General features: G+C 33.1%; 5 protein-coding genes across 7 annotated transcripts; 1 reads left to right on the top strand and 4 right to left on the bottom strand.

The window, feature by feature from the left end:
• Positions 1–991: 991 nt before the first annotated feature.
• LOC123660212 (transcription factor E2F7-like) lies at positions 992–2,242 on the bottom strand. Its single transcript, XM_045595314.1, has 3 exons — positions 2,055–2,242; positions 1,620–1,953; positions 992–1,506 (listed from the first exon to the last, which is right to left on the bottom strand). Exons 1-3 carry the CDS (start codon positions 2,240–2,242, stop codon positions 1,030–1,032), a joined length of 999 nt encoding a protein of 332 aa, XP_045451270.1. The 3' UTR covers positions 992–1,029.
• Positions 2,243–8,223: 5,981 nt separating this feature from the next.
• Positions 8,224–8,526, top strand: LOC123659222 (RNA guanine-N7 methyltransferase activating subunit). Its single transcript, XM_045594474.1, has one exon. The coding sequence runs from the start codon at positions 8,224–8,226 to the stop codon at positions 8,524–8,526; it is 303 nt and encodes a 100-aa protein (XP_045450430.1).
• Positions 8,527–8,782: 256 nt separating this feature from the next.
• LOC123663848 (TLD domain-containing protein 2-like) lies at positions 8,783–50,022 on the bottom strand. 2 transcript variants are annotated; one of them, XM_045598497.1, is made up of 14 exons: positions 49,937–50,022; positions 49,544–49,636; positions 48,983–49,213; positions 47,480–47,671; positions 45,911–46,050; positions 44,108–44,232; positions 42,319–42,481; positions 39,968–40,106; positions 37,774–37,827; positions 19,209–19,327; positions 13,034–13,193; positions 11,598–11,781; positions 11,065–11,164; positions 8,783–10,696 (listed from the first exon to the last, which is right to left on the bottom strand). In XM_045598497.1, exons 2-14 carry the CDS (start codon positions 49,565–49,567, stop codon positions 10,561–10,563), a joined length of 1,767 nt encoding a protein of 588 aa, XP_045454453.1. In that variant the 5' UTR covers positions 49,568–49,636; positions 49,937–50,022; the 3' UTR covers positions 8,783–10,560. The 2 variants fall into 2 exon arrangements, with proteins under 2 accessions (XP_045454453.1, XP_045454444.1); XM_045598488.1 differs by lacking the exons at positions 37,774–37,827; positions 39,968–40,106; positions 42,319–42,481; ... (4 more) ...; positions 49,544–49,636; positions 49,937–50,022 and adding an exon at positions 22,660–22,880.
• Positions 50,023–50,701: 679 nt separating this feature from the next.
• On the bottom strand, positions 50,702–81,414 carry LOC123659213 (nuclear receptor coactivator 7-like). The gene is made up of 8 exons (XM_045594469.1): positions 81,240–81,414; positions 68,942–69,039; positions 60,124–60,185; positions 58,376–58,511; positions 54,101–54,193; positions 52,698–52,798; positions 51,540–51,733; positions 50,702–50,816 (listed from the first exon to the last, which is right to left on the bottom strand). Exons 3-8 carry the CDS (start codon positions 60,133–60,135, stop codon positions 50,702–50,704), a joined length of 651 nt encoding a protein of 216 aa, XP_045450425.1. The 5' UTR covers positions 60,136–60,185; positions 68,942–69,039; positions 81,240–81,414.
• Positions 81,415–86,950: 5,536 nt separating this feature from the next.
• Positions 86,951–96,832, bottom strand: LOC123663860. Of its 2 annotated transcripts, none has more exons than XM_045598508.1 (2): positions 96,579–96,832; positions 86,951–88,020 (listed from the first exon to the last, which is right to left on the bottom strand). In XM_045598508.1, exon 2 carries the CDS (start codon positions 87,864–87,866, stop codon positions 87,216–87,218), a length of 651 nt encoding a protein of 216 aa, XP_045454464.1. In that variant the 5' UTR covers positions 87,867–88,020; positions 96,579–96,832; the 3' UTR covers positions 86,951–87,215. The 2 variants fall into 2 exon arrangements, with proteins under 2 accessions (XP_045454464.1, XP_045454472.1); XM_045598516.1 differs by having other exon boundaries at positions 96,606–96,832.
• Between the last annotated feature and the right edge of the window lie 25,064 nt (positions 96,833–121,896).

Here is a 121,896-nt window from a genome sequence, read left to right as displayed (position 1 = left end):
AAAAGATTAAAATCAAGATATTTAATATTACATGTAACTTAGAACAAATATAAAATAAAAGCAACTTTCGTTATATAAAATTTGTCATAATAACTACCTATCAAAGTTGATAAGTTATAAATGCATACATTTCTATACTTTTTGTCAAAACGTCACAATATAAACTGTTATTTATGCATAAAATCACGAAAAATATACTTATAGGATAACATAGTCATAAATATTACTAATAATATATTCTAATATAGTTTTATTACGGCTCAGTCCTACGCTCCAGGGGTGTAAACTTGTACATTTTTCCACTTTATAATCTAAATATAGTCTTTACAATAGGCCCTCAGTTTTAAATAAAAATCACCCAACTTTTTTCATAATAACAGTTTCAAAACTAGACATTACTGGTCAATTTTACAATACACATTTAAAAGGAAGAAGTGTTTTTACATTTTACACATAATTATATCTGTGTTTTAGTTTTTAAATTCATAATTACATCATTTTTACAAACAAAGTTTTGTTAATTGCACTATGATGTCTGTGACACAGATAAACCTCTGCTTTCAACAACATATAATAAAATTTATACATTACAATAAAGAGAATATTTCATATATCTATATATATTCTAGTCATAAGATATTTTAATATCCCCTGGAAGACAAGTATACAACATTTGACTTATTTAAAAACATTCAGTCAAGTCCACTTATATACACATAATCAGACTTAATTTTATTGTGTGCCAATTTATAAAATAATGGCAAGTATATTCTTGATACACCTTAAATTAAATATTTCACAGGAACTGTCGAAAATTGTATAATATATAATATACTATTTAAGTTTTATTTTTATTTAATATCTCAAAAATTTTAATATGTTACAAGTATTATTTACGGTTGAAAGTATTTTTTACTATATTATGTAACTATTTCTCAAGGTGTATCAATAAATGTGGAAGTAATCAGCATTCTAAGTGTATATTGGGTATTTGTGGACATTGTGTCATATTAACACTTTAAAAGTGAGTCACACTGTGACGCCATTATTGATTCTATTAAGTTCCATATCAGCAACTAGTAGAATTTCATCCCACTTGTGCGACGGAGTATGAGGTGGGGTCGTTACACCTAGCTTATCGGTGCTTGGCGTTGTGAACTCTAATTTTCGTTTAGACTTTCCCGCAAACACATGACAAGGCGTCATTTGTTGTTGCGTGTCTAATACTGAAAGAGGTGTGATAGGTGACAGTGTGTTAAGCACAACTTTATCAGTTTTCTTCAGTTTAAATGGCCCGACGTACTTAAATACTGGCTTCTTTAATATCAAATTACCCGATACCTTTTCAATGAGACCAATTGAAATAAATACATTAGCAATGTCATAAAGTCTTCTCACTTTTGACTTGTGTTGCCGATCTAACTGCTCTGGAGAGAGGTTTGACTTATTTTTATTTGATGAGTCAATAAGTACACTGACAGCCATTTCTAAATTTATAAGAGTGTTCTGAAAAAAAATATAAGGAAATTGTGATCAAAATAAAAACTGCGTTAGTTATTAACATAGCCAAATGTATATAAAAGGTGTTTAAAATAAAGAGAAAAATTACTGAAACTTACAGGTGGCTCAACTAAGAAAAGCATCAAAAATCTCTGAGCTAAAACCCCAAGAGTTTTATGCTTTGGTGCAGGTGGCTTGGCTGCTCTTCCCCTGAGGGCCTCAGACAACCTTAGATTTTCTCCTTGCTTCTTTAGCATTTTTAAAAAAGAATTCAGTCTAGATCCACCATGCCATAAGTATGTATTCTTCCTTTTATGTACTGCACATTGCATGGCCTCTAATATATTAATTATATCGTACATTCTACGTTTTTCAACTCCTAACCTAGCTGCAGTGCTATCCAACTGTATCTCAACCGTTCCATTTCCATTAAGAGGATACAAATTTAGGAATCTGTAACATATTTGAAATTGTAAACATAGGTACTCTACTGAAAACTTTGGAACAATCTTGAAATACGAGATAAATACTAAAGTACAAATTTATTTACTTACTTGTCACATAATATTTGTAAGGACTTTTCCTTGCGATGCACTGTACTCGGAGGCGGCGTGGGGTATTGTAAAGCAACATTGGTCAATAACTTCAGATTAGCAGTTGGCGATACATAGCTTGTTGCATTTGTGACTTCAGACAAGGCATAACGCTTAGGAGTAGAAGTGATGTTATCATCTTCATACATTGTGTGAGAACATTATGCAAAAATCCAAGTGCACAAATGTTCGCGTACTTTTTGACAGCTATTATATAAATCCAGCTGGTTTCCTTCTAATCATATAAGTATTGTACGTATTTTTAGGAACCGTAACTAGCTAATTTTATTCTACTTTTGATTCATTATTTCTAAGTAAATAATTTTAACTTATAGAAATAGCAAATAATAACCTAACAATAAACAACTTTGACAGAAGCAAATGCGCGCGATCTACAGAAATAAAAAAAATACGTTGCGTTTCACATCTACACGAAAAGCTTAACATAAATTATGTTTAAATAATACCATATTAATAAACCTTTAAAAACTACTTAAGCAACGGCCCTAGCTAAGAATGAAGAACAAAAAATTTAATATTTCATGGTTTTCCCATCATATTATTATTTTTTTTTTTTGCTCATAACGAACAATAACAATACAATTGAAACTATTTTTATTGTACTATTACATTAAAATCAACATTGCAGAGTCATTTAAAAAAGCAAAATATACATTTTTTTTCAAACTTGAAATTTTGATAGCGCTAAGAATATTTTTTTATATACTCTGTGAATAAATAACATTAAGTGCGTTCCAGTGAGCGACAGTATTGACCACAACACCGTTTCTATCATTTAACCTAAGAGCATGGAGCATAGAGAAATGCTCCATGCCTAAGAGTTAAGACCCGTGGTTGCAGCGTGACCAGATTTAGTAGATTTCTAATTTTTTGGTAAATTTCGAGGTACCGGTAACAGTATCTAGTAGTTAACCTTTTGACCGTCACGCCTCCAATCCATCCCCGTGCCCTGTACGCCAAGGCATAAAATAAACAAAAATACCTACGAAAAAAATAGTGCTGCCAAGAGTCGTAATCGAGTACCACACAGTGACTTGTTTCTATTGGTTTTTATGCAATAAATGACTACTAATATAATCTAGGAAGGTTTATTTTTCAATATTTTTCTTGTGTTATCTTGCACTCGTTATATATGTATACTTATAATACATAAATAAAAAACAAACATTACAAAAATAATCGTAGTAAAGCAGAACACTCTTTTTTCTATCGCCATTACGTCACTGTCGCGACTGGACGACTACGGCGCAGCTGACCTACAGTTATGAAACTCTCTTTAGAGACATGCTGTGTCGCACGCAAGGAAGCCGCAGGCTATATATCGATTTCGAATCGAATCGATATATACATGAAAAGTAATTTAGAAAAAAATTAACCGAATTCAAATTTGTAATTTTTTAACCGACTTCCAAAAAGGAGGAGGATACTCAATTCGACCGATTCGATATATATTTTATATTTTTTTATTTATGTTCAGGGATAACTTTGTCGTTTATGAAACGATTTTGATAATTCTTTTTTTGTTGGAAAGGAGATAACCCTGGTGTAGTACCATACAAAGGAAACCAGGATTTTATAATGAGATCTCTAAAATCTGCATAACTTTTACTGGGTGCATCGATTTTGATGATTTTTAATTTAATCGAAAGCCGATGTTTATCATGTAGTCACATTTAAATTTCATCCATACCCGATTACAACTTTTTGATTGATCTTTGATAATGCGTATTTACTTAACTATTTTTTCGTCTACCTACGTTGTATTACTTGTCGATTTAATTGAAGTTAGTTTTTTTCGTTTGCCTGCAAACACAATTATTATCTTATTAGATAATAGTTTATTATCTAAGGTTCATTAGAACAGTATTCCACTGTGCCCCGTTCTATAGTGCCCCATATGGCCAACGTTTTAAACGAGTTTTATAAAAAGTTAGGTTATTTTTTGAACTTTCCACACAATTGTCTCAAATAGACAAAATGATTAAAATTAATGAAAAAAAATATCATTTACCTATTCTTTAAACTTTTTTACTAAAAAGAAAGTACTTTGAAAAGAAATCTCAACTTTTGAACAAGAATGATTGTGTTTGCTCGCAAACGAAAAAAAACCGACTTCAATTACATCGACGAGTAATACAACGTAGATCGACGAAAAAATAGTCAAGTAACTACGCGTTATCAAAGATTACTCAAAAAGTAGTTATCAGATCTCAATAAAATTTACATGTGACCACATGACAAACATCAGCTTTCGATTAAATTAAAAATTATCAAAATCGGTACTTCCAGTAAAAAGTTATTGCGGATTTTCAAGAATTTCCCTCAATTTCTCTGGGATTCCATCATCAGATCCTGGTTTCCTTATCATGGTACTAAACTTGGGATATCTTCTTTCCAACAAAAAAAGAATTATCAAAATCGGTACATCCAGTAGAAAGTTATGCGGTATAATACAACGTAGGTCGACGGAAAAAGCGTCAAGTAAAAACGCATTATTAGATATAACTCGAAAAGTAGTTGTTAGATCTCAAATAAATTTAAATGAGACTAATTGACACACACCACCTTTCGATTTAAACAAAATTTGTCGAAATCGGTCCACCCGGTCAAAAGTTCTGATGTAACATACATTAAAAAAAGTACAGTCGAATTGAGAACCTCCTCCTTTTTTGGAAGTCGGTTAAAAATGGAATATTTTTCTATTCACAGTTCCATCGTTGTCACACCGCCATATTTCATTACGTCCTCGTTTGACGCAGGACGCGCTGTAATTGGTCGAAGCGTTACCACATGAATTAATTTAGAATTCAAAATTTTATCGACACTGTTCCATAGTGCCCCGTGTTCCATTGTTCCCCAACTTAGTAGTCGATCCGATGAAGCAAATTAATATAACCGGTGCGGTCGATGCCAGCCTTACTTTAAAAGAAATATTTACATGCGTTAAATATTTTTTTGCTTAGGTAGCAAATAGTACTAAAACAGTACTGAGTAAGTAGCAATATTTCAAATCAAATATTTCACGACACACGACACGACATGGGTCTCAGAAAAAAAGCTTTTATGAGAGTGGGGGTTAGAGATGATATTGATGCTGCCAGATGATTTTGAGAATGAGAAAGAAAATCGTAATCTTCACTCTTAACTTTAGGTAATGTTTTTTTATTATTATTATTATTTGTAATTGTATAAAAATCATCGACGCGACGCATTCCAAAATGCGACGATGTTCTAAGGTATCGCTCATTTTGCACTGCACTACTTTTCTCACTATTCGCTTATGACGTCACCACAGTGTCGTCATGGTGTCGTCCATAAATCCATAATACAACTGTGAAAATGTCAATCAGTGTTGCAACTTGCAAGTCAAAATTGGAAATTTGATCAAAGAGTATAAAGAATTAAAGATAAATGTCTGAATTTGATGCTATCATTCGATCGATTCGTCAAAAACACAAGAACGCAACCATAACGCAACCACGCAACGATAAATTCACGGGAATCGCATGTTGAATTAAGTTTTACTCAAAGAGTATATAAAGGTAGTTTTACTCCAATCCATAAGAAACCAATCAAAGCTAAACTATTAAGCCGACATACCCTACTACTATAGTTGCACGAATGCACGACCTGTGCTGTGTATAAGACCGTGCTTACTGATTACAATTATACGTGGTATTGTGGGTGGTATACATGTATACGATATTATCGTTAAAAAAGATAATTGAAAGTTGGAAATTCATGAAAATTGTAATGTTTACAATATTATTTGTTCTGCTGTTTGTGAATTTATCGTGTTCTTTAGGGAACATCGAAAATTTTCATAACTCTACAGGTTTTAAAATATTCTTAAAAATTGCATATTGCATCAAATTCAAATAATTTAACCTTTTTCTTTTTGTTTCAGATAATATATTATGTCGTAATTGTGGAAGTCACCTTTTAACGTCAGATAAAATAATTGCTAAAGTCACTCCTTATGCTGAGTATTCATTTAATGATACATTATTTAATAGAAATGAAATATTAGTGCAAGTGTTACATCAAAATATTTTCTTCAGAGTTCCTGTTATAACATCAAGTCACTCGAGTTGTGTTGCCCCAGGAGAGGTAAAAACAATTTGTCATCTACTGCTGACAAAATATATTTTTATAGTTTTTAACCAACTACAACTTCAAAAAATTATTAGTTTCTCAATTTGACTGTATTTTTTATGTGTGTTATCTCATGTCAACTTTTTATACTAGGTGTACCAATTTTGATGGTTATTTTTTAATCGAAAGCTGGTACTTGTCATGTAATCCCATTTAATCTTGATTGAGATTTATCTCTAATAATGCATATTAAATGGACTGTTTTACCAACTTCCTACATAATTTGTATGACTTTATTTTTGTTCTACCCACACATTAGGAAATTCTAAACATTTTTTAATATCATATCAAAACTCGACCGTTCCAGTACCTACATAATATTACTTGTTGATGTAAGGACAATTATTGTTCAGATGTGTTTTTAAACTATTTTGAAAAATATTTATATCTTATAATTATACTGAGTACTATTCTCTATTCAGAATATATTCATGTAATCATATAATCTGTATGCTATAAAAAAGCTGCTAAAATAAGAAAATATAGAAGTAAAAAAATTTTTTAAATCTGAAGCAGCCTGCAAGCTGAATAGCATGCTGGTCGTACGTTTGACAAGACTAATATTTGTATAGATAACAATCTATACAAATATTATAAAACTGAGAAGTTTGTTAATTTTTTAAGTTAATTAAGCCATCAATAAATTATGTATTAGCTATATAATATTTTAGTATGCTTTTTCCCTCAAATAACGCAGGTAAAACTGTGAAACACATCAAGTACATTCATTTAATACTAAAAAACAAAAACAAAAACAAACCAGCAATGTTTATATTGCTTTTTTAAATGTTGTCATGTTACTAAATATATTTTAGAAATAATACAATTGCACACATCTGATAAAAAAAAAAATAGTTAACAATAAGCAACAATTAATATTTTAACACATAACTAAAAGTGAAATATTCTTGCTTAAAAAAAATGGTTATTTTATTAAATTTCAGTGGGAAGATGATGAACTATGGTTTGCGGGTTATGCATGGAAACCATGTTTTTGTTCTGAATGTGGAATGTTAATCGGATGGGTGTTTGAACATGATAGTCCAAAAATAGTTCCAGCTCATGACAAATTCTTTGGTCTTATCTTGCCCAACCTAATTAGTGAAAATAGTAATTATTACTTTTGTTATCGGTGATTTTGGAGGGATGTGTTTGTCTGCAACTATATGTTATTCAGTATATTATAAGTTAATTCATAAATTATTTGTCTATATTGTCTGTATAAATGTCGTCTGCTAGTAGGACTTTTTAGTGGTTCTAAAAGTAGAAAACTAGTTGTCAGTTATTTTTATTTGACATTTTTGAGAATACAATTTGAATTAAATTAGATTAAATCTATATAAATCAATAAAATTGGAGTATTTGTTTGTAATATTTAAATAACAGCTTTTAACTTAATTTCATATGTATGTATACACGGTACATAATTATATCAAAATAAAAATTTTATAATTTTTGTCTGTCTGTCTGTTTGTTCTGGATAATTTCTGAAATGGCTGGACCGATCTTAAAAGGATTTTCACTGGCAGATAGCTGATATAATAAGGAGTAACTTAGGCTACTTTTATTTTAGGTTTTTATTTTATTTTATAACTGCGAACTGAACAATAATTATTTTGTTAAGTTGTACGTGAGCGAATTCTTAGACACAGCTCGTATTAACAATATATTACTTTTCATTAAATCATAAAATAAAATTCCTATATTTTTGTTATACTGTGGAGTATTAAATACCAGTTTTTTGTCTAAAAATAAAAGCTCCATTTAAAATATATAAGTAATTGTAATAACATTTATACTTTATCACAAATAGTGTCTTATGTGTGACGTGTATCAAATATTCAGAAAGTTTCAGTACTATTCTAAAATAATAGACAGTTATTAATTCTTTTTATTTGTATTTCTTTTCAGTTACAAATTCACTCATTCAATACCCGGACAGTTTATTATAAATATGGGTGACAGTGAATTATCTGCCGAAGACAAAGATTTCCTAGCAAAATGTGAAGAAGAATTCAAAGACAGGTTTACAGAGAATGATGAGGAATTCATGAAAGTTTTCAATAGAGAACCCTCCACACCACCAATATTAGAAAAAAAGTGGAAGCCTTTTCATCCAGGTCGTAGAAATGACCGGCGTAACAACAGATATAACCCTTACCACCGTGGCCAAAATAACAGTAACCAAGAGCATAGAGACTTTAGGTATAATGATAGATCACATGAACCTCATCGATCAAGATATTCAAACTATTAATAATATTTAGGTAATGATTGTTAATTTTGTATTTTTCACTTAGTCAATAAATAGTTGGAAATGAATAAAACACATTTTTTTTTCTTCAAAAGAATATATTCTCAGTTATTATGGCTTGATTTACATTTTAACAACTTAAAAATTACACAATATATCACCAGAAATCAATACAGCTACAGCATAAATCAAATAACTGAAGTTACAACAGAATAAATAAATATTAAACATCTCACTGCTACTCAACAAGTCATTAGTGATTATATATTCGTAACATTGCATTACGCCAATAAATATTATTACTGAAAACTAGTTTCGTCTACGACTTCCGATGACAAACGATAACAATAGACGTTGCACTGACAGTCAGGTGCACTTGTGATAGACAGGTGATTAACAATAACTTACTCACATTAAAGGTCTTTTAATCAATCGTTTCTATCTTAAAACATTTTCTACCGTCAATAATAATTACAGGAATATGCTGCGAATTTATTCACAAAAATATATTTGATAGTAATCTCATATAGCAATTATATTGTGTACATATTTAATAAGATAATCGAGGATTATTCAAACACAGCTATAATTTTAATGTAATAACAACCTATACACGCTCTGCCTAGCAACTAAACGATACAAGCTAGAAATAGTCTTAACTGAGACAGATGTATTGAGTAATTACGAAGATAACTTATACCTCTCTGCAATATGTCAATCTATATTTTGTAATTTCATGCTGCTAGTAAATAAGCATATTTAGACTGGCCTTTGAATACGTTCTTGTACACGCAAGATTCCTACACTCAGTTTCTTTCTTTGAGAACTCGAGATTGGTAGCTGTGATAATAATTTATCGGATGTATTGCACTTTTTATTATGAATGCTACTTAATACATTGAAGTCGGCCACAGTACCGCACTTGACGTTCGCAAGCTCCTCCCAGCGATAGATTTCGTTAAATTGTAACGCACTAAAATACAATTAATAAATAACATTACACGACCAGATAGTCTGAGTAACATCATGCTAAGTGACACAATTACTAAGCACAATGACGATTACATTCATCAAGCTCTAAGATAACTATTTTATAATTTTTACTAATTAATTTTACATAGAATCGGCTACTCATTTCTGTACTGAAGCGTTACACCATAAAATTTATTAATGCTTTATTTATTCAACAAATATTTCTGCAATATATCAAATGTACTTTCCTAACATACATTCCTACTAATGAATATTGTGATTATAATAAAGAATAACACTTGTAATCGAACAGGTTAACTAAAAGTTACAATATTAAATAGTCATTAATAATTACACTTCAATATTATAATAAAATGCAACCATATTAATGAAATCACAGTAAAAGAAACATAAATTATGCTCACTAACTTAACATTACGACTAAAATACATGACAACGAATATGTATGCTGAGATAACTAAATATTAGGTGTAAAATATATTATTCATACTGATGGTGCCACCAAACCGACTATTATTTGTTTAGCACGTCAATTGCCACCTGTACTCCTGGCAAGCGTTGTCAGCACGTATAATTTCATCGAAGTTACTTTGAAACATCGACAACTGGCAACACCAATAGACAGTGGCTAAACACAAACGTTTAATATAAATATCTACGTAACATCGATTTTTAATCTTCCGATACAAATATGTTTTTTTTTTTTAATTTCCTTAACAACAATGCACAGTATTAATTGAATTGACACGTAATCGTTACGGACGGCCCTCGCGGACCGTCGCGACTAAACGAACGACAATTGACTAGGTTTGATGCACTCGCTTGCGGGTCGATCCGAACGCGCCTAAATTCGCAGAGTGAAAACATTGGTCGGGTATTCAGTACGTTTGACTAGAAATACGCGACTCGGATCGTCTCGGCCGGCGAGCCGATGCGGGCCGACGCGAGCCGACACGAGCCGAGCCGAGCGCGGACAAAGTCGAACCGACGTGTAAAAGTTTCGTATGTAGCAAATATCGTAGGTCAGTAAAGTTTATGCGACGCTCAGATGAAGGTCCAGCACTCCATGATCTTGACGATGAAGTCCTCGCGCGTGGTGAGCGGCTCGTTGCCGTACGTCGTGCAGCGCTGCGTGCGGCCCAGGTACAGGTCGCCGTCCAGCCACAGCCCGAACTTGCCGCTGTGGACACAGATCTTGTTACTAATCGAACTTAGCATTGACCGTGCATTTAGCATGACCAATAAGCATACGAAAGCAGGAGATGATGGTGATTTTAGTAATCTATGTTAACTGTTATCGTTATTTCAAAATTGAGACATAATGATCATCACGTCAGGAACCTCAACTTAAACAAATGCTGTTTATGGATCATGTGATGTTTTTAAATTTCTCTTCAAAGTAATCTTATTACTTAAATGTGTTTTTACAAAACTATTATTGCAGACAGAAGGTTACTTTAATGCAATATTTCGAATAAAAAACAAAAGCTATATTAAATCTATTAATAGGGCCAAACGAATTAAAATGTACACAAAAATAACACTTACTCTCCAGCACCAATTGAAATGTTATCGTTACTTCCGCGAATGAAGTACATGTTGTCACCTGTCCAGCCCCAATACTTGAATTTTGTTTTAACTTCTGCTTCTAAAATTTAAAAAATATATAAAATTAATATTTATATATCTTGTCTGAAAACTCATAAAATATACACTATTTACAATTCTAATATCGTCGCCTTGTCAAATGTTAATCTGGACATTTGAATTATGCAGGCAATGTTTTTCTTTAAATAATTGAAATTAATGTTACAAGAACTTACAGCAACAAACTTCATTGCTATTTTCAATATTTATAAAATAAGCACACAACCACCGAAATTGGCATCAGACAGACAGAGATATGTTAGAAACATTTACAAGCAAGATATTTCAAAAGTAACTAAACAATATTAGTATTCATATGGTTATGATAAATTACTGCTGATCTGAATATCCCAAAAACCCAATAGCCATTACAAAAGTTATACAAAGTGAGTTGTCGACTAAAGGAGTATTGGTTTAACTTATCGTCGACTCACCTTCTTTTTCCTCTTTTGTTTCCTCTTTGTCCTTCTCATCTTTCTGCCCCTCCTCGGGTGAATGTTGGACTGGCTGTGAAGGACGCCTCTCTTCAATACGCTGGAACGAGAACAGTAAAGACTCGCCCGTGCCGTAGAAGTGTTCAGACGGCCGTAACGCACACGATGTCAGGGCTCCGAACACCTGCACAAAAAATAAATAACGAATTGTATCATCATCAATCAATCATTACAGCCTATACAGTCCACTGCTGGACATAGGCCTCCACAAGTTGACGCCAAAAATAACGCGAACTCATGTGTTTTGCCCATAGTCACCACGCTGGGCAGGCGGGTTGGTGACCGCAGTACTGGCTTTGTCGCACCGAAGACGCTGCTGCCCGTCTTCGGCCTGTGTATTTCAAAGCCAGCAGTTGGATGGTTATCCCGCCATCGGTCGGCTTCTTAAGTTCCAAGGTGGTTGTGGAACCTTGTTATCCCTTAGTCGCCTCTTACGACACCCACGGGAAGAGAGGGGGTGGCTAAATTCTTTAGTGCCGTAGCCACACAGCACAATTGTATCATAAATTGCTTCAATGAAAGTTGGCAGATAAAAACATATAAAACATATCTCAAAATTTCTATAGAAATATGCATCCTTTATCGCTCAACAAAAACGATAAGAGGGCATCCATTTATTTCGTAAGCCATATTTCGATCAGTATAGACTCCCCACCCCTCCCTGACGTGAGATTGACGCTAAAAATATTTTAAACTAAATTTATTTTATTATTCGGGAAAATAATAAACCGTTCAGGTATACTAAATTCATTTAAATTAAATAAAATTCAGAGCAAAAACAGATAAAAACAACACTTTTTTAAAATGTTCACTCAATCCATGGAGACTCGTGTACTTTTTGGTGTAATATTTTATATTTTTTGAAGTTGAAGTGAGATTTTTGATCCCTCGGTTTAAATGAGATTTGGTGCAATTTTATTGAACCTCTCTCGCCTATACTGAGCTCACGTAATTAATGGATGTCCCCTAAGTGGTTTGTGAATACCACCGCACAAAAATTATTGTTTACTAACTGACATGGCGAACTTCGTACCAGCTTATTTTTTTATTTTTTTTTGTTACTATAAAAAGTATATATGTAAATGGAAATAAATATAGTCTATATTTTAAATTGGAATTTATTATTATTAGGGTTTGAAACCCCTTATAATAATTTCCTACACCCTTTTTGATATAAAAAAAAAATAATTATAATTACATCGGCGTGGTCACGGGAGATCATCGTCAGTCCTCCCGTGACCATGGTTGCTGTAAATTATCCGAAATGTCGACATCCAAAAAACCTAATAAACCGCAATAAAACTCGAAAGAGTTGTTTCATTATAAGGAGTGAAATTAGCGTAAACATTAGAAAAGAAAATATTCAGGCAACTCACGTTGTTGTCCGTGTCCTGAATGACGAGCAGCACGGGGCTGTCGACGCGCTGCATCTTGCGGTACATGGAGGCGAGCGAGAAGCCGTTCTGGCTCGTGCTGAACGCGAGCGACCACATGTAGCCCTGCGCGCGCGCCGGTAGCACGCTGCACAGCTTCTCTCTGTGATTTTCAGAAATTACATTTATAAATTATTGTAAAATCATTACATTAACCGAAATTAATGCTCGTGTTGAATATAACGTGCGATTTGCAATATACAGGAAATTCCGTGGCCCCGGGCGACATATGAAAGTGTGCGGCAAAAGTACCACAATTTTTCAAATAATGATCTAATAAATCTATTAACGAATAGCAAAGTTAATTAACCAAATACAAGAAGTATTACTAGCTGTGGTGGGTTTACTAGTAGGATGAGTAGGTTGAAGCAAAGGGCGGCAAATTTTAGGGGGCGGCACATTTGGCCTATTTTTTTTTGTCTTACAGCAATAAAAAAAATATATTGTACATTAAAAGAGGTCTTCAAAATTTAATAAAAATGTCAATATTTTTGTACTATACAGTCTACTTAACACTCACAGAGTATTGTTGAGACGACGAAACTATCCAATAGAGTTTCAATGTTACAATTTATATTAATTTTTACCCGACTGTAATGGAAGGGTTACGTTTTTCGCGCGTATCTTATATGTATGTAATATTCTTTATTACATCATATCTTCAGAACCGCTGAATGGATTTACCTAATTGAGGTATCGTTAGATTTGTCTTAGCAGCTCAAGTGTTCTTAGATAGGTGAGGTTAAAAAAAAAAAACATGGCGGCTGTGCTAAGTTATTGTAGTTAATGAAAAAAAAAATCGATTACTACAATATAGGTAATCAGATTAAAGAGCTCGATATTAGGATTTCAAAAAAGTATATGATGATAATTATTACCGTAATACTAACAAAAAATACAATAAGAAAGTTTAATAAATAATGTGGACTTTGCTCTTTCCCGTGCCTATGCCGAGTATTCTGCGAGCCGAACTTCTTCCTCGCCACCTAGGTGCAGTGTTGCCGTTAGGACAATCTAGTTTGTGGCTACATCAAAGAAAAAAGTTGCCAGTTTTGTAAATAAATCACTTTCGAAATTCCGCTAGAAGTGGCTAAAGTGTGCGATTTCCAATTACAGAACATAATGTGACTTAGTGGAGTACAATGCTAAATTATGTTGATGCTTAATTAGAACTTGAATTAGTTTTGAAATACACCTAAAAAAACTACGACGACTTTACTTTGAATTACTAACTATAATATACTAGCTGTGCCCCGCGGTTTCACACGCTTTAATTGAAAAAAATGCGTATTGCGTATGCGTAAACATTAACAATATTGCGCTCCGTTTGACATTTTGACATAAGTAGTATTGACGTTATGCAAAACAAACTAAGCACTACAGCAATAGCAATACGGTCTATTTTCATTCGATCGAACCTAAATTACGTTAAAGATAAACATTCATTCGGGAATCCTCCTGCCATAATGCGGACATTATTGGTGTTGCCTAAAATTAACTATGTATTTTAGTTTGGTAGTATTGGTACCGTATGGTGGTATGTATTAGCCGGTAGACTTTTTATAGTAATAAAAATATGTATGTAGTAAAAATCTAAAAAGCAGCCAGAAGTAGCTAGATTTATTTTGGTGGCTAAAATGGATTGCTTTTTGGCTAAAACCGTTGAAAATCCGCTAGATCTAGCCACAAAATGGCTAAAACGGCAACACTGCCTAGGTGACGATCAATTTGGTGTTGCCTTCCCAATAAAAATAGATTTATCAAATTCGAAGCACTCTGTATAAAGTTATGCATGGTCAAACATAAGAAATATACATGGCGACTTTAGAAAATCCTCTGTTAAACTCTTTTAATGAATTGAACCCATTACATTATTTGTCTAACTAAACATCATAAATAAAAAAGTAATAATAATAAAAATAAAAAACCCGTCTGCGTGAAAAACAATAGAAAATCAACTGAAAAGGCTGGAATAAGATAAAAATTCAATAATTACACAAAGCCAGTGAAATAAATCGAAAGAATATCAAACATTATGTACTGTACACTTAAAAATATCAATACGGTAGTCCTTCGAAATTTTATGCCACATCGTACATAATATATAGTAATAAAATTAATTGGGATAAAAGTAAATTTATTCAAGTGGATAATCGAGGCACAAGTCAAGATGATGTCGATGTAATTAAAATCATTTAAGCGATATATCATTAACGCATATACTTGCACGACAGAAAAATAAACATTATTGTTTGAAACGTGATAATTCTGTAACAAAATAACGCAAGAATTATTTTTAATACCAAGTTTACTGTGTCCTTGACTTTAAAAGAAATATTGAGAGTTTATTGATCTCATTTACTCCTCATTATTACATAACCTTATTGTGTTTAAAGTTACCTACACAGTTGTCAATAAATATTGAATGCTGAATGAATTCAATATTTAAAAAGATGAGCCGTGGCTCTTAACTTAACGCATAGTGACACTGTTTTCAACTTTTGGACCATTTCAACTATGGTGTATAAAAAACCTTTATAGTATTATAAGGTGATTAATATCACAACATATAATATACAATATACAGCAAAAAAAATATGGACATATATAGTTTTTTTTTAATATTATTAAATATGAATTTTTAATTTAATAAAATATAAATTACGTTTTTTACACGGATCAAAAAGCGTAGATGAATAATGTATCAATCTATTAGTTTTTATTGAAAAGGAAACATAATCGCGTTGTAACATAATCTTGATATTAATTCTTAAGCGTATTACTACTATTACAACCTCTAAACTAAGGATATCCTCATAAGCTTTCTTGAAACATTGACCATTAGTTATATACGTTCGATGTCACAGACTTGACGATACCAAAACTTTATTATGATCAGATAGACTATACTAAACTGTATATATATATATTATAAAAAAATTACAGTACAATGAATTTTCTTTATTTTAATATGGTAACATTAAGAGTGTTGGTACAGTTAAAAAAAGGTGTTACAAATTATATGCCACACACTACTGTTCATAGCAGTTGATTATATATATACTAGCTGACCCCGCAAACGTTGTTTTGTCATATATTTTATAAATCTTCTCAATCTCCCCCCCCCCCCTTATAAGGGGAATGAAAAATAGATGTTGTTCGCTTCTCAGACCTACCCGATATGCACACAAATTTTCATGAGAATCGGTCAAGCCGTTTCGGAGGAGTTTAACTACAAACACCGCGACACGAGAATTTTATGTATATACTAGCTGATCCCGCAAACGTTGTTTTGCCATATATGTTATTAACCCCCTTAATCCCCCCTCCCTATAACTTAGTGGGATGAAAAATAGATGTTGTTCGATTCTCAGACCTACCCAATATGCACACAAAATTTCATGAGAATCGGTCAAGCCGTTTCGGAGGAGTTTAACCACAAACACCGCGACACGAGAATTTTACGTATGTATACAACATATGATGATTACAAAAATATATGACGTTAAAACACCAAATTACTTTTCGTATGAGGTTAATTAAAATAATAATTAAACATTAATTCTACACAACGTATTAAAATAATAATTCTATACACGTGTCCATAGACCTAATGATAAAAATTATAAACAAACTTTATAAATATTACGATAATACAAATCAACCAAAAATAATGCCCTACAAAACAAAAGTAAAAAAACAAATAATGAATAATATTAACGTTTCTTTAATAAATGATTATTAATATTATTATATATGATTTATGTACTTAATTACTAGTACATACTAAATAAATGATGGTTACTGATATACATGAAGCATGAAAGCATTTTTTTTTAATTATTTGTTTACTCAACCTTAGTAGGTGAAGAAAATATTAGTATAATAAATCAAAGGACCCAAACCAATTGAAAAAACAAATAAATATTAAAAAATCCAATAGTGCACGCCTCTACGCACTCTTTTAAAACTATTGTTTGCAGCTTATAGCTAGCAACGCCCTCTAGCAGCTTGTTTAGGAACTAATGATCGACCATACAAACAGCTTATTTCGTCAAGTGGGTCTCGTGATTTTTTACGATCTTCCCGGACATCAAAAATTTTGACGTCCAACATAATATATGTATTTAAACGATTCAATTTACTACAATAGTATTCAAAAAAGAATTCAAATAATATATTATGTATACTTTGATTTGTATTCTGTAAAAATGTGCATTTTATAGCATATTAATGCATTGTTATAAAAAATTTAGAGGTTTAAGAGTAAGCACTTCCCGTGTTTTTCATTTTGTGAGAGTACAGCATAGCCTCCTTGGAGGCGTGTAATATATTTAAACATTTTGATATTAATTATTAAACAGCGTGTGAAACACATAAGTAGGCTATATTAAAGCTAAGTATCAGTATGGCAGTCTAGATCAGTTAAATGGACTAAACGTAAGTTTATCTTAGCCCACAAATCTACAATCAGATTATTTACTTATCCCATTTCGATACGAGACAAAAGACAAGAATAAAACGACAGGCGCGTTCAGGCAATCTTTCTTTTTTGGGACAATGGTCCGTTACTAAAATAGAATCCCAGACATATTTACAGTTGCCTCAGTTAATAAAGTAAACTATTAAGGGTCCTCAAACGATGAAGCATATTACTCTGTAAAGGATTTTATACATGACAATATGCGTGGGTTTGCGTGGGGTGGCATTTTTTTTTGCTCTTTATTGACATATTTTGTGGTAGTTAAAGTTCACTTTTAGCTCATTTATTGTAAAATATACGTTAATAAGTTAGGAAATCAACATTCGCTATTAAGGCCAAAGCTACAATTAGTCGTCTTATAATCATTAACGTTATTTAAGTAACTTCTAGAACTAATTACACATATTTTCAGCCGACTCCAAAAAAGGAGGAGGTTATTAATTCGATTATACTTTTTTATATGTGTTACCTCATAACTTTTTACTGGGTGGACCGATTTTGATTATTCTTTTTTAATCAAAAGCTGGTGCTTGTCATGTGGTCTCTTTATATTTGATTGAGATCTAGTGAGTGTTTTTTGAGTTATATCTAACAATGCGTATCTGGTTGACTATTTTTTTCATTTATAGATAAACGAAGTAATTGAATTCGGTTTTTTACGTTTGCGAATAAACACAATTATTTCTGCATGCGCTTGATCTTACATTTGTATTATCTATTATTTTTACCTTCAATGAACCAAAAAAGAAACTATATATGACGTCAATACTTTGTTCGCCTTAAATCTCTAAAATTCCTCATTTCTCTCTTCTAATCTGCCTTTATCCAATATATTGAAAAATCTTAAGGTAAATGCACATACACATATTTCATCATGTGTACATATTATTACGTCATTTGCAATTTGATTCTAGGCTTTACAGTCTCCAGTATACCTCAAATCTTAATCTCATGTGTAAGCTTAGTATGCTAATGAAACTTAATTCCTTTGTAACTATTCCTAACTTCAGACTGTACGACTCTGGAACCCACTTCGTTTTAAACACCGTGATACTATACGTTTACGAGAAAGTTCGAGTGCATGTATATTTATTATACAGATATTGTGCGAATTTTACGACTTTTACTAATCTTTTACGTAGATATAATGCAGTGGACTCTTAAATTAGTCCGTATTTCAAAATTAAGCTATGTGGATTACGAATAATGATTTGTGTAATATCTAATACTCTTTTAACAAAATTATTTAACATAACGTTAAAGAACTTTGCCCAAAAATTCTGCTTTTTTATTCTATTTTTATTCTACAATAATATCATTATTTAATAAGCAAATATTTTTGATGTAGAAAGTCTAATATGAGAAATAAACAACAAAAATTCACTGCTAAGATATTTACAAATACCCTCAAAATACCACAACAATAAGTATCTATTCTATTCCGCCAAACCAATGAAAAGCGGTGAGAACTCGCGATTTCAGTATCCTAATCTAAACTTAATTGAAAAAGCCTGATCCTCCTCTCCATATATGGGAAGACCAGGATTGTAATTATGATAACAATGGAAATATTTGTGCATATAGTAATATAATTATGTTCTGCTAGGGATCAAACTAAAGAATGTTTTCACTAACCTGTGCTCCATAGTGAATATCTCTGAGGTACCGATGAGGTCGGGTGGCGAGAACTCCATGTCGACGGACGCGCCCGACGAGTACAACGCGCGCCGCAGCTCATCGCTCATCGACAACACCTACAACACGATATACGTTACGTTAGACAATTGCAATATATTACGACCATAAAAAAACACTCAACACTCAAGCACGGCTCGGCCCACACGTACACTAAAACTTCATTTGCTAAAAAGTAGTTCGTCTTGAACCGGTAGCCAAGTGCACTTTCCCAAAATGAACCAGTTTCAGAATTTTTAAACGTTCAACGCACGCCACCCTATTTCCCCCGTACAGTTATATCGCATATACAGAATTTTAATAGGAAAAGAAAAGAACAGTTTTAATGTTTATAAAAGTTCGTGAAACTGGTTATTTTGAACTCTACACATTCTAAAACATTCAGTGCTGCAACGTCAAGCACATGTACACATGTGCACCATACTTGAAGTAAAAAAAATGATGAATGACACTTCAATGATCTGATGGTTGTGGGTAATGCGATGGATTTAATTTGATTAATGGAGGTAATAACATAACAAGTAGAGGTATGAGCGACGCTAATGACAAACATTCCCAATCACTACGGTTCACATTCAACGTTACATCGCATCAGAGCGAGCACTACTTCCTCTAACGACAAAACAACTAGTGGAAAGGAGAAGATAGTTGTAATTTAAAAGAATAAATAAAATATTAATTTATGATTAACGTGAAAGTAAGGTCGTATCGCTGTAAAAGTTGTTAGCAAACACTGTCTTACAAGATATGTTAAATTTTTATACTATTTTTTTTTTTTTTTTTTATATGAAAACTCATAAAAATTTTCGTTTATCATTTTCTGTAATAATAAATATTACAACTTTATATCCTGCTTATAAAGTCAGTTATTTAGTGACAACCTTACGTTTTAAAGAAAAATAATCTAGTATCAAAACTAGTTTTATTGCAATATTATGGTATTTATTACGATAAGAATTTGTTATTTAAATATGTCTAAAATCTCACCTTACAAAGACAATGCATAGTTCCCCTCCTGCATATCGATGGTATAGAACCTCTTTTAGACGCAATATCAAACGCTATTTTATCCACTTTTCTCAATTTTTTTATAACTTTACGGACAACTTTACGCCACATTTTTATATTTTTATTATTTTTATTTAATTGAGAAAAATACACAATCAGACTTAATTTTTAAATATATTTTTATTAATTAATCAATTAACATAATTATTATAGCGAAAATAATCGATCGCTAATACGTCTCGTCTCGCTGAGAGGTAACACAAACTGTTTCAAGTAGTGTCTGATTAAAAAGTAAACATTTTATCTCCGCGTCTCTTTATCATAATGCATTTATTACTTAGTGATATCCGAAACAATCAAGGGGATTATATTATGATTGGAAATACAATAGTTTTATGACGTCACTTTCGTTTAAGTACTTCAAAAAAAGTAAGAAGCTAAACCGACCTTATTCGCATATCGCACTGAATTATGTTATCATTAGGATATAAAAAAAATACTTAATGCTAACATTTTAATATTCTCTTATAAAAGTTTTGGCTTTTTAATGGATGAACTGTATGTTTAAACTAACTTTAAAAAAGTAGTTAAAAAAGACAATCAAAAGTTTTTTATTATTTTGGAAATTTAAAATTATTAGGAATATAAAACTAAGAAGAGTTTTTTAAACATTTTTGAATATCATATCAAAAATTGACCGCTCCAGCGGGATTCGAACCCGTGTCTCCGACTGACTATATATTAAGAGTTTTTTAATTATAGCATAAATCGCAATATATACAAATTTACAACCCAGAGTCCAACCCAACCCAAGGAACTAAGACTACGTAAACGTCCTACTGGTAGTGAAAAGCTCCTCGCCATAGGTATAGGGAATCGATTGAAACCAAATCCGACAAAAACTTGTACATTTACGTCCTACTAGTCATTTTTAAGTTCCCGTTATATCAGTAAATTTATAATCAATTATCTATTAAAGATCAACATAATTTGCAAACAAATAATAAAAAAAAATATATTTATTATAATGTATCGTGATGAAAAATATCTGTAATAATATTACTATTACAGATATTTAAATTTATATAAATACATATTTATTTTTTAATAGTAAATATTTTTCAAGCCAAGACCTTGAAAGTGTTAAGAGACTATTGGAATGTTGAACACTTTGTTGCTTAAAGTAAGTTTATTACACACAACATACATATATTAATTTAATATTAATAATTAAACTTCAAAATAACAATTAGTGCCGTTACTTTGTATACGAAAAACATTTGCTTCCAAAATACTAGATACGAAAGAAGTATATTTACATAACTCTCGACCAATTTAAACAAGATTTGCACATAATTATAACATAATTACGAGTATGTATGTAATTAAAGCCAATGTATTAAACTGGTTTCGCACAAAAACTAAGTTTATAAAAAGTTTATATGCTATTTTCATCTTCGCCAGATTGAAGTCAATGCCGTTTATAATCGCAAATTTATTAAATAAGAACTAATGTCCTTGAATCTCGTATTAAAATGCTTAAATTATATTTTTAAACAATGTATAGTAATACGATCGCATGAAATTGTTATTTTTTAAATTACGAGACAAATGAAAAATAATGAAATTTTTATTCCAAGTAAAAAAATAATGTTGACAAGACTCGTTACGAAATATTATTACTTTTATTTAAAACTACCAAACCGAATTCAAAATTCTGTTGTAAATAGATCCTTAAATTAAATAATAAAAGAAAACGTAATTGTATTGTTTAAAATCTTCAAATTAAATCAACAAAATATTTAATAATCAAAATATTAATTTATAAGCGTGGGAAACTATGACACTTGTTTTTAAAACATTGTGGATAATACTAGAGAAAGTATGTTACCAAAGTTATTATGCGTATTTTATTATTTATTATATTGTCAATGTAAAAATACAAAATTCGAACAACACAGATCTATTTCAATATTTACAATCCAAGTATAACAGAAAACCGATTCTCAATAACACGAATTCAATAATAAATAAATCATAAAAACGAGGCGTACCTATATATTATATTATTATCATAACATCTGTATCGAAGTAAATTATACCAAATCGAATGGACCAATTAAAATAGCTAAAGATAACCAACCTTAAAAAATCTCTATCGTAATAACACAATATACCTACTATAGATACATTGTGTGGCACATGGAAACAATTTTAGTATAAAAACATTTATGTTTTGATACAACGATGTACAATTTGATATTATGATCGAATATCGTAGTTTGTTTAAAGTTTACTCAAAATCAAATTTTAATAAAACATCGGTTGGTTTCGTTACAAACCCACCTCTGGTCTGTTAACGGTAAACTATGTTCAGTCTCACCTTATCGCTGTCGAAAGTTGAAGACCTTTCCGGTGACGTGGGACTGAACCGCACCATCTCTATCCATTTCATAGTCTGCATTTGTGTCGAACAAGTTTATCCACATCAAATAATAACGTTTTACGATAAAAGTTGTAACAAAACACGCGAACACAGAAGCGCTGCGCACATTTGCCAAGTCCGTATTTAGAATCACCTACAACGATTACGTGGTTTTAAAAGTCTTTCATGTAGAGAACACACTGCGTGCGTTTGCTTATAAACAACGCTCGTTTATATTCGGTATTGCATTGCAATCCGGTTCAGTTATGTACATTAATGTCGGAAATCGTTCGGCACTGCAATTACGTGGATGAGTAGCGTCGCGGTGTAGTTAACGAATTCTTTAACGTGCTGACACACCGAGAGACGACTACAACGGAGTCACGCTACTGAGGAACTAGCTAGAGACGAAAGAAAGGTCCGCGGTTATACCGAGCCGACCCCACCGTAATGTTGACAAATAATTTAGCTCGTATAAACAAGTTATTTATTAATTTATTTTTAATTTTAAACGATGAAAATTACCTAATTATAATAATTAGAGATTCCAAACAAATAAGTAATAAAACTAATAGTTCAAATGCACCTTATTCAAATAGCAAAGTTAAACATTAAAATGAGACACATTAAGTGAATTTTAATATATAGAAGTGTAAACAGGTCTTAAATTTCTATAATTAAATTGACAAAAACTTGCATTGTTCGACCGAGTGGGGTGACGGTGCCGAGACGTTCGGCATTGCGAATGTTAATGCATTATAGCAGCTGACCCACACGCGAAGGTGACGTCGACTCACGTATGTACATCCGGACGCGCTCCACTGCTTCGGGTGTTCGGAAACACTTCCATTCATACGATGGGCATCACAAAACTTTTGTTTCCCCATACACATAAAACTATCATAAAAACATTTCGCATAAAACATACATTATTTACTTTTGCCACGCTTAAATAAATGAATAATCAAGTACAAGTAATGTTGTAGTTTAAAAAATTCAAGTTTAATTCAAGGAACAATAACACTGTTTCGATAGTAATTCTAGAACCTACGAAACACGTACTGTAAAGTAATATTTATAATGTAATTAATTAACCATTAGCATTCGAAGCAGAGCTCAGTGCACCGAGAATAAAAATGATTGACGTAATCACGGCAAGTTTGCAAGTAGCTACTGGTACGCTCGAAGATACAACTCCGCAGGATTAGTTAGCATAAATCGCTAATCGTGAAAAACAAACATTTAAAACTACTCGAAATACTTTAAATCTCGGCGTCATACTTACTTCACATGACTTCGTATTTAAACTTATGATTAGATTGAAAAACATTAATTTGTATCATCTTATGGGAGACTGGTCTAAAATTATAATGAACGACGGTTTTTTTAAAGACTAACTGCCGAGTTGTTTGCCAATTCTTCGCTGCAGAATCTTCATTTCGAATCGACAGTAGGTACACATTAACAATAAATAATTCTTTTTTCTTTTTAAACTAATAGAATATACATTTGTTTTTCACTATAAATCAACGCGAGGAGAACAGGTTCTATATAATAAACAACGCTAGGCATAAGCTCGTTAGATTTATAAGCACCTAGAATGTTGATCAAACTCAAGACAAAGTTAATCATCAAACAGCCTCCTGTTCAGGATTTATTTTTTGTATATTATAGGAACTAATCTCAAGAAATTAGGGGGACGTTTATCACGTTAACATATTAATTAATTTATCACGTTAACATATTGATTAAAACCTTCTAATTTTCTTTTTCACCAGCTACATTCAAATACGACTTTGTTGTTAAACTGCAGATATTTAGTGCAATTTACGGTGAAATATCAAAATGAAAATTTCACAAATTCGAAATATATTTAATATGCAGACTTACATAATATATATAATTGTGTTTGCTCGCAAACGAAAAAAAAAACCGACTTCAATTACATCGACAAGTAATACAACGTAGATCGACGAAAAAAATAGTCAAGCAACTACGCGTTATCAAAGATTACTCAAAAAGTAGTTATCAGATCTCGATAAAATTTATATGTGACCACATGATAAACATCAGCTTTCGATTGAATTAAAAATTATCAAAATCGGTACACCCAGTAAAAAGTTATTGCGGATTTTCGAGAGTTTCCCTCGATTTCTCTGGAATCCCATCATCAGATCCTGGTTTCCTTATCATGGTACCAAACTAGAGATATCCCCTTTCCAACAAAAAAAGAATTATCAAAATCGGTACATCCAGTAGAAAGTTATGCGGTGTAATACAACGTAGGTCGACGAAAAAAGCGTCAAGTAAAAACGCATTATTAGATATAACTCGAAAAGTAGTTGTTAGATCTCAAATAAATTTAAATGGGACCAATTGGAACACACCACCTTTCGATTAAAACAAAATTTGTCGAAATCGGTCTACCCGGTCAAAAGTTCTGATGTAACATACATTAAAAATAAAAATAGGTAAAAAAACTTTTTAAGTTAAACGGTTTTATGTTAAACATACATTGCAATGTTTAAGATAAATGTACTAAAAACCAAAAAATAATAAAATAGATACAGTCGTGGGAATTATAAACATATGCATAGACTAGACTAAAATAAAACCGTGGGGCACGTCAATTGTCTACAATCGTTAATTAAAACGTTTGTTTTGTAATGTTACACTATAATTAGGCAGTTGTTCAACCGACAACGATGGACGTGTGATAAGTAGGGCTAAAATGTGGAAACAAGCTAGCAAGCTCGATTATAAGCGAGTTTTAGGGTTTCATAGTGGTGAGCGAGTAGTACTTTTATCATATGTTTTGTCGATTAAAGACAAACTACGAGCAGTGAAACGATTCCTCGCCAGCCAGCAGTCCAGAATGTCCAACGATAAACTAGTTGAAACATCTCTTTTATTGACATGGAGTGTATAACTATTGGAATTTCCATGAGCAAGAAAATAGTAAGTAATTTCCTCACCGTCTGCGGGCCAACTGCCTATTTTAACGACGAATTAAACGATTCTTCTATCGCACATTAAGTCGATAATTTGTAGACAATTGACGTGCCCCACGGTTTTATTTTAGTCTAGTCTATGCATATGTTTATAATTCCCACGACTGTATCTATTTTATTATTTTTTGGTTTTTAGTACATTTATCTTAAACATTGCAATGTATGTTTAACATAAAACCGTTTAACTTAAAAAGTTTTTTTACCTATTTTTATTTTCTAGTTTTTAGTTTTTATTTCGCATTCTGTTTAATTCATTTAGTGCTTCATTATTGCAAGGCCCATCTTAAATATTGAGGTTGTATAGTGCACTGTATTCTTCTTGTCAAGCCCTTTTATTTGATACCCATATTGGTGGGATTGATAAAAAATTGTTATCAGACATTTGGTAGCGGCGGCCAGCTTAGATTTCAATTTTGCATAGTAAATTGTATTCTACTTGTTGAGACCTTTCATTTGATACAAATGTTGATTGGATTGATAAAACCTAAGTTATCCGCCATTTTGTAGAGGCCGCCATCTTGGATTTTAATTTTATATAGTACATTGATTATACTGGTTGAGCACTTTCATTTGATACCCATATTGATGGGATCGATAAAACCTACCTTATCCGCCATTTTGTAGTGGCCGCCATCTTGTATTTCAATTTTTTATAGTATATTGTATTCTGCTTGTTGAGCCCTTTCATTTGATACCCATATTGATGGAATCGATAAAACCTACGTTATCCGCCATTTTGTAGCGGCCGCCATCTTGGATTTCAATTTTTTATAGTATATTGTATTCTGCTTGTTGAGCCCTTTCATTTGATACCCATATTGATGGGATTAATAAAACATAAATTATCCGCCATTTTGTAGCGGCGGCCATCTTGAATTTATAATGATAATGAATAAACATAATTGTATTGTCACCAAAATCCAAAGTGTATACAAAATTTCAGATTAATCGGTTGACAGGAAGAGGGTGAAATTTGAATTACTAAATTTGACCCAAGAATAAATAAAGAAAAAATAAAAAAACAAACGGGGTGAGCTAAATAAAACCGTTTAAAAAATACAGGCGAATTGAGAACCTCCTCCTTTTTTGGAAGTCGGTTAAAAAAGAAGTAAAAACATGTTATTAGTTTTACTTCATGTAAGTAAATACTGGTTGTCTTCTAAGTAAATAAATGAATGATATGACTGAGAATCTGGCACGATTTACATTTCAAAATGCCATTTTAAACAAACATAGGAGACAACTGAAATTGTTTTAAAAGCAACAAAACCCGCGTCCCAATGATAAATTAGTACTAATTTATTTCAATTCGAAAATTATCGAAAAACGAAATAAATTATACATAAGAAAACTCCTACAATATGAAACTAAATACTAAAAACAGGAACAATATGAAAAATATCAGACAAGCATTCAAAACAATAAATCTTTTATTACAATCACGTTCAAAATGGTCAGAGAAGCCCTTAACGTGAGTATTGTTAGAATTATTTATAATAAAATCAGTAGATAAATAAATTTATAGTCTAGACACAATAACTTTAACTGGTCGGTAATTAAAATAGTACTATTGGAAGCGACTATTAACATAGACCCGAGAATTCCGTGTGCAACATAACGTGCCTTCACTTAGACGTAATGCGACACCAACAATTGACCTAAGAGTATTACAAGGAATAAAAACGTGCTTTGAGTGAACTGCATCAAGCGGAGTCCTTCAACTTTAAACTGCTAAGAAAATGTATATCAAATAATCTTTTTTTAACACAATATGTGCCGTCCGTCGTCAACGGATAACCATACTAAATAGTAAACACCATACTAAATACACTTTATCAAACTAAAATAACTTGTGATAGAGCTATGTTATTTTAATCAAATAAACATAACGATTAACCTTGGGTTTGTGCATTTTGTAATTGTAAGTCGATTTGTAATTTATTAAATTTTTCATTAAATTTTAATTAATTTATAAATATAATAAATTATTTATATCTATACAAATAAATAAAATTGAAATGTCTGTTTGTAATATTAAAATAACCGTTTTTTACTAAATACATAAACCTACATAACATTTTTTACAATTTTTGTGTTTGTCTGTCTGTTTGTTCCGGTTAATCTCTGAAACGGTTGGGCCGATTTTGACGGGACTTTCACTGGCAGATAGCTGATGTAATATGGAGTAACTTAGGCTACTTTTATTCTATTTATTTTTTTGTAACTGCGAACTGAACAATATATTTTTTTTAAATCCCGAAGTCGCGCGCACAGCTAGTTTAACTATATATTGGAAAGTAGAAAAAAAGAAATGTACTATAAATACATAAGAAATGTATATATTTTTAATGATTCTAGACTGCGTTTAAAATTTTTCATAAATTTATTCACGCAGTTTTAATGTAATATTATTCTAATATAAACTGGTCATCAAAAAAATCGGCCCACCTGCGTTTTTACCGATAATCACGTTTTTTTTAAACAAATCACAACAAAACTTTTTAGTACTGAATAATGTTTTATTGAACTTGTTTATTTACAACAATTTAATCACAATTAAAACATCAAAATGTTTTTTTTTTAAGATTTTGATTTAAAAATCAGAATCTTTAATTTTACACGATTTTTTGATTAATTTTTAATACGCTCTAGTTTTTTAGTCTTAAATGGTATGCATACAATTGTTGCAATTTAATATTGCGTATTCCCTCCTCTTGCTCGAATGACGGCCTGCATCCGCCGTTTTAATGACCTTATCAAGATTTTAATGGTCTCTTGAGGGATTCGGTTCCATTCTTCCCTAATGGCGGTTTCCAGGTCTCCTAATGTTGTAGGGACTGGATTACGGGCTCTAACCTTTTGTTTTAGGGTGTCCCACATATGCTCTATAGGATTGAGATCGGGGCTTCTTGCTGGCCAGGACATTACCCGAATGCCAACCTCTTGAAGGTAATCGGTGGTGATGCGCGCTACGTGTGGTCGTGCATTATCATGCATTAATTCAAAGTTTTCTCCAATATAGCCGGCATAAGGCATCACATGGTCTTCTAAGATCTCTGTGATATAGCGTGCAGCAGTTAAAGCACCTCTTCGTATGAAAACCAGCTCCGTCCGTCCAGTCAAAGATATTCCACCCCAAAACATTACAGAGCCCCCACCATAACTGACAGTTTCCCTTATGCAACACTGGGTATAACGTTCACCTGGCCGTCGCATGACATTACGGCGTCCATCAGAACCGTGTAAAGTCATTCGACTCTCATCACTAAACAGAACTGACTCCCATTGGCCTATGGTCCAGTTGATATGATTACGTGCGAATTGAAGTCTGGCTTGTCGATGAGCTGTGGTAAATTGTGGTCCTGTTGCTGGCTTATGTGGTCTTAAATTCTGCTCACGAAGTCTCCTTCTTACAGTACTGTCACTTATAGCCACCCCCCGATCTTCGCGTAAGCGTCGCTGGAGATCAACATCAGATAGGTGTCGATTCCGTAGAGCTGATAACACTATAAAGCGGTCATCTCTTTGAGTTGTCACTCTATGTCTTCCAGATCCAGACCTTCTTCGATACTGCCCAGTCTCCAGAAACCTTTGGTAAACTCGCCGAACTGCAGAACGGCTCAGATTTAACCTCCTGGCCACGATACGTTGACTTATGCCTTGTTGCAGCAAAGCCACAACTTGGGCCGCCTCAGCTTCTGTAGTGTTCATTATTTTTAGTCAAAATGAATCAAAATACAGCCACAGTAAATAAACTTAACGTTATTAACAAGTAATCCCTACAAAGGGCTCTTCCGGACTCAAAGAACGATTCGAATTTGTTACGATGTAAAACCATCAAATCAGTACTCAACAGTGTTTCTGTATAAGAAATGGTTAAGTACCTTCAAGTTCAATAAGATTTACGACAAATAAGATGCCAAACATCGTAACCGACCCTCAAAATAAAAAACAAACGTGTGAAACAGCTTATCTGTGAAACAATCGATAAATATTAAACAAAAAGTGGGTGGGTCGATTTTTTTGATGACCTGTGTAGATTATGAAATTAGATGTTTTTACGAATCAAAACACACGACTTGGTACAAGTGTATTATAGTGATACATAAATTATATTAATACTGCTTACATTAATATTAATCAAAATTCCTTAAAAAGAAAACAAACAGCGGAATAATCCCAGAAAGAAGGACAAGGTTGCTCTGTATCGAATTGATTTATATACTATTGGCTTTCAAGGAAAGCTCTTCTAGGGTACTTTGTACTAGTAGGTATAAAAAAAAAAAAAAAAAATCAGTACTTGTTAAGTAACTACATATTTAAGTTATCACTTTAGATAAATATTCGCGTTTGCAATGATAGCTTAAAGATAGACCTAATTATATAAACTTTTGACAAAAAATGAACACACGTATTAATTACGATTCGATGCTAAGAATCAAAATATTGCTCCAGTTACGTATTTTGCTATTTAAATCTATTACATCAGTTTCCACTCCGGTGCACACATTAACGCGGTTCTTATAATATTATTCATATTTAAATTACTTCGCCTGGAGCAACCGTTCAATTCTTAATATGCGCCTTAGGAGAGAAACGTCATTACTTCAATCTATATAAATTAAAATGAATATCTGAAATGTATTTAGAAGCGCACAACTTTCTAACTATTGCACCGAATTAGTTTTTTTTTTCTGAAATTAAAAAACAATCTAAATATTGACCCAAAAAAATATGGCGGTACGAAATTCAGCAGGACAGTTAAAATTGTAATAATTTATTACATTATTATTATTATATATCCACACGAGACGATAATCTTGCGGAAGCAATACATTCAATACTCAATCAGTGCTAAGATTTCATTTAGAAACTAATGTTACTGATACCAATTAATCAGCGCTATAAATAACATAGATATGTTACACTATTTAGACAATATAACAGTATAAACAAATTTATTAAAACATCCTATTGTATTCAGTCTAAGATTGAAACTCAAATACCTTAAAAACAAGAATTATCATATATTAATATTTGTTGTTTTTCATTTCCTATAAATAAAACGTGATTGTGCATAAAATATTTATCAGAGCCAATCTAAAGAAATGGAAAATTACTGTAACTATAATTAATATGTAAAGTGACCTAGCGTTAAAATTATTCAAAAATAATGGAGACAAACTGGTTTCATACAATCTCGTTTAGCACACGTGATTACACATGAGACATAGAAAAATTATAAATTAATATGAACATAATTTTAATACATAAAACTGAGTGTATCATTTACTATTTACATTTTCTATATTAAAATAAACGGTAAAATTTAATATTTTTATTACCGAAACTAAACCAGCTACTGTGTTGTGCTTCATTTTAACACGAATTTAATGAATATTTTATACATATAAACGGAAAAACAACGGAAAAATTTTGACAATTATTACTTAATAGTTTAGGTAATATGACAGAATATTATGATAGAGTAGTAATACGAACTTTTTTGTGTATAATTACATATGTAGTATAGTATGTGTATGTATGTACGTGTTATGTGTGTTTATGTATATTCCATGAGTTGTATCGGTATGTATATTATTGTTATTTTGTTATATATTTTTTAAATATTTATATATCATTGGTACACCGACTTTCCGCTTTATTCTCTTTAAGTCCCTTGCCCAAAGGTTGTCTGGATGCGATCGCTCTTTTAGCGATAATGCATTTGTTTATTTTGTCATTATTTTATTCTTTCGGTGTTTATTTGTGGCGTACATTGAAGAAAATTTTTATTATTTGTATTTGTACTAGCTTTACGCCACATGTTCGCTTGTATAGACTCCACGACTTTAATTGTTCCGTTTTTAGTTCGTTAGAATTGAGTCACTAGCGATAACACACCATTCCATTGGTGGTTTTTTTTTTTCAAATCGGTCTAGTTATATTTCTTGGGTATGGGTGGGCTTTTGGTATGCTTGTAATGGGTAGGTATTATAAAATAAAAACCCTATCTCTCTTCTTTATAATGTTAGTATATACATAGTAACATTACTCGACATTCCACACGAATTTTTACTTATTCACTGTAAAAATACACAAGATTTGTCATTTTTTAACCAAAAATTCTGATCTGACTGTAACTGTTCAGAAACATATATTTCTATAACATAATAGGAAATAAGTTGAAAGAACAATTAAAGGTCGACCTGCATGGCATCAGTTAACTCATGACGCACAACATCAAGTGCAATATGTCAACGCGTAAGGCTTCATTAGCATGTAATTGTTTTTTTCCGTAAAAAAACACAAGATATGTTCGCAGTCTCTTTTTATTAGGGTCTTCCTATACGTAAACACCGTAAAAGTAACATACTTTTTGAAGCCCGTTATAAAAAAATTCACAAGTTAAATGAACAAATTTAATTAAAAAAATTATAAGCTACGTATGACACGTATTGAAATACTGCTATGACGAAATTTTACAAAAACCGTCTAGTGTTTTCCGTGATGCGATCGCAAATTGACAAATTGTTGCAAATTGCTCTGGAATAACTACCATGACTAACACAATAATATGTAAATAGGTATGATGAAATAAATCATTGCCTATAACATAAATTCTTTTTTAACTTGGCACATCTACCTACCCTCATATACTGCACGTCTTAAAGTTGGATGGTAAATCCGCTTATTGTTCGACTAATATAGATGGCAACAAATAAAAAATAAACAAATATTTCGCAAGAGTGAAAAGCAGTGAGTACCCGCATAGCTAAAGAAAAGAGGTAGCTAGAGGCAGCAGGTACGCATTCCACATGTTTCAGCTCCGATACTCCAGATAAGGATTAAAGCGAACGCCATTAGAGTCACAACTCGAGCTACAATGTCATTGTGTAACGGCGCTGGCACCTAACAAGAGATGATTACACAGTACACGGCGGCCTGTATTACATGATTTCCATTGCAGGGTTCGCCAAACCGATTCATAAAGGTAACCGTTTGAAACGGTTACCGTATGAATCGGATACCGATTGAAAAGGTTACCGTTTTATTTCGGTTCCAAAACCGTAATAAAACGGTTACCGATTAAACTGTAATACCGAAATATAACGTTATGTATTTCGGTTTTAAATGATTCGGAGAAGTAACAGAGGGTGACAAAATCTGTGAGCCATCGTTTAAAATGAAGAATCTGTAATGTTCCTTTGCTTTTATTGATAATGCTTGGTTTTTCATAAGACTGGCTTCTTTAACTATGAAAGTAATTAAGTTTTTGTTTTGAATTATTCGTTATATGCAATGTAAACATTAACGAAAAAGAGATGAAAACTTGCTCGCGCCACGCCCGGGGCCTGTCGTCTATCACAAATAAATAAGTTTTAAGTAAAATCACGCAACACACGGGAGCGAATGAGATAGAGATATGGTGTACGTTCGGACCGCAATCCGAGCTAGCGCAGCGCAGCTACAAGAACGGGAATTGCCCGCTTAAACTTACGACGCGAACGTTATGCCTACTACCGGTTTATTTCGATACTGTATTACCGATATGATTCGGTTACCGAATGATTCTCTTACCGTTATTTTGATTCGATAAGTACCGTTTTATAAAGGTAAATAACCCATACCGGAATATCCCTGTTCCATTGTTCGCTCTTACCTACCATTGTATTGTTGTCGTTTTCTACCTCAACACGTAGTGATCTTTACCATCATTAAGGTAGTAAACACGGGGTTTTATTGTATATAACAATTGATATGCTATCAAACGTGCACGTTTGTATTATTTGATTTGAAATGATATTAGACGCCTCTGACAAAGGAAACAAGGTGTCTAGTCTTTTTTTATTTTAATTTTTCCCACTAACAACCCGTGTCTTAGTGATGAAGAACATAATTGCAAACTATTTTTTTTTTAGATTATTGCCACGCATGATATCCAATCTTGCAAGCATTGTAATAGTACTGTTCATTGTATTATTTTAAATAAAAAAGTAACATTTTTATAGTAGTTATTATTAGAAAATAATTTTACCATTTTATAATAAAATTTAAATCGTCAATGTTTTCAGTTTATTAACCAAGCTAAACAACTTATTGTAACTTTAAATAGCTAATCATACATAAAAACGATAATGCCACATTGCACGCAATATAATATTAAAATATATTTACGATAGAGATAAACAGTAACAAGGAAAGTAAAAAAAAAAAAAAACGAACCAAAACGAGAAACATTCATACTTAATCTAAGACTATAGCTAGTCATCCAGTTTCCTAAGGGTTGTGCAAACGTGAATCACTATAGGTGCATAGTTCGCGCTACTACGGGGAGTCTGCTCAAATACTCAACGTGACTCGGCATTTTTGTTTCACAACAAATTTTAAATAATAATATTTAAAATACCATCTAATTATTAAGTGACGGAATATTTCATTCTATACATTAGTCTAATTCAATTGTTTATATATACCGATAAAATAAATAAGGAAAAATAAAAATGAACATATAATTTTTAACGATAAATACAATTAAAACACAATTAACAACGATATTTTAAAGACGTCGTTAGAAACAACTTATATTATTTCATTAATCTTCCAATTGAGTGCACTCTAATAACAATCGCTGTATGCACAGCATAAATACTTATAGTAAGTATGTAGACACACATATGAAACAATCGTAAAACCGATAGACCGATAAAATCAATATAATTCGTTATTTAAATTACGCGACTATAAAATAGCAATAAAAAGTTTCTTATTTAACAATGCCCAAGTCACGTGAGTATTACTGGCGTCGGTTCAGCCGAGCCGTACATGCATGTGCTCTACACATTCAGAATTCAGATATCTTCGTGTCTCGACGCTTTATCAAGTAACGCTAGGGTTTAGGGTCGATGAGGTCAGGTGAATACCTCGGGTTGGGGCTCCTCGCCGAGAGAGTCGCCCAGAGCTTCGGCCTGACTCTTCATTATAGAATATATTTTCACATACGGCGCCTTCAGCAGCTTTGCATAATCGCATAATCATTATTATACATACTTATTAAACGTACGAGGGTCAAATCTTATCGTAGACAAATACAATTTACGAGCGTGTAATTCGGAGATCATTAGATTTAATTATGAATATCATAAGGTTAAGCGATTTTTATGACTTACATTTAAAACGGGATAATTAGTATTTTTCTTCTAGATAATTATGAGGGCGCAATATTTCGGCACTGTTGCAAGCGCCATGTTTAAATGTGTGTTCAGTCACAGTCACAGTCACAGGGAAAGGTCAATGCACCGTGACTACAGCACTTGCAAATCAACAATTACTTTATTCAATGACGCTTCAAAAGCACTTTTGAACCGTAATCTTACTAATTATTATTAATCTTCAACATTGGGAACTCAAAATGGTTATCAAAATACATGCTAAGGAATCCCGTTTTACATATAAATCAGTGTCAGTGACCGTAAAAGTTAAAAATCATATGAGTAAGATAAATTTAACCTATATCAATGTTTGTTCAATAAAACTTGACCCATTATTGAGAATGTATTTTGAATGTGTGGCGGTTTGTGTATAGTTATCGTTCATAACTTCGATTACTTGAAATTTAATTTACGACACCTATTATAAAACTATCCTTTCTCTTTTATATTTTGATAGCATCGTATCATATTTTATCACATTATTGGATAATGATAACTTTATAAGTACAAAAGAATCGCGAAAACAAACGATTAATTTTTTTTAACTGTTTTTATTTGAATATCGGTTGAGATTGTATCGTAACGTATGGAATATGTATGAAATTAATATTAAGATATTTTGTAGTACATATATTTTGTGTTTTAGTTTTTGTTTTTTTAACTATAGTCTATTTTTAACTATACAGTACTCAAAATATATCGACTAATCAATTATTGGACTTGTAAAAAATATTGTTGCTGGCCAGCTCTCGAAATTCTTTGTTGAAAATCAAATTGAATCTGTATTATTACAAAAAAATTCGTTTGTTATAAAAAAAAGTCGAAATAATCTTGAGATAAGTTATTATGTACAATTGTGAAAGTACATTGAAATATAAGGTCGTGACGTTTCATTGACAAAGTGGGCAGTTTCGAGAGAGAAAAAAAAAAACGTAGCGGACGTGACCAAACCCTCGGTCTGACAAAAGTTATTGAATAATAATAATATAAATAAATAAACAAATACTTGTGCCAAGCCACTGAATACATTTATAAATCATCGGAAATTATAGCTTACAAGATGATAACTTGTGCCAGATAAATTTTAGCGTTGTACTAAGGAGTTGACTCGACGCGGAACGATACGACATACTACGACCAATTTGTCAACTAACTTGAATTACCGCGATAATATGCCAGCTTATAGACATTTTAATTATTTCGACAGATCTCAAGAATAAATTCTTTCATTCGTATTAATATTCTTAGTAGGGCATTCATTATTCGTAAGCTGTTTTTCAATCAGTTAGACCCCTTCCTCCCCTTAGGTGAGATTTAGTGAGATTTGCCTACCCCTTACGCGATTGACGCTAAAAACATTGTAAAATAAAATTATTTTTCATCATTATTATCATCAGTTCAGCCTATCGCAGTCCACTGCTGGACATAGGCCTCCACAAGTTCGCGCCACAAATGGCGTAAACTCACGTCTTTTGCCCATAGTCACCACGCTGGGCAGGCGGGTAGGTGACCGCAGGGCTGGCTTTGTCGCATCGAAGACGCTGCTGCCCGTCTTTGGCCTGTGTATTTCAAAGCCAGCAGTTGGACGGTTATCCCGTCATCAGTCGGCTTTTTAAGTGCCAAGGTGGTTGTGGAAATATGCTATCCCTTAGTCGCCTCTTACGACACCCCCGGGAAGAGAGGGGGTGGCTATATTCTTTACTGCCGTGCCGGAAAATAATAAGCCGTTCAGGTATACTATAGTAAATTTAAACTAAATAAAATTCAAAACAGATAAAAAATCACTTTTTTTAATTTTTACTCAATCCACGGAGACTCGTGTACTTTTTCGTGTAATTTTTTATATATTTTTGAAGTTGTGGTGAGATTTTCGATTATCCCCCCTCGGTTTAAATGACATTTGGTGAGATTTTATCAACCCCCCCCCCATTCTGAGCTCACCTAATTAATGGATGTCCCCTTATATCTCTAAATAATTAAATTATCTGTTCACGTAATAACTTGAAAATGATTTTACTAGTTTCATGCATGTTCCAAAATTAACATATAAAATTACATATTAAACAATATTGCGCCGAATATTAGCAATTTCAGAAAATGTAACAATTGTTATAAGTTCTTTTGTTTGACAGTTTTACCATTCATCTATCGGTTCAGCTAGTTGACAATAAATGATATATATGAAAGTACGAATCTTCTATTATTAGTACTCTATTTAGACAATTTTATAGACATAATTTTGATCTCGAGATCCGTCATGAAATATTCGCACCGCGTCGTATCAAGTCGCGTTGACGTATTTATTGCTGACGTAGGACGAGTGTTGAACCATCGTGCCGGGGCGGAGGTTTCGTCCGGGCCTACCACTGGGGCGGGGTGGCAAACACTCCACCCAGACGGACGACTGCTCACACGTGGTGGTATTTTAGTCAGAGGGTTTCCTCTGGCGCCCCCGCGCCGGAGGGTATCCGTGATGGATTTTCCCCACGTAAAAAAAGGACGAGCGTTGAAACATTATTAATATTTTTTAAGGCCGGCAACAATCGTAACAACGTTAACAAGACAGTACTGTACGGTAAAAAAGACTATAGTGGAATGAAAACGTAAACGTAAACCTAACCGTTTCATAAATACGATAAATTATTTTTCCAGTTATCGCAGTGTTTTCTAAGCCTTATATACATATATTTAAATCCGACATATTTAAAGATAAATGTTTCTACCTGTCTTTCGTATTTCTTGACGGGTGTTATGATCAACGTGTCTGCATTGTGATATGTTAGTTTATCGTTAATTGCAATGAGACAGCGATTTGGAGTTAAAGAAAATATAAAAAAATTGTAACTTACCTCCCAAGATTCTCTTGTGATGTCCGAGACATCGCCAGTGCTGCCGGAGCGATCCTGTAAAGAAAAATAATATTAATTTGAATATACTTTTTTTGACTGAACTGTGAATAAATATAGTATACAGTAAGGCGTATACAATTTCCTTACATTAATTATTGATGAAAATAATTGAGAACTTTAAGGCAATTATAATTTGTGTGCAATAAGAATTTCTTAATACTTATATGTGTGTTGAAAGTTTTTACGTATATGTTAGAATATCAGATAAAAAAAATTAAATGTAAAAAAAAAGTAATAATAAGAATGTATTCCTTTTACTTAATCATGGATTTAGGCTCTTTTGAAAGGACCCTATTTTTTATGTACCGTGATAAAATAATTTAATACTTATTTACAATGAGAGATAAGTTAATACGTAGTAATCCGCGCACATGTGTAAATAAAGAATTTTAAAGCTATTTTCGATCTAATAAATTTTATTTAATAAATATATATAATAGTGTGTATCATAGATGTTTACAGCATGATATCGACTCACCGTATGAATAGATTGTACTTTAATTACTATGTAAACCAGATTCTCTTATCTCGGTGACTGATGATGAGATAAAAATTATAATTTGTTATGCAGAAGATTTACAAGTTCGTATCTGTGTATCTCGGTGTTAGGTACAAAATGTTTCAATCGGTTATATGGTAATTGCGGCGTTTATAATGTAAATTGTTTCATAATTTAAAAATTGTTGAAGTTTTTACGTCTTATCTTCAAGTAACAATGTAAGATAAACAAATGTGGTATTTTAAACTATTGTTTCTTATTTAATATCGATTTATTGCTGTAAGCTCTGTTTCTAAGCTATGAAAAATGCGTAGGTTTGGATGAATGTTTGTTACTCAGTCAGGCCTAAACGTATGAACAGATCTGGACAAAATTTGGCAAAGAAATTACTATACTCTGAAATAACAAATTCCTATTTTTCTTGGTAAAATATACGATTTTTATTGGATATGATAACACATGATAATATGAAAAAATTCAATCGAAATTGCAGGGAACTATTATGGTATAAATTAATGAATTCTGCCTGTACAAATTCTTAATAAGTAAAGACAATAAGACACTAGGTATATTTGACGATACCAATACATGTTCTTACTCTCTCGATTGTCAGTCAAATGAAAACAGTATCTGTACATTACAAGAGTACCGTAACAAATATTTGAATTACGTCTCCTCCGTCTACCATCTTTAGCTTAAATTTAATAAGCATAATTAAAATTCGATAGCAATATCATCACTATTGACAAGTTATGTTCACTAACAATTCCTTTCGCCTAATGTCATTGTGAAGTCATCAATGTTCATTTGCACAGGACGTCCTTACCAAACGTATGAAAAAATATATGTTTAATGTTTAATCATTCATTTTTCTTAGTTAGGTACTCAAGCTACTCTCATTCCACGAGATGAAAATTTTCTGAAAATTGTTCGTTCATTACTAGCTATAGGTATACATACATATATATGAACAAAATATCTAATTCTAAAAACTTTTATTTATAGCCAATACAAAAATAGTCTTCATACTTTTCATATACTTAAATAGTGTTTACGCAAGATCAACAAAAAGTAACACTATAAGTTAAAAATACCGATTCGTGTCGTGAAGCATGACAATGACCTGTAAGGTCTAGGTGGTGTGTGTAACACATGTACATTTCATTACGAATACACATAATATTTAATTTTAATACCGATCATAAAGTCGTTTTATGACCATCAAAATCATTAGAATATAAAAAGAGTAGATGGAATTGATATATAGAATTACATTCGTACTAATTAATACAAATAAATACTCCCTGTGGTTTTGGTAAAAGCCTTGCAATCTCAACATATTAGACCTAGAAACACGTTTTCTTATCGATTCCTTATGCTAATACAGACAATAAAAAATCTCGATATTAAATGTTGTCCTATTTGAAATTTAGAAAAACAAGAAATTAACATATTCAAAATGTATATTTAAATATGAAAAGAGTGAGTCTGTATGAAGTTTCAACCATAGTTTAGCAAACGCCTTAGTGTTTTTATTACGAAAGAGTAACAAACGTCCACCTGCACGCGAATCCGGTAACGGGTAATGATATAAAAGGAGTGGGTAATGTCATACCAAAGTGGCGGGTAGTGTACCTTCTGGCCGGGCTTGGCGTCGTCGTCGTCCCACTCGGTGTCGCTGTCGATGAGCTCGTAGCCGAGCGCCGCCACGTCGCGCAGCGGCCCGTACCGCTCCGGCACCCAGTGCGTCAGGAACTTGAACAGGTCGTCCACCCTGGACACACGGATGGTAGCCTCAGTCTCCGTTACACACAACACTCAACACTCTACTCTTTATTTCACACTCTTCTATACCGTCAGATATATAAAGAAACGTGTGCGTCTCGGGACGCCCGACACAAGTGATAACTTAAAGCAGAGAGAGGGGGAAGCGTCTGTCCGGAACACGGCTAGCGCTGTGGTTAGAATGAGAGAGGAGGAGCCTGCCTACCGCTGCCGTATGCGTGAGAGAAAGGGAAGCCAGAATGACTGGCGCCGTAACGCGTTACGTCACGAAGCGGTTTATCCTCACATAGGAAGTTATCACTTCAAAAAGACCTTTTTCATTTAGCACTATACCATACAGTCAGAAACATAATACGATAATTATAATAGAAATAACGTATGAAGGACATGTTTATAACTAGAACAGACTTCTTCTAGCACACCCAAAAGTTTACCATAACTTCGAAGACTTACTAGTTCTTCGAAGTACTTCGAAGTTCTGTTATAAATATTATTTGTACTCTTTTCCAATCACCACGCATCCACACATACCTTTTCCGCTGACTCTGACATCCCTGACTCACAACCGACAATCCCAGTCATCAGTCAATCTCGGTCAATCAGTCTCGATCTAACATCCACTCACGGCGGTTGTCTTAATCAATAATTCTACTTTCAATTACTAAATCATTTTTATAAAAACATAACTACGTCGAGGCTCGTAACAGTTCGTAACTTTTTTTATATGAGAAACATCGAAAATAGATAATTGTCGATGCCAGTTGCCGACACTAAGGACAAGTCTGCTTAGCGTCGTTAAGTTGAGATGAGTACGTTTAAGTTTCACTATAATGTTCATATGGTAAATTCAATGTCGAACTACTACATAAAAAACATATCCTAATTAGAGAGAAGAAATAGCAATATTTAACCTTGTTTAAACTAGCAGTGTAAAACGAAATGATTAATTTAGCATAAATAATTAGATGATACACGTTCAAAAAATAAAAGAATTACAATATACAAGTATAAAAATGTTGTCAAATTATGATATTTTATGATTGACGCTTTAAAAAAAAGCTGCGTATGTTACGAAAGTCAAAGTTTCGTCACAACTTTTCGTAATATTTGACACACATATTATTTAATTTCAAAAATGATGAATAGGAATTAATGCAGAATAAATTTCAACGTACATATATAATTATAAATTAATGCATAGAGTGTAATACTTATAATATTATTCACGTAAATAATGTTGCTCATGTTGTTATATATAAGAGTAAATAAAACAATACAATGAATGTCTCGTTATTATTTATCCGTTAGAATTAGAATCTACTTCGAACTGGTAGCGAGCGCAGTGAGGCGACACTGAATACATTTACATATTACTGTGTATGTCATAAATGTATGATAGAATAATAATATAATGTCTTTTATTCATGTTAGACGCATAATACCGCAGTAATGATTTATGTCGATATATATGTAAAATGTTTCTTTCATTTCGTTTTTCTCATATAAAAAACCAAATGTATGTATGACATAATTTGAGGTCGCAAATTCTCAATTTAACCGAAATATTAAAAACTCCTCAACATACATCAATTGGCTGCTGCGCGAAAGATCGTAATTTCGATTCCCGCTAACGATAATCATTGTTATAGGCTATCCTAATTCAGGAGAGTCGACATGGAAACCCTAATGACTGCTGATTTTAAAGCTCGGCCTCTATTAATAAAATAATTTGTTTTGCTCACCAATTCTTTAACTTCAAACATGTCAATTCGACTAATTTATTGAATAAAATACTGGGTCAGAAAAAAAAAAACAGATACTTCCATATAACATAGACAAACGTTTTTTTTTTCAATACTGAAGGATTTAAACATGTTATTGAAAAGCGAAGGGTTTGATCAGCCTCTTAATAAACTGGTTTACACTTTGACTACTGTTAACTGGTTACTACCAATTAAATTACGCCTACGGGCTAATAGGTTCTAGTGGTCCTGATTTCTACTAAGGGGGTTAATTGTAGGTTCGATTCCCGCCTGAGATAGTCTTATTTGTATGTACATTTATAAAAATAAAAAACTATTTAGCTCTATCAGTCGGCTGTTACATATAACACGAGCATTGTGTTGCTTACTTATTGTCTACGCCAATGGGTGACTAAAAAAAAAGAGAAACAAGGGTGAAAGAAGATCGTATCAGCTGACCTGTTCCTCGGGATCCCGAACCAGTACTCGGGCTTCATGCGCTTGCGGCCGTAGGACATGAGCGGCGTGGAGCGCGGCAGCGGGCGGCCGGCCGGCTTGCCCATGCGCAGGCGCAGGTACAGCGGCGGGTCGTCGCTCGGCCGCGCCGGCCGCGGGATCAACTCTAAGGGGGGAACGGTCGATTTCAATGTGCTCGTTATAGTATATTTCATTACAAGTGTGGAAAGGCTGTCATTGCAAAGAGTCCCGACAAATGTCTACCTGAGCCGAGGCTCAGCCGAAGGCGAGGGTTGACAGTCGGAACAAGTTGCAATGACGCTTCCGCACGTGTACTGAACGACTATTTTTAATACAGTTGCGAAAAAATGAAGCAATTTAATAAAATAATAAAAACACAATAAACTCAAAATGGCGCCAACCGTAGAATATGAGCGAGTTTTTTTTTCTTCACCCATTCTGGTAAGCAAAGGGAACTATGCCCATACAGCCAAGTCTTCAGTAGAAGTTTTTTATTGATATTAAATGAAAATGAAATTTAATGAGATGAAATGAAATGAAACCTAACCAAACTCATTCAATCAAATCATTAGATCTGATATTGAAACAAATTAGTAGCTGCTTTTTAGAAATATACGTATTTGCATGAATCATATAAACTTCTATGAATTTTTTTAGTAAAAACTTCATGGTTGGTTTTTCTTTTTAGCGGATATTATTTTGACAGTTGGGAAAGAGAACGCACTAGTTCGGGAAAGGTAAAAAAAAAGCACGAGTATGTAATAGCCCACATCCCGAACGCTATACGTCCCTGCAATACGCCACTTTTTGAGCAACTGTATTAAAAAATCACTATTCACGGTGTAACTCGACAATGCGTTTTAAGCTTTTGACGCTTTAGCGCAGAGGTCACAGCACTGGCTGTTGCGCTGACGTTCGCGGGTTCCGACGCTCACTACAAACATTTGTATTGGCCATATAGAAGTTTGTCGTGGTCTGGGCGTTTGTGCTAGATCCCTGCATATGGTATACCAATACAAATGATTAGTATATGTTTGTGTATTGTGTTTTCGAACCCCAGACACAGGAGTAAATTGTGAGGCGTTTATTATTATTATTATTATTATTATTCATAACTTCCTGTAGCCTTTGGGATCGTCCATTAATAACGTAATGTTTTTAGTGACATTTTAACCCCACTAACCACTCTTGACGATATGTGATAAGGTTTAGACTACTCCCCTCCCCATACCCAAAATTCACGTGTTTTTTTGTACAAATATATTGAATTTCACAACATTAACTTTATATAACATTTTTTTTGCTTGTTTAGAATCGCGCATTTAACCACCTCCTGGGGAGGGGGGATTGGGTCGGCAACGCGTTTGCGATGCTTTTGGTGTTGCAGGCGTCTATAAGCTACGGTAATCTCTTACCATCAGGTGGGCCGTACGCTTGTTTGCCGACCTAGTGATGTAAAAAAAAAAAAACAATAATAAACACACGTCATATTTCAGTACAGCTCTCTCCCTCCTTGTGATATTTCGTGATCCCCTGAAGCCTGTGATTAGTAGACGACCCCTAACCGTCTATATGGTCTTACTAAACAGTGCGCACGGTTTGGCCCGCATAAATACTTTGTACTGCTCATATGTCACAACGCAATTTTTTGTAGCCGTCCCCGTTGTATAAGCTTTCAAATACAAAGACGAATATTTAGGTATAATCACATTGTCATATTCCAGAGTAAATACTATTTCCTAGTGATCAAATTGTGATAGTGTGTACTTACTATCAAAAGAGGCGAATAGATCGGGCATGTCGTCCACTGACACCATGCTACGATAGTCGAGCCTAGGCTGCGTGGCGCTGCTCGCCTTGGCGTGAGAGCGACCGAAGCCGCCCAGCGAGCTACGTCTGTACACATACATAACAACATTAGCTCCTTGCCTTATACATGGGCATTCTTGAAGTCCCCCGAGTGTTATAAACATTTTCATATAAATTTAAAATTTCAGCAAAGAGTAACATATAATAAGAATTATTTGCGGCATCTGTAAAGAAAATAATTACTTATACAAGAAACTAAACATGCTATACAGTAACAAATATATTAACAGGGGTGCCATTAAGATGTTTATGAGTGAACGTGATAACATAAATTACAAGTGAGATTTACATTACGTACTAAGATGAATAACAAATGTCGATAACCTCCCTATGACCTAGCGGTAAGCCGCAAGACGGCACGCCACAGCGTAGGAAGCCAATAGGGGATTTTACGTGGATATCGAAAAAATATTTAAAACAGACCTATATCACAAACAAAAGTCCAATTGACAACCCTGAATATTTCACATAATTTAATTTTTGTCTATTTTAGAGCGATATGGGTCCGTTTCGTTCAAAATTGTTTTTAAAACAAACGATAATTCAATAAGAACAATAGCTCGGTCTAATCTAGAAAAGCGTGTCGGATCGGCACACCGCCAGTGCATTAACAATATAACAAACATGGAACTCTCTAACTCTTCATAATTTCTAAACTTCCTAACACATACATATATAGATCATGCTAGCGTATAGTTTACATATTTTAATATCAAGAAAGTATTAAATGAATTCTGGATTACGGAGTTTAACGGATTTTATCCGGAACAACGAATTACTATGTAAATATTTGTTAGCTTTGCGATCCGAATACAAATCATTTAATCCAAAATCCAACAGGACAGAGACAATAACAATCACATTTCAGTGGATCCTAGATACAATAGTGTTTACGAAGAGGAGACTAAACAAAACACATTCAACCACTTTGACACATCCAACACTAACTCTAAATAAACTATTATATGAAATCAAATACTATATTCTACCGGTACAAATGTGTCGAAATGGCTTTAACATAGTCGTCAAAGGCAACACAGAACGGAGTGGCACATCGAGTCTGCGCGGGCGCACGTACCCGGGCATGACGTCACCAGGCGCCTCCTCCGATGGTGTTTTACTCAGGAACAAACCAGTTCCGAACTCCACTAGGTTCATTGGCGAACTGTACCAATGAACAAAGGGAGCGGTATCGTACATCCGGTTAGCATCCACGGTAGCAGAGGAAAAATTTAGATTGGCACCATTATTATTGTCACATGCATTTGTGCGTTGTCTGTTAACGAGTGTCTGGAGGGACTCAAGCACTGGGTCTGTGATCGCTCGGATTTGGTCGTGATATGATGCACGGGTACAGGTTATTAGGTTTTGAGACAAATTAGGAAATTATATCAACTTTATTCGATTAAAAACTTAATTCGATTAGTTATTCCGTGTAGTATAGCCATTAATTAGATGATTTTGTTATAAATAAATGAAGATGGCTGATTGCGTTTTCATGTTTAATAAATTGTATTGTTATGTACTTTTTATAAGGAATGGTAATTGTTAGAAATCTGTTACAATTTGAAATTACAAACGTTAATGCCGCTTTATTTACAAAAAGAAAAACCATTAATTAGTATTAAACAAGATCAGTAAGAATATAGTTACAAATTTAGATCGCTTAGTAAATTATGTGCAATATCTGGAAGTAAATTGTTACCTGTTGAAAACTTTGGAAAAGACCGAGGTAGAGTTCTGCGTGTCCGCCGATGAAGGTAGCGATTCACTGTGAGCGCCTTGCGGCGCTTCGCCCGTCAGGCCTTCTACCCACGACAGTGGGTATGACAGGCGTTTAAGCATCTAAAACAAATGTATTTTTATAGTACGCAGAAATACATTCTTGCTTTAAGTACTTATGAGCAACGTGGCGAAATAGTTAACACAGGTTACTTGTAAAACACCAGCATCCTTGCAGGACAAGATAGCTAACATCATATGTAACAACATTTGTTCTACAACTTTTGATAGTTTGTTAGATTTTAGTTTCATACAAAAAAAAATATTAATTTAATTTTCCGTTTGAATGTTATAAACTCTACGCGTATCCCAAAGATTAGGTAAACAGTTACCACTTGCGGGTGTGAATGTGAGGGGGAGGAAATGGCCGGAGCGTGAACCTTGAACTTGAACTATTTCGCTAGCCGCGGCAGTCGGCGCGGCGATTTTGATGCGCCCGCGTCATACGATTTTGTTTGCCACTCGTATTTATTTTACTCGTATCGATCGATGTATTGTATCTGTACTAAAGTGATTTTATAACCATAGCGTACCGGTATTCTAATGTCGAATACACGGAAATGGTGAGGATGCTGGCTAGGTGTGATGACAATGTGTCAGAAGCCTGTCGGCAATATGCAGCTAGGTATCCGAACTTACCTACACCGAGCCGTGAGACAATGTACCGGTCGATGGATTGGACGTGGGGGACCTCGTGCATGGCCCCCAAGGTCACCGGACATTACACCAATGGACTTTTATTTATGGGGACACATTAAAACAATGGTGTACAGTGGTCGCAAAATTACGAGCCGTGACATGCTCATTGACAAAATAATTTGTGCGTTCAATCAAATTAAAACTAATTCGGAAGTGTTAGTACGTGTTAGTGAACAGCTGATTTTTAGGTGTGGTCTGTGTGTCTGTGTGTAGAATTATTTTATTAACTAAAATTATCGGGCAGAGAAAGTGTTATTTATTATTATTATTAGCAGTGCGAGCGCGCGCGAGCGTCGCGTCGTCCTTTCGATAATGAATGAATCAATGAAACTTGATCTACAAATGTCAGGACAGTACAATAAAAGTTTAAAAAATCATTTCTAATTAATGTATTGAGATATGTTAAAAGTCGTAGAACAAATGTTGTAGTGCATGATGTTAGCTATCTTGTCCTGCGAGGATGTTAGTGTTTTACAAGTAATCCTGTATACATTATACATCACGTAATATTCTAATATTGTGACAAATACAGAAGAGCTAGGGTAGAATTTATTACATCAAGTAACTTTCACTTATGTTTATATGTAAGAGTAATATGGTGCTTTTTGGTGATAGAATACTTTAAGATGCGGCAAGTTTATCATGTTGTAAAAATTGAAAAACTTAAAAATTGTAATTTCAAAAATTGTTCGATTTTGACTAGCAAAACAAATTTTACAATTAAATATTTTCCAAAAAGGAGTCACAGTGATTTTTATACTTTATCCTACAAGACTATTTCAGCTAATCTCACCTTATTCTTTTTATCGGGTTTTCCTGGATCCTCCTTCTGGTTACCGTCGAGGGAGAATGAGACAGCGGCTGGCTTGCGCGGGGCTCTCTCGTTCTCTCCCAGCGGAGGAGCGGAGAGGGGGGGCTCGGAGCGAGGCAGGCACACCGGAGGAACCCAGTCAGCTGACAGCACTATATCTGCGTCGCTATACACCTGTAGACATGGTCTTTTCACAGCTTTTTTTTTTTGCTATTTTAACTAACATTAAGCAAGAGAAAAATGAAAAGGGACAAATTCCAAATTGAAAATAGACTTCCGGACGACACAAAACAGATCGAAATATGACAGTTTAGTGTGCTGAAAACGAAAAGAAGAGAAACGAATAAAACAACACATGGAAAATCCAGTACCAAATTCTTCCAGCAATCGACAAAGTTGAGAGACCAATGAACATTTATCATCAAACACCGTAGACCGAAGAAACACAAACGAGTTCCTATCTCACCTCATCAAGGAAATGGCAGGAGACCATATCGATATCATGGTGTTCAACATTGAAGCAATTTAAAAACTTCTTTTCAAATGTCGAATCTCGATGCCAATCGTACAGAGAGAGATCCATCTCGGGACTCTCGTAAATGGTCTCTATTTCGTGGTAGTACTCGGGGTGGTCTAAAGAGTGGTAGTGATGGTAGTGGTGGTACTGGTGGTAGTGGTGATGATGGTGGTGATGGTGATGCTGCCCCTAAAATAATAATTATATTTACTGTACAACATCTTACAATATAATAATTATAAAGCTATAATATCCATATATATTATCGTTTCTCATATCATCACAATACTCAAATAAAGTCCTTTTGTTTCTTCACTGTTTTTCACTTTTAACATTTCTTGAAACATACCTTATACCTTTGTTATTAAATTCTTTGGCAACGATAGTAGATAGAACATGTTAGTCTCAGCTACCTATTGTATATCTAAGACCTTGATGACCGAAATATATGGACGATGCTATTGCTCGTAATTTTAATTTTTTAAATAAAACGACATGAGCGAGTGCAAAACCTTCTGACATTACAAATTCACAATATACTCAGGGAGATAAATTTTGACAAACGCAGACGCTTACAAGCTAAAGGTGTTTTTCTTCCCCACACAATATTTGCCACCGTCGTTCAGGAATATTTTTTTTAAATGGCTTCTATATTATTTATTTTATCACAAAGAGAGGCAACTGGCATAATTTCACGTCTCTACCTCCATTACCGTCAGCCGTAAGAGTCAACTGACTCCTTTTTTTTTTGGTAAGCAGTTACCGTGGTCTATAGACGCCTACAGCTGGAGAAGCATCGCAAGCGCGTTGCGACCCTCCCATAGCTCTGGCCAACTCACTCACCACAGAAAAACAACACTGCTTGGGAGCAGTGTTATTTACAATATATATATACTGTGCCCTACTTCAATAACTGTCCTCTACATGAATAAATTAAATTTTCTAGTAAAATGGTTTTTTCTAATAACCTTCTTGTTGGCAGGGTTGACGTGCAGCAGGGGGTCTCGGATGTCGATGCCCGAATCGTGGTAGGACAGCTTGACGAGGTGAGCCGCGTCTCCATCCTCACCTCCACCTTCGCCCTCGCCCCCCTCGCCCTCCGCGCCCTCCGCCGCGCTACCCGACCGCTCCGCCTCCGAGCCCTCAGCGATCGAAGCTTCGAGACTCTCCTCTTTACCGTGGTCGGCGCTTGATGATACCTATCCAAATATTTATGTTGTAGTTTCGGTTAACGTTCAACAGGCAGGTTTATATTAAAAGTACAGAATTGAGGAGCAAACAGATATTTTTTTCGTCTACATTCTTTGTAAAATGATATTACTTGGGCTACATTTTTATTAAAAATAGTATATTGGCATTCGATTAAGGCGGCAAAGTCATAAACACACTGTTTATTTATTTTTCAGAGAATTAAAGCAACGTATTGAGCTCAGACTATCTTAGCTCATAAAAAATACAACCAGTTTGAAAATCGATGTATTTCTAGTTTCTAACTTCTCATTCTCTTTCTTTTCTAATTTACGACTTACCTCACTTCCTTGGTCAATAGACATCCTATCCTTGCTTGGAATTGCCCAGTGGTGGTCCAGTAGTGACTTTCGCCTTTCTTCCGTTGTTTGTTGCTACAAAAGAAATATTTAGTGATTATTTTAAACTTATCCTATCCTCATCAAAGTATAGTTTTTTTACAATATTTTTTTTCAAACAAGTACTATTTAATTTTGAAACTGGCTATGGCATTGAGTTTTCTTTAAATTTTACGGGCTTATTCGAACCCCTACACTTTTCTATAACAAAATTACCAATCTCAATCATCAAACACCAATCTCATCCATCAATAAAAGTGACGTTAAAAAAGGTTTACAGAAAATATATTTATAGAAAATATATACATAGTTGACACTGATATATGAGTAGCGTACCTGAAGAGGCGTGGGAGTGACGAGGTCTCTGTCGAAGGCCTTGGGGAAGGCGGCGCCGCCCCTGTCGTCGGCGTCCAGCGAGGCGCGCCGCTCCTCGGCCGCCGCGCCGCCCGCCGCCTCGCCCGCCGCCTGCAGCTCGGGGAAGGTTTCGTCCTGGTTTATATTATTTTTATTGCATGTCACACGGTCTCGCCGAATATTACTACGATAATATAATCATAATTATGGTATAAGATTGTTATAACATGGTTATTCTAATTACTAAAATTATTTAAAACGGGATATTCCTAATTTAAATTACTAAATATAGTCATTTCAGTTGGAAAGATACCCTGTAAGAATCAACTGTCGAGGGTGTGGAATCCAGTGATTAGGTTATGCAAACCCTTGAAGAATTATATAAAAAATCCGCGAATCTATGCGGTGTTTCGTCTGTAGAACACGGGATCAAGTGTCGCGTGTACGTAAAACAAGGGACAATAGTAGGGGTGAAAGTAACAATAGTAGTGGTGACCAGCATTTACGCAGCAAAGTCCGAAAAAGGAGGTAGTCCGGTATGGACACTTCTAATGCCGTCAACATCTACCCGCAATGTATGTCGAAATTTCGAGATCCTCAAAATAAAAATAAAAATCATGGTAAATATCCTGTTTTAGATAATTTTAATTACTAATCTCTCTAGATTTTTTAAATATTGATCGACAAATTGAATAAAAAGTTTGATGATAAAAAGTTACAATAGAATTTTTATTTTTCACCTTATATTTAATTATAATTAACATTATTTGGTAATGTCGCTTTACTTACTTTGACTAGAAGGGAATCTTTTCCGGGTGAGTGTTCCGCTTTATTCATATAGTAAATTTCAGCTTGCTCTACTCTGTAATATAAACATAAAAGCGTGACCATCGTAAAATATAAGAAACCATTCAAACACTACGAATAGAATTGCCGATAAGAAATACCTAATCAATTATTTTTAGAACCGTGTTAATTGCTATCGATGCGTTGAAAAACTGTTTCAATTATAAAATTGTTCACAATTGACTATACAAGCGTGAACAAATAAATATCATCAAGTAAAAAAAAAAAAAAAAAAACAAAAACGTAATTAAACCTAAAATATACATTAACAATATATATGTACGTGTGTGTATTATACTTGGTAATCGATACAACATTAAACGATATAGCAATCGTAGCACGTTGTCCCTAACACTAGTACTGTTTTATTTAAATTAACAATGGAAAAACATATTATATTAAAGGAGTGATTGAGTAGTTGAACTACTGAACAATAAAATAATAAATATAATAGCTAAATATTTTTGAATTTTGTTTCGTAATTTTTTGTGTAGTTTCATGCTTTTTATGACACGCAAGATTATATTATTGAGATAGGACTCTGTGGGAAATATATTGTTCAAAAACTGGACCAGCCTGACTGGCGAGGTGATTTAAGCTCACAAGAGAAAACTAAATATTACTGCTTCCTGTAACGAGTAAGGTACCCCAAAACGTAGGCATCCATAGAATACAGCAACCGTTTACCATTAGGTAGACCGTTTTTGCAAACCCAGAGATGTATAAAAAATATACGTACTTGTGCACATTGTGGTCGGGTCCATGCGTACGCATGTGCGCTATATCGTAAAAGATGGCCGCGTTGACCACGTACTCCATGGGCGCTATCACACCGTACGACTCTGGCCCGTGCTCCATCACCAGCGTGTCGGACACGTTCGGGTCGAACATCACCGCGTTCGGTGTCACGAGCAGCACACCGGACACCACGCCCTGGAAAGATTACAATATAACGTTATTATTGTAGATATTTTTAGTTTTTCTAGGTGTATCACACGTTCGTTCAATTTTATTGATTATTAAAATTAAGTATAGTTTAATAAGCTGATATACTCAGACCAAGACATACATATAGCAAATATCAAAATTATTCAGCCTTTGATAACTATAAACAGAAAATAATATAGAATTGTAAAGTGCAGAAACTAGAACAATAATTGTGTTTGCTCGCAAACGAAAAAAAAAACCGACTTCAATTACATCGACGAGTAATATACAACGTAGATCGACGAAAAAATAGTCAAGTAACTACGTGTTATCAAAGATTACTCAAAAAGTAGTTATCAGATCTCAATAAAATTTATATGTGACCACATGACAACTCAGCTTTTGATTAAATTAAAAATTATTAAAATCGGAACACCCAGTAAAAAGTTATTGCGGATTTTTAAGAGTTTCCCTCTATTTCTCTGGGTTCCCATCATCAGATCCTGGTCTCCTTATCATGGTACTAAACTAGGGATATCTCCTTTCTATCAAAAAAAAATATCAAAATCGGTCCATCCAGTAGAAAGTTATGCGGTATAATACAACGTAGTTCGACGAAAAAAGCGTCAAGTAAAAACGCATTATTAGATATAACTCGAAAAGTAGTTGTTAGATCTCAAATAAATTTCAATGGGACCAATTGACACACACCACATTTCGATTTAAAAAAAAAATTGTCGAAATCAGTCCACACGGTCAAAAGATCTGATGTAACATACATAAAAAAAAAAAATACAGTCGAATTGAGAACCTCCTCCTTTTTTGGAAGTCGGTTAAAAATTTTGTTACATCTCTTGTTGCTTTTTTGAAGATATGTAAGAAATCAAATGTAAAATAGAACTATATTTATATCATGAATAAGAAAATATAACAAAGAAATTACTAAGTAAACAAGTAACGTTTGTGGTACCTGTCCATCGGTGATGTGCCGCACGTTGATCTTGAGGAAGCGCTGCGGCGCGCTGCTGGCCGGCGCCTCGGGCGACACGGGCCGAAGACTGTCAAGGATCTCTGCGGACATCGACCGATACTATTATAATATATTAAATTCTCATGTCGCGGTGTTTGTAGTTAAGTTCCTCCGAAACGGTTTGACCGATTCTCATGAAATTTTGTGTGCATATTGGGTAGTCCACCCCTAATTTTTTTTTTAATTTTTAGACAATTTGTTTTATTTTTGTTTTTTTTTTTATGATACAACATTAAAAAATATATACAAACCTAAAGTTTCAACCCTCTATGATCAACCCCTATTTTTAAATAGCGTTTAGCGGCAAGACAACGTTTGCCGAGTCAGCTAGTTATAATATATAAAACAAATTATTATGACTACATTAGATATAAAATCAAGCTTAGAATTATTAAAAAGGAAAAAAAGAAATACTATTGACCATTTCTAATTTAAAAAACAGTCTGGCTTCTGCAACACAGTGCTAGTGCAGGAGTCAGGGAAATCTTATTATTGTATGAACTATGTTTGTGTCCAATTCATAGTATTTTTAATAGAGTTTAAAAAAACACATTATTTGTTGGAAAGTATGTTTGCAGAACATCTCCACGTAGAACTGTATCAAGGAATATTAGCGTAACAATATATTGTCGCAAAATCGCTCATCTTTAATCGAAAAAAAATTAATTTAAATATTATCTTCATTATCAAAAACTAATTATTTTATATAACGAAGCGTAACTTATGCCATAAAACATTAAAAACATAAATAAAACTACGCATTGTTTACAACTTCTACACTTCGATAACGTGCAATACACGCCAATGCTACGATATTGTCTTAGGTACGTTCCAATGTTAAAGGAGACTTTTGTATTTTTTCCCACAATTGTTGATAATTGCAGTTATCTATTTAGAGTTATATAATGACAAATAACTATAAGGTTATTTCATTTGAAAATAACTGAATATTAGAAACGCTTGGTTTAACTATCTTCGTATGTGTGAAACCTTGGATAGTAATAAATGATTAATAAAAAATGTATCACAACACGGAACAAAGGTTAAGCATAAAACAACTAAACAAACAGCGCGTGGTCACTTGTTACAGTGTTACGTAAAATAATATAATAGATTTTCTTACTTACTGATGCTTCTTCAACTGAATTTAAAATTATATTCAAACGAGGTCAAAAACACTTTTTTACTCGTTGGATACGACGCGGAAATCGTTTGGTGAATTTTAATGAATTTTAATGCATGGAAAATTAAATATAGAGAAAAAAAGCTAAATTAAAATGTGGCAATAATAATAAAATTGTTATGTAAGTAATTATATATCACATCATAGTATATATGCGTACCTTTTTCCTGTGCTGGTTCGCTCGGAGCACCTTGCGTCGATTCGGATGTATTATCTCCGCTCTCAGACGGTCCATCCGAATCCTTATCTCCATCTGGAAGAATAGTAAGATCTTTATCAAAAGCAGGTCACAAATTACCGCTGTATTATGCACTTATTATACATGACGTGTTATGACGTTTAGCAGTCACACGGTGAATGCCTAAACAAATATATACATAAAAAAACGTCACTGTAACACACCGGGATACCAGCGCTTCATAAATTCAAAACTGAACATTCTTGAACAGCTGTGTCGATACAATGTCCATTATATCCGTACACTTATCGCGAGCGATAAAACAGTCATATCGCATCAATTAGGGCTACATTGTTCGTTAGAAAAGCCAGTGACGCTGCTGAGTAATTAGACTACAGGACCACAGTCACAGACGTTTGTGTGTTGGAATTAAAATAGAAGTTGGCCAGCGCGAAACGCGGCCGCGCTTAAGACTTGCCGGCAATGACTGTTGTAAGTTTTATTCGACGTGCAAATAGAAAAATAATTTCACGACAACGTCACACGCGACCACCATGACTGAATAGTGGATACAGTCGGCGCGGGTTAGGTTATCTTTTTGAGGAATACGTGAAGACTTAATTACGAGTATTTTAATTATTGCATTAATATATTTGTTGCACAAAATTAAGCTTTACTATGTTTGAAATACAATATCGATAGGCTTCAGTATTTATTATTATTTATACAATTATCAATGCGTATACATCTATTCATTATTATCTGATACATTGTAATTAAATTATAAGTATTTTTTTAATAATAAAACGAGTACAAAGTGCCGTAATCAAGAGTGATAAGTAAATTTTTAAATAGTTCAAATAAAATTATCGCCGGCATTGATCCGTGTTTATAACAGTAGGTATTATACATCTCATAATCAAAATAATGTAGACTAAAATTAAGAACATATGAAGACAGATATTCGCTGAACTCGTTTGTAAATACAAAACTAAATGCGCATAGTTCGTGCCAAGTAATCCGAAGTTCCATGAAATGTGAATAGTAAACAACAACATACATTATAGATTTTATGTTTGATTAAAACCTAAATTATAATTTAAATTATAATCAATTAGTATATACTTAACGTTATAGGTAATTACGAATCCAGCTTTATATGATGTCTATCTCTTTTTATATAGGCGTTTACAAACAAAAAAAAATACATTTATGTTAATACGGATAGTATTATAATAGTTATTTATAACTCAAATATTATAAAGAAGTTTAGTGTAACATGTCCTAGTTAATCTATCTAACTTTGCTGAGAAAAAAAGTTAACGATAGTGAACCCTCCCACTCTCACTTTTACACGTTTCATTTCAAAACGTTTAATTTTAAGTTAAACGTTAAGTAATTCGAACGATTTACATTGTTAGTTGTATAGTTAGCAAAACATCATTTGAAGGCCGGTTTCACAAGGCGTTTTCTAGTTTGAACGATTCGTCACGGTTTGATTTATCTCTTACTTTGTAATACTGTTGACTAATTAAGACTGCAACTGTTAGTTTTGATGATATTCAAGGACAAGTGATATAAATTAATTTTAAAATGTTTTTACTTCGGTCTTTTAAATGTAGTATTACGTAACGCAAAGTTAGTTACGTAAGTAATGTGAAGTATTTATTTATTTATCAAAAAATAGTAGAGAAATAAATATAGTACCTGATATATAGAATGATAAAGTTACCCATTCGTGAAAATAACTAAAAAAATATTCTAGGCGTTATATCGAAATCACTAAACTCACCCTTACCTAATATAGATATAACACTGTATTATACATACTCATACATCATGTTAAACCAATTACTAAGACAAATTATATATACATACAAAGCACACCCTTATCACTCGAGCGACCTCTTTCAGGGCAATATTGGCGCAGGGATGTCTTTATAGGTAAATACCTATAGACTATAGTGTGTGTATATATACATAATACATACGTAAACGCACTTAAACAAATATTATATAGCATATATATACATAAGTATTGTTTATAATTATAGTAAACAAATACTAGTAAATACTAATTTATAGGAGATATTCATACAAAATATTACAGGTATCCTTTTCAAAAAATTACTAAATAACAAATCAAAAAATTATAAAATTATAATTAAAATTTACAGGTATACTTTTCAAAAAAATTAACGAAAATAATTTATTATGACTGGTTAACTTAATATGTAGGGATTACTTAAATTAGATGGGTTTGATGTTTAAAAGCAATAAAAATAATTGAGCATGTGCTAAATTGCTAATGGATGCTAAGGGTAAGGAGTTCAAATGTTGGAAAACAGAAAATGCTCACGAATTTCAAGGAGAACAGTGCTATGAAAACATAACCGTGTTTCAAGAGATTCATCAGAAAATGTAAACTACTGTAATATATGCTGGGGCCAGTGTCAAAATTGAATTTTATCCTATCTTAATATATATAAATCTCGTGTCACAATGTTTGTCCTCAATGGACTCCTAAACTACTTAACCGATTTTAATCAAATTTAAACACCGTGTGCAGTTTGATCCAACTTAAAAGATAGGCTATATTTTATTTTGATATATTATGTTATTATTCAGAAAAGAATAAGGTGATACGAAGTTCGCCAGGTCAGCTAGTAATATTATAAATGCGAGACTTTGGATGCATTTTAGTTATTCTTTCGCGCTAAACGCACTAAAAACAAATTATGTTAACGTACATGAAACTTAGTACAGCGATAGAACTGAATAATAAGAAGAATATACGTGTGTACAACCACGAGGTGAAGGTATTACAAATGCAGCTTGTATGAAAGTACAATATGAAAATGTCTGAAAAAGCGAATTAAGAGAGACTATTATTTTTGGACAGCCGGAGACGATAACTTGTAAAATTTGACAAAAATTTCGACATTAAATAATTTTATTAATTCTAATCGTTTCAATTGTTCTTTAAAAATTACCACGAAGGTTAAAAAGGAGTCATAATACATTTAAGTTCATAAATTGTATGTACGAATAAATATATTATAATATACTATTTTTATATTAATTTAAAATCTGTTTCGTAAGTTTAAGTATATTTCGTTACTAAATATTAATGTAATAACCACATATTATTTCTCACTATACTATATGGCTGATCGGAACTACAATATTTTATTATTATTTATAAACGTTCAACAGTACTTTTAACAATTAAAAAAAATATTAAAAAAATATTAATATAAATTTAAAATTGCTATATTTTCTTTTTACATAACAGTACATATTTTATTTTTGCAGAAAATACTGAATATAACACTATTCAAATATTCTAAAATTCAGCTATATCACAGAGATAGCTTAATTCGTCTAGTTTAATTTGGCGTGTTAATATAACCCAACCAATGGTCTCATTGATTTTTCTTATCCCCATAAATTGTAGCATGCTGTATTTTAACTAACCTTCCTATAAAAAAATAAAATAAAAAGGTTCTTTTGTGGAACAATTTTCTTTTTAATTTGTCAAGTATGTTAGTAGTTTTAAAAGTTGTATAGCTGTAAACGGAATATGTAATTGATAAAGATTTTTCTGTTTCAATTTCACATTGACTCCTGTTGACTTTCTTATTCCTACTTCCAAATAAACTTATAAGCTATTCCGAACTACTATATAACAGTAGGTACATATGCCTATACTAATACGAGTATCATAAAGCTGAACAATTTGCTTAATTGTACGCGCCAATCTTAGGAACTACTGGTTCGAAATGAAAAAGAATTTTAGTGTCGTATAGTTTATTATCTCTATCGAGACTAGCTAGAGGCTATAACATCGCGCTACGACTAATAGGAATAAAGCATTAATTAAAAAAAGCAAAAACGGGAAAGTTTATATTGATAGCAAACATAATATATAATATCAATTTTAACTTTCAGATAATCTAAAATTTTCTATGGGAACGAGGTAATAATACAGGATTTAATCTTGTGTCGAAGATACCGTAACACACATAATACAAAAGCACAAACGCCTAGATCACGGCAAACAACTGTACGGCCTATTAAAATTTTAGCTATCGGATCGGGGATCGAAGCCACGACCCATAAACGCAAGAGACATTGTTGTGCCCGTTGCGCAAACGCGTCGTTTGATATTTTGGACAAAAGACAGTACTTATTATCTCATATGTCACATGTAAGTACATCTTGTACTAAAGTATACATGTGAAATTTTAAACTGACCTTTCCTCTTGTCGGGCACGAGCAGGGTCTGCCCGGGGAAGATGAACTGCGTGGCGAGGCGATTGAGCTTCGTGAGCTCGGAGGGCGTCGTGTCGAACCGCGCGGCCACCGACGTTAGCGTGTCTCGATCACGGACCTAAGGCGGGCATTCATTATTATGTTATTATTATTTTTAAATTTTAAGTGTGGCAAACTAGCGTACGGTCCTCAGCCTAACTCATTCACCACAGGAACCCGACACTAGTAAGTAGACAAAAAAATTAACAAACTCACTAGTCATCACTACGATTTTAGAGGGTTTCCCTCGATTTCTCTGAGATTCCATCATCAGATTTTGGTTTTGGATGGATTGGTGTTTGGATTTGGTTTCCTTATCACGGTACCACCCTTAGGATATCTCCTTTCCAACAAAAAAAGAATTATCAAAATCGGTTCATAAACGAAGTTATCCCCGAACATACATTATATACAGGGTTACAGGAAAAGTCGACCTAGATCCGTTAAGGGCGTGTAGTACACACCATTTCTGAATGATTTTACTATGGAACCCCCCATCCTAAACTTAACCGTTTTCGAGATATTCGAGTTTTAATTTTTTTTATGAAAATGCCCAATTTTTCGGCTATTGAATTGAATATTTTGAATTTTTTTGACTCTTATGATTATTTTTTTGGTTTTTTACATGAAAAATGAGATGCTTAATGACCTCAATGACTAAAATTGCACGTAAGTTAACTAAATAGGTCGTTGTAGACGATCGAAACTTAAGAAAATAAGTACAAATTATAAAAAAATATTTTTCTTTTCTGGATATCTCAAAAAATTATTATGGCACTTGCTCTGCAGATGTGCTTAAGAACATCTACATTTTATCAGCTATCCAATGAGGTATGAAATATGTATATATATATATATATATATATATATATATATATACATATTTCATATCATATATGGTCGAATTGAGCAAACTCCTCCTTTTTTGAAGTCGGTTAAAAAGTGAGTTAGTGAGTTTGGTAGTAAAAATAAAAATAAAAAATTATCAAACAGTGTCATCTCTTGAAATCGTTATAAGTCAGATAGCTTTATCAAAAACCGGAAAACAAGTCCTCATTATATTTAGATCATTCATTGACTCATATTTAAATTTATATAAATGCTTTCGGATTTTAAGTATAGGCCGATCTTGATCGATAATGATTAAATGTTACTGCAGAGTACATAGTCCACATTAATTGTTAAATTGTTATGTAATTTCAAAGATCCAAAGCTTTTTGCACCGAAACAAATACCTACTGGTACTGGTATTGGTAATGTTGAAATCCTTGGAGGATAAAATGCATTTGTATTTTAAAGTGTCTTGCTTCTGAATTAGATATCCATCCAGTAACAGATACACCTATCTAACCTACATTTCGATTTGTGCTTACAAGGGTCCTACACAAATAGTTACAATAACTTTAAAAGTATTTGAGAAGCTGAGTAAATTGATTTAAAATTTTCGCGAAGGAATAAATAATTCAAAATCCCTTGAGATTCCACGTACGCAAGTTACACTTCACTATAAGAATTAAAAAAATTAAAATTATCAATATGTTCTACATGTATTGAAAAGTAAAACTATATCGTATACGAGTAAAATCTAGAACGTAATCTAGTAATAGATACAATATCCTAAAAATACGGTCAGCATGTAATAAAAAGTAACAACTATGCTAATTTCTAGTTATAATCCTACTAGCGCCTACCGTATAAGTCATTGTTTTAATCGGTGGCGGGGGAGGAAGCCTCTTGGTTTGCTCGTCTTCATCTGCAACAAAATTAATTAAAAAATCAAAAATTGTTTTACGTTATTAAAATTAAAATACACATTTTTCTCTATATACAAAAATGACAAACAAGCGTACGGTCCGGTAGCCTATGGACGCCTGAAAATCAGGAGAGTAGCAAGCGCTTGCCAACTCTTGCCCCAACCCTGTCCAGAAGCTCTGGTTACCTTGATTACCACTGGAACAACACTACTTGAAAGCACAGTATTATTCAGCTACGATCTCGTGTAAGTTCGGGGTACTTCCCTAGTCGGGCTACTTCAAATTTTAAGCAATATATTTCCTACTGTGCCCAACTAAATAAAATATATTAGCCAGTTACTTAACGCAATATGTTTATGATAGGATGAGGTTGCTATTAAGAACCAAATCCTGTATATTACCCTAGAGGAGAGAGAGCTCTTCGTCGGTATAAGGAAGGATAATCAAAGCTTAAGCCACTCTACTCCACTGCGGATTGACGATCTTACATGTCTTAGGATTACTCTTGAAAAGTATCGGTTTTCCTTCACAATTTCTTTTTTCTGAGCATGTGATTAATCGTCTCTGTGCTAGCTACTTACTACTACTAAATATTCAATAATCCTAGAATACATTTGAGCCTAAGACTGTTGGTTGAAGTTTAAAAAAATAAATATATATAAACGGATCATCAGGGATTTCAAAAAAAAATCAATCATCGATTAACATTGAAATTTATACATAACTAGCTGACCTGGTGAACTTCGTATCACCTTATTCTTTTCTGAATAATAACATAATATATCAAAATAAAATATAGCCTATCTTTTAAGTTGGATCAAACTGCACACGGTGTTCAAATTTGATTAAAATCGGTTAAGTAGTTTAGGAGTCCATTGAGGACAAACATTGTGACACGAGATTTATATATATTAAGATTATATCATATTACGTCTTATGTATATTCATGTAATTAACAACTTCACACTACATATAATTAGTTTACAAATTATTTTTAATGGTTTACATTTTAATGTATAAGATATTAATGCGTTTACAATTTGCAATTATCGTCCGTGATTAATATTTTTATAATCGATTTTTGACAATTTCGGTGTCAATTCCGCAATAGATTAATGTGATGTTGTTTCCGCGTTTACCTTAGACATTGAAAATATACAAAATTATAAATAAATACGATAATCAGATAAGAGAGACGCTTAAAAACATATTTATAAAAAACTAACGGTAAAGGTTATCAATGTCGTATATTTGATTTTCATTTTACCTTCGACATATATACAATAAATATATGATAGATAATACATATCTATTTCATTAATTTTATCATGCAGCATGGAAAATAACTCTTATCTGAATCCGGTAAAGTTATCGTTATAATGTACTTATATATTAATTAGTGCAATCACTCTACAAGTCTACACTTGATGGAAGTTACTGTGCATCGTCAATGGTTTTGTGGAAAGAACTAATAAAACTTTACTAATTTAAACTAATTTTTTCACTTTATTGCAAAACTATACAAAACTAACTGACCCAGCGAACTTCGTACTGAAATATTGAGTTTTTTTTTTAATTTTATTACATATATTTCGGCGAATCATTTTGATTTATCTATATATTTAATACGTGAAGCAAAAACTTTGTACCCCTTTTTACGAAAATTGTACGGACGGAGGAGTATGAAATTTCGCACACTTATAATTTATATAAAGGAGTGCAAAATGTTAATATTTTTTTTTAATTTTGCATAAAAATACATTAAATCAACTAAAAAAATATTACACAAACTACACATGTATTTGACACACATACGCATACATTTAATGTTCAAATTAACAAATTAAATTAATTATGGTTGAATTTTGACCACTGGGGGTTAGTCTAATAAATCATCATAAATCTGCTCTCATTATTATGACAAATTTAGTTTTTATAAAGATTCTTACTAGAAATTTATCGAAAATTGAAAAAAAAACTCTGCTTATTAATATAAATTTTAACTATGTCTAAAACACGTATAAGTAGATAAAAAGAAATGAGTCTACCTTAAAATCTTCATACACAAGCTAAAAAAATTACAGACTGGCTTTTCTTAAAACCTCTAACGATAATTATGATTGAATAAAAACTATATTATTTCATATTTCACCCCAACAAAGAGGGAATTATTTTCCCTAGTCATAATAATAATTACAAGACGTTTCCCGTGGTTACCGCGTATCTTATGTGTCGTAACGTGATATTATTAGTAAACTAGCCCATTCGCGCGGTTTCATACTTATGGTCATTTTGTTGAAGAATTTTGAGCCCCATATATGTAAATATACAGGAAAATTTCCCATATCCAAAGTCTACCACAACTATTTATCTCTTTAGAAGTACTAACTAAAAATCGTATCTTAGTGGTTCGCTACGTAAAGTTAACTATTCAAATCTTATTTTTCTATCTAACGTATAATATTTGCAACTGTACGATGATCAATTTGTCAAACTCGACCTTTACATATGTTATGGACCAAGTAATAAATGAGTGCATTATACATAACGACCGGACAGAATGAGTAATGTGTTAGTCGTATGGGGGACCTGATTGATACTTTTTAATAATCATTATAGGTATATTATTTCCTGTTTGTTAACGTACCATAAGATATAAATTAGGGTCGCTCAACGTGCAATGGAACGGGCTATGCTTGGGATTTCTCTCAGAGATAGGATTAGAAATGAGACTATCCGCGAGAGAACGAAAGTAACCGACATAGCCCACAGAATTAGCAAGTTGAAATGGCAGTGGGCCGATCATCTGTGTCGCAGGACCGATGGCCGTTGGAGTAGAAGGGTCCTGGAGTGGAGACCGCGTCTTGGCAAACGCAGAGTGGGACGTCCTCCGGTCCGTTGGACCGACGATCTACGTAAGATTGCCGGTGTAGGCTGGATGAAGATTGCGGAATACCGGGATGTCTGGGGCGAACTTGGGGAGGCCTATGTCCAGCAGCGGACTGCCATTGGCTGAAGTGATGATTTGGCAAGGCACGGGTATTGTTACAATGAAAATGGTTATATTTGTGAATATAAATAAATTTTACAAATTTATTTATATTCACAAATTTTTCACACATAACATCTTATTATGAACTAATATTAAACTTGCATCTGACAGTCAGTAAGCGGCGCACTAATTAGTCTCCGGCGCTGCAATCTGGCTGTCCTCTTATAGCCCCCAAATGTAAATAAAGGAAAAATTTCATAGGGGTGATTTATGTGAGAATAAAATTTATCTTTCTCTGACGTTTAAAAAAGTTTGATCATTAACTTTGAACGATTTTCAATTTTACAGTAACTTCCTCGTATAAGCCAATGTCAAAAACCAGCAAAAACAATTATTTTGAGATTTATTTGTGACATTGTACATTTTCGATATTCTGAGCAATCTGAAATTGCAAATAAAATTATATACTTATTGTACACAATAAATGTGACCTGCATATAGATTACGTTTGAATAATATAACTTTCAAACGCTAAATTAAAACATAAACATCAGCTTTCGATTAAATTAAAAATTATCAAAATCCCCATCCCTCGAGAGTTTCCCTCGATTTCTCTAGGTTTCCATCATCAGATCCTAGTTTCCTTATCATGGTACCAAACTAGGGTTATTACCTTTCCAACAAAAAAAGAATTATCAAAATCGGTACACCCAGTAAAAAGTTATTACGGATTTTCGAGAGTTTCCCTCGATTTCTCTAGGATCCCATCATCAGATCCTGGTTTCCTTATCATGGTACCAAACTAGGGATAGCCCCTTTCCAACAAAAAAAGAATTATCAAAATCGGTACATCCAATAGAAAGTTATGCGGTATAAAACAACGTAGATCGACGAAAAAAGCGTCAAGTAAAAACGCATTATTAGATATAACTCAAAAAGTTATTTTTAGATCTCAAATAAATTTAAATGGGACCAAATGACACACACTACCTTTCGATTAAAAGAAAATTCGTCGAAATCGCTCCACTCAGTCAAAAGTTCTGAAGTAACATACATAAAAAAAAAAAATACAGTCGAATTGAGAACCTCCTCTTTTTTCGGAAGTCGGTTAAAAAGTATTTATACGCGAGTTGATTTTGAAATTAAACAAAAAATTTACCGACCGTTAATCATGTCTACATTGTTTCAAAATTAAAGCCGTCATATATAATTTTAATAATTAATTAATTTACAAAAACAAAAGCAATAATAATTTTTTTAGTTGTTGATGCCGGTAGAGCAAGCAATCATCTATAAAATGATATATAATTTAAGGTAAGTAATTTTGGAGTTTTTACTAAAACGGGAGGCAAACATCTTAGTCTTAGCGTATAAATATATATGATATAAGTATCTCATTATAAAAAATCATTAACAAACAACAAACTTATTTATATTATATATTGACATATAGAAAGAGACATTATTATTAACAAGGTGAAATTAGTCCAATATTTATAGTAGAAGACCCGAACTAGAGACGAACTTCACCCATCTGCTCAATGGATGAAAATTATTTTATATTTATTTTAGAATATTAGAAACATAATAGCGAAAGGGTTTATTTGTTTATTCTTGGATATTGTAAAAATTACCTACGAGTTAAAGGAATAAATTTAATACACAACGACAATATGAAGCCTGTAGAAAAATCAAACGTTGGGTTAAATATTGTTTTTCCTGGCATAACTACCGGGTTCGCAGGTATAAACGATAACGTAGGTAGTTAGTAACAGTATATTAATATATACCTGGTATTAGTTACTTTCACCCACAAGTTTAATAAACAAATCTTACATCAAAATAAGCGTTGTATAATTGCATATTTACAATGAGATGGGGTTGCCCGCCAAGACTGGTTTGAAAAGCATTGTCGAATATAGTATAGCCTAGCTAGGAATTTTACAGCCAACCCTTTCCCGTTTACTTTTAACTAATCTAAAGAATATATAATATCATTTTTATCCATTAAGCAGATGGGGGAAAATAATGTCTAGTTCGGATCTTAGACTAAAATATTATTACGACTGGTGACACATCAGTGACTGATATAGAAATGACTGATGTCCAGACGCGTATTTGAAACGATTAGTAATATTATTTGAAAGCAATTAATATCCCATCTGAGCTAAAGGTCACGGGTTGAGCCGGGACAACTATTGGTAATGACGTTAAATCAATACATGTACTGGTAAATGTTCGGTTCGACTAACGATCGAAAATTAAGAATATATGAGTGGTTATACTGTTAGTAATTTTGTCTGTTTTTGGAGAATAAAGCGCAAGTTGTTTGATTATTATTATTTATTTGTGATAAACTTTAAAGCTCAAAAGATTATTAATACCTTTAAACTTATTTTACCTATCCTACCTTTACCTACCTTTTACTTCTGAGTGACAGTAAATGTTACTTAAGTTAATTTGTTCTTTCAACACAATATACTAAAAAACATAGTTACACACATATGATAAAACCATTCATATATACAAAAATGTACTTATCGATAGAAAAGATTTATCGCCACAATGATCATTAACTTCAGCCTAATACAGTCCACTGTTGGACATAGGCCTTCAAAAGTTCGCGCCAAAAATGGCGTGAACTCATTTGTATTGCCCATAGTCACCACGCTGGGCAGGCGAGTTGGTGATCGCAGGTCTGGCTTTGTCGCACCGAAGACGCTACTGCCCGTTTTCGGCCTGTGTATTTCAAAACCAGCAGTTTGATGGCTATCCCACCATCGGTCGGCTTTTTAAGTTCCAAGGTGGTAGTGGAACTGTGTCATCCCTTAGTCGCCTCTTACGACACCCACGGGAAGAGAGGGGGTGGCGATATTCTTACTGCCATAACCACACAGCAGACACAATGAGCACAGAATTGAATAAAAGAAAAATTGCGAAAAAAAAAAACCTAAAAACGATAACTACCAACATTCTTATTATATTTTTTATTATTATTATAATACTAATATGTAAGACATTTCTCTTTTATACGCAACAGTCATTGCAATATAATAAGAAAATATATTTGCCCCATATTTTAATAAACAAAATGTCAGTTTTACAAATTCAACTACGCCGAAACAACTCAAATAGTATGCAACGCCAAATAGGTTGCCTATGTTCTTATTACACTTGTAGCTTGACTCGACGCCAATAAAATATTTTCAAGTGATTATCAACAGTAGCATAGAAACACACACATCAACCTTTTTATATAAATCCTAAATCAACGAGAAAAAGATATTTAACATTTCCTTTGTACGATGACGTATGTAATCGACTCTTTTTTTTTCCCTTGATGTAGTGAACATAATAAAACTTGGCAACAAGATCAAGTCAGCAATAAAGCTGTAAACTGTAAAGGAACAATTCAATATGTAAGGTTGCTTTCAATGTACACAACATTATTTATAAAAAGACTCGAAACGATGCCTCATACATCTGTTTATGACATGAGTCTTAAAACCCATCTGGATATAACTCCTAAATAAACTTTTTAGCCATTGACGGAATCGTAAATCATCTCTAAATTAAAACGCAATAATTATAACCAGCATCCTGCGAAACTGAAAGAAAATAAGCAAACATTTGATGTTGACTAAATAACACAAGATTAATTTATATTGATAGATCCGGATTCTATTTAACGACTGACGTGTTACGAGTTTTCTTGACGGAGTCTGATGAACGAATTGCTATAAAAAAGACAGACACGAATGGTGAAAAAAGTAACTATCAACAAGGCTTATATTTACAATATTAAACTATAAGACAAGTAAGATGTGTATTTTCGAATAATAATAATAAGAAATCGCAGTTCTTTCGAATGCAATTAATCGTATTTCTTCAAAGATTTTTTTTTTTATTTTATAAAATAACTTTCTCTAGAATTGAATCTTGTCAAGTACGAGTGCAAATCAAGCGCTTTTCAATTCAAGCGCTCTCACTTATAGAGTTACAAAGGTTAAATTTTAATAACCACGTTTTACATTTTTATTTGATATTTACAATGTTAGTCGTGTGTTATTTTGTTTTCATTGGCATGTATTTATATTTTTCATATATTTTTGTAATCTAGTCGTCAACTTGTAACCGATGACCTCATGTACAAATTTGTGTTTAAACTTTACAAGTCGCTGTTTATGTGTCACGGCTACCGCAACATTTTTATATTAACTAAACTATATTACCGGAATTTATCAGTTATTACATTAGCTACAACGCTCCTTGACTTTTGAGCAGACGTGTAATAAAATAAGGCGACATAGCTTTATAACAAAAACATCATATACTTGTACCTACCCATAGGTACTATGGAATAGTGTTAGCTATATATAACTTAGAAGTGAAGTCCAAATTTTTTGGTGAAATGTGTCCGGAATGCAGAGAATAGAGAGATAAATTAATAAAAACCAGTGGTCGAAATTCGACCATAATCAATTTAAATTAGAAGTTTGAACATTACTAAGGTTCTCTGGTTAAAGACAACACTTCTATAATAATAAATAAAAGAGTACTTATATATGCGTCTGTAGGTCAAATATACCGTAGCGTGTGTAAAGTTTTTTTTTTTAATAGATCTGGTGTATTTTTATGCATATTAAAAAAAAAAAAATATTAACATTCTGCACTCCTTCTCCGCTCAATTTTCGTAAAAGGGGTAAAAAGTTTTTGCTTCACGTATTAATATATAGATTAATTTATATAAATTTTAATTGAGTCGGAATTATTTAAAACATATTTCTCGTCCAATGTCTGAGGCAGCCAAGATAATTTACAATTTTAAATTTAAATAAGACGTAATAAGAGCTAATCGCTGATCTTTTGTATGTGATTATGGGATGATGGGACTGACATTATCATCTTTGTTGAAAAAAGAGCCCAACTTAAAATTAGAAAAAGTGTTATCTAAGGATTTGTAAACTTTGTTCTTCTAACATTCACCGCGACGTTAGATCTGTTATATCAATAATTGTGTTTGCTCGCAAACGAAAAAAAAAAAACCGACTTCAATCGACAAGTAATACAACGCAGATCGACGAAAAAATAGTCAAGCAACTACGCGTTATCAAAGATTACTCAAAAAGTAGTTATCAGATCTCGATAAAATATATGTGACCACATTATAAACATCAGCTTTCGATTAAATTAAAAATTATCAAAATCGGTAAACCCAGGAAAAAGTTATTGCGGATTCTCGAGAGTTTCCCTCGATTCCTCTGGGATCCCATCATCAGATTTTGGTTTCCTTATCACGGTACCAAACTAGGGATATCCCCTTTCCAACAAAAAAAGAATTATCAAAATCGGTACATCCAGTAGAAAGTTATGCGGTATAATACAACGTAGGTCGACGAAAAAAGCGTCAAGTAAAAACGCATTATTGGATATAACTCGAAAAGTAGTTGTTAGATCTCAAATAAATTTAAATGGGACCAATTGGCACACACCACCTTTCGATTAAAACAAAATTTGTTGAAATCGGTCTACCCGGTCAAAAGTTCTGATTTAACATACATAAAAAAAAAATACAGTCGAATTGAGAACCTCCTCCTTTTTTGGAAGTCGGTTAAAAATCGTAGGTTTAAATTTAGACACTATTAAAATGTCTATCAATCCGCAATGGAGCAGCGCACCAAAAATATTTCCAATTATTTTATATATTACATGAATGGGTATTTCATCAGATATGGTTTATATTATTGGTCCTTAGTTCCTTACCTTTGTTAACAGCGTCAAATCTTCCATCCACTTTGGAACGAAGGGATTCCAGATCAAAGGGGGCAGCGAAGCCATGGTCGACTGAGCGACTTTTCGACCTGCAATATTAAATTCAACTTTGAGCAAATTACAAAACATTGAAAGATTATAATCACGTACTTATAGTAGTTGTAGACAAGCTTTACATATTTCTGATTAGTAATATTTTACAATACTATCAATTTTCTTTCCTATAAGAAATACACGTATAAGTTTTCTGTTTAAAATGTTATCATTTTCTATGGACTGAAAACATTGCTACACTCTACTTGCTAACTTGTAGAATAATAAATTTCAATGGTATCCTTTAGAAAACCATCTTAGAAAAACAAACTTCTGACGCAAACATTTTTTACAGACTTATAAATTCTAAGATTACCAGTACAAACAAACACACAAAAAACTCTTCAGCTTGATAGAATTTGTATACATAGATAAACTGATAATTTTTACTATAAAAACATGTTTTTGACATTTCAAAACCAAATGTTGCTAATTTGTCATTTGCGAAATTTAAATTATAAACCTAAATTACCTCGTAAAATAAAATACTTTTCATAATACATAATACTTCATAAACCATTTAACGTTTTAAGCAAATAAATATAGTCTTCAATAAAAGAAATATTAAAATTAGCCGGCAAAAAAACATTAATCGTCCAGATCGCCACTGTCGTAATGGCCACAGTGTGACGATAGCATATGACGCGAAACAGTGAAAAATATTCCGTGTGACTGAACGAATAATTGGCAAGTGTTAAAAGAAAACGACCCGAATAATTCTCACAGAACTCGTTTAATGCAAACAACCGGGATCAATCCGAATTCTCTAAGTTTATGTTACGTTTACACAAATGTACTGCAAAATTTATACGCGATGACTAGAAGTACAGACAGTTCGAATGATTTGTTTATATGAACGTCTGTTGAATTAACATTTATTTCTACTAATAAATACGTCTGTGAGCTAAACTCTTGTTTGTACCAAATACGTTTACTGAAGCGACAAATAGCAAAATAATGTGGCACGAACATCAAGCTGGGTGCTCGCATAATTTATCTTATTTAAAAATGACACAAAATATTACCTTTTGTAGGCCTGGTCGATGCTCTCGGCGCTCCTAGACAGCTGCTGCGAAGCGCGCCTAGACCTGCATGCAACACAACCACTCGCTAGCACAGGCAATGCATGCAAATACATGTGATCATGCTACACAGACAGTTTTTAATATTACATAATATATATCCTTATTTAATTTAAAATTTCAACTGTCTGAATAACATTGAAGGGGAAAATTGCATCGAAAATATAGATTGTAAATATATTTTTCAGATGCAAAAACCTCTTTGATATGTATTGTTTGGCATTACATAAATGAATAAAAAAATAGAGCAAATAAAAAAAAAAACTGCAGGTCCATGCGATGGATCAAATCATGCACAACACTCGTGAAGTAGGTATTTAAGAAACGAACTCAATAATTTAAAAGACAAAAATTACATCACCCTACTTTTATTTACAATCACTATTGGAAACAAAAATTATCTATTAATTATTATTTTTTGTATGTGTATGAGATTAAAATGTCAGTCGTAATGCGTTAATCAAATATAACTATGGCAGCATCAACCTTTTTATTAATTTACATGTGCCCTACACATAGGTAGATTTTACTTGATTATTAATATTAACATAAAAAAAATGAATAAATACATAAAGTTCATATACTACTAAATGTTTGGTTTAGATTTACTTTTATTTTAACCTTATCGTTTATATTTCTGCCAGATTAGAAAATCAAAATTTATAAAAAAATGTGAATGTATCTACTGTACATTGATTATTATTTATCATGTAGATACTGCCAGATATATAATTCAGGAAAAGATTATCACTCAGCTAATAAGTAACATGTTTGACACATTACTAACAAGTAGGTACATATTTATACACATATTTCGATAATATTTACCAATTTGTCCTAAAATATTCTAATATAGCTGTCATGAATCCAATGTTAACTTACAACTACACGTCACTCGTGTAAAATGTTTATTAATTTATTTTTATTGTAATGTTCCCCGACAATTAATCCGCACAAAGTAAGTAATTTAAAGCGCAACGCGTTATATAAACGTTCGCGACCGCTTAAACTCGACCCTTGAGGGATAAAAGGAACCGTTTAAGTGATACGCGATGTTTAGCATCGCGTTTTAAGTGAGCATGTGTAAAGAGAACTCGGCAGAGTAGACCCGCTCGAGCTAATCGCACATGTGGAAGATGGAGGGCGCGTCCTTGACACCCGGAGGTCGCTCGCGCTTCTATATTTACAAACAAGCTCCGCAGCGCCTGCTTTATCTCCCTTAGGTTATTAATTTTCATTAAGATAACTTGTATGCACATTATACCATTGAATGATAATTTTAGTCTTGAACCAAATTACATATTAATAAAATGTATCTAGTTCGTTATTAAAATGTTCCGATTATTGTCATAATATTCAAGTATGTATGTATGTGTTTGTGGTTTTTAACAACTAAGAAGAAACAATTTCCTACTGTTATAGTAAAGTATATAAAGAGAAGTAACTGATCCACTTAAACTGTTGCTATTATTACACAGTCCACTTCACAGTGTTTTCCTTTCCCCATCGTAACTTTTGTATTCATCGCGTACTTGTAACCGGGAAACCAGTTTTGTGGCGTTCATTTAACTATAGAGTTACTAACCGAGTGACTCTTAGAAAGTGCACAAATGAATAATTGATCTAATAGACTTTACACAACATTAACGATACTCAATCAGCAAACAAAACAAACAACTTTGTACTCATATTTACTAACGTTATTCACAAAGTGGGATCGAGTTACAGAGATAATTCTCAATAATAAAAAGATATAAATGGAAACTCGGTTACTATTATGTTACTCAATATCCACGATAGGATTATATACCATTATACCATGAGGGTATAGTAAAACACCTCGACGGTTTTAAGAAGTATTAAAGTTTGTCGTGTCAATGTTTCAATTATAATCCGTTATTCTCCACGATCATTAAGTGCGTAAAATTTTATACTTAAATTATATTGACAAATAATTATAATGTTTCCGTCTGTAAGACGTATATTATGAAGCAATCGCCAGTCCATAAGAAAACACATTACTCAATCAACCACACGCAATATCACGAAAGAATAAGAAAAAACCGACAATCTTGAATAATGAACAATTGTAACACCAATTAATATTAATGCAGGTCATTCAAGAATTGTAAACATTATACAATCAGCTCGTCATTTTGAAAGCAGTGTTAACACAAAATATACTAGAAAAAAATACCAGCGAAATGTAGGTAATATATTCATGTCTTTAATTATTACTCGACCGCGTACTATGAAACAAAACACTTACACATACTGTATAATATCTTGATTGTGCATTTTAAATACGTGTGCGTACGGAAATGTAAATATCTAGTAACCTACAGAAACGCGAGGTCAATGGACTGTGGTTATTGTGAAACTGTGTACGCGCACAGTCGCACGCACGCGGAGGGCGATCACAATATTTCATTCTTACACAACATAACGACATGGCGAATAAGTCACACGAGGGATAAACCATTTGGTTAAAACGTTTCATCGCAGAAACAATGCAGACGTAGGAACAAGCGCGAACTGTAATGTTGTGTTATTGTGTCAATTGCATCGACAAGTAATACAACATATGTTGACGAAAAAATAATCAAGTAAATATGCGTTATCAAAAACTACTCAAAAATTAGTAATCAGATCTCGATCAAATTTAAATGGGACCACATGACAAGCATTCGTTTTCGATTAAAAAAAAACAATCATCATTATCGGACACCCATTCAAAAGTTATGAAGTCTACATACAACATCGAAACAATATGATACGACGACAAAATAGTCAAGAAGATACGCGTTATTAGATATAACTCGAAAAATACTTGTCAGATCTCGATTAAATTTCAATGGAACCACTTGACAAGCATCACCTTTCTATTAATAAAAGAATCATCGAATCGGTCCACTCAGTACAAAATCTGAGGTAGCACCCACTAAAAAAATACAATCGAATTGAGAACTTTTGCCTTTTTTGAAGTTGGTTAAAAAACCCGAGAAAATTAACTGTTCATAAAAACGACACAATTTTTAGATCATTTTATAAATGCAAGTCATAGTTATCGTACAAGACATCATTCTAATTTTAATGTTTTACCGTTAAAAGAAGGCGAACTTAGCCAAAGTTATAACAATTTACAGTACTTAAGCGCGCCCAATTTTGTCACAAAAACAGTTAATATTCTTTTATAGGAAACCAGGACACGCGCCACAACATATTATCGAATTTAAAGCTAATTGAATATTAATTATTTTTTACATAATAGTTATACACCTTTTGGCGATTAAAAAAATAAGTATGAAGGGAGAAAGGGCGTAGTAGTTTTCAGTCTTAATTTATGTAATTATTATTTGTATTTATTGATAAGTAAGATTATGTATCCATAATCTTCTGCAGTTCTAATTAACCTCAGAAATAATAAGTTGACAATGATATAATGGACTAATAAGTACTCTTTTTAAATAAATTTGCTTTTGGACATTAATACCCTATGTTTTATTAACGTTACTAAATATTTAAAAAAATATTGACTAAGACGTTAGTAGGCGTTAAAGTCACTATCAAGTTAACTTAAATTTATAATTAATTTTTTTTTGTAACAAAACTTGTAACTTTAAGCTAGTTAAATACGTTTAAAACGGTAGACTACTCGACGCCCGATTCTTAAATATTAAGTTTTAAAAGTATAGTAACAGTAAAACTTGTTTTCTAAAAAAGGCAATTTATTTTTAAGAACATGTTGACAGTTCGACGTAGAAGGGTATATTTTAGTTACAAGTAAGTTAGAACATTGACGCCAAGTCGCCGGTGCCTGCTCGGCTGAGGCCGCAATTCATCAATGTGGAACGCATTAGTGATTGCAATCTGGCCGGTGTTACGGATACGTTTGCTGGTGCAATATTAAATTACTCACATTTATATGACGAAATGTATTATCTACATACTTAATTATTATATTGTGTAAGTTTAATTAACAATTCGTGTGCTGTGTGGCTACGGCACTAAAGAATTTAGCCACCCCCTCTCTTCCCGTGGGTGTCGTAAGAGGCGACTAAGGGATAACAAGGTTCCACAACCATCTTGGAACTTAAGAAGCCGACCGATGGCGGGATAACCATCCAACTGCTGGCTTTGAAATACACAGGCCGAAGACGGGCAGCAGCGTCTTTGGTGCGACAAAGCCAGTACTGCGGTCACCAACCCGCCTGCCCAGCGTGGTGACTATGGGCAAAACACATGAGTTCACGTTATTTTTGACGTAAACTTGTGGAGGCCTATGTCCAGCAGTGGACTGTATAGGCTGTAATGATGAATTAACAATTCGACAATTTCAATTAAAAAGCCCTCTAGCTTAGCTCGAAATTTTTAAATAAGTCGTTTAAAACTTTAATGGTGTAAATGATAAAGAAGTAATTCTTACTTTTTAACTAGAAAGTATTTAAAAAAAAAAAACTGAATTGATATAAGTACTTACTACGGCTTTTTACAAATTGGTCAAGAATCCGTAGTTTTGTAATTATAGAAGTAAATTCCTAGCATTTTCTTTTTTGTTAGCATACGTAACTTCCTATGTACAAAATATATTCTAAATGGCGGAAGATAACGTTATTACTTACGTTAAACATGTCTTAAGAAAAGAATATGCGCGTGAACATTCATCGAAGTGAGTCGAGAAATAAACCAGTTGACCCTAATGACAACAAAGTCCTTCTACTGCACTAACATTTTACAAAGACAATAAGGATATAACTGCCGCACCTCGTATTAACGCACCCACGGGTGCATAGATTTATTGTTTCGCTGTAAATACTCGTAATATCAGTCGCTAATTGTAGTCTAGGTGATAAACGAACTAGACAACGAATGTTGAAACGAGGGGCTTGTAATAAATTGGGGAAATTCAGTAGTTATCGAACTTACGTAATCGATATAAAGTTTAAATTGTATAAATTATTTGATGATCCATGTTCGTTGTAATTGTATCTATGAGCATTTAAATGCGTTGCAATTTCACGATTTTTTCAAAATTACAACCAGGTTATTAATCATAAGGTTATATATATAGGTTTTAGTTTAATTCTTGTATATTAAACCAAAATCTCTATTCCTACAGGCGGAGGTGAGCCCCGCCGTAGGTCGATTCAGGTTGAATAGGATCAGATCAAAAATCGATCAAAATGTAAAATTGTGTGAAGGCTTGCATAATTATATTTTATTAATTGTTATAGTTATAATGATTCATATATAACTGTAAGAAGTTTTTATTCATGCCAAAAACACGATTAGATATTTTACACTCGTAATATCTTTATAAGGAAACACCGTATGTTGGTTGAGTCATTGAATTACAAATTGAAAATTGGGGGCTTACCGTTTACCTGAAGCAGTTCGTATCGCAAAAAACTATGCTCATGTTATTAGAAGTTATCTCATATTTTTTTATATTATAGAAACCGCTTTACTGACCCATAAATATATAATTATTTAGAAAACGAAATAAACAGTACAAGTATTATGTTTAATTAAAAGATTAGATAAAAATTAAATTAGTGCAAATACGCTATCTCAAATATTAATTCGACATAATTAAAGATGTTTTAAATGTGAGTGAGAGTATCATGAGCTGTTTTTTAATTTAAAATTATAATGACGTTTTTCTAACCGACTTCGAAAAAGGAGGAGGTTACTCAATTCGACCGTGTATATATATTGTGTGTTCAGGAATAACTTCGTCGTTTATGAACCGATTTTGATAATTCTTTCTTTTTGTTGGAAAGGAGATATTCCAAGGGTGGTACCATGATAAGGAAACCACGACCTGATGATGGAATCCCAGAGAAATCGAGGGGAACTCTCGAAAATCGTAGTAACGACTTGTGCGTTTGTTAATTTGTTTCGTCAACTTACGTTGTATTCTCACTCGTCTATGTATTTGAAGTCAGTATTTTTTTCGTTTGCGAGCAATCATAATTAATTTTTTTCACACTTTGATAAAAATAAACTCGTCAAATTAATAACATTAATAAAATATGTTTTTAAACTCTACTTTTCTATAGGTATCTATACAAATAAATAAAATTGGAGTGTCTGTTTGTAATATAGTTTAGAGTTAAGTTTTTTTGTAAAGTTACTTTATAATCACTTTTTACCGAATCCATATAGATGTATACGGTGCATATGCCAAAATATATTTTTTTACAATTTTGTCTGTCTGTCTGTCTGTCTGTCTTTCTGTTTGTTTGTTCCGGCTAATCTCTGAAACGGTTGGACCGATTTTGACGATTCTTTCACTGACAGGTAGCTGATGTGATAAGGAATAACTTAGGCTAATATTTTAGAAATTTATTTATTTTGTAACTCTGCGAACTGAACAATATTTTTTTAAACTAAACGCGGACGAAGTCACGGGCACAGCTAGTTTAAGAATATAACTATAATAACAAAGTTTTATATGTAGGTATGTTAAGAGAGAATATTCGTTGGTTACAAATATCTTTTTTCAAAATTTCTAATACTTAAAATGAACTTAAAGTTGCCGCAGTGACTACTACACGAGAATAAACCGGCTTTCCGAAACATCACAATCACTTCCCATGTATAACACTTATACACATTTTACATTTTAATATTTCGCTTATAACAAACTAGCGACCCACCCCAACTTCGCATGGATGCCATTTGCTACATTTATAAAAATAAAAATGTATCGCCAAAACATTACATCCATTTACGCGCATAGCTTTCTAACGAATGCACCGAATTGTATATTTCTTGATTTTTTTGTATTTGTTATTGACAGAGCAAAATTAGTATCAAATAAAATTAAAAGGAATAATCAATATACCTCCGAAGTTAACGGAGTTAGCTCGTATCATAGTTCATTTTCAAATTTGAAATGCTTAGAGTAAATATTTGGACAATTTAACTATAGATGTTCACCTATATTTTATGTTAAACTAGCTGAACTGTCAAACTTCGTACCACCTTATTTTTTTCTTAAATATAATAATTACATACATCAAAATAAAATATGGCCCATCTTTCAAGTTGAATCAAACTGCACATGGTGTGCAAATTTGATTAAAATCGGTTAAGTGGTTTAGGATTCCATCGTGGACAAACAACGTGACGCGTAATTTATATATATTAAGATTATACGTCATAAGGTGGTATTTTCTCTCTCCTACAATCTCTACCACCTGTTACTAACCTCTTAATAATCGAATTTCAAGAAATCACTTATTATTCCAAAAAGAAACAACTGTATAAATTGCATGTTTCATTCTTCAGTAATTTTGCGTGTACAATAATGACTCAGTCAGTGAATGATAAAATTATCCAATATTTCTTTTGAAACTTGATTCTTTATTAGTACACAATCTACAAATCAGAAATTAACATTTTTATTATTTCACGTGAAATAAGAACGCAGACGAAACTAAAAATAATAATTATATAGTAAAGTTACGGATAATGAAATTAAAACAATTGCTAGGCCTAACGTTCACGCGTAAAATAAAACATGTCACATCCCTGTCCTGTTTTACAGAACATTAATAACATAACAGCATTTGGACAGTTTTTTAGAATATAAATTCTGTATAAATCAAGTTAAAGAAATATTCATTGAAATTATCTGAGCTTAAATTAGCATATACGAGAATAAAGAAATGTCCAAATGTTTTGTTGCTATTGAAGCTATCGCCCTCCTACAGTCTGCAACTCTGCACTACCCGTTATGTGGCCCATAACGCAATTACTTCTACATATATAATTATAATTTTATAATGTGATTTGTAACATACGGAACATCTTTATAATACTAACATTTATTTTATTTATTTATTTACACTTTTTGCACACCAACACAAAAGTAACATAAGTTTAATGAGGTTAAAAAATAAATAAATTTGCATTAGTTGCAACAGGCGGCCTTATCCCTAAAGCAGCGATTTCTTCCAGGCAACCTTTGGGCAGAGGACTAGAATTGATTGTTATTGGGGATAGGGGCGCAAAATTTAATAACACCATTAACATTAACATTTAATAACACCTACAATCTATATACTTGATTTATTATTCAAACTCAAACAAAAAACAAAATATTTTCTCAGTGAGATTATACAGAAAAACAATAATTTTAAACAGCTATAATGTATTCGAAGATGGAATATAAATTAATTAAACAGGAAACTTTTGTGACAAGAGGTCACCTATCGTAAGAACCATTAACCACGGCACCAGAACCTTACAGTAGCTATTAGTGGTAATAAAAACAAAATGGCAATGTAGGTGAGTGGTCATTAAAGTATTTGAAGATAACCAAGCTAGCACAGCGCTATCCGTAAAAGTTCGGTATCAAATAGTGTTATTAAACGTTCTACGGCTCATTACGTTGAATGCCACGGACGAATGCCGTGAGGTGCGCATTCATCCATCAGGCAACTACTAATTGCGAAGTTTCGCAATTAGTCCAGTGTCATCCACAAACGAGCGCAATTGGCGCAATGGAGAGGAAATGGACATCTATCCCTGGATACTAACATATAAGTACATAAATGACTATATAAACCTATATACGCTTATGCATATAATCTACATTAGACTTATTTACACACTCCATAAAAAGTATAATACTCCAACAATAATAATGTAAATAAATACACAATAACTTCAGATTAAACTCAAGGCAAATTGATTTGCAATAAAATAAATGCGTGAGTTCAACGTGATGCTGTGAGCTGAGTATGAATGCAGCCGTCCTTGCGTAACCACATTGTCACCGCACTGCACACGTGGGTCAGTTTCTGGCGCTACATACTACATACACATTGACAAACCTTCTATATATATATATAAAATTCTAATATTAAATTCGAAATATCTCGTTGCTAAGTAATTAGTTTTGTAGTCACGTTTGAATCTTTGAAAGAGACAATTGTTACCTTAAATCAAAGTAAACAAAATTATCCTCGCCTGTATCTGAGAAGAATAAAAGTAGAAATATGTAAGTAAGTATATACTTATAATAATTAATATATATTACGGGCAAAGTTCGCATTTAGTGAAAACCGGTTTTTACTAATTTAAGTTTTATTCGAGCTTTCTTATCACTATAACTTATTATTAATCATTACATAGTATAAAACAAAGTCGCTTCCCGCTGTCTGTATGCTTAGATCTTTGAAACTACATAACGGATTTTGATGCGGTTTTCTTAAGTAAATAGAGTGATTCCAGAGGAAGATTTATATGTTATAATACATAGATAACATAGATGAGGAACACTGATAGTTTTTGCACCCGTGCGAAGCCCGTGCGTGGCCGGTCGCTAGTTTTATAATAAAAAAGAATCTAGTTCTTTCTAAGAAAACTGAATATATATATAAGCAATAATTCAATTAAATAAAGTGTATATTTATAGATGATATTCATTGTCAACCAATACCTAATTGGAAAGCTTGATTCTCATTATCATGCGATTCTGTATTTCATTTTCCTACAGAAACTTAAATAATATAATTGTTTCAAACAAAAATTACTAAAACAAAATATAAAAATTCACACAAAAAAGATTTTTTGCGACACAGCTGCTTCCATTTTACTTCCTTGTAGGCTGTAGGGGAAGAAAAATAAGTAGGAAACACTGTACCTACTCGCGAAAATCCGAAATAATAAAAAGGTTGTCCAAATTTCAAAGACAGTTACATTTCTCATCTCCAAATCCATTTCGGTACTACATAATATTATACTCGTATGTACTTAGCGTCCCTCGCGGTTTTACTCGTGCCGCGTTTGATATCCGTCAGTTGACATGTTTGACTACTGCTCCACTTATGTAAGTAATACCAAAATGTTTTATACCTTTCTTAATAAACACGCCTTCTAACGCAAAACGTTAATTTTTCCCGCTGTCTGTATGCTTAGATCTTTAAAACTACGAACGGATTTTGATGCGGTTTTCTTAAGCAGAGTGATTCCAGAGGAAGGTTTTTATATGTATAATACATGCATAATATAGTAGAGGAACACTGATAGTTTTAGAGGTTTCTAATGTCATGTCATAAATAAACATATTTTTTGCGCATATATTATATATCATTATTTTTATTTTGTATTTATTTTATATTTAGAATCAGAATTGCAAGATCGCTAGTTATTTTATAAGACTTTTAACTCACTGCCCTAAGGTACTGGCATACTACTACGGCGTGATAAAAAAAGCAGATGTGAGACGATACATAATTTATTTTTAAGAGCTGTATGCATAAACAATCAATAATTGAAACATTACTGCAACTCACTGGAATTTCCAAAAATGGAAGTTAAATTATTGAGAATATAATAACTATGGAGATTATAGATAGAACACAACCCAGAGGGACACCAGCCTAACGGCGTCTCAATACACAGCTTGTGTGCAAAGACGAATAGGAACAACATTCTGATTTCTGGTAATAAAATTCGTATCTTATGGTATCACAAACATTACCAAGAACCTAATTTTTAACGATACTGAGAAAGTTCCACGATTCGATCAAAAACGATAAATAAGAACTGATATATAAGCTAAACACAAAATTAACCATATATGTATAACAAGAACAGCAGCTGTGAACTGATATAATGAACACGTTTCGGTAAAATCTATCATAATTAGTAGCATCTAAATTATTAGCCAAACTATATTTTTAGAAATATTAATTACGTATTAATAATAAGTGCAGTTGAAAAGATAATTTAATATCTAATTATTTTAGGGTCACAAATAACTTCAATTTATAATATTATATTTTGAACTACGACACAACATTGTGACAGTTATTAAAAATTAAATAACCATTATATTAACTTGAAATACAAAACATAAGCAACCTTAACGTTTGCCACTTTAATAGATAAATAAATAATCAGCGTTATTCTAATGATATCGATATTCCATATAACTTATTCTGGTTTAAAAATATATATTTATAATATAAACTCAAACAGTTTATTTTATTATTCTGCAACAATTTACGCAATAAAACACCGACCATTAAAATTTTAACTAAAACAATTGGTAGACAGCAGTTTTTGAACCGACCAAATTTGCAATTTAAAAATACCTGGGTAAAATGTTTTCATTGGTGCCACTGCATTGGAGCAGACAGTATGAACATACGAGACTACTACGACATGCTTATGTTTTTACGTTAGTGTTTAGCATCTATAATGAGTGATTTAGTAGGGACGTGGGCAAGTCTTGGCGTCGCGGGCACGCGACGTGTCGGCTGGACACCGGCCAAACTTAGAACAAACTTTTTAAAATAGTGTATTTTACGCTTCACGACACCCAAACAAACAATAAGGCAGCCAACACTAATCGAACTAACTTAACACTAATCGAAATATTTCAATATCAACGACGACAGCTAGACGTAATAAGCACTTGAACCAAAATAAAATTCTGCACACCTTTTCATTATATAGGTACATATGTTGCGGCCGATCAATTGCTGTGCCGAATGCCTAAAACTTGTTTTAAAATTTTTTTTTTTAATTATCGTATTATAGGATATATCAGTATTTGCCTACTCAATCACGTTATATTTATTATTCATGGATTTTTTGCATCCAAAACATTTGCTAAAGCTCAGTTGATAGATTATAATTAAAATATTTTCCTTCATGGAAGAAAATACTTTTCCCTAAGAGTGGCACATAAAGGACAGTCCAGTACAGTTAATTAATAACTTAAAAGTTTCAATGATATTCATTTTAACTTTATTAATAGACAAAAAATATTTATTATTTGGCATAATTACATAATAACGGAATTAAACAAACCTGTATTCTCTATACTTAGGTACGTTAGTCTAGTGACCAAAGAAATTGACTCATTGGACTTTCTTACCGGTTTTTCTCATTAAAATTTATATTTTTGCCGTGCTATTTATAATTAAGATTCATAGAAAAATATTATTTAGCATTAAATTAAAGAATTAGTTCGCTTTTTTATTTGCGAATCCGCAATATCTTTTCATTAGCGAGTAAATAAAAGCATTAATTAAGTGTTATGTTTACGATTAAAATGAGTCATCAATGAAAAAGATTTGGCTTTAGTATAATAATATACTAAACTGGCACACTTCCCACATCGGACTGAGATATAACTGATACCGATGTACACAAATAACGATCGTCGCACCACTGATATATGTACATACATATGTAGGTATTACACCGCGGTTGCAAAACCTCAGAATAGGCGATACCAATAATCCCACTTATTTAATATAACCGTAACTAACCTATAATTTTATTATAATTAATGTATGTATTCTGGTTATTAATTGGAGTTTCTTTTGCAAATATATTAAAATACTCGATGTATTGAATAAAATTAATTATACAAGAATAAATCAGCTTAAATTCTTGACAACTAAAGTAGGTAGAGACAAAATTAAAATTTAGTTATTAAACACTTAACCCATACAAATATTATAAACGCTTACATTTTTAATATTCGGGTTACCAAAACGTGCATGTGCCTCATATCCCAAAATCATAAGATTAAGACTTCGCTTCAGCCTGTAATATCCCACTACTGGGCATAGGAGGCTTTCCCCATGTAGGAGAAGGATCAGAGCTTAATCCACCACGCTGCTCCAATGCGGGTTGGCGGATATATTCCCTACTATGAGTAACGATCGCTATTAGGTGTACATGATAACAACCGGGACCGACGGCTTAACGTGCTCTCCGAGGCACGGTGAGGGACCCACACCACAAGGACTTCATAAACACCCAGACAACGGCAAACACCTGTATGGCCAATACAAATGTTTGTCATGTACGGGGATCGAACCCGCAACCGCCAGCGCAACAGGTACAATCCATGGCTGTAACCGTTGCGCCAACGCGGCGTCAAGTTTAAGACTTAAGCTGGTAAAACTGCAAGTCGCAGCTTAAACTTTTATAAAATTAATCGCAAACGTATAATGAAATCAATGATACATAAATATATCGTGATAAAAAATATCTGCAATAAAAGGCGACCTAATCCTTCGTCACCTGCTGAGACCGATCGAGATGAAAGAACCAGCAGCACAAAGGAAACAGGTGAACGTACGATTGCGGAAAGAACTCCGAGGCCACGTTACGAACGATGAAACAGTTTGTCCCATGACGTGTCACAGATACCGTTCTGTACACGCAAACCACAAAAATCAATTACATTTATTGACATTCCTTCCGGCATTAAACACCTACGAGTAATCTTTCTTCTAACACAGTTTACTTTAATATTTGCGGAACTGATTTTAGGTGGGTAGACAGAGGTCTATGCAAATTGTTAGTACGTCGACTTTTTGTGTTAATGTCTTGACCTTGCCTCAGCTGACTAACTCGGAGCAAATCCATACAAGAATTTCGTAATCGAAAGCGGAACAATTTAGATAAATACATTACATATTAGCTATTTTATAAGTTTAGAAATATGTATAACCAATACAATGTTAAATACAACGATAGAATTGACGTGCTATAAATTAAATATCTACATCTAACGTACTTGCAATGTGAAAGTGTGTGAGGAACACCGACCAACAAATGAGCTGTTGCGTCACAATAACTTTGATCTTTATATTACATGTTTTGAAATGTATAGATACATATACTTCTTTTGAAATAATTTTCAAAACTGTAATAAATTATAATTAAAAAACTTATAGATCTCGAAAAATGCTGAACGTGACTAAGAGCGAGTTCGTACGTGCCATATGTTAGAAGCCAATCGTTTCAAGGAGAAAATAATGTATCTATATATTGTACAAATCAGCGTGTTAAAACGCTAAACACGTTTTTGTAAATCGATCTAAAGAAATCGTGAACTAAACACTCCGACGTACACAGGTAGGGCTTATTCATAAATAAATAAATACCTTGTACTTGTACTAAACAATTTTAAAATAAAATACTTTAAGCCGGTTTTAAAAATGATTAACAAGAATAAAATGATTCCGTCACAATCCAACCGAGCTAACCTCCATACTACCTTAAACATAAACGTGTGTAACCGGAAGACCTCTAATGTAAATATATATAATAATATGTTTAGGATTTATAATTTCTTTATTCTAATTATTAACGTTCACAATGGTCGTAGGAATATATTGTTTAAAAATATCATTATAAATCCGACCGATGGCGGGATAACCATCCAACTGCTGGCTTTGAAATACACAGGCCGAAGATGGGCAGCAGCATCTTCGGTACGGCAAAGCCAGCACTGCGATCACCAACCCGTCTACCCTGCGTGGACTATGGGCAAAACACATGAGTTCACGCCATTTTTGGCGCGAACTTGTGGAGGCCTATGTCCAGCAGTGGACTGTAATAGGCTGAAATGATGATGATGATGATGATGATGATGAATGATATACCTAACGAATATAGTAAACCTTTTAGTAAGGTTACATTGACATCCCGTGTAAGGATAGTCATTAAATAAATCTTCTATTTAAAAGTCTCATCAATTTTTAAATATTGTGACGTGAAGGCTACTTCCAACCTGAAATAATTATTTGCAAAATGATAATTTATACGCGCTCCACTTGAAAAAGTTATAATAAAAATAAAAATCAATAGACTATTGTCCTGAGAAAAATCTGTATTCGTATGAATATACTAGTCTAAATTGTAAGGAGATTAATATAATTTCAATAAATGAAATTAACATTTACTAATAGATATAAACATTACCACCTACATAGTAGTATGTATATTTTTTGTATAACAAAATACCAAGATAAATAAAACATTTAAACAGTCATTCAATTAATTTCCTTGGCATATATTAAGTATTTGAATATTTCTACGTGTGTTGTATGTAGTTTTGTGTTCGTAATTTAATTATTACGTATATAGCAGAAGTATCAAATGATCTTCATACGATTATGCAACGTTGGTATTGAGTGCATTCCTTACCACATTTGTAAACCATCAACAAACTGGACAATACCGTACTGGCCACTTATTTCAATATAATAAATAAAATATTCAACTTAATATTATTATATAACGGTAACACTTTAGTCGTATTTAAATTTACTAAAATTAAATAAATTAAAAAAATATATATATCGACATAGAACCTAGAAATTATACTATACGCATTTTTAACGTACACATGAAAACAAGATAATAAATCTGTACACATTTTTTAATTATGTTGAAATTAATAATACTAAACGATTGAACGGTACTTAAGTCGATAAAATTTTTCGTAAAATGGCCAAAGTTTTTTACCTACGCAATGACGCAATACATTACGTACTAAGTACATAATATAACATAGCCGTATATAATCTATACAAGATTGTAATACAATTTTACAACTTTTAAATAAAAAAAAAATACGACGGCAACATCGGAAGCTGTGACACGCTAATACGTAAAGAACACATACGAAAGATAACTAAAAATCATAAATTTATCACGAAAGTACACAAATATACTTTCCAACGTATAAAATAACCGCCAAGTTTTTGATCATGGAATTTTTTTAACTTTAACAACGTTATTTATAATCCCATATCAAAGATCTGTTATAAATTGAACAAATATTACCAAAAGATAAGAGTGAATAATAAGCGTATTCGGTTTTTGTTTGTGAAGTACCTTGATAATAATTTGATATATAATATGAGAGATATTAATTATAAACACTTCATACTAATGTCAGATAGAAATTGATAATATCCAATGCTAGCCTTGGAAGCGACACAGAGTTTAAGAACGACAATAAGAACCAGAGCTGAGCGCTAGGTCAAGGAGATCGAGTGTCATGGTGTTACGTTTATAAATTACCATTCTAATCCCATACACATATATAGAAAGTCGATTTTTATTCTATCCGAGGTTGCTTCATTATTTCCATTAAATTAAAAATATGTTTAAAGTTATAATGATTAAAAAATAATTGTAGTCAGGACGCTGTAACAATGCGCACTAAAAGACAAATGGACACTAGTTGGTGGGCAATAAGTATGTAATATTTTTTAATTAAAGCATTACTAATAGTTATTCAGAAATACTATTAAACAATATATTTATTTTTTATAAGTAATTAATAAATTATTTGACGATCTGTTATCCGTTTAGAGTAATTTTATATGTAGTTCGTGTAAATAAAATTAAAATGCTAAATCGTATATTCGAAATTATTTTAAAAGAATACTAATATTAATACCTAGACCCGTGCAAAGTACTTATTATCATTGTATGTGCAATAGCAGTATTATCTTCGTAATTTCAAATTAAACGAATAAATTTTAATAGTATGAAGATAACAAATCGTTTCTTTTCAATTTCATATCACGATGTAGTCATTAATTGAACAAGAGATAAATTTCATTTAACTATTAATACAGTGAGTAATCGCAGCCATGGATTGCTTATTCTTCCATTTCATTTTCAATACAGTTTGAAATATAAATTTTTCATTAAAACTGAAAAAAAAACTTTTTAAATAAGCCAATCCAATTCTCCCCGAACACACGGTAAAAACTTAAAAGTTTAACAATACATACTTATTTATTTAAACATTGCAAACAATTTATAAGAACGAAATTAAACATTTTTTATGTATTGCTGTTTAAAGTTATTAACAATTATCTTTCAATTTTTGATATGATATTCAAAAAATGTTTAACAATTATCTTTTTATTTACAATATGTTACCTTACTTTTAATACTATGTAGTCTTTTGAATAACTACTACGTAATTAATAATATGGCATAGTTTTTTTTTGATTTTTACTTTTAATTTTTAATATCATTGCAACAAATTAGACCAATTAGCTATTTTCCAGTTTTATGCCTATTATTGAAAACTGTATTTAACTTATCTTTTCTAAAAATGGCAACAGAAAAGACAGATGCGTCAACTTCGAAAAATTATGGACCTTAAGTACTTCAGTTTCTTGCAGGTTGAGATAAATCCAATTCTCAAATAAATATAATTTTAGCCACGCGTTTAAAGAATAAAATTATGTTTGTTCGCCATCACGAAGTTACTTATTACAACCACCTAAAATATGTCAAGGACGCATTCTTGGAGCGGCCCAACTACAGTACTTTGTTTCACCTATCATGATAAATTGTACCGTCATTTTACTGACATAACCATTTTGATAATACCTTTGTTTCAGCATGTTGTCCGGAACGAAGACATTCCACCAAGAAGGTCGCTTTTGACGCAAGTTGTAAGTTGGAGTATCGCTTTCTTCATCCGTGTCGTTACCGCCGGATTTTCGTCTCTTTTTGCGTTCTAGCTGAAGACGCGCCGCCCACGACCGCCTGCGGCCTTTATCACTAGGTCCGAAACCGTCTCCGACGGGAACGGCTAGAGAGGCTCGGCGAGGTATATCCGGGGGTGGACCATCAAATTCGGTCAATTTTCTGTATCGTTCAGCAAAAGTAGCATCGGAAGCTCTCCGCCCATTAGAAGAAGACGGAGAGGGTTTGCTGACAACTGGATCGGTAAACGATTCCTCGTCGTCAGTGTCCTGCGCGTAATTTTCCTCGCTATAACGTCGCGGAGTTTCATCTATAGCCTCCTGTAGACTTGCCAATGGCAAGCTCGGCCTGTGCGTGCGTAAGCCGCGCGGCATCCGTCCCGGCCGGCCCTGCAACCGCGCCAGAGCCAACGGCACCGGCGACTCAGTTAAGGTTGGCTCGCTAGCACTCATCGTCACTCACTGTCACTAGTACACTCAGTCACTTACTTTCACAATACTTTTTTAGATTTAACCACTTTTTTCAAATTCCAATGATAAAAAGTAATCTGACATGGCGACTAACATTTCGATAGAAAAACCAGATATTGTTTTTATTGTTGAGTTTCTTAAAACAGAATTCATCAATTAGTTCAGATAATAGATATATAAATGGTAATTGCACTTGTGATGTATTATATAATAAGATCATAAAGATTGTTTATTTATTGCACAATTATGAGTAAACAATCAATTAAAATAACGCAGTTTTTTTCTTTCTTGGTATGTGATGCTTATTATTATGTTCACATAAATCCTAAATATGTTGCTATCGGTTGTAAGACAAAAATATATTTTTATTGTTGTTCAACCATTAATAAAATTTTCGCTTGCATCGATTTTCTGTCAAGAACAGGATCTCAAAGACTTTTGTTAATTTGAAGCTCATAAATGAACAAACAAATTTATTAGTAGTTTAAGTGTGACGGTATGCTATTAAATATGGTGAACAAAACGATTTAGCTCCATATCGTTACAGGTTGCCTATTTGTCATCGACTACCAATTACAAAAGCGACGATATCAATTATCTAACTGCACGACAGAGGAATTTAACGTTTAAAGGAAGATGCAAAAGCGCGGACAATAATGTACTAAGATAAAAATTAATAACCAAAAGCAGGTTGGCAATAGTCCGGGAATTATCTCGTTACAATTAACAAGAGCCGGCGCTATTCCATATACGCAGGTGAAGCTTTCGTAACTGCATAGTCGTCATCGACTCACGACGCAGCGGGGAAAGTTGCCACCGGTTTGTATAAATTGCTGTCTCACGTTACTAAGGTCGATTTCATTATCACTTGATGGTACGGGTGATCGAGCTCTACGCGAGTGACGAGACCAGAGGTGACGTTGTGATGTCACTCACTAATATTTTTATAGGTAATTCCTATATGATTGGTATTCTATTCGAGTGTATTCTGTTTGTGTCGGTGAGTGCACTCATTGTATGACATGTGCTCGCTTGAAATAGTTAGAAAAACAATCTGATGTGGCGTCCGGCATATAACATCACCAAGGTCGTGCATCAATTGAGTTATTAATTGTCTCTCATTGACTTTATAAAGCGTTGCGTTACAAATAGCACACTATTAATTATACTACCAACGAAATGTAAATATTTAAATTAAGCATAGGTGAAAATCTTAGAAATATTTCAAATGCATATTGAATATACATGTAAATTAAAAACATTACATCTCAATTTAAAAATAAATGTTTTATATGCCGGTGGAAAGTTTGTAAAAGTTAAATATTTATTATTAGCTAATAAATACCAAGGGTAACTTTATTTGCAATAAAAACTCGTCAAAAATACTATATATTTTTCTTCTGAGGTAAGCCAGTTAATGTCCTCAATAAAGCAAACAAGTATGTGCAGTGCCATTAAAATTATGTACTACTTCTTTCCACGATTCTAAGATGTAAGTGTGTCAACGTATATATTTGTCTAACTATTCGCAGTAAAGCAACTAATCAAAATAGATGTCCCGAGAGATTATCCCTTTATAAACTTCTAACTTCTAACTCTACTAGCGTAATGTAAAAGCGAATTTCATTAGAGACAATAAGAGCAAGTTACATTAAGAGATCAGATAGATATGCGTTTTCAAACACTTAATTCATATATTAACTATTTAGGTTCTTTCATATGTCGAACTGTGTGGCTACGGTACTAAAGAATATAGCCACCCCCTCTCTTCCCGTGGGTGTTGTAAGAGGCGACTAAGGGATAACACAGTTCTACTATCACCTTGGAACTTAAAAAGCCGACCGGTGACGGGATAACCATCCAACTGCTGCCGAAAGACGGGCAGCAGCGTCTTCGGTGTAACAAAGCCAGTAGCCTGCGGTCACCAACCCGCCTGCCCAGCGTGGTGACTATGAGCAAAACACATGAGTTCACGTTATTTTTGGCGTAAACTTGTGTAGGCCTATGTCCAGCAGTGGACTGTATAGGCTGTAATGATGATATGTCGAAAAACGTTGTAAGAAAATACTTGTCTTTATTTATTTGGCCTATAAAGTTGTAGGCGCGTCTTCTCGTTACAAAAATTATTATATTTCATACTTTACGATGCTATTAAATATTTTCTTGGTATATGTAGAATATTTATACTTTTTAACTTTTGTAATTGATTAATGCTTTTGCTACCTAAATTTGTTAAAAATGCCGATTTTTTTGACGTTCGTTAAGTGTGTATTATCACCTTATAGCGAAATAAATATTTTCATTTCATTTCATTTCATTAAAAAAGCACTTAACGCCATCAGGATCGATCACTATTCAGCCTGTAACTACTTGCCACTTCTGGGCATAGGCCTTTATCTCCATGTAGGAAAAGGATTGGAGCTTAATCGACCAAACTGCTCCACCGAGGGTTGGCGGATACATTCAACTATGAGTAATGATCGCTATTAGGTATTTATGATAACAACAGAAAGATAGACAGCTTAACGTGCTCTCCGAGGCACGGTGGGGAGACCCACAAGGACAGACATCCTAACCGGAAATAAGTATTTGTACAAATGCAGATATCCATCCCGAGCGAGTATCGAACGCGCAAACCGTCAGTGTTTTAGACACTTACACGCACCACTACACCGGAGCGGTTGTACTTAATGCCTTGCTACTTAGTTAAAATTTTATCTTAAAATTTAGCAAAATAAACGTTTAGATACAACTTTGTATTCACGTGTCGTATATCTTAAGATAGCCATAATAACAATACATTGTTGGAAGTAATCGTTAAAAATATCCGTTCCAGACGTTACGCGGTTTACGGTAATAGCTTGGAGTGCGATACAGCACGCACAATAGTTCTTAAACGCTTTTCGACTCCGTCTTGCCTTTTGTTTCTTACTTATCGCACGTTGCAACTACAACTCGACTGCGACATGATCCTCTTTTAATTTAATTCACAAAATATCATATTATATTCTTTTGCACAGTGAAATAGCTTAAATAATTTACATCCGTTTTTTATATTTAGCAGTCGGTTTCGTTACAAATTATATTTATTCACGAATGTAAGCTAAGTGTAAATATGCTATGCACGATATTTATAAAAAATACCTTTTATACTATATAGTTAATTTACCTAATATACATAGATATACTTTAAGGTGACGTAATTTTATAAGTTTTAAACCTATTGCCAATGAGCCGCTCATGCATTTATAGAAAAAAATGTGTATTCGTTTCATTTTAGCTTTGGCACGTGACTGACGTTTGTTTGTAATAGTCTACATATGTAAATAGAGTGATATATATGTATTGTATAATAATTTTATATATCAGTGTAATTACTGGTACATGTTTGAATTAAAATTTATAGTATAATTAAATCACTTATAAAGTAATAAGTGCGTTGTATTCGCACATGGAAGGTTCCGAACAACTGTAATATGTTTGTACCTAATAAACAAGTTTAAGGTTGGCCTTAAGCGCCACAAAAATAAACTTCCTGTGTAGGAAGCAACACCTTAAATTTTTAACTATATTTTTATTAGCTAGCCACGGTTACACTCGCGTTTTTGAGACAAATAAAACGTACTGAAATATTGTATGGCCTATATAGCCTTTCTCAGTAAATAGTCTATCAAAAAAAATGATGTTTAAATTCGTACCGGTAGTTTCTGAGATTAGGGCGTTTAAACAAGCAAACTTATCAGCTTTAAAATATTGGTACAGTTAGTATAGATCCAATGAAAATTCTAATTACCTATTTATTGTATAACACAAATCTTAGTTCCGTTTTCTTAGGTATATGGTTTGGTTTCCACCCTTATCGTGCAGAACATTTAACAAATGAAAAGCGAGTATTAACAAATGTGGGTAAATGTAGATACTTTGTCAGAAAAATAGCGATTACATTACCCACAGCGAGATACAATAAATGTCCACAAACAACGACAGACGGCAAATGCAAACAACGAATAGTTAATGAGAAACCAACAAGTCCTCAGCTCGTTGCTGAACTGAATACTGATCAATTGTTTACGACAATAAACTAGCTTGGGACAAAGAAAATCGATCTCATTAATACGTATAATAATGAGTAGGAAATTAACGCGCGCCGTTTATATAGTTATTTTATTGAAAATAGGAAACGATACGCACTTGTGTGAATAAAAAAAAATCGTTGTAACGTGCGGAGAAAATACAACACAATGGACGTTCGTTTATTAAAAAAAGAACAAAGGTTTTATTTAATCTATCTTATATCTATACTAATTAATGGAAAGTCGGTTTTTTTTCGGTTATACTGCAAAAACAACTGAAGCGATCGGAATAAGACTTATACCATAAGATGCAGCGTTAGTACTTATCGTGTAAAAAAATATGGTCGGACAGAGGTCGCTAGTAAGTAATAAATAACTTCTTCGTATACCTATGAATAATTTAATTTATAAACTATTATTACTTTAGTAAGACTAACTATGAAGCCACTAGTAACTGTATTCGAAAACACAATTTGTTTTTTATGGTGCTTTTCGTTAAAAATGTACAAGACGCATAAGGTTCAGCATTCTATCAACTCATAGTACAAATATCGATCTAATAAAATATTGTCACTCTAAATAAAATAAGTTAACAATTAGTTTTTTTTTTTTTATTTCTAATGAACTCAATATTAACTAAAATCCCTAGAAAGTTTAAAACATTTGCCAACATTACATATTTATTATAAGTACGATTGTATCAGTATAATAAAAATACTCGAGAGTAGGTAACTACGTAAAATTTTAATATTCATACATTCAAACAACTTGGTGGCCGTAAGCAATTTTATCGCTTAACTAGTTACTATCCGCAATTTTACTTTATTTGATCAAAATGTATTCATACTTTTATATTAAGCATGATAATTAAATCATTTATAAGAATATACAAATATATACAAGCAAAGACAAAAGGAATAAACTTTACACTGCACACAAATCGTTTTATTGAACTACGTTAAAAGTAAAATGAAGTACCATTTAAACGGATACCATTTAATACGTGAATCGAATTTACAATATCATATCTTTTATAAAGAAATAATATTGCAGTAATTATTGATAAAGCAAAGAGGAAAGTGGCGTAGAATTCTTTGGGAATAGTCCCAAATTTGCAACTGCCACAAATAAATCTCGTCGAAAGCGTTCTGAAGTCATGTTGTCCCGATTCCGTTAAATGAATGCGAGGAAATTCAAATCAACTCTCATAAAAAACTGTGTAAACAATGTTTGATAAAGTTCAGCATAAAATTAGTTTTTGAGTACAATCCTACTACGTGTTTGAAATTTATTTTCAGTTATACAATGGACTGTTTCCTACTGGGAATCGCATTTCGCAGAAAATTAATGAAGATTGATTATTTATTGATGAATTCGATTTGTAAATATTTTTGTCTTATATTTAATTTACTGAATAATTTTTATAATTAATATAATAAATTAATAACACATTTGAAGACTAACGTTCAAGGATGTAGTACAGGCTAATAAAAAAAACTATCTCACTATTGTTATGATAACTCGATTACGGCGTCTGAGAGGATGAAGCACATCTGAAGGAAATGAACACACGCCTTAGCTCCATTGCATGGATTAAACTTGTCTTGGATTGGAAACCAATTGGAATAATTAAAATGCAAAGATGAATTCCTTTCCATAACATGGAGGTTCAAATGGCTCTCATGTAGTTGGAGGTCAACTGGAGGTTCTATTAGCCAGTACTGCTTACACGTATTCGCTACAAAGACAATTATAAATAGATTATGATAATTATTTATATCTGTGTCATATATTTGTAATACATGTATGTGTGTTATATAGATTTTTAGTAAACTAGAAATGTTATTTGATAGACGTAAGTTCTTAGAGGCAATGCTGTTGCAAACGATTATCTAGTCTTTGACCCCATTTTTTGTGGTAGACACAAATGGTCAATGTTCTTGGTTTTACATAGCATAGACTTACTTAGGGTTGGCTGATAATTAAATATTGAGATATAAAGCATATACTCGACTATAGAAATCTAAGTAAAGATATAGGATATATTATATTGTAAAACTATATTTTAAGAATGAGAATAAATTAAAATTTAAAAACAATCAGAGTCAAAAAATATATTTTATTATATAGACAGTTAATAGCTGTTATATCTAAGAAGATAAACGTAAATTTATCATTATATTCTCACATACCTTGAACATCATCTTTACGTGCCTACAAACTTTATGCAAAAATAATTTTATATATAAAATAACCCTATTATCGAGGCAAAAAGTTGAATCAGCAGATGTTGCTACGGTCAGCCATGACATAACATAATTCTCAAGTTACGTCTATTGCTAGAAAAATGTAGGTCGTGTCCGATTTCAAAGCGCAGCGGGACTTGCATAACTAAAGCCTCGCCTTGCCGTGCACCCGACTTTCAGTGACATTGAGTCTGCCGTATCAACCACGATTCATTATAGGTATATTTCATCGATAAGATAACATTATTTCAATCATAACTTGATTGAATCACTGAGCTTTATCTATCAATGTCATATTATATATTTTATTTTAAAAAATTGATAACGACGAATTGAAGCAACTAACACTAGAATTATTTTCTATTTTTTTTAAATCACAAATCATACTAATCATAACTAAAGCGCTGATGATACTAAGCCGGTACCACTAAATAGTCTAATATGCTATTCACACTTAATTCCGGTAATTTATAACCGACTTAAAAAAGGAGGAGGTTACTCAATTCGACCGTATATATTTAATGTTTGTCCGGGGATAACTTCGTCGTTTATGAACCGATTTTGATAATTCTTTTTTTTTTGTTGGAAAGAAGATATCCCTGGTGTGGTATAAGGAAACCAGGAGATCCCAGAGAAGTCGAGGGAAACTCGAAAACTCGCTTAGCTTTTTACTGGGTGTACCGATTTTGATGGTTTTTAATTTAATCGAAAGCCACTGTTTATCATGTGGTCACATTTAAATTTCGTCGAGATCTGATCACAACTTTCGGAGTAATCTTTGATAATGCGTATTTACTTTATTTTTTTCGTCTACCGTACGTCGTATTACTTGTCGATATAATTGAAGTCGTTTTTTTTTTCGTTTGCCTGCAAACACAATTATTTTATCCGTTATACACGACTCACGAGATACAGTATACGTGATATTTGTTTTAATATAAGATATAATTTACATTAAAATTTGGTATGAAACACGTACTAATACGCCTGCAATAGTACAATATATGTATTGTTGAGGGGTAAAACCTTTTTTAATGTGCTAGAGCGAACAAATGGGACCGCCCACGGCCCTGCTCGGCCACAAATCATGACAGTGCTTTCCACGTCTCTCCGTTCGCGATGATATACCTATTGTATTTATAGTATTGCTCCTGAATGCATGGAGAGTTTGCCGTGATAAAATTTTTTTATTAGAAATAAAAGAAAACTACGTTTCTGTTTTGTCTTAACAAAGATACATATGTGTCAGAAAATTGTAACATCTAGTTTATCGAAGGAATAGTAATTTATAACCGATATGAGCTTTCTGTTGCTTAAACATTTACTACATTTTTCAAGCGAACTGCTTCATTTATTATTAACTAAAGGGATTAAAAGAAATTACTCGTTTTCACCCTAACCAGATATTAATATAAATGCTGCAGAATCATTATACGGTAGACCGGTAGACCTGTAATATGAGGTGATCCTCTTTTCATGATTTAGTTTTTTATTACGTTCAAAAAATTATTTCTAGTCAATTGAAAATGGTATGAACTGAAAGAAACTAAATCAGCTTGTAACTTGGTAGACGTATGTTTAAATCTGACTATTGTTTAAACTTTGACACACAAAAGGCCGAAAAATAAAAATAAAAATAGCTACGAAATTTCCTTTTCGCGTGCGTTTTTTATAATAAACGTGGTTAAACTAAATACAAGAATCCTCCCGATTATTATATATATTTTTTTATTTTTGTTATTCTAATAAATGAGAATAATATTTTATTACACAAAATATATGTTTAGTGATAATAATAACATAAGAAAAATCTTTATAAGATTATTAAAACAACTCAAACTGTTAAAAAAACTGCTTAAATAATTCTATACATAACTATCTGTAGCTTCATCAATCGCGTGATTTTATTTTAATTTAGAATAAAAATAATAAGAGAATCAAAAGCAAATCTTGAACGTTGGTACGAAATGAAGTAATGAATGAATTCATAATGTTTCACGAGCAGTGTGTCAACCTTTCAATACGAATACTTTGACATAATCACAAGTATCGAAGCACTCGACCATTCTGTGTTTTACGATAGTTTCACTAGCTTACTGTTATTTTTTTATACCATTACATAACCAACGTACGATCTACGAACCGCGTAGACCGTCGCGTCGTAGCATCTAACAACATCATACCAAGGGTACTGCATTGCAACAACATTCGATAAAAAACAATACTAGGAATATTTTTACGTTGAAGGTAGTTTACTATTGAATCTATAAAAACCACAATAACTATAAAACCGATGCAAGGGTACACGAAGTTTTATTGTTTTCAATATTCAATAATACAACACAAGTGCAAGAGTTATTTAAAACATAGCTAACACAAATCGCATCGTTCTAAGTTCTTACGAGTTGCGGCCACGCACCGACCTCCTTTCCCCGCTGCACTGGCGCAACGGACAAATAAAATAACTAGACGGAGACGCCGGGCTCACGAATTCGTAGCTTAAACTGCGCGTGCGACTTTCACTGCGATATATAGGTGCGCGCGCGTCACAGCGTGCGAACCTCGCGGCGCTTTGAATGCTACTGACTGACTGTTAGTAGGTTGCCGCTGTGGAGGGGCCACCAGCCCGTCAGAGATAACGCCGTCACCTGATATAATGCCTGAAATCCACCCCTTCATCGTTTTCTTTCTTCTCGACTAACGTCAACACCTTATTTGTAAACTTTTGCCTCTTAAGTTACAGTTTACTAATCATTTTCCTTCCTGATAAGATTTATCATACATATGTAATATTTTTATTTTTATTAAACGAAACCCTTAGCATTATCCACGATAAATATTTCTTGACGTGACAATGTCTTCATCGAACATCTAGTCGTCCAAGGAAAGGTAGAAGGAACCAGACCTCACGGCAGATCGCCTATGAGATGGATGGACCAAGTATAAAGGCTGCAGTGAACGTTCCATTACATGTGTGCTCCCGAAAAGCAGCTGTCAGGGAAGAATGGAGACGAATCGTCAAGCGTGTGACTGGGAAGTGATGACCACGACCGCTCTGACAAGTGCGTAACAAAAGATAGAGAAATATTTCTTACGGGTCTCCCATTTCAATATAATACGTAAAATTAATATAAAACAGCTTAAAATCCGTCGTAAATGTAAATATATTTTAATTGATATTGCATCCTACCCACTAATTATTATTGTATTAAAATCACTGGATCACCTACAGTCACTAATAAAATTAAACGTTTGTATAGTAAGTTAAATGTTTTTTTTTTGTCGTTGTTGTTGTATTATAATATACCTACTCTTAAGCATTCAATTTAGTCATATTTTAGATTCATTTAAAAAGAACACATTATCAGTCATTGACTCGGAAAAATATTAAAACCTAAAAAATATAATCAGGGTGAAATGCGGTTATCATAAAAAATGTTTTTGACAAACTTACTTAATTAAGTAGAGCAGTAGGGAAAATAAGAGAAATTAGTAGTCGTCCAGTGATCGAACATTGACCATTATTATTTTAACTTATAAGATATATATTAAACAATAGAGTATATATGCCTGTGTGTCAAATACATGGTACTGTAGGTAATGTTTTTTTTAATTGATTACATATATTTTTTAAGAATAATTTAAAAAAAAAGTTAGGATTCTGCACTCCTCTATATCTATACATATAATAAAATGGTAGGAAAGTCAAAACTGTACATTAAATATTTTTTTAAAAGAATACTTGGGATGTGATCTACAATCGATACCGAAGCCAAAAATATACTTTTTAGAAATTTTGTGTTTGTCTGTATGTATGTCCGGGATAAACTCAAAAAGTACTGCATGGATTTACTTCAAATTTGGCACGAATATTATTAAGAAGTCGGGTCAACATATAGGCTACAAATTATCACGCTATCACCTACTGGGAACAAGCAGTGAACCTTTATTTCTTCAACGCATTCTGTAACAACGTGTAATCTAACGACGCATATTTGAATGTTGTTATTATGTTAATAACCATGATATAAGCTAGCTTCATACTATAAATAAAGACATTCTGTAGTATATTTAGTATCAGCATTGCACCCGTGCGAAGTCGGGGCGGGTCGCTAGTAAGCTATAAGTGTGCGAAATTTCATACTGCTCCGTCCGCGCAATCTTCGTAAAAAAGGGTACAAAGTTTTTGCTTCACGTATTAATATATAGAAGATAAACGTTCAATTATTCGATAAGTAGAACTTTGTACGTTTCCTTGCCTTTCTTTTGAATAACACCATTTTGATGACTATTCCTATCTTTCACTTTTTAAATCAAACTCTTTAATATACAATTTTTACCACGAATAAACAAAATATGCCAAGCCGATGACATATTTTTGTTATAATTTATCATAGTCGTACAGTCTTGTTTGAATGAACGCACGTATTCCAGAAATTAGTTTTTGTAGTGCCTTTGTGATGAGTTTATAGGCTACGAAACATCACACTGTGACTAACAGGCGCGACACAGTAATCAAAAATACGAACATACATTTCACTGTGTTGAAAGTAAAAATTGAAACGACAAGGCCGTGAGAAAACAGACACAATAAATACACACACATTGCTCCTACTTTTTGGATGTTGTGAATTGCAAAATTTTAAAATAACAAATAGTCATTAAAAATTATTTTATTCCTAAAGAAAAAAATATTTCCATCCAAAATAAGGTTATAGTGTAGAAAAAATGCGCATCTTTCTTTTTGTGATAAATAAAATCGATACGTAATTATTGACATATTTTATTTATCTATGACATTTGATAACTGTACAACGTATTGTTTAGAATTTAGACGTTCTTTAAAACAATTTCGAAAGTGTTTACTTATCCAGTGTTTTAAATACCTACGTACTTTTATGTATTTATACTTATTTTATTTTTTAAATATATACTTATATTCCATTGAACAGTGTTAACAGTTTTTTTAAAAGAGTACTGTTTAATAGCTCACTTGTATTTAACATAATGTGTGTTATATTATAGCCTAAGCTACGACCAGTTCTATAGGCTGTAACATAATTTAGTTGACAGGACGGTTCATATAACATTTCCACATTTATGTATTTAAGAAAATATTTTAAATTTAACTTCTTCTCTTTCTTGAAATCGGACTGAAGATGATATTTGAAGGTGTTTATATTTCTTATACTACATAAAAAAATAAAGTACAATCTAATTATTTGCTCGATACACACACAACAATACAATCGTACAGTACAGTACAATCAGGACACACAGATAAATATTACGCTATCAAAAACACGCCAAGCCTGTAATTGGAGGCGACGAACTTTTAATATAATATATACCAGAGGTATCCATTTTTTTTTTTCTCATAGACTACTTTCAAAATTTAGCTGGTTCCGATGAACTACGCGTCCCGTGAATTAAGGGAATAATAAATAATAATTAAAAAAACTAAAAAATACGTTTTCACGTTTCAATAATAATACTTATTGGAACGAAGTTCCTTACGGCAGGCTTGACATTTGGCTGGGCGAGCGAACTGAAAAAAATGTGATACTAAAACCGTAAGAAAAATATATAACGGAAGTGACGTAATATCAGTCACACGACTGTATAATATGACGTTTGTAAAACTAAAATATTAGTAAGCTTTTTTTTAAAATTATTTATGTAATTTTATACTGTCGACAAAAATAAATAAAGCCAATATGTTTTTTTTTATTTTACTTAATAGTTTGAATTATTATTATTATTTTGTTTTATTTATTTTATTTTACGGTATTTGCTATTTTCTAGAATACCAAATTTCCTAAATACTATTATGTAATATCTAAGATTTTTATTTTTGTGTTACCCACATTAGGAATTCTAAACATTTTTGAATATCATATCAAAAATTGACCGCTCCAGCGGGGTTCGAACCCGCGTCTCCGACTTGCCGTGTCGGCGCTCTAGCCAATTAAGCTATGGAACGATGCACCCGCTCGAGCGAAATTTTCGATATGATAATTTTTAATTTTCGGTTTAAGCGAACCGTGGCGCGTGGTTAATTGGCTAGAGCGCCGACACGGCAAGTCGGAGACGCGGGTTCGAACCCCGCTGGAGCGGTCAATTTTTGATATGATATTCAAAAATGTTTACTATTATGTACTTAATTAAAAACCAATCAACAAAATTAAAAAAAAAACCCAACTAGAAAATGTATATAAAATTCAACATTTTTTTTTTCAAATTGTGTTGTACTTCGTAGATGTTTTACCGATTACAGATAAAGGCTGCCCAGCGGTAAGACCGTGTAATTAGCGATGCGTACACTCCTTCAGCTCTTATCCGAGTGCATTGCTAAATTATCCAACGGCTTTAAAGAGGTCAAGTGCGTTTTTTGACAATGTATAGTTATATTATATGAGCGATCCTTAGCTCATAACGCGTGAGCGCGTTATTATTTCATAGGCCCAAGATAATATTATTACAAATATATCCGCCAACTCCTTCTCCTACATGGGGAAAGAGGCCTATGCCTAGAAGTGGGATATAACAGGCTGAAGCGAATATTATTTCATTCATTTCATTTCAAAATATGTATAACCTAGTACGTATTAAATTACTGCACCCACAACTACAATACTTATTTATTTATTTGGATTATTTGTTTCTAACAGTAGCAAAAAGCACAGACGATTTTGCCAATGTTTTTTTTTATTTATTTTTTTATGTCACTAGGTCGGCAAACAAGCGTACGGCTCACCTGATGGTAAGCGATTACCGTAGCTTATAGACACCTGCAACACCAGAAGCATCGCAAGCGCGTTGCCGACCCAATCCCCAATCCCCCCAGGAGCTCTGATCACCTTACTCACCAACGGGAACACAATACTGCTTGAAAACAGTATTGTTTTGCTGTGATCTTCTGTAAGGTCGAGGTACTACCCCAGTCGGGCTGCTCCTTATTTTGAGCAGGAAACTCCTGCTGTGCCCGACCTCAGTTACGTAGTATAGAGACGACAAGAATACAAGATACTATATCACGTCTTAGCGGATATGAATATATCCGCTAAGACTCAATTTCTTCCGACGCACTTAGGTTTCCTCACGACATTTCCGAGCATAATAGATTGTAAACAATCGCTGATCGCTCGTTAGTTTATATTGCATAATTATTAATACTGAATGACAACTGTTCACACTCGCCTAGTTATGCACTTAAATTAAAATCATCTGGCAGCGAAATGTCATAAGAGGAGTCTTAAGAAACTCAATCTCGCCACGACAGTTTAACCGTGAACTCTAAAAAGTTACTTCGTAATAATCCAATACTTAATATCGCAATTAACGCTTTTGTAATAACGTATATGGTAATGTGTAAGTCATTTACATCGTTAAGCAATAGTTACAATTTGTTTAAATGATTCCTTTCACACGCGTCCATGTAAAAGATATTGCCGTTTAATACAAAATTTTTGTAATTTCGACTTAGAATATAACGAGTACTATTTTATTTACAACGGTCGTAAGTGTTAAATTACCAGTCCAGTAATTACTCAATTCGTGCCCTTTTTTCTGATCTTGACACATGTTATTAAATCAATGATGTAAGCTTTTAATACATTAATAACACGAACCAACCTTTAACAATCTCACTACACAATCTATCATGAGCGACAACCAATAATCGGCAGTACGACTCCCATTATAACAATTAAAAAAATTATTCATTAACTTAGTTATTTTATAACAATGTCGATAAAAGGTCCGTAATTTATTGTGTTAATGATTTATAACTACAATTTTACTCTATTCATAAAAATCGCTGTGAGGAAACGCTCTTTAGTAAGTTACTTAATTTATGATTTCGAACATCGTCGAATAAGGTAGAGCGTAATAAAGTTTAAACGGTTAAACATAAGGTAAGGCATAAACTTAATTTGTAATATCAAGGTAACGGAACATAACACGAGACAGAAACGTTAATTCTTTGAGCGTTACTGAGACAACAAATCACATAATCTAATAACATTATTGAGACTCGCGTTTGTGGTTGATTTCAACGTAAGTAAAGATGCGCGGTTTCGCTAGTAGTATTGAGTAAAGAATTAGACGATAAGAGCGCGTAAAATCATTAATTTTATTAAACGGCATTTTATTCACTCACTCGTATACCGACACGTGACATTAATTGCTAATTTAACGCTGCATACCTACAATAGTTTAGCCATCGATGAATCTTAAGCGACGCAAACAAATGAGACCATGCGAATGTGAGCTTGTCGAGACAATATAAGGTCAGTGTCTTTGTGTTATGTTGGCCAATAGTGCAAGTTTGTGGTAAACGCCTGTGGCATTATGAACATTGTACACTCGTTAATGAATAGGTAACGGGGACCCGTCGAACTAAGAAGGAAAGTGTCCGTAACGGTACTTCGGCTGTACCAAATGTTAACTAAAGAGGCCACCTTATTATAATATCATTTATCGATGTTCCAACGTTTGTCCATTTTAAATATATTTGATTACGATTGTTATAAGTATGTATAGTAATATCGGTATACATACAAATTTCTTGACGGCAAATTCTTAATAGATTGGCCAATTTGAATGGAAAATGGAACCCTAGAACTTTTTTTTTTAGAAATAATAAAATAGGTCTAGTACAATTACAAATTATAATTTAGTGAGTTTACAAAATAATCATTTAGTAAGTCTACCTAGTTTTCAAAGCTATTCAAGCATGAGTACATAAACATGTGGATTAACAAAGTTTTTTAAAACTACATTCTTCAACTTTTTTTTGAACAATTTTATATTTAGATTGATAAAGTAATTTTAAAAAATTTTAAGACCATCGAAAAGTGCATATATAACATCTCGACCACCGCTTCAAAGATTGGATATTTTGAAACATTTAAGAAGTAAGATTAAAATATCATAAACACACGTCATTCAATAACTAATAACTTTTAAGCAGACTATTATCTACTTATTAAAATGAAGTTTACCTTTGCATATGTAAGTTTGATCATATAGCGAATGTAACGTTAAAATTAAAAACTGATACATGTATGTAACAGTAACCAATTTGTCTTATTTTATCTTTCAGTTTCATCATATTTGCTTCTTGTGACGAAAGTGTACATCACAAATTCACACTAATAATAAGCAATTTCTCGAATCGAGATTACAACGGAAATTACTAGGATCAGAAAAGATTGCACGGGAACGCAAAAAATAAACACAAATCTTAAAATGTAATCAAAATCGAAAATGTCTTTATTGAAATAGGCTTCAACTTTTTACCTATCATTTTACAAATTATAATTATTAATTTATAATAAATAATGTTTAATATATTTTTAGTGTTTACCTGTTGAGGGCTTTCTTTTCAAGACATTTTTGTAGTTGGATGTTGTCCAAGTTTGTTATGAACTTTCTATAACCTTCTATAACTTCGACGGTTACTTACAAAAGTAGTTCCTATGAACTGAATATGTGTACAAGTTACAATAAAATTGTTACTTTTTACAAATTATACACACATAAGTATTCATTTAAACTAAGGATTCGTGAATATATAAATATAACATTTATTGCTCAATTTCTATTTTTAATTTGTATGTTAATTTAATTATTATTCGTTATACTCGGATAGCATCTGCAACCACTTTTTATACCAGATAACTGATATAAAGACAGTTTAAAATGTGAAAGAAAAAACTCATATCATAAGACTATCAAAAATCAACTACTCGAACGAAGTAAAATAAGGCAAAATATATACTATATAAACTATAAATAGGTTTGTCCATTTCTTTACGAAACCGTTCTAAAAAAATTTCATTTTCTTTAGGAAATTATATATATCTATTGCTGTTTTAAAGACTAGTGGTAGATATACTAAAGTTATGTAGTAACTTAATGTTATATGAAAGATACGTAAAAGCGGATAATTGTCTTGAGAATATAACTACTTCTGGTATTTTAACCTTTTAGGTGTATAAGAAAGATAATTTTTAAGATAAGGCAATGTTACCGAGAATGTGGGATTCACCTCAGCAGCAATGAATCATTCAACAAGTTTAACTCGTCCTACGTTAAAAACGCTGCCTACCTTTGTTCAATTCAGTATATTGTTCACATTAGCATAACATTAAATAATTCTTTAGAATAAAAAATATACATCTAAACATATGCGTTTTTAGATCACTCTGAAAATAAAATGGTTTAAAAACATTAAAAGGACGAAGGCTATACACACTCACTTTTACTGCTTAAGAGCGACTTTATCGATTTCAATCCTTTTTTGGATTTGTAATAGGTACTTTGAAAACCTTTTTAGGTTTTTTTTAATAATATGCAGAACGTTCTCATGGAAAAAAATTGAGAAAATTGCGCATAAAATTGGAAAACAATCAGAACACCCAATAACTGTTTAAGCTTAATTTACAATGACAGACTCTCTCAATCACCTCCAATCAAATCAATCTCCAAACTAACACCAATTAAGTTAAATTTATTCCTCGTTACACATCACGCGGACGCTTCTAATATTAAATCCTTAAAAGTATAAAATAGTGTAAAATTAATAAAGCACGATCTTTCATTACTTAATACAAATATAATTACAGACATATGGACAACTAAAGAGATAAATTATTTACTACGATCAATGTCGCACTTGATATACACCGATCTTATGAGTACAAGGAAAGGAACTGGACGACATACGAGTGTCTTTATTAAACAGTGCAAAGATAAGCCTAAAGCGGTTTATTAAGTTTTCTAGATGCCCGAAATTTCGGACACTTTACAGCACACTTGGTCACGAGAGGACACTCCGAAAAATTTGTTTCGTAGAGTTTGCGTAAACATTAGGAACCAATAAGAAGCGATTAAAACTGAAAACAACAAATATTTTTTATAAGTAGATCTCGCAAAGAAGCATTTCACGTGTACACATAGTTATATTGAATATTGCTGTATGGAATTCCCAAGTTTAGTTATTTTCAAATTCAAATTCTCACCATGTATTTAAGATATTTATTAGAAAAATACGGACACTGTTTTGGACACTCGTATTTCTACCGTGTCATAAATTCGTTTTTTTTTTGTATATATTTGTCCTTGTCAGCGGATAAACAAAGTAATCATAAATAGTAAATCAGTAATCGTTTTGTCCCAAACCATAAATATTTATATTAATATGTAAAACAATACAAACGAGACACGTTTATAGCATCAAAAGCCACAAAGTAGGTTTGCGTCCTATAAACTGTACTTCCTTATTCATCACATAATATATATCCAATATTCATAGCGATCACACAAAATACACCATAAACGATCCCGTTCTATTTATAAATTCATTGCTTCGCGTAACGTAAATGTAAAGTAACGAAGGATAACGATGTTTAATAAACAGCATCCAGCTGCGAGTCATCTGCCGCCTTCGGTGCATTTGTTTACCATTTACTACGGCACCAAGGTCAGCAGCGGTGGTACAGTGGTACATATTCCTTCGACCTTTGTCGACCTTCACATCTTAAAATTTAACAACTCAGTATCGAGCGGTTAAGTAGTAATAAATGTGACCGGTGCGAATTTATCGGGGTGTCAAAATGTCAACGGAGAGCGTGTAATGTAACAGCCGTCAGAAGAGAGCCGAGTAAATCAAAATAATCGACCCGGTCAAAATGGACGCACGTTAATAGGTCACCGATGATTTATTATCCGAATATTATCATTTAATTTTTATTGACGTTTCGTGGTTATTATTTGTAGCCAATTAGTTGCTTTAATAAAGGTATAATAAGTGGTATGTGACTGTCGTCGTCGAGGCTTATAAATATAATGTCAAGCGTTAAAGAGGCAAAAATCATTGACTATACATTATACAACTAAGTGAATATTCAATTTATTAATGAAATAAATAAGGTCAACGCAATGAATTTTATATATACGAGTATATATACGAGAATTTTTATGAATAAAATTCTCGTGTCACAATGTTAGTTACAATACTCCTCCGAAACGGTTGGACCGATTTTTATGAAATTTTGTGTGCATATCGGGTAGCTCTGAGAATCGGCTAACATTTATTTTTCAAACCCCTAAGTTATAAAGGGGGGAAGTTAAGGGGGTTAATAACATATATAGCAAAACGACGTTTGCAGGGTCAGATAGTATATACATATAGGTTTATATACATAAAATATATATGAAATTGTAACGACAGAGCGTTATATCATTTTTAACTACATCGACGCGATCAATAATTCAGACAAATTGTATTCTTGACAGGACTTTTGTCAGCAGTTTTATCAAGATCCCAACATTTCAACTGAATTATTAAATTCTTATTCTACATAGCATTAAGAGCCACTTATTACATTATAATATTTCAATCGTTGAAATCATTTCATCCATTTTTTTTTGTACTTTAGATATCATATTATCGAACGTTACACCGTACAAGATACAGTTGATAGCAGTTTAAATAAACATATCACGTTATCTTGATGGGTTTGCTTGCTCCCGGTGTGACAGCAAACAAACGTCTTCTTAGAAGAAAAATAGTTTAAACGTTGACATGAACGACTAACAAGGTGAAAGATGTTAACGACATGAGAGTAATCGTGTAAGCTCAACTAGACAACAAACAAAATTAGATTTGTCACGATAACAAAGGAAGCGCAGAACTTTTTTACGAAATAGACTACAGTATTGATAACACGGCCATTAGAGAAGTGATCATTATGGTCTGTAATATAAACGAACTGGCAAATAGCATTTAAAGATAATTTATTATTCAGGAAGATGAAGCATTCTTTAGTGAACTGGGTTACATACACCTACATCTAAAACGAATAAATTATATGAAATATCGTTTGTTACATTTGAGTAAAATTTATCGGTTTCTTAAAGTAGTAAAACTAAAAAAATATCATACTAGCAATAGTTATAAAAATTTAAATTATTATATGAAATGTTTCATAAACTAATTGTCCACCCGCGACTTCGTTCGATATAAAACATCTATTTCAGGTTCAAAGAGGCCAATTAAGATGAAATATGCACCAGTTTTTAAGTTCAATCTACAGCAAACAGCTGCAGAAATCACATCAAATTTTATCGAGTAGTTTTTGCGTGGAGCGTGGACAATTATACAGACAGACAGACAGAACGTTCTAAAATTAATACTTACAGTTTCTATTGGCCCTATAAATGCCCTTCCTACAGTTTTTTTTTTTTTAAATATAATCGTACGTACAGAAAAAAAAGCAGTCAGTTTTATTATAGGTATACGTGACGACCGCACGTGACGTGGAACAATCGGTAACCAAAGATTTATCTCCTCAACCCAGAGCGCTACTGGGTAAAATTTACAAAGTGTATAAATTTGAAAAATTTAGGGTTTTTGCTTAATTTTGTACCACGCTGCTTTGAGTACCTTTCGATTAACCTTGCACGATCCGCCATTTTGAGTGACTGACCACTGTTTTTGCGGTTATTCAGTCATTTTTAGTTACTTTAGACTAACAATTTGTCTTATTTTCCTCTTAATGAAGAACAAATAGAATATTAACTGCTTTTAGAAAATAGTAGCAAATCAATATTCCCAAAATTGAAGACAATAATGAATTTGAAGCCAGAGCAAGAAGGTGAAAACATACTGGTGTCCTCACATATATATCTTATAAGTATATAGTACCTCAGCCTAGAATAAATATACAAAACTGTTAGTATCCAGGTGACGTGCCTTTGCTTTACATGAAACCTGGTAAATTTACCCTAAGTGATAAAACTACTCATTAGCAAATTTTAGAACCCCAACAGAATATTTGATCGCGATCGCTTATTATTATTATGTCCAATTCAAAAAATAAAACTGTACTACCGTGATTGGATGTTGAAAAAAAGTAATTGACTAGGTAAACTAACACACATATATATATATATATAGAAATCAGGACAATTTAGGTCGCGCTCAGCAAGAAAGAAACCTGCAACCACGTTCGGAAACGTCTGCATCACGATATGCAGCGTGTCCTTGGAAAAAGATCGATAAACTGAAAATAATTGCAATTTGTGCCTTAAAAAGATATGTAGAGCATATACCATTCCCATTTCTGAAGAATGTACTCAATAATTATCTTTGCTCACAAATTAAAAGACACCGACTTCAATTACATTGAAAAATAATTCAACGTAAGTAAGACGAAAAATAGTTAAGTAAATACGCGTTATCAAAGATTACTCAAAAAGTAGTCATCAGTTCATGATCAAATTTAAAGGGGACTACAAGACAAGCATATGTTATATTTCAAAAGTTTCTTTTTTAAAATAAAATACTTAATGTTAAAATAATTATAATAAGTAAGAATATGTTATGAAATTTTAATGAACTCGTTCCATTTTTATATGTTTAAAGTCAAATGTATGTTTTTTTATTAGACTTATGCAAAAAGTACTTAATTTTAAGCTGGGATTTCATTGAAAAAATAAAACGTTACATTATCAAATAATTACTTTATCCACACATTATTTCGTTTAAAATATATTATGAAAATGTTTTATTTAAGAAATACCTATTAGAATCCCCCATTTTTACAATAAATCCAATGTGATATTTTTTACCCGGTGCGATAGTGTGTGTTACAAAATTTGGTGCGCGCCTACTACCGAGTTAAAAAGAGTTCTTTATTAATCCAATTAGGTGTATTGTTTTACGATTTGCGATGTAACACACTTTAACATAGAATAATTTGACCCGAACATTATAATTCCCTAGTCAAAACTTAAATCGTTTCAGTGACATTCCAAACGTAATTTAGTCAAAACAAATCATTTACTCGTACAAAATTACGTAGCTGATAGTTTAGCTTTCATTTGGCTTCATTCTAATTGGGTTATAATGCAAAAGATAACTTATAGCTGACGAGAACCTTGATAATGACGTGGGTATTTATTTAAAAATATTACTGTTGGTCAAGAATAAATTAAAGGTTTTAATAAGTATTATGTTGTAAGAAGTTTCATAGATATTTTTAGGCTGTAATTTAATTATTAGTTTCGATACGAAGGCTAGAATAAGAAATAAAAAATAATAATATATTAGGTGTCAAATGTTATGTTTTGAAACCAAAGAGTGCAAACAGGGTTTTCATCAAAAGTTTAAAGAACCCTTGCACCTGTTCATTGGTCACGTCTAGACTTGAAAATCGTAGCATTGGACAGTTACAATTTTTTTTATTATACATATTAATTGATAAAAATATCTAAACTACCAGAAAAATGACTGAAATGAGAAGATGACAAGCACATTTATCTTAACATATAAGAAAAACCTTGTATATGCAGAATCACAAAAATTAATATAAGAGTACATAAAATATCGTAACATTGTAATTACCTTGATGGTTTAGAGTTGGACTAGTGTTTCTAGATTCTTCACAACTCAAAATAGCCTACGAAACGTATGTATAGGAAGTGTACAACGTGTTTAATTGAATACATACCGACGTTTTCCGAAAAAATTCATTCGTGAAACTGGAGGCGGTTTTAAGCCGCATACATTTTATTGAACTAGCACCTCTAATATATTAACACACAGTTATATAAATTAACAAACAAGCGATATAAATCATACGAAATACACAGTAATATAGAAGTGTTACAAATTAAACACTATATTAATATTCTGCAGTATAATTTTATCAATTGATTTCGAGTTTTATCGCTAACACACGTAACTAAGGAATCGCGATAGTAATTATATGCTGTTATCAATATTAAGAATAAAATATATCTGCAGTTCCGAAATTAAAAATCGAAAACTTTTCCACTCTTCAGACACACCGCTACATTTACTAACTATATTCCGAAATTGTCCGGATTAGATCCACGCAAACCTCTTCATAGTTAATTTCCACCAAACCTTACGCTACTGGCCCTTACATCACAAAAGGATATCTCAAGTGAGATTTGTTGGGTAGAGACGCATTAAAGTGCCTAAAAGAAAAGTAGGTAAAATTGCTTTAAAAATATTCTTACTAAAACAGCAAATTTGCCATCATGCAATAACTTTTAATACTTTATTTTCAAGGCACTTTCAAACGTTACAAACGAAGTTTGACGAAGTTAGTAGTTTAGTTTTAGTTGGTGAAAATTTGAAGCTGCGTTCGAAAAATTTGTATGCGCCAACTATCATGATCTGCTGCTAGTTTATCGAGAAACCTGACATATAACAAGTAGTACCAACATTCGTTCAATTTCGCAGTTTCTTATTTCCGAAGATTGGACCACGTGATAAAGAACTGTTGTTTATTCTTTATATATACCACTTCTCCTTTATTAAAAATAAGTTAATAAGTATTTAATAGACGACCGTTTGGTGTGATGGTGCGTGTGCCGTGTTGGCCATGCCTGCACATCGACCTTGTCGGTTTGATTTCCGCTCGGAGTGGATATTTGTGTTTACACAAATATATATTTCCGGTCTAGTTGTTTGTCCTTGTGGGACTCAACACCACGCCTCGGAGAGCGCGTCAAGCTATCGGTCCCGGTTATTATCTAATTATATATATTATATACACCAAATAGCGATCGTTACTCATAGTAGGGAATATACTCGTAATTATCCACCAAGCTACATTGAAGCAGCGTAGTGAATTAAGCTCTGATCCTTCTCCTACATGGGGAAAGCTAAGTCCAGCAGCGGGATATTACAGACTGAAACTTAATAAGTATTTTTTTTACTTAGTAAAATATACAACGTAAAAAAACCTATTAGAGGCCCTTCATTATCGAATGCTCATATATGAGAAGGTCAAGAAGATTTAGTAATCGTAGATTTTATTTTCGTGTTAATATATTTGTTCATTTCTAAATACCATGTATTTACATGTATTAATAAATTAAACAAAATCGTCAGTGAATCAAATAATACCCAACAATACAACAATACTGTAAACCGTACGCGTCTACGCCGCTTCCGGTGAAGATGAGCTTCAATTTAATCATTTTCCAGGACTCGCGTATAAAATTCTAGCTATGGCAATATTTACTTGTAATAAACCTCAGTGGAAAGTAAGCATGACCTATTTCGACAGTTCTATCGCCTAACAACGATGGTCTTTATTACAGCGTTCCGTTATAAAAGCTGAGTGCGTCGGTTTAATTACTCCACTAAAGAACATAAAAATACAATAAAACTAACATATACTCGACTCCGTCTTAAATATATATAGGTTTCTTACTTTACTGGTGAAGAGAGCGTTTCTTTGATTGGTCGCGTTAAATTCAGGATTTTTTTTATACGATAAGTCCGCAAAAAAGTATACGGCCTACTTGAAGGTAAGCGATTACCGGGGCTTATAGACATCTGCAACACCAGAAGCATTCTATTCCAATTCCTCCAGGAGCTCTGGTTACTGTGCTCAGCACAGGAACACCACACTGCTTGCAAGCAGGAGTTAGGAGTTACAAAGCAGGGTTGTTTAGCTGTGATCTTCTGCAAGGTCGGGGTACTTCCCAAGACAGGCACCTCCAGATTTTGAGCAGGATAATTTCTGGTCTGCCCTTTCTTAGTTTAAGATCAGCTCCAGTTCAGGATCTCTACTTAGTTAAAGTTTAGGATCTACAAATCGTATACCTACTGCAAGATTTCTGCGTTAGAATGATAAATGTTTGAATTAGAATGAATTGATGAAGTACAAAGTACATTCCAAGCAGGTACACCAAATATAGAAATATTTATCAAGGCAAATGAATGAAATAATAATCCAGTTAAAATAATAATAATAATGATAATAATAATGATAATAATAATAATAATAAAGACGTTTATTCACCAAGCATAAAAAAAACAAAAGATTTCTTAAAGTCTAATTTACAGAGATTTTAGAAAAAATGCTGGTGAAAAGGTCGTAGACTCAGCTTATAGCTGGTTTTCAGTCCGCACCTTCCCAGTTCAATCCGCAGTTGGTGGAATGATCCATCTAAAGATTAATATGTATATAATTATATCCATAATATCTCGTGGTGAGCCTCATAAGGGCGTCCAGTAACGTCAACGCAGCTGAAAAAGCGCCATCAGTCTAATTTTAGACGAATACAATATAAACGTATGTACTATTCGGTACTATAATAGCTTATAAATGACACTCTGCTGGGAAAATAACTTTTTTTTACGAAGAAAGTAGAGTAACTTGTCTAGCGACGTCGCTCTACAACGCGTTAGAAAGCTGAAATATTTTTGAATGTATTTTTTTTACAGCGACCAGACAACTTAGAGGACATTACACGTCATACGTTAAGACGGGGGTTTTTGATGTTGATTTTCTTTTAGTAATTTTAATGGAAATAAAAATAATGTCTAACATTGCAAAATATGAAACTTCACACATTATCATAACTGTGACCAGCTGTGACAAAAATGGGGAAAAGGTCAAAAAATCGTGTAATTCGTTGTTGGCCCCTTATGATTTTCTTCACTGCATCATAAAAATCAATATCAATTATAATATCGTAGACACTTTCTCGAACTCGAATCCGCAAGTATCTGATAACGCATTACAGTTCTTTTATACTGGATAGGGTCTCGAGTATATATATAGTCACATACAGCTCGTTGCCGGGTTCGAGTCACTGAAACTTGACCCTTACTCAGCGCCATACAATACTTTTTTTTCCAGAAAGTTCTTAGTATATTATCAAAGGCTGTATTTTCATCAACGTCTGAACTAAGAAGCAGGCAGACAAAAGCTCCTCTTTAAGAAAAGCAAAAATATCTCGTCTCGTGGCTTTATGAAAATGTTTATTACTTTGTAAAACAGTTTTTACCTTATATTTAAATTGATTTTTCTTTATTTCCCTACATATTGTTTTATTTACTCATGTCATATACTATATAAAGATTAAACATGTATAGGGATCATAAAATTGTAATTATTTCCGAGAACACTTATCCTTATCACTTACTTCCTACCTTTAACGTGAATAATTTTATCTCATAACATACTTTATTCCAGGACAATGTGTATATATTAATTTTTACTATCTGCAGCTGACGATATGCAACTTAAATTACTATATTTTATAAAAAATGAATAAAAAATTAGATATTATCTATTAAAATTTTATGTTAATGTTTAGTAAATAAATAACGTAATAAAATATATTTCAAGTCGCATATGGCTTTAGTCTGTCCCTTTGACTCTTGCTCATTTACACGAGTTATGACTTATATGTACATATATCTAAAGCAGATAAATATCTAAGATTTATTGCGAATAATATGTAAATTTAAATACATTATATTTGTCTTAATATTTTTTAATATGTATGATTTTATTTTTGTGTTACCCACACTTATTAGGAGCACATCTGGAGCGGTCAATTTTTGATATGATATTAAAAAATGTTTAATATTTTTTATTTATTTAATTACCTACATCATCGACCTGTTAAATAAAAAGTTTCTAATTATTTAACGATTATAGTTTTAAGTATATATATGATATCGTTTGTATGTAATTAAATAATATTTAATTTTATTTTTTTTAATTTAATTTGGTCATGGGATACTCATCCCAATTTACCTGTCCGGTAGTTGTGGTATGGTATACGGGTATGCGACCCCGGCTTCCCTAGCTATTACTGCCCTATCCCTTGCACTCCTGGGTGGTAATATCCTACATTTCCTATTTTCCCACTCTAACTTACCAATCTTCCTTGTTCACACCGCCTATCCTTAACCTTTCTCTATTCCTACCCTCCCCGCCAATCCAACGTCTGCCGCGCGGATGGATGCATGGCTAGGGGCAAGCCTAGTCGTAAGCGTGCCATATTGCCCTGGGACCGGGCGACCCAGAATAAGGCCAGCCTTACCCTGGCATGCGGGGCTCTGCCAGGGTGGACAAACTTTTCCCTAGCTACTCGTGGGAACGCAATGGATAACCGAAAAAATTTTATTCACAAAAATGGCGGCGGTGTGGTTCGCCACCCATCACGTCTCGTTTCTCGCGGGGGCGAAAAGCGGCCCATGGAGAGCCGCTTTGCTACGTTGAATGTAAGAGGAGGAATGGATGGTAAGGTAGATGAAGTATGTCAGATGATGGATGAAAGATTCATAGATATTTTGTGCGTGAATGAAACCAAGAGGAAAGGGTGTGATACCACGGTACATGGACCCTACACGGCATACTGGTCGGGAGTCCCCCAAACCAGCCGAGCCTGTCAGGGAGTTGGTGTGATCCTTTCCTCTCGAATGGTTGAATGTGTGATGGAGCATGAATGTGTAAGCCCAAGACTCCTCTGGATTAGGTTGAAAGTCGGACTCACTCGCTTGTTTATCCTTGGGGTCTATGCACCGACGGATCTGCGCGGAGGTGGGTCATTAAAAGACCAACAAGAGAGAGAGGAATTTTGGGATAGCATGAGAGAGGTCTTGAATAAATGCGGAGAAAATGAACGGATCGTAATGTTAGGGGACTTTAATAGGTGGGTTGGAGTAAAGCGTGATGGATATGAAAGAGTTCTGGGTACGTTTGGGGACGAAAGAGTGAATGACAATGGGAGAAGTCTGCTTGAAGTATGCTTGGAATGGAATCTTTGCGTGGTCAACACAATGTTTGAACACAAAAAGATCCATTTGTATACAAGAGATGAGGGTGAGTCTAGAAGTATGATTGATTTTGTAATTTTGGATGAAAGACTGAGAAAGAAAGTGCTTGACACTCGGGCATTCCGCGGTGTTGGTCTCGACACAGACCACTTCCTGGTCATAGCCCGAATACGTGGCCTCTTTAAACGATGGCGCCACCGAGGGGCCGAGCCTACGAGTGTTTTAGCCAGAATAAAAGTGGAAAATCTACAAGGAAAAGAAAAGAAAGATGAGTATGTAGAGAAACTGAAAGAAAGTTTTAAAGGCATAGAAGAGATAGGTGTGATTGAGAATTTGTGGGAGACTTTTAAGAAAGGGGTCGTGAATAGTGCTATTGAGGTTTGCGGGGTAGCTAAAAGAAGGAAAGGAAGAAAGAACTATAATGTGTGGATGGATAAAGATGTACAAAAGGCTGTGCAAGAAAAGAAGAAAGCGTGGTTGGATTGGTTAGCAACAAAAGCTAACCAAAAGGTTCAAAAGGCAACGGATGACGAGGTAAAGGAAGCAAGAACGAAGTATAAAAGATTGAAATCAGTAGCGAAAGAAGTTGTGTCTAGAAAGAATGAAGAACGAAAGGATGATTTTGATAGGAGGCTCACTGAAGATTTCCAGTCAAACATTAAGTTTTTCTGGAAATCCATCAAAACAGCCAGAGGAAAAATTTCTCCCTCGGAGCTGAGCACAATCAGGAGTCAAGATGGGAGCGTTATAAATGGAGAAGAATGTGTGTTAAAGAGATGGAAAGAGTATTTTGAAAGTGTGTTTGAAAGAGAGGAAGTGCAGGTACAACATCCGGCACCTTCCATTGAGAGTAGTATAAATGTCGATGAAAGTGAGATAAGCATGGATGAAATAGTGAAAGCGCTGAAAAGTATGAGATTAGGTAAGGCTGCAGGGTATGACAGGATCACCGTCGAGATGCTGAGGGCTGGACAGGGTATAGTGGCTAGCCAGCTGTACTGCCTTTTCAATTTGTGCTGGCGAAATGGGCAAGTACCGGAAGACTGGTGCAAAGCCGTAATCGTGCCGTTGTATAAGGGAAAAGGGTCACGGCAGGACTGCATAAATTACCGCGGTATAAGCCTTCTCAGCGTCGTCGGTAAATTGTATGCGAAAGTGTTGATTGAAAGGGTTGTGAATGAAACAGATGAAAAAGTATGGGATGCACAAGCGGGATTTAGAAAGGGAATGGGATGTACGGATCAGGTCTTTTCCTTGCGGTGCATAGCCGAAAAGTTTTTAGCAAAAAACAAAAAGGTCTATTGCGCGTTCGTGGATCTGGAAAAGGCCTATGATAGAGTGGTGAGGAATGAATTGTGGTCAGCATTGTCCGTGTACGGTGTGAGCGGCGCACTCATGCGAGCACTACAATCTCTTTATAGGGATTCTAGTGCTTGTGTGAGGATAAACGGGGCATACACTGAATGGTTTAATATCGAAAAAGGTGTTAGACAGGGATGTGTAGCGTCACCGTGGCTGTTTAACTTGTTCATGGACAATTGCTTGACAGAGTTAAAAGAGAATGAAAGTGGGTTGAGAATGGGTGAGTTACTCGTCAAATGTCTTCTCTATGCTGATGACCAAGTACTACTTGCGTCCTCGGCCGAGGAGTTGCAGGAGATGGTAATTGCTATGAGTGGAGCTTTTGTTAGAAAGGGAATGAAGATGAATGTAAAGAAGACGAAAGTGATGGTGTTTGAAAGAGATGAGGTAGTGACAGACTGTAATATCGTGATTGGAGATGAACAAATTTAACAGGTGAATGAGTTTGTGTATCTGGGTTCGAAGTTTACAAGAGATGGAAAGTGTGAGAGTGATATTGAAAGAAGAGTGAATGCAGGAAACATGGTGAACGGAGCTTTGAACTCCTTTATGAGCAGTCGGAAGGTGTCTAAAAAGGCTCGTTTGGCTGTGCATGAGGGGGTGTTGCTTCCGACACTCATGTACGGAAGTGAAAGTTGGGTATGGCAGAAGAGACATGAAAGCAGAATAAATGCAGTTGAGATGAGAGCGTTAAGAAGTATGATAGGAGTTAAACTGAGTGACAGGATGAGAAATAGTGAGATAAAGAAACGGTGTGGTCTGAAAGAAGATGTAGTGACAAAAATTGAGAAAGGTATGCTGAGATGGTTTGGTCATGTCGAGAGAATGAATGAAGAACGACTGACGAAAAAAGTGTATAAGGCGAGTGTGAGTGGAAGTGTTGGAAGGGGTAGACCTAGGCGGACATTTCAAGACCAAATCGGGGACGTCTTGAAAAAAGGCCAGGTCAAGAGTACCCTAAACCGACGAGCATGTATGAAGGGAATAATGAAAGTGGATGAAGCGAAACAAGTATGTAAGGATCGTAGCAAGTGGAAAGAAGTGGTCTCTGCCTACCCCTACGGGAAAGAGGCGTGATTATATATACATATATATATATATATATATATATATATATATAATTTTATCGACGGATTTTCAAAAATTATACTTGTCGTTAAGGTAAAACAAAATGGGAGTAAATTAATTATATTAGAAATCGTGTAATAATTTATTTTTATATAAGTATAAAATGATTTGTTGAGGTAAAATTTTCAATATTTTGGATTTTCTTATATTTTTCATGATTTTCTTATTGACTGTATAAACACGATAAGAAAATATTTAAACACGCTATTTACTCTAAACTTGTAAGACAAAAAAAACACATTTAGCTACAATTACACATAAAATTAATATTCTAATAGCTTCACTCAAGGTTTTTACTGGATAGTTAAGCCATATGTTAATTATTTCTGTCACGGTCTAAATTTCAAAATTTTCACTTAAAATGAATATGTTATGTTTTATTCTAAAATATCAAAAATATTAAAATTGTATATTAACGATAAATACATTTATGGATCATTATTATTGTGTACCGAACCGTTGGTTGAAGTCTCAAGAGTGAGTATAGTCGCTGTAACAATACTTAATAAAAACAAGTAACGATCAACTCGATTTTGTACCGGTAAATATGTAAATTATTATACTTGAAGTATTATATAGAACTAGTGGTCGCCCATTGGTCGAAATTCGACCATAATTTAACCACAGACTTTAACATTCAACAAAAGAGTATATATGCGTGTGTGTTAAATACATGGTAGTATGTATAATGTTTTTTTTATTTTATTTAATTTAATTTAATTTAATTTAATTTACTCTTTATTGTACACATAAAAAAGGTTACAATTTACAAAACGATTCACAAAAAGAAATGTACAACAGGCGGTCTTATCGCTAAACAGCGATCTCTTCCAGACAACCAGCTTGGAGGAGATAATGTGAAAAAAAGCGGAAAGGGTGTACAGAATTAAAATTAATAGAACAGGAAGAAAACCAAATTTTTATTTTATTTATTGATTTAATATATTTTTTATGCATAATTAAAAAAATATAAGCATTCTGAACTTCTTCTCTATATAAACTATAAATGTGAAATTTTATACTACTCCATCTACGCAATTTTTCGTAAAAACGGGTACAAAGTTTTTATTTCACGTATTAATATATAGATATATAATACATACACAAATACTTATTTAATATGGTAAAATCGTACTATATTATGATCTGGTAAGGATTATATTGAAATCGATGATGATGATTATGTACATCAGACGGATACGCCTGCCGAACATCAAGTCAAGAGGTGTCCAGCTGGCGCCGCCGCCTATCATTCAATTACACAGTTCTCATTGCACCGCTCCAGGCATCAATTACTCGGATTAGAATGAACTCGAATCATCCCGAGATAACACTAAACAGCACAGCGAACGCGCGCATGTGCATATTATTATCCTTACTGACTTTAATAAAAAATAATATGTGTATGAAATCAATAGAAACATAATTCATGTTGTAATTAGGTACTAATACTAAAATATAAAATTATCAGCTTGAAAAACACTAATTAACATATCAAGTTTCCAAATTTCAAACATAGAAATAAGATATACATCGCGTAAAACAATTTTAAATCTGACACAATATTTGCGTTGAAAATTCTTTGAACACTAGTAAGTTGTCATATAAGATAAATCATACAATATCAATTAAAAATATGTCAGCGACCTAAGTTTTTCAAAATATTTGTACGTGACCAAACGCACTGTCACCGTCAGTGCGACCGTCTCACTCTCGTACAGTAAGAGTTAGCCTTGCAACACATTTATGTAGTTATCTTATCCGTTTTCTTTGCAAATTAAACAATGGGAGCAGGTGATATCATGCAAACATATCATAAAACAGGGGGCTCGGCTAAATTTATCTTTGTGCTTTCTATGTTATCTTTTATACTGAAATACGCAGTAGCAAAACACCTATCTGAACTGAAGCATACAGTCTATTTTACAACGCAATTTATGAAAGTAGGTTCAGATTCCACACGGCACGTAAGCCCTCTGTCAATATTGATAATTTCATCAGTGAAATGATAATTTATAATCTTGAAGAAGGTGAAGATAACTTTACAGAAGAGAAACACTCAAGTGTGCATGATGAGTAAGGAATCGTCGAAAACGATTATTATTAAATGTGAACCAAAATGAGATATCAAGATTAAATTATGTCACCATTTTCTCTGAAAAGATATCGCTCAAACGCAATATCTGGCCTGATAAAAGTGACAGTAAAACGGAAATCTGTTTGTGTCGTCTCACGTACAAGATTCATAGAAAACAAAGAGATGCTAATCAGTAATTACACAATCCGATACAATATTGATATTCAAATAGGAGAAGGGAAAATAGATAGAGATGCCACAAAGCCGTAGGTGTGAAATCGATCGGCTGCGGTAGGTGGTCAATGAGGCGGTGTTTTGTGCGGCGCAGGACGCGCGTGACTGCTCTGTTACGCGCTCAATGTGACACGACCTCGCGTACTTGAGATCGTCACGACTCTAACCCACAAGTCACTTCGGATTCTTTGTCAACTAATACAAACGATACCTAAATATTATTACAAAGTTTCTCTACTTACTTTTTAACACTAGTGCGTACATATATCGTGGTACTTTTTAAATTGGTTGTCATTTATACTTATACTATATAACAACACTACATTTAAGGTCTACTTTTCCATTAGTAAGCTGTGCTTACGATATTTGTTATGTCATGAGATTATATTTACATGATGAGTTGTAGTAGTCTACAACTACTTTCAATAAACGGACTTTCTCTTTCCCTATAAGCATTGTTTAACAACGGTATTAGCTGGTATCGTACTTTTTTTCATTACAAGTAAAGGACATAATTATAAAACTAATATTTATAACAAAAATATTTCAACGTTTCTTTTTGATGGACCGATCATTAAAATCATCACAAGGCCTTCGACATCCCCTCTAACGAAAACCTTTGATTGTATCAAAATAGACAGGCATTTTAATGAATCGACTGAGTTTAATTAAAATATCTATCGTATTTTGTGGTGAATATTATGAAAAACAAAAATCCCCTAAAAATTATAGCCTTCGTAATAATGCTAAGTATTTAGACCTTGTTGATACAAATTTGTTCATGTATTTATACTCAGAAGTGTGGCACATACGATTTTTAAAGAAACACAATAAACACTGAGGAAATTTCCTGCTCAAAATATGGAGCAGCTCGACTGGGGTAGTATCTCGACCTTACAGAAGACTACAGCTAAATAATACTGTTTTCAAGCAGTATTGTGTTCGTTTGCGAGTAAGGTGACCAGAGCTCCTGAAGGGGATTGGCGATAAGGCCGGCAACGCGCTTACGATGCTTCTGGTATTGCAGGCGTCTATAAGCTAAGGTAATCGCTTACCATCAGGTAGGACGTACGCTTGTTTGCCGACCTATATATATATAAAAAAAAAAATGGTTCTGATTTTAATCTATGTAACCCGAGTAGAATTTTTTTCCTATTCCTTAGAAGTACCGGAACGGGTATGCCCGATCTGGACCGGATAAGGTATGTAACGCAGACGGCAGAAGATTTGTCTGGACCTGATCAGGATGAGATGAGATTTCCTGATCGGGTCCAGATCAATCATTTGCGATACATACCTTGCCTGTCCGGGTCGAGTAATATTTTCATCTATATAATTTTTTTTCCACGCTCAACGGAGTCCAGTAAGATTTACTCCTATGTCGGAGGTCCGGAAACACACACAACACAAAAGCACAAACGACCAGACCACGACAACCATCTATGCCATTAGAAATTACAAATGCCTGTCGTGAGCGGGGATCGAAACCACGACCGCCAGCGCAACAGCCATTGCTGTGACCGTTGCGCCAACGCGTCGTCATTCAATATTTATGGACGACTAATTTATGATCTAAATTCTGGACTGAAAAATACACTTTCAAAGGCTTTTTATTAAAAATTAGAAATCACAGATAACAGGCACTTAAAATTAGTATCGGTAGCAATAAAAAAAGATAATGAAATGTTACAAATTTAAAAAAAGCACCATCACGGTAGACAATAAACATCTATATACTACAATTTAAGGGAACTAGAGCAAAAGACCACTAACACAGGCTGAATCACGAATGTAGCGAGTACCACAAAGACCCGACATTACACATTTTTACCACAAACGTAGCTCATTTGCGGATATAGATACGTAGATGGAACAAAGGAAACAATGGCGGTTGATTCACCCTCCTCCTACCACTTAGTTCGCGACGGTTTGTGTCTAAACATTTTATATTGGCCAAGGACGGCGTTGCACATGAACCGTGGAGCATAGCTATGCAACAAAGACCGCACCGGGCGCGATGAGCGATGCACTAACACCACGGAATTAGCAGCAATTAGTTCTTGTACAATTTTGAGCAAAGCCTACTTGAAATCCACAGTTCTACACACAAATATTTGAGTAGGTTGAACTGTATATTCAAAATTATACTGCTTCATAATTTTAAAACAATTTCCAAATATCATTAGTTTGATTATATCTTAATGAATGTATAAAAAAATGAATGTTATTAAATCTCTACAAAATGGAATACCAGAATATAATT

This window comes from Melitaea cinxia, chromosome 2, assembly GCF_905220565.1.
Source record: "Melitaea cinxia chromosome 2, ilMelCinx1.1, whole genome shotgun sequence".
NCBI classification, from domain to species: domain Eukaryota; kingdom Metazoa; phylum Arthropoda; class Insecta; order Lepidoptera; family Nymphalidae; genus Melitaea; species Melitaea cinxia.
This window is presented reverse-complemented; position numbering and strand designations above follow the sequence as displayed.

What these genes read in the sequence shown, in the direction of transcription:
- LOC123660212 (XM_045595314.1), bottom strand. Translation starts at nt 2,242, where the DNA reads ATGTATGAAGATGATAACATCACTTCTACTCCTAAGCGTTATGCCTTG. An exon ending in TTACAAATATTATGTGACAA is followed by an intron (nt 1,954 to 2,054) that starts GTAAGTAAATAA and finishes AATATGTTACAG; the next exon opens with ATTCCTAAATTTGTATCCTC. An exon ending in TTTTCTTAGTTGAGCCACCT is followed by an intron (nt 1,507 to 1,619) that starts GTAAGTTTCAGT and finishes ATTTTTTTTCAG; the next exon opens with AACACTCTTATAAATTTAGA.
- LOC123659222 (XM_045594474.1), top strand. Translation starts at nt 8,224, where the DNA reads ATGGGTGACAGTGAATTATCTGCCGAAGACAAAGATTTCCTAGCAAAA.
- LOC123663848 (XM_045598497.1), bottom strand. Translation starts at nt 49,567, where the DNA reads ATGTCTATTGACCAAGGAAGTGAG. An exon ending in TCAACCCTGCCAACAAGAAG is followed by an intron (nt 47,672 to 48,982) that starts GTTATTAGAAAA and finishes CCATGTCTACAG; the next exon opens with GTGTATAGCGACGCAGATAT. An exon ending in TTCGGGATCCCGAGGAACAG is followed by an intron (nt 40,107 to 42,318) that starts GTCAGCTGATAC and finishes CCGTGTGTCCAG; the next exon opens with GGTGGACGACCTGTTCAAGT.
- LOC123659213 (XM_045594469.1), bottom strand. An exon ending in GGCACATCACCGATGGACAG is followed by an intron (nt 51,734 to 52,697) that starts GTACCACAAACG and finishes TAATCTTTCCAG; the next exon opens with GGCGTGGTGTCCGGTGTGCT. An exon ending in CCCGACCACAATGTGCACAA is followed by an intron (nt 50,817 to 51,539) that starts GTACGTATATTT and finishes TTTATATTACAG; the next exon opens with AGTAGAGCAAGCTGAAATTT.
- LOC123663860 (XM_045598508.1), bottom strand. Translation starts at nt 87,866, where the DNA reads ATGAGTGCTAGCGAGCCAACCTTAACTGAGTCGCCGGTGCCGTTGGCT.